This window comes from Hetaerina americana, unplaced genomic scaffold (genome assembly GCF_022747635.1).
Source record: "Hetaerina americana unplaced genomic scaffold, ioHetAmer1.1.p SCAF_12, whole genome shotgun sequence".
Taxonomy (NCBI): domain Eukaryota; kingdom Metazoa; phylum Arthropoda; class Insecta; order Odonata; family Calopterygidae; genus Hetaerina; species Hetaerina americana.
The window spans coordinates 29,428,063-29,572,241 of NW_027286292.1; the positions used below are offsets into that span (position 1 = coordinate 29,428,063).

General features: G+C 37.3%; 3 protein-coding genes and 1 long non-coding RNA gene across 7 annotated transcripts in view; 2 read left to right on the plus strand and 2 right to left on the minus strand.

Moving 5' to 3' along the window:
• LOC139685902 (protein YIPF1) overlaps positions 1–5,940 on the minus strand; it is a 34,627-nt gene extending 28,687 nt beyond the window's left edge. The window contains exons 1-3 of the mRNA XM_071583036.1: positions 5,717–5,940; positions 5,468–5,510; positions 4,333–4,451 (exon numbers count right to left, since the gene is read on the minus strand). Coding sequence (XP_071439137.1) covers positions 4,333–4,451; positions 5,468–5,510; positions 5,717–5,752 — 198 coding nt within the window. The 5' untranslated portion in view covers positions 5,753–5,940. The remainder of the gene's footprint in view (positions 1–4,332; positions 4,452–5,467; positions 5,511–5,716) is intronic.
• A 22,417-nt stretch (positions 5,941–28,357) lies between these two features.
• On the plus strand, positions 28,358–83,438 carry LOC139685752 (ras-like GTP-binding protein Rho1). Of its 3 annotated transcripts, XM_071582822.1 has the most exons (6): positions 49,083–49,180; positions 53,904–54,048; positions 76,654–76,814; positions 78,327–78,527; positions 79,021–79,203; positions 81,073–83,438. In XM_071582822.1, exons 2-6 carry the CDS (start codon positions 53,985–53,987, stop codon positions 81,109–81,111), a joined length of 648 nt encoding a protein of 215 aa, XP_071438923.1. In that variant the 5' UTR covers positions 49,083–49,180; positions 53,904–53,984; the 3' UTR covers positions 81,112–83,438. The 3 variants fall into 3 exon arrangements, with proteins under 3 accessions (XP_071438922.1, XP_071438923.1, XP_071438924.1); XM_071582821.1 differs by lacking the exons at positions 49,083–49,180; positions 53,904–54,048 and adding an exon at positions 28,358–28,755; XM_071582823.1 differs by lacking the exon at positions 53,904–54,048 and having other exon boundaries at positions 49,085–49,180.
• Positions 83,439–94,826: 11,388 nt separating this feature from the next.
• LOC139685754 (uncharacterized) lies at positions 94,827–98,843 on the minus strand. 2 transcript variants are annotated; one of them, XR_011700222.1, is made up of 3 exons: positions 98,696–98,843; positions 98,441–98,543; positions 94,827–96,366 (listed from the first exon to the last, which is right to left on the minus strand). It is a non-coding gene; the product is annotated as an uncharacterized lncRNA (long non-coding RNA). The 2 variants fall into 2 exon arrangements; XR_011700221.1 differs by having other exon boundaries at positions 94,827–98,172.
• Positions 98,844–99,904: 1,061 nt separating this feature from the next.
• Positions 99,905–118,222, plus strand: cpa (F-actin-capping protein subunit alpha). The gene is made up of 7 exons (XM_071582824.1): positions 99,905–100,030; positions 100,904–100,967; positions 103,514–103,565; positions 103,820–103,991; positions 104,465–104,643; positions 116,482–116,632; positions 116,773–118,222. The coding sequence occupies exons 1-7, from the start codon at positions 99,989–99,991 to the stop codon at positions 116,974–116,976; spliced, it is 864 nt and encodes a 287-aa protein (XP_071438925.1). The 5' UTR covers positions 99,905–99,988; the 3' UTR covers positions 116,977–118,222.
• Positions 118,223–144,179: the final 25,957 nt, after the last annotated feature.

Genomic DNA, 144,179 nt, shown 5'->3' on the forward strand with positions numbered 1-144,179 from the left:
CCATGAAGAGGACTGCAGACAGATGCTCCATGTTAGAATATGGAATGTATGTCAATGCAAATGATTAGGAAGGTAGAAAATGTAAGCAGGATAAGGAGAGAGGAGATACAGGGTAAGCCCTCCCAACTAAGTCATTGAACCAACCAATGAGTGTTTTTATTTCTTTGGCGAAAGAGCTTACCTACCATATAGGAACACTTTCCAGAGCCAAAATATAACTTAAAACATTCCTACCATCAAGAAACCTAACACAGAGTGAATGAATATAAATGATAGGCTACTTTATCTTCATGTTACCATCAAAGCTATCATGAAGCTGTGTGGAAGAGGGTGATTCCACAACAGCATTAGAACTGAATGTTATTTTCATGCTAATTGCTAATGGATAACTTTAATAATCCAAAAAAGGAAATAATTTTTACACTAGCTTACACTGAAGTATCTAAGGTTAAGATACTTCTGCATACATGCTATATGAGCTGCCAGCACAGGGGAACAATAAAAGATGAAAAAATAACTACATAATGGACAACTCAGTGTGAAAGTATATCTCCTAAATCACGCCACCATTTACAGTTATTTTGAACATGTTGGTTCTAGAGTTTATCTCACAAAACTAATTTCCATAACAAATTCATATTCTTTCCAAAAAAAATTAGGTTAATTTAATTTTTTTCTAATTTCTTTCACCTCTGGTTTCTAGTATGTCTTGGAGAGATATTCTAAAATTATGAAATAACTATGTCAGTTGTTTTAAGGTGCTCCAGGCCAAATGTTTAAAAATGCTTGTTTTGCTATCATATCTCATACGTTGCAGCAATTGACTATTACCAAACAGCAAAAGAAGGTGGACTAAAAAATTCTGATGAAAAATTATGAACTAGCATTCCCTTATAAAGCAAAAGACACATTTTCAAAGCAATTTTCTATCAAAAATAATAATGGCAAGGGACCCAGATAAATTTATCCTATGATTTTGTCTTAATTATGCCACTTTTCCCAGCCTTCTGTAGTCAACTAAACCCGCCAACTTTTTCAGGTGTCTTAGTTTCCAACACAGGTGAAAGACCCATTTATAAAAGCAACGAGTCGCAGAAATATATGGCATGATGTGATAAAACTTTTTTTTGCTCGTTGAAAAAGCTCTGGTAAGACCAGGTAACATAGACATCAATATATGTCAAACAAGTTTATGCTTAAGTTTATTTACAAAAAAAACAGAAGCAGCTTTTGGATATTCAGTGATGATACATACTTCTGAACCAAATGGATTTAATAAATCGTACTGTTACAATCCTAACACATAATTTAGCAATATATGTAAAAATTAAAGCTACAAGAATGCATATTAAGCCAGACAAAAGAAAATGAACTTATGCTATTTCACACTACATGTCATTGCTACCTGACCTAGTTTTGAATAGAAAATTGTGTCAACCATTGTAATGAAGCTGAATTATAATGCCATTAGCTCTCTTTTGTTACCCATTTGCTTTTTCTTGGAGGAAGGATTCCCAGTTAAAAAATGTTATTTTAAAATATGGAAATAGCATAATTGATACCATAATTGTATTCAAATATTTCTGCTTGGAATTTTCATGTCTACACTGAATATGATATGTCAATTAATGTCAAATTTTCTTCATTAATATAAAGGATATGATGATAATGCCTAGTCGTCTTATTACAAAATGTTGAATTATGAGCAAAAGCAAATGTATGGAGAGAGATTCCTAGTAAAAAGGAATTAGGCATGCATCATGAAAAATGAACAACTTATTTGGATTCCGTCTTGTTTTCATAAATCATGTTTGCATTCCTGGTTGCTTCATTTAAGGATATATCAAGATAGATAGATGTCTTTATTTGAGCGAAATTGAGACCTAATGGTCCTTTCTTGAATTTAACCATATAGAAGAAAAGATTGACATGATCCACTATCCTAAACAATGTATATATAATTTTCTTTGAATAAACTTTGTACATAATTTTCCAACTTTTCCAGCGTGAAACACATTATCATATTTTACATTAATTTAAACGTTAGAAATTGTTTCACTAAACATGTGTTTCATTACACTAGAAAGAATGCAGAACAAATGATGCTCATTGTTCGAGGTTCCACCGTAAAAGTATTCAAAATCCCCCAAATCAGAACAAATACAAACCGTTCTGGATGGTCAATTACTTTATAATGGCAATATGATACATCGTTTCCTATACTTGACCTATGCATGACATCCTAACTTAAAATAGGCCCCTCTTCAATTCCACATACTTTCTTACTCTGTTCTTTCTGTCTCACATGCCTATCCTGTTTCTATCCCTTCCTAATTTGCCTAATGTTCCCCCCTTTGTCAGTCTCCAGCATCCCATTGCCAATCAAAATGCTCAGCATCCATCTAATGGCCTTCTTTTAATCCCCACTACTCCCTCACCATGACTAGTATTTCTTTGCTTGTTTTACTTTCTGCCCATTTCACTTTTTCTATCCTTCACCACATCCATATTTCAAAAGCCAATAGCGCAAGTTCCCTACCTATGCTTATCAACTTACTTAAATGGCCACATTTCCATGTCCTAACAAGCCATGCTCCATATCACAGTTTCAGTGAGCCTTTTCTTCACATCCTTACCAAACATTCACGTCATATAGAACACTTTGAAGATAAAAAGAGACCTTTCAGGTGTGATATGGTGGAATATCATGATTAATTAAAAATTGGCAATTTTCCACAAAATAAAATTTATTACGACCAAGTTCCATGTAACTGCATCATTATCAGGTGATGATGATGTAGCTACATTGAAACCGGTCATAATAAATTTCATTTCGTGGAAAATTGACAATTTTTAATTACTTCCAAGATAGGTATACTGTTCCACCTGTTCTAGTTTATTAACTCCTATTTTCATATTTAACTTATCTTTGCTCTTTCTCAAAAACTGCATTACATTAGTTTAGTTTAAATTTATTCTCATACCTGTGGAAATGACATCCCAATGTACTCACCATTGCTTGCCACCCCTTGGCTGACTGACATATTAAAACTAACTGATTTTATGAATTATCCAATCACAATCTTATCTATAGTTATTTCTTTGCCTCTTTGACCATTTTTTTCACATATACGCTGAAAAGCTGGGGTCATAATGGTCGCCTGTCTCAATTCTCTTTCTAAAATTGCTTACCCTGGCTCTCCATCCACCATACGCTCCTGAGCAGTCCTTGACATGAACAGGATGTGAATAAATCTCCATTCCGTCCAATCATCTCCTATTTTCCGAAATGCATTCATTAGTTTTACCCAATTCATTCTGTTGAATACTTTCTCAAACCAAACCGATCATCCCATAACCAATCATATTACCCCTTATATCCTCTCCCTCACTATCCTTAGTACCACTTTCGTTGTGGGTGAAATCAACCTAATTAACTACAGTCCATGCATATGGCTGCGCTTCCTTATTTTGGGATAGAAACAAACAATGATCTTATGAAATCTTCCAGCCAAATTCCTTCCTCATAAAAGCTAAAAATTAGCCCATAAAAACTCTTTCTTCCAAGTTTTTCTAGATCATTACTATTAGTACTTACTACAGTACTGAATTATTATCTGACTCTACATATGTGCCGAGAAAACTGTGCTAATTATTTTCATTGTTTTTAAACGTGCCTAATTGTAATATAATCTACCTGATATCACTCTGAATACCTTAGCATTTTCGTTGTACACCTACACCTTTTGTTGCATTTAAATAACATCTTTTTCCAAATTTAAACAAAGTGTTTGATATGATTTAGTTTCCAGCAGAACTATATTGCTTCCTTCCTGCGGTCATTCCTTATTCCTAATCCATAGTCACAAACTACACTACAATCCCTCCCTTCGCCAATCATTGCATTCCAATCCCACTTCATTATCAAGTATTTCCTTCCAGGAACACCCACAATTAATTTCTCTAATTGATTTTATTGTCAATATTTTCATGAGCAACTTCCACTATAAATTAATTTGGAAGCCAAGGAGCAAAAATAGAAATCAACCCAACAACAAAATGAATTTGGTCCCATGGTGGCAACAAAAATGATGGAAGGGATCTGTGAAATCATGTTATTTAGCGCGAGTATTCCAGAGTTCGAACGTGGCATGAAAAATCTATCTTATAGGGAACACCCTCTAATGTATGTTATACTTCTTGAAATAGTAAATTATCTTTATTTTTAGTTTAATTAATTTCAAATATAGTAAATATGCCCAGCTTCACTGATGATTCCCAAATTAAAGGAGACCAGGCAAAAGTAATGCATGATATTTTTATCTAACTTACCTTAGCCTCCTTTGAATCAATATCAGATTGGTTACCCATATCAGCAGATGATATGCTGTGATCATTAGGGAATGTTTTCACGTCTAGCTCAGCCACACCAGAAGATGATGGTGTGAATTCTGCATAACCCCAGCACATACAATGATTACAAAATGTTGAATGAAAATTGTGGGGCTGGGTAAAGAACATTTGGAAAATTATCAACCATGCATTAGAGTACCACAAAGTTTGTCAAGATTACATCCAGTGAATGTAGATCTTATCTTATGCCAACACAGCACAAAATATTTTCAAACATTTACACAAGCCCTAATGAATTTTTGATTTAGTAAATGTTTCCATGATGCTAAACAAACTCTCCAGCTCATTTATTAAAGAGTGGCATAACCTTTACTTGGGAAGTATCTTTAAAATATTTACCTCATTATTAATATTTGTGCTCATAAAAATGACCATATTTGGATTATATCGAGGAGAAACCTGCTGCTTCAAAACTTAACACATACTAAACACAGCAGTACATATTCATGAAAAAGTATTAAATTAAAATACAGATATTTTTGCTTTGAAGGATAATGTGCAATCTCGGCATTATAGTTTCCACCATGTCTCATGATACAAATAATATCAATTTCGTGTTTTGTACAATTAAATACTTTAAGTTGTATTTTTTCAAACATTTAAAATCTTTTTTAACACTCCTTTTTTTAACTATTGACGATCTGTGAGAAAAGGCTATAATGGTTTCCTCCTATTGATTTACCCAGGTAAACTGTACGAGAGAGCGTTTTTCAAGTTTGACTGGATGTTTTCCTTTCTATTCCAAAAATGTATGTGATAAAACAAAAAGTATGAGGTGGCACAGCAAATAAGTTGTCAAAAATGTAGTATCTTAAATATCAGGCCCACTGAAATGGTGCTAATGAGACAACATTGGTGAAAACTTAGGTAGAAGAACAGAAATATTAGGCGTGAAATATTTGCTCTGAATTATTCCATGGTTCCAAATTAGTTTATAATACCACCAATAATGCAGAAAAAAATTAAACAATATTCCAACAGTTTCTCATTCAATATAATTTAACTTACTTAATGAACTAGTCATATACGCGGCGAGAAGAAAAACATTAATTACCTTGGAACTGCAGCTGAGCTTCTGCGTCCCTTTGCGATTCAATCTATACAAAAACAGATAGGGTAATAATGGAAGAGAAAGAAAGGTTATGATAAGATTTTCTTTTACGTAAATTTATGAATTAACTCAATAGTTCATCCGCCATTCGCGGAACTTCGAATTAGTTAGTTGCACTATCGGTACTTTTTAAAAATTAACAGCTCTGATTTTAGAATAAAAGGTATAATCATGCAAAAATCAACTGCAAACCTCAACATCAATCGCCTCCGATTTGCTGATTGACATGACAACACTTTACGTTTGCCACGTTCGCCGCTAATCAATTGTCATAAAACGGACAAAAATATTACTTAAGCATTACAACCAATTCTATAGTTGCCGTCAAATTTCCAATGAAATTTAGCTGAATCGCTAACACCACCTGAAGTGAAATTATTATTCTCTTACGTCTCACCGCCCAACTCCAAGAAACTCGGTATATCGTTGCGGATTTCCGGTCAGCAAAGGGAAATGCGGGCGCGTAATTTAAATCCACTTCGAATAAAATAATTTCGCTATAATTTACCAAATAAACGTACCATTCTCATAATCACAATCAAGAACTGATGGATAAAGTTGTACCACCGAAAATTTTAAATTAATCCACGAATGTGAGTCATTTTTTGTGCGGTCTTTAGATAGCTGTCATTCAGAGATAGAAATGGGGAGTTAATGACACGTTACAGGAACACACATAAATAAATATAAAGAAGCATACTCACATGTAAATTTTCAGGTTTCTAATCTTCCTTGAAGACAGCTTAGGAAAATGGCTGTCCACATTCATTCAATGGTGTTGGGATAGAGTTGGTGGTAAGGCTGTTGCCCCCCTCCCTCACGCCCATGCACCACTCAGTGTACACTGGCAGTAACTTAGCCATCTGAAGGGTAAGAAGCCCAAAAATTTTCATGCAAATGTGTATATTGCTGTTTTTCTAAATTTTCCTGTTCTCAAGTCATCAATTATATATTTGTGTGCATATATTGGATTAAAAAAATACCTCCCTTTAAAAATTTCAGTGGTAGAGTTACTGTCTTCACAATAATGAAGGAAATATGTGTGGTACAGTATTTAACAAATAAAACTTTCATGCATGCACACTTGATATATGGGAAGAAACACTAATTATTTGAACTGGTTAACTAATGTCCTTCCATCATCGTCACAAGGAGTAACTTTTCCTCCAGTTTTCAAAATGCTATCAAAAATCTTCCGATGACAAAAGTGGAAGGCCACCATTGAAAAAGATCAGCTCCTAAAGGGCGATAGTGCTATAATAAAGAGAAGTATATCCCTGGGAAATATTTCAGGTGAAAAGTTGTTTTCATTTCATTTTACCTTGTATTCAAGTTTTAACAGTGCAGCTGTGTGCTTGTGCCTCACCCTCTTCTATCATCAAGACATTTTCATACACGTATACATAGTTGCAGTGGTACAACATGCGTACAAACTGGTGATCAGTCACCTTGAACAAGGACATAATATAAGCATAACAGTGTTTCATTCCTATTCTTCCTTCTGAAAATGGTGGCGGTACATCCACCAAAAATTTAAGGTACTGTGAGAGTTACATCTTTTGTATTTTTAAAGTGACTATCCATTAATGACATCATTGCATATATTTATAATAAATAGGATTAAAGGTAATTGCACACATCATATATTTGCACAATGGAGTAAAAGGCTTAAGGATGGGCAGAATCAAATGCATCTCACCCTATATCATATATCATATCATCATTTATTCACCAACCTATACCATGTGGTACTAAATATACATATATGTATGTAAAACAGTAGAAACATGAGGATATAATTCAAGCTGAATACAGGCACATTAATTGTTTACAAGACAGTTATTCATCCATGCTATAAAACATTCTTTTGAATAAAAAGTATCTTAATTTACTCTTAAAGGTTACTATACACATATTATATTTCAGAAAAGAAGGAAGTTCACTGTAAAAAATAAATCCCATGTTCTTGGGCCCTTGGCTGGTGCATCTTGTGTGCACTAAATTGATGTGTAGACTATTTATACCACAAGTACTGTGTTTGTGAACATCAGCATTAGTAGGGTAAGTCTTTAGGTTCATTCTTGTGTATACTACAGTAGTAAAAATATAAATACAAATAAAATGTAAAACGTAATGGAAGACAAGGGGCATCATATCTAAAATTAGCTATCAATGGTACAACTTTTTTTGTAATTTAAAAATGGGTATGACCTGTGGGGATGAATCCCAGAAAATAACATTTGAAATAATATGAGAATAATACACACCATAATAGAGTGGTAGAAGAAGATTATTGGAAACAGTAAAGCAGACTGTCTGGATAAGGAAACACAGTGGATTGAGTTTCTTTAAGAGCATATCAATGTAAGAATCCCAATAAAGATGACAATTTAAATGTGTGCCAAAAAATTTCACTGACTCAACCTAATGCAAATATTTGCCTTCTAATAGTATTTTCAACACTTGGGAAGGAGTGTTCCTATGAGAAAATTGTGTAAATGTGATTCATCAGTATTAATTTTGAGTAAATTTTTTATAGACCACGAATGAATTTTCTAGGTTACAAGAATGCTACTGTGAAGGAGTTGCTGAGGTGAGGCTGAGAAAATAAGAATGTTAGTGTCATCAGCATATAAATTGGGATGACTGCCAGGTATGCTGTTCAATATATAGGGTAGATCATTAATATATATTAGAAAGAGGGTTGGTCCAAGGATGGAACCCTGTGGAACACCTTGATTGATTATTTTAGGGGGAGAAGTATATTTTCCTCCATCGTTATAGATAATAACATGCTGAACTGTATCTTGTAAATATGACATCAACCAGTGTTTTGGTGAGCCTCCAACACCAATACTATGTAATTTTTCGGAGAGTACATTATGGTTGATAAGATCAAAGGCTTTGGTGAAATCAAGTAATAAAGCGCAGGTATTAAATTTATCATCCAGAGCATTTTGCAGATGATTAATTGCATCATTTATGGCAGATGTGGTGGATTTGTTCTTTCAAAAGCCATGTTGATATGGGGTTAATATGCTGGAGGATTCTAAGTAAGGATCTAACTGTCGATGGTAGGATTTTTCAAATATTTTTGAGAATTGGTTTAGAATAGCATTGGGTTGATACGAGTTGAGGTCCAGAGAACTACCTTTTTTCTTAAAAAGAGGAATGACTTTTGAGGTTTTTACCTGAGATGAAGATGCCCTCGATAAAGGAAGCATTAATGAGATGCAACAAAGGGTCCTTAATTAAATCAAAAACAAACCTGATGATACAGAACTAGGGTAGACACACTTGCAGTAGGCATGCAGAAAGGGTCCCTTCACCTTTTAAGTTCACATGACCTGATGTCTTGGTGGTAATTTCCTCTTAAATGAAAACTCACTCCATTTCAGTGAGCTTTTGGCTGTAGCCACCATGCAGCTCTACATTCCTACTAATATGCAACTTTCCTCCTTAGTCTCTGAATATGATGGCAACAGATTCTGGTTTGCCAGAAATTATGAGAGGTTATCGACAAATGTAATCATAGGCCATAGAAATAATCAGCCTCCTTGTGGCTTACCTAGATAACCTTTATTCAGCCAATGATGTATGCCTGTATATTGGGTAAAACTTCCAGGGTGCAATATGACTTGGTTACGATCATATCAAAAAGCCATCAACAACCAACCCCTCTCTAATTGTGCCCCAGTGAGTTGGTCATTGATAGGAAGAAACATCAAAAAGGGTAGCTGGCATGAATTGGGTGGAGGCTCTGAGGAGGAGTCTTCTCTCATTATAATACCAATTAATCTGACTGCAGGGTAGATGGAAAAATTAAGTGAAAAAATAAATGCCAAATTGTAGGTTGTGAATGAGGTATGGGGCATATGATTGAAGAGGCTCTTTGGTTATCAATGCAGATTGATGGGAGTTGAAGTTTGCCGGCATGAAATAAGAGACAATTGTTGCACTATGATATGTATACTAATTTATTTAATGTGCAGTTTCTGCTGGATGAATTTGAAAATGCTATGGGAGTGTTGGAGCTAGTGAATACAGAAAAGGAGTGGATGAGGGGGAATATATTTGCATCATGATCTATTACATAAATAGAACCCAGGGGCTTAGATTGAGAGAATTTTATGAGGAGGGTGATGCAAACAGAATATAGTACAAGTTGGTGGGACATTTGTAGGCATTGTTGAAGGAACCCCTATGCTTTGTAGGATGGGAAAAGATTTTTCAATATTTTTTCACTGCATGTGTTGTGGGAATGAAAGGGTTGCAGATGATTTTGGCAAGGAATGGTGTTCTGGGAGCAGATTTTGAGTAATGTTTAAATGTAGACATAGATGGTAGAAGGAAAAAAATATTAATTGGCAGGTAGATAGCCGTGTTTGAGGAAAATGTGTTCATATGTTGTAGATGAATAACAAGTAATGATTGAAAATTATAAATATAATTGGGCATGGATTGAGACTTAAAATGAATATAATGCTGATGAAGAAATTAAATTAGTTTTCATGAATTTTTGGACTAGTGTTTGAGAGAAAGAGTTTCCTATGAAAAAGCATTAGGAGCATTTGATGGCCCATGTGTGAATACAGAAACATTGTTGAGGGAGTATACAGGCAATGGATTCTTTGTCTCAAAGGCTCTCATACATATTTTGTATGAAAGTGAATGTGATAATATATGATTTAACTAATGGCAAAGAGGAGATTTGAAGAACATGGTTGATCATGCATAATGGAAGTATATAGAGGATTCATTTAATATTGCCATTAAGTATTTGATTAAACCTAATGTACTAGATGGTAAAAATCACTTCAGGGCAGTTTGTACAGTGAAACTGAGGTCATAAGAGCTGTGATATTTTGAAACAATGAAAAATCTCAGGCACATATTTTGTACCAAGAGAAATGTTAAAATGTGAGTGCACATTACTGGAGGCTTTTTGTGGATTTTTTCATTCATGCATACGTTTTCCCTCAAAGCAAACTCTTTTCCTCAAAGTACTTAGATATTGATGAGGTGGAAGTGCTTCCATGCTCCATCGAGCTGTACAGTTAGGGGTGATTATAAATGCTTCTGGTAAGGTCACTCATACCAGAAGACAAGTTGTTCATTCAACATTTTTTCCTCAGTGAAGTGACTTCAAATGTGTCTTACCTCAGTGGAGCAGAATTGACACCTTAGAAACTATATTGAGGGATAACACAGGAAACCACCTCAACAACTATTTCCACGCAAATATAGATTTAAAAAGCAGATAATTACTACTATTATTATTATTATAAGGTAATCTACCGGTTAAGGTAGGTTTTTGGATGGACACAACTACCAAATAAATATTTTAAGACTCCTAACAAAACACAAAATCCATCATCCTACTCTACATCAGGTCCCCCTTCACCTCTGAGTACTTCCTTCCTCCCTTCATCCCGTCCAACATACCTATCCTCTTCATACCCTTTCCTCATTTGCCTAACATTCTCCCCTCTATTACAGTCTTCAACATCCCCTTGCTGGTCAATACCCCCTTCATCCACTTTCCTTGCCTCCATAGGATTTCTCCCAACAAACCCCTTTCTTCGCCCACCATACCAAGTACTTCATCATTTGTTTTCTTCTCTGTCCATTTCACCTTCTCCATTCTTCTCCACACCCACATTTCAAAAGCCTCCAGTCTACGTCTATCCTCTTGCTTCAATGACCACGTTTCCGCGCCGTACATAGCTACGCTCCATATCAAAGTTTTTACGAGTCTTTTCTTAATGTCATTACTCAACGTCCCTGTCAGCAACTCCCTCCTCCTAGTGAAAGCCTCTTTGCCTAGCGCAATTCTTCTCCTTACGTCCCTACTACCTTGAGCGTGTTGGTCCAAAACATCTCCATCATATGTAAATTGTTCTACCTGCTCTAGTTTTTGCCCTCCTATTTTAATGTTTATCTTAGAATTACTACTAAGACTACAAGACTACTCACCCATCTGGGTGTCATGACTGGCAGTGATGGAGGCAGTCATCACCAAATCCTCGCACAAATAAGCTAAAAGCAGGTTCAGAAGATTACCGTAATGTGCATGGACACCAGAATGATGTTTAGAAAAAGCGCTGAAGTAAATTAGGGAATGCTTTTATTGCTATAAATGCATCTCTGATTTGAGCAGACATAATTTGAAGACAACACAGATATAGCCAGCAGTTTCCTTCAGATGTATTTAAAAGTGGGATGGAAATTTTAGAGCCAGTAAGCATAGAAAGAGAGCGAAGGGGAGGGCATGTTTTGCAGTACATGCATAGGTTAGTACGGAGACATGCATGGCTTAACCTTTGAGACAAGCATATGACCACTGCAAGGATCAACCAGGGAGCTTGCATGGTCAATGATCCCGGCAGAATGACACACCGGGACCATGCTTAGCTCGTTTTTTCTCATGATGAGATGCCCATGCATTCCTACTGGAATGCATTTAAGTAGAAGTTACATGAAGTTTCATTTTATCAGTTTTGTATAAGCAGGTTTCCAAGTGTCATCTACAGAATTATTAATAAAGTATTTTTGACTAGATTATTATACATTATTCATGATAGAATTTCGCAAGCTCAGCAGGATTCATTTAAAACTCACGTGACAACCCATATCCAATACATGGTCAGTGAAGGAATCATTTTATTCATTGTTAGTGAGTTCACTACTCTCTGCCTTATTTTATCTCAGTATCACGAAATAATCTTTTTCATTACCATATTTGTTATCTGCCTCAAAAATACATTTTATGATTGGATATTTAATTGTTAAAATGAATTGTTTTTTATATTATTCAGAGATTTGAACTGAAATGAAGCCCTCTTTCAATATTTTGGGCGGAGAAATTATTGAAATACGAATAAGGGTCACCTAGCAGGTTTTGTACATGATGAGGCGGGATAAGCAAACAAAACATTGTATTAAAGCTCCTTATTCATTATAAAAGTGCGATAGTTAGTTATTTTTCCAGTACCAAATATACTTAGAGAAATATACCCCTGAATATAGCAATTTTCAAAAGTAAAATCACAGCCTCCGCCGGTTTCGTAATTCCTGATGATAATCAACTGCGCTCTCTGCTTACTGCGGCATCTGTTCGTTGTAAATGCAACTACGAGGACACCAACGAATGCAACAGGCAATGTGTCTCGCTGTCGCCCAGAGGCCGTTAATCATTGTCCCGCGAGAAAGTTTGGTGGTCTGCAGATGAAGCTTTAACAGACAAACAAACTGTACTAATAGTTTCATGATTAAACAAGGGTATGTATCATTTCAAATTAATAAAATGGATATTTTATGGCGATGGTGCTCTTTTATAAAATTCATCTTTTTACCGCGGAATTCAAAATTGTAAGTTTAGTGTCCCGTGAAGTTGAAAAGGGTGGCGACCACTGGCGTAATCAATGAAATATTATTATAATTTACACGCGATGACTAGCTGTGTGATTTTTGCTGGCCCAAAATGTGAAGAAACAACGTGGAACGCACTTTTCATCACCTGAAGCAGGCGCGGGTAAACTGAACATGTTTCAATTTATAACCTGCTGCAGACGCAATACTTGATCCCACGAAATGAATATTGTATCACATATGCATTCCACACTAAGCTAATAACATATCCAAATTAAATTTTTGCACAATATATCATACGAGTAAATATGTTGTGATAACTCTCCATTGAATAGCCCAAGTATACAGCCCTGTATACTGCATTACATACGAGATGCACGTTCTTCAACCGGCACCTGAATCCTGTATTTCATGGATAGGAGGCAAGATAGATAGTTACACCAAAATACTCTGGTGAAGTTTCTAGGTGGGCATCACGGTAGTTAAATATCGTTGTCGCTGTACCTAATGTTTCAGCGGTCCGGGGGAAGAGTACCTGCGCGCGAAGAGTTCGCACAGTGGACTGGCTTGGGGGGAAGACGGAGGGGAGGTAGGTAGGGTGTTATGATGAGGCAGAGGATGGGGTTGTTGAGTTTAAGAGAACGGCAAAAGGAAGAAGATTAGGGGTTTTTTTTCCTCGAGGATTGGATTGCGGAAAGGTGAACCTCACACTTGTGGCTATATTTTAAACTTATTCCTGGTAAACAGCATCCGTCCTAGTCATGGTGTTTTGATTAATACATCGTTTTCCCTAAAGGTTTCACCAAAATTAGAAACGGGCAATCCTCCTATCTGACCCCCAGTTATCCGGCAGCCTAACACTTTTTCACGAAATATTTTTGCAATTCTTTTGCTTTTGCGGTGTAGTACATGTGCATTCATTAATATACTTGCTGCGTGAGCCACAGTAATAGAAAAGATGCTCATCGGCGGCCAGCAAGGGCGGGCCACGGGCCCAAGTGCCCCCGTATATGTGTACCAAGCCATATAAATTTTATTGACGCATGACATCAACGAAACGAAGCTATTAATTGACCAGATTTTTTTTCAATTCTTACCACATTGCGACGAAGCGACCAGTGCATAGTCACTAAAACATGGACGGTAAAATCACAGACGACAGACAGATTGTTCTATGTTTAACTCGATGAAGAAATCTCCTGAGATGTAAGGGAAGCTATAGTCATTGCCCCGACAATGGCCACAAAAACATGAATTCATTGTAAAAATAGCAATAAGTTTAAAGTTTTTAGCGTGAAGGTAATGGTTCCGAAAACTGATCGTGGCGTGATTTCATGCTCCAAAGAACAAATTACGCCCAAATAAAAAATAACATTCACTTTATGCGATAACGATTGTCTTGTAACAATATGCTCTTCCACCTCTATTTAGGCACCTTATACACATTTTTTTGGCAATTATTGGATCCGGTTATTTTACTTTATTTTAGAGAATACCCTATAGAGAATTGATAAAACGTTTTAGGTTTTTTTTGGCGAATTTATTTTGGTCCCGGCCAGCCTTTTCAGCAGTAATAGTACTTATTAGGGGAGGCAATCAATAGCTGAGGTCATTTGAGCCTTTTAGATTGATGGATAAGTTGATAGAGGTAGAATTCCCAGGGAACACGGGAATGATGATGAAGGGAAACCTGGTGCCGGCTTTGGCCTCTTATTGACGAAGATGCCAAGGTATCCAGCAATTTAACGACCCATCCGACCAACTGTGTCCTGCACCTGAAGTGCTCTCCACATGGCACCCCAAGTAGCGGGAGACACCTAATAAGTTCTTCGACCGCTGGGATTCGAACTTAGACCGTCAGGGTGGGAAGCCAGTACACAATCCAACGCACAAACCCGATCTCCTAACTTTATATATACGGTCCTCACTGCGCCTTGCCGCAAATATAGGGATGAATATCATCGAATTATGGCTAACGTCGCGCCTGAAGTTCTTATCTTTTCAATGCCTCAGCATTTTTCATTCAAATGCATTATCTATCTGCATCCATAAGCATTGACAGAGACGATAATTGCGTAATTACTCCCATCCCCACACAATCAACAAATCAAGCTGCCCTCCCACTCACCGGCCGGCCCCCCAGACTTCCCCCACCCCTAATCCCGAGCACCGTTCCCTAGTAGCAGTAGTAGTATTTAGGGGAGGCGACCGACTGCTGAGGTCATTTGCGCCATAGGGGATGGACAGGAAAGGATGAAGGGTGGAGAGAAACCCGGCGTCGGCATTAGCCTACTCTTTACGAAAGGCGCCAAGGGGTCCGCAGCTTAACGTCCCATCCGACGGACGGCGTACTCATGGGCTCACGGACGGGATCGAGATACCTCTGAAAACTATTCAACACCACCGCGATTTAAACCCGAGCCCTCGGGGTGGGAAGCCAGTATGATAGCCACCGCACCAATCCCGATCCCCGCACCGTTCCCTCTACACCTCTACCCTACGTGGACCCTTCCAAATAAGAACAGTGGCCTTATTCTTTCTCTGGTGTAGGGTAGCTCTTACGGCCCGGTCACGTCCGATTCTCTTTGAAATTTCGTGTATCTCTCTCTCTTCACCCATACTACGCAATGGTGTTTGTAGCCGCAATGGTGTCTGTAGCCGCAATGTCGAATTTATCGCCAACGGTGCCGACGTTCCTGACGAATGTTCCGTTCGAATCTATTTACAGCGTTGCAAAGTTTGCTCTTTGCCACCTTCCTCTCAATCATCCTCCCGCGGATTCAACCAGATCTTCCCGTTGCTTCGCTGCACACATGTGTTTACTGTTCTACTCTTGTGCTACAGGTCACCTATTTATTTCTCCTCCAGTTTTTCCTACCGCATTCACCGTCTTACACTATCATGATCCCCTTTCTTAGCATTCCAACGCCATCCCCCGCTCCACCGCTACTGCATCGTCTTGAAACAAAGTCCGGCTGAGATAAATTAATACTCATGCCGAAAATATGTACTGCTCACACTTAATTCTATCAATTTGTTTATCCACTGGAGACACTTCGAACGATCTCACTGATGGCTTCCCTATTAAGGTCACCTCTTTCCCTATTCATCAACATTGCACACCTTGCGTTAAAATTTTCTAAAATTAAATCGGCTTCTATTCACGCAGTGCTGTCATTTGCTTGTCCACCAGAATCTTCATTTTTCATGTGAATTTTATTTTGCGAGGGTATTATGAAACTACCTATTGGAAATACTGAAGTGTGCATCAGCTGTTGTTCCAAGTGAGGCATTCCGCGCCATCCTAATATTACGCAATCCTTCGAACCGATCTGCATCAGAAGTCCTATCTTTCTCTCAGCTTCTGAACTTCGAAACTCCCCGTCTCACGGCTCTAAAAACATGGGTTCTTTATAAATGTTCAACGTTTTTTATTATCCTCCAGTTTAAAACATCAAGTGAGTCCTTCGGCAGGAGAGAGTTAAAATATGTAAATAGTAGTGACATGACCTCAAACGCTCCTCTATCGAACTAGATTGAAGAAAATACAAAAGTTCTCCCTTACTTACAATCAGCCAAAAGTCTCTTCTCCCATTCCTTTGCAAAATATTTGCAGTCGACAAAACACCATTTCTATCCCAATTACTATCTCAACTTTTGCCAAAATGATGCGATCTTTACGGAGAGCACGGTGTCCATCAAACATCGCCATACGTCCTCAAAACAAATTCCATCTACCAGTATATCTCAATGGATTCACCCCAACTATTCGGTTGAAATGTTCACTAATGGTCGTTCACAGAGCATCTGACCAAAAATTACTCAATTTAGAGAATAGACAAGTGGCCCGTGTATAATAGTGTATAATCTAGTTTTACCTCATAATTTCTCCGGCGGACAAAGGCTCTTGCTTTGTAGCACCGATAAGGGCAAAGCGGAAGCCTTATCGCCAAATAAATGTCGCTTCCTGCAATGAGAAGGAGTTCCTCTTTTCACAGATACTCAAATAATTATTATTTTTGGGTCCATTTCATTGGTGATTTACATTTATTCCGGACACACTATACCGATGTCCTTCTCCAAAGCCCTCCGTAAATTCTTCTTTTATGTCTCATTTTCCTCCACCAACTCCAGCGCTAGCATTAAACATTCAAGCAACGAGATTACCCATTCAACAATTGCCAATCCCTCACCCCAGTTAACATCAACTCTACGAACCAAAAGCATTTCCCCTTTTGAATAGATACTACCTTCCGTACCTACATTCACTCCAGGTCCATAGGGGTTTTCATTATACACCAATATTACGGAGGGCTTTTGGGAAGGAAGGGGTGGGCCATAATCGCTACGTTTCGTTTAGGAGGGCAGGAGGGTGGTGGGTTCAAGAGAATTATTACTAATAATTAATTATTTCATCATTTCAGTCATTGTTTATGAAGAATGAATTTTAATTATCCTCGGTCATCAGAGAATACATTATGCAAAGTCTCGTTTATGGAATTATCGCATCAGAATTAGAGATCCACTTCATTGTATGTATTTAGATACCGCTGAAATAAAAAACAAGTTGTTCTTCGCATTTGCGTGCTTTTTCCAGTTCAAGCATGCCATTGGAGTGATGAGTAAGCAATCGTATTGAAAAACGCTTCCGTCAAACCTGAATACCTTTTTTACTTTGTTTGTAGAAAAATGTGCCTCTCTCTTTTTCTATATCGAAAAATAAATAAATAAATAAATAAATAAATAAATATATATATATATATATATATATATATATATATATATATATATATATATATATATATATATATGAGGGTCGCGGTAGTCCAGTGGGTAGAGCGTTGTACTGCTGACCGGAGGGTCCCAGACAAGGCACTCTGGGCACCTGCAGCTCCACCCAAGCTAAAGTGATTTTTCGGGTACTAGGTCTTCCTGGGAAACCATAACCGGAACAGGGAAAGGAACTGGCCCCCCTACCCTGATGTGTGAATTTTCACATTTTCACACGCCGTATAGGGCTTAGTACTGGGTGATCTCTACCATCACCTACTAAACCGACCTTCTGGTTGATTGCTGTGTTTATGGTTATATATATATATATATATATATATATATATATATATATATATATATATATATATATATTTAACCACAAACACAGTAATCAACCCGAAGGTCGGTTTGGTAGGTGATGGTAGAGTTCACCCAGTACTAAGCCCGTCGGCGCGTAAAATTCACACATCAGGGTAGGGGGACCAGTTCCTTTCCCTGTGCCGGCTATGGTTTCCCAGGAAGACCTGGTACCCGAAAAACACATAGCTTGGGTGGAGCTGCAGGTGCCCAGAGTGTAGGCCCGGGAATCGAACCCGGGACCCTCCGATCAATAGTCCAACGCTCTACCCACTGGACTACCGCGACTCATATATAGAAATTTATATACATATACATTTTATATATATATATATATATATATATATATATATATATATATATATATATATCACCGATAGCAAAAGCACATAATCTTAAATAATATAATAACAAGTTCCTCACATAGCATGACCGGAGGGTCCCGGGTTCGATTCCCGGTCAAGTCTCTGGGCACCTGCAGCTCCACCCAAGCTATGTGATTTTTCGGGTTCCAGGTCTTCCTGGGATACCATAACTGGCACAGGGAAAGGAACTGCCCCCCCAGCTCTGATGCGTGAATTTCACACGCCGTCGGGCTTAGTACTTGGTGAACTCAAGCATCACCTACCAAACCGACCTTCGGGTTGGACTATTGACCAGAGGGCCCGGGTTCGATTCCCGGGCAAACCTCTCTGGGCACCTGCAGCTCCACCCAAGCTATGTGATTTTTCGGGCTTAGTACTGGGTGAACTCTACCATCACCTGCCAAACCGACCTTAATGTTGATTACTGTGTTTATGGTTTATATATAAGATAAGTAAGAAGGCACACACGACACGAAATCACACAACGAGGGTACCCATATGTGCCCAGAGAGGCGTTCCCGGGAAACGAAACCGGGTCCTCCGGTCAACGCTCTACCCCTGGACTACCACGACCCAATTTCAATATGTATTTAATCACTCTCCCAAATACACGTACAAATATACACATACATGCTGCGATACATCATACAACAATGGTTTGTGTTAAGCTAAATCATTAAAGTTTACCATCGTCACAGGATGTACCAAATGTCATCCATTCCAAACCGCCGCATCCAACCACCTAATTCTCTGAACATGCCAAGGCCCTAATCCGCTCCCGAGACCACGCCCCTCACGCCTTAGACATCGGTAGCGCTCCCTTTTCTGGAATGTTAGAATTGGAGAAAAAATACTTTAAAATCTTTTTCAGTCCCCTTTGCTCAAACCTCGTCTCCAAACACCCCTTCCTTCTTCCCTGCATGCAACCCTCCAATCTGCACAGTACTCCATCGACCCCAAACAACCCCTTCCTCCGAAGTCCCCGCAGTCCCCCCCTGCGTCCACCACTGTAAAAAGCGCCCTCACGTTAACTCTCCCTGTGTCCACCAGAACTAACAACCCGAACAAACTCCCAATTTCATCCGTCGGAAACTGCGAGAAAAATTTTAGCAGACGTCTTGCAGTGTAACCTGTGTCCCCATGCATCTTGCATCGGCCAAACGTCAGCCCTCCTTTCCATCCGTGTTTAGAACCGTGAAGCTTCTTCACAGTTTCCCATCCCAAAAAACGTACAATTGTTCGGCACCTACCTTTGCGTTTCCATTATCCATCATTCCATCGTGGAAGTCACTATGCCCACGCTACACATCGAGTACATACTCGTAGATGAAAATCACCAAATGTGTATAGGAGTAACGCGGCTTCTGAAGGACTTTTACCCTCCAAGTGATAAATAAGTTATCAAGTGGCTTTGTCTACCCGTCTCCCAAGTCATTGTCAAAGGACGTAATTATGTATTTATCTATTACCCCACCCACTGGACAAATCAACCCCCTACAAACTCCCCAGTCCACCTGTTTATCCCTCTCCCCTTTATCGTTTCCTCCTCCCATTTCCTAAAGGACAAGGGCACCTCATTCTTACGCTGACGAAAGGGACCGCCTCCGGGTCCCTAAGAGGCCTTGGGTTCGTCTTCATTAAGCTCTCTCCATCCATATCCATTATTATGGAGCGCTTACGGCCGTAATGTCAAAGTTGCCGTCCGTGCTGTCCATCTTATATTTCGGAACCGCATTTTAATTTTCGGGGTGATCACAGACACGTACGCCTGGGAGATTAACTCAACCGTTGGGATGAGTAGGGCTGGAGAAGAGGCGGGGAGAGGATCCGGGGGAAGGGAGGCAGAGGGATGGCTTGAGGAGAGAGATGGGCGAGGGATTGCAGGGGAGGGGATTGAGTGGGGAGACCCTCCTTCCTAGGGGGTCTCTTTATTCTCCATGGAGAATAAAATGATTTCCTTGTTGGGCGCGGGTCAGCGGGAATGCCTATTTTCGATATAAGGTGCCAAGGGGTCGTCTAGTGTGTCCTCTCATGTGATACGCAATACTGAGAGGGTCACGACAATGGAACCTTTTGTCTAGAGAAGAGATGATGCACGGGTTATTGATGAGGTCGTTTATGTGGTAAAGATTCTGCCATGGGGGGATTCAGTTTGGGTTTAGAAGAATAGCGGAAGGGAAGCCTGAAGTTATTAGAATGGGGAGTTTTATTGGGATGACGAACGGACGGGTAGGAAACCATGGTTCCATGATCGGATGAGGCTTCGAAATCGAGGAGAGCGGGGCGTGTTTGGGATTTGGGACTCCCGCCGACGTTAACGCCTACGCCTTCCCCCCATATGGCTTCCCGCCTTAAATTTCGGCATAAGTGGAGGGTTTTGGTTGAGGGCGTTGACGTGCGTCATTTTGTTAGGAGCGGAAAGAACTTCGTTTAGTGGGGATTTTTCACTCGGGGTCAAGGGAGTGGACGAAAGTTATAATGCATCTTTTCCAGATGTGCTCTTGGGGTTGCCTGGGCGGACGGGATGGGTTGGTTGGGGGTGGACGATATTTGGGCTGTGAAGTGCGTTTCCGAGAAAAAATAGGCAATGGGGTGGATGGAGGAGAGGGGGGTGGTCAGAGAAAATGGACGTGAGATTGGGATTGAAAGGGTTCAGGGATTGTGAGGGTGTTGGAGGAAAAAGAAGGGTACATGGTGGGAGAGGCGGTAGAGCCTAGATTGAATAACGGAGGTGCACCGTGGGGGATAGATTTTCGGAAATACCTAGCATTGTATTTAACCTAAGATTAGCAACAGTAAACATCGTATGCATAATATAACGCGATTCGGTTTCACGATTTAATTTAACCTGATTTCTCAAGAGTATAAAATAATTAGCGGCTTCCTCGACCATGTTCCTATATTTGTTTTACCTTCTTTTATCGATTGCATAAAAACACAGGAGTGGGCAGCACCAAAGAGCACGGGTTTATCTCCCACTCTCTGCACAGAGCATGAAAAGATATAGAACGGGTTCAAAACGACAATTGTTGGAAGTTTAGGACTGTCTCCTTCCCCTCTCCTTCATTTGTGAAGCGGATTCACTGGCATCAGCGTTATTTTCCGTGAGAACAGTTTAGCCCATGCTTAGGGTCTAGACTACGAGTATTTTAAGCTAATCTGAAATTTATTTTAAATCCATTCGTCAGTTCCGACGATTCGTATTTAAACTCCTATGTATTCATGACAGCGTGATTCAGATCTCGCAAAATTAAAAGGTGAAAATCTCAAAGTTATACCAACTATTTACCGCTGTAATGAGATTTACCGGTGTTTTACATCAAAACATTTTCTATGATAAAAATCGATTTGCGCTCAAATTTCCTGGACCTTGATCGTATTGAACTGAAGCGTACATTTTTGACGAAAACGAACTCTATCATGGGTAGGGATTTTCAATAAAGTAGCACTCATATTTTTGACACTACTCGGTTTAAGCCAGGTAAACTATAATTGAAGTTCGACTTTTTCTTAAAAGTATCAGCGTCCCAATAATTGCTTCATAATTAGCCAAAAAAATGGAATTAACTTAGGTTCATCAGGTTTCACCTTAAATCATTAAAACGGGGTAATTTGATTGTTTGACAGATTCTCGTGAAAAACGCTTAGGGAAAATGATAACGTGACAGTAATGCATAATTCGAATGGCTGGTTCCCCCCGATTTTTCAGGCTTTTATCACATTCATTTTCGCATGATTTCGCATAACTGAAGATAAATCTCTATGCCTTTCGATAATTTGATTCATTCGAGCCTTAAATCGAGTGTTCAGTCAAGAGTGACTTCGTGGAGTTTCAATACTACTTGCAGTAAATTTTCAGATACTTTAAGTCTGCACATGCGGCTTCTTTCGTTCACAGTACAACTTTTTTTTGAGCAGAATGGTGATTTTTTGAGAGCCCTAATGACCTTCACAGGCCTTTGACGCATGACTAAAGGGGAAAAAATACGTAAAAACATCACACAAATGCGACGAATATGACTGGAAAAATTACTGAAATGGCTGAGGAAGATTCCGTTGCACCTCCAACGCCAATCACCAATAACCTTAACAATATGTCGTATCGTAGCCTAAGTTACATTATAATCAATCGTGCACATTTATTTAAATCTCCAGTTACCAGAGTTGGATGGGCTGTCGCTACGATGTATTGTACGACTTCATATAGCCAAGCAAGCGTCGAGGTCTTTCAGCAAACGAACTTTTTTCCCAAAGTCGAAGAAGGCATACAAATATACCTCTAAATAAAAATTAAATGCACATGTTAGTATTGCTGTACGGCGTTAAATAGGGGTATCGTATTAAAGCTCACTCCTTGGCTTCTTCTCTTCGCGCTCACAAAAAATTTCCCTCAGTGGCCCTCGATTCGTCAACAACTAGAGCAGAAGGCATTCTGGGACATGGAGATCGCTTCCAAATCGCTTCAAAGTTCCGCATTGCGTGCGTCAAGACTTCACGTACCACCCAAGCCAAAATGTTTCATATGATGAGCGGAAAAAATGTTTCGCCAGGAAAATGGGAATAATACTGGATTTTGGTTTTCTGGGCATGGTGGACACTTGATGCTTTAATATTATAGCCTAACATAGTGCAAGAGAAGAGGGGCACCGAATGTACAGAGAGAGTGTTCGTGTTCGGGAACCCGAATTTATTTCCGTTTATGTGAGTGCGTGTGAACGTTAGCGTATCCACAAAATAGCAATTGGAGAGAGAATCACACTCGTCGATTCTTATTTGATTTGGTAGGTGGGAATATGATTCAACTAATGCCCGACACTAATTCTTTGCATATTTATTAAAAGAAAGCCCTGCGAAATATCTCGTCGGATCTAAGCACGATTTTAGGGGTATTTCATTTAATTCAACTCGTGGTTGTGACTTGCAAGCATATGTCATTTTCTAAATTTAACATTTTCGTATTTTTAATTTGATATTACTTCTGTTTTAAGTACATTTAATCGGGGCAATCGATTTGCAATGCATAAATTATTAGTATTAATCGCAATTCAAACTCTGCGTGAAATTCACACATTAGCTGGTAAGAAGAGGGGCCATATATTTTCCACGTGCCGCCTGCTACCCAGGAAAATCTAGTATCCGGAACGCTACACAGCCCTGGGTAAAGCTGAATGTGCCAGGTGATGTCACCCAGCTTCTAACCCGGACCCTCTGATCAACAGAGTAGCCCAGAGCACTGCCAACCGCATACGTGGAAAGCTTCCCCACGCGGCAGGAAACAGTGATGGTATGGGCAGTGAAGAAGAATAAACAACAGAGAGCAATAATAAGAACTTAACAGTCCTGTCGGGCCCGAAGGGGTCCCTTACGACAGCGGAAGAATGAGTGCACTGTTCTTTTAGGAAGCATCCCACGGGGGGAAGAAGATAATGGTGCGGGGCGAAAGGGTGGGGGGGGGCAGGGAGCAAGCCGGAGTGGAATGGTAATGGAGAGCGATTTTTGTGGAGTGGGTGGGGGAGGGAGTGATTGCGCATTTAATATCTATCTCTCTCCCTGTCCCATCTCCCTCTCTTCACATCTCCTTCACTCTCTCCTCCTCTCTCTCATCACCTCCCCCGCTCCTTTTTTCTAAGAAACCACCGCATTTGCATTCACTAAAAGGAGCTTTTAAGGAAAGGAAATAGCCGCGCCGGCTCAATCCTCGGGAGAGAGGAATAAATAAAGATTCCGAGTGTGAGGGGCTAGGGATGTGACGCCTGTGATCATATTCCAAACTCTCTCTCTCTCTCTCCATATATATATATATATATATATATATATATATATATATATATGAATGTATTTATTTATATATATATATACATATATATATATATACAGAAACACACAAAAAAGGAAAAGAAACTCACTAGGTTTCGAATTTTCGATGGTCGGTGAGTTTCTTCCTCGAAAAAGGTGGCGTCAACCACCGAAAATTCGAAACCAAGTGAGTTTCTTTTCCTTTTTTTGTGTTTCAGTCAGTCATAACATATTTATTTAAATATAAAGTTATCATCCATCTATTTAAATGTCAGTTAATATATATCTAGACAGCGACAAAAAATGTCTGTATTTTAGTAATACATTGGGTTATGTAAGTGGATTTCTTCCTAGGGGTGCTCGCGCTTTTACAGATCAGCGGTGCAGAGTACATAGTGCTGAGTACATATAGTGCTGAGAGTTACCCTATGGAATAATAGTCAAAATGCAGCAAACCAGTATTCCCATCAGCTTCATAATTAGCTATCAGCTTGGATAATTAAAAGTCCACATGCTTCTGCTTATGATTGGCAGATAGCTCCGGACAGAATAGCCAAAGACACACCATCGATTTTGCATCCACTAGAAAGGCGCTGATTTGGTAAACCGTGTACAGTCTGGGATTATATATGTATCTCACAGCTTCTTGTAAATCTAATGGGAATATGACCAAACACTGATTATGTTCTTCCTTCACCATACATATCTCTCTGTTACCTCGGCCCTCAACCTTCCGCCACTAGGGCAGGCCCTTTTAGCCATCTCAAACTCCCCGTTGTGGCCCCTCTCCTCACTCACATCCTCTCCACCCCTCCCCCGCTCTTTGCTTTCCTCCAGTCTCACCCTCCCCTTTCTTATATTCCCCTAACCCTTGGCCATCTCCAGTCGGAAATCCTCTCCACCTCCTCAGTATATTCCTCTCCTTACTACATTCCCTTCCTTATCACTGTCACGGTCACTGTCTCCGCAGTCCTATTTCAGGTCGCCCAAAGTATCACTCTGTTGATTAAGTCGCGACCTGGGTTGTGAAAGGGAATATTTTGTAGGCTATAGTAAAGTCATGATTAAAATTATTTTCCCTTTATTATATTTTTCGCAGTATTTCTTACATTTCCTCCTGCAAGTAAGTAAAGAGTGAGGCAAATACTCACAAATACTTCTAATACATACTTCTAAAGCATCTGCATGCCCGCGCTGCATCTGCAAGACAATACACGTCATTAAAAGCGTTATAAAATACACATTATGAAATCAAATGGAATAGGGAAAGCGCCGAGAGTCATCAGGCCGCTGTAGGACAGCAGTTCTTAGAGATATAGTATGGCCGCCACATTCGTTTTTTCCACGGTGTTTTGACTAGCTCTTGGCGCCCATATCCTGTGGATTCCCCCGCATTCTCCCGAGTGGGGACCGTAACACCCGAAAAGAGGTCAAAAAGCCAATTTTCATTTCATTTCACTGTGTACTTCGTTATTTGAATAATTTTCTTGACGTTATAAATGTGCATGAATATTTTTTGTGCTAATGGCGTTGCTCTGAACGCCTTTGTTTGTTGTAGTTGCCGGTAGTAAACGGGAAGCTGTGCAAAGCTAATTATGGCGAGGCAGTGGTTGGATAGCACAGATTAGGAGCAAAATAAAATGAACTAGGGGAAATGACTTCTGTAGCGATGGATCTGGAATGAAAAACTCAGAAAACGACAATGAGTTGAGTAAACAAACAGTGGGGAAGAAGACTTGAAGTCACGTCGGCAATATATCGAGGCGATTTCAATCTCCAAACCAGACAGAACAGGACGTAGAGGAATAATTAACTACATACATGAGAAAATGAGAGAAGCCCTCAGCGTCGTAAAAGATGGGGAGAGACGAATTATAATGGAACACGATGATGGGAGGAAGCAAAGAGAGTCGGAGCACGTGGCAGTTCGGGCAAGAGAAACAGAATGCTGGTAGGAGAAGACCAGAGGGGTCCGGTCAGGAGTCGATAAGGATATTACAGAGGCGAACACATTCTCACTGCTAAAAGATAAGTTTTGGCGATGTCCAGATATCAAATCCGGGAGGAATACAAGGAACATATGAAGGGGCATGAGAGCTATCCCGACGTAGATGTGAGCAATTAGCGCAGTATACCTACTGATCATGGACATACGTCTGGGCGGCTGGAGTGGGGCGAATTGTGGCGGGATAGGTGGGAGGTCTTGGGAAGGCACCGCGATTCGCGTCAGTTGTCTGTGGGCCATTACAGTGTGCTGATTACTACAAAACCGAGTTTTAGAGTTGAAAAATCGAGCAACAGAGTTTTAATTTTTCCTTTAAATTATTATTTCAGGTAACCTACCAGTTAAGGTAGGTTTTGGATGGACACAACTACCAAATAAATATATTTTCTCACCTAATTTCATTTTAAGTACTTCACAAAAAAAATTCTTGAATAAACCGCATTTATAGCATGTAGCACATTTAGTTACATCTCACATGTGGTGCTGCTGTAAAACTTAATACACGTTGGGCTGATAGGGATGTCTTCCCTCTGCTAATACATACCCACATCTGTAGACTCCCAAGTTAATCTCCCGCAATATATATATATATATATATATGTATATATATACATATATATATATGTATATATACATATATATATATATATATGTATATATATATATATATATATATGTATATATATACATATATATATATGTATATATACATATATATATATATATATATATATATATATATATATATGTGTGTATATACATATATATATATATATATATATATGTATATATATATCTTTGAAAACGAACGCTATTCAGCGACGACACAAGTGTATAAAAACTTTGATCAAAACCCTTACACACAGAAACACAGAGAAAAGACACTCGCATATCTAGTTGACGTTTCGACGGCACGGCCGTCATCTTAAGAAGATGCATATGTGTCCCTGTATGCATACATATCTCGTGCATATATCATCCGCCCCCTTCCCCTATTCAAAACTCCAAACAGTCTCACTTTCAATTTCATCACACGGAACCTACATTTATAAAAATGTTGTATACGTAATACTATATATATTTTTTTCAATGTTAGCATATAACGAGTTCTCCTGATTTGTGTATAGAAAATTTCTTAAGGTTGTTTTTTAGAGAGGCTGTAGGAACTAGCAGTTCGAGAATTTCAACAAAAACCTTCGCCCAGAATCCGAAAAAAATGCAGTGATTTATTCCCTATGCAGAGAAAATTGCATCGCTTTAACCTCTATTCTTTAAGATTCTTTGCGACCATGCGTGTGGAAATATCTCTTTCCTCTTACGGCCTTTTTAACACCGTTGCCGGCCGCGGTAGCGGCGGGGTAACGTCTTTGCCTACCAACCCAGAGGTCGCGGGTTCGATTCCCACCTAGGTGGATTTCCCTCCATCTAGGGCTTGGTTGTATGTAATTCACTCCAACGTAATGTCTGTATAATGTCTGTAATGTAAGGGTGAAGAGGAAGAAGGAACTATTAATCTCAACATCACCCAATTAAGTCGATAAATAATTAAATACCACCAATTTTGCCTTCTCCAAAATACGAGCGTGAAGGGAAAAACTAGGTTTCAACCGGAGACCAGATACAGATATTGCGAGGATTCGCGGGTTTGGTCTTCTACTACGTCGCAAACCTTTCCGCCTTATCCGCGGTCAAATGATTTTCCAGGCGCTTTGAATCGGTCTATCTCTAACGTGGGGAGAGGGAGGGATGGGAAGGCGAATGAAAGGCATTCACTGGAGTTCGAACCCTTGCCAGTCGGCCTTGGGTGCCCGATGCGTCTTCCCACCCCCGTAACATCTCGCGTGAGGAAAGGGAGCTATGATTTTCGAGGGAATGGGGTGGCTGGCGAAAGAGAGGGAAGGAGCGAACGCTTTTCCACGACGTCGCGCCAGACGATTTCGTTCGCTATTTTTTTTTTCTTCCGAGAGTTTCCAGTCCACGCACGGGACGCTGAACCTAGGGGAGGGGTGGGACATGTCGTCGCTTCCCGGCTGCGGGGCCTTAATCCGTTTTGCGACCACCCCCGCCCGATCCCCCTCTTCCTCCGCCCGTGATCCCTTTAGCCCCGTGACGTCGCCCTCACACACGCTGGCTTCGTTAGCAAGCACCCTCCTGTTCGATCGTCCTGTCCTCCGGCAGTCCGTCTCCGCCTCGCCCTCCGCCGTGTCTCACGCCCGTAGAAGGTGTCGCAAGGAAAGCAGAAGTGGCCATTTAACCTGGGTGTGTGCCCCGCTCCCTGCTCTCATCCGCTCCCCCCTTGCTTGCGTTCCCTCCCCTCGCCCCGCCAAGGGAAGACCGTTCGTGAAAGTGACTCCCTCGACCACATCATCGCTCTCACCCCGTGGACCTTCAGGCTGCTTACCCCCCTCCACCTCCAACTACGTTTCCTCTCAGGATATCCTCCTCGTCTGACGCTGACCCTGCGAGGGCGCAGGAAGGTGCCAAGATGGCGGTGAGGGAAATTCACATTCGGATCCCCATTCCCACGGTGCCGTCGATGTGCTGTTTACGTGGTGAGAGATCAGGTACACTCGGTGATTCCTATTTATCTCTCTAAGTCATTGCTAGTCTTATATGGAATGTTTGACTTCCTTGTGGGGTCCTTGGGCTCGAAGATGTATACCATAAGAGTGATAAAGTACTGTAATGATATTTATTGCATGAATTTCAAGGCATATAATGCGCAAAACTATCGAGGGCTAAGAAAGTTCGATAATAATCACCGAACTTCCGGGATAAAGCAGTACTAAGGTTATCTTCTGTAATAGTGACCTTTTTTGTGACATGCGGAAAGGTCTATTGCGCTAGTAGCTTCCACTGTGCGAAAAAACCCTGCCGAAAAAATATGCGAAATAAATGTTTTTCTCGGTGATCTATTAAAAACTACTTCCTGAGCTTTCGTCTATGTCTGAAGACGTCACTGTTCAAGCCAAGCGGAAAATGGTAGTGAATACATTATCGCGTCTTGCTCTAAATGTTATATTTGAATTATCAGAAATATAATTTCATACATACGTGCGAGCCATACCGTTCGTTCCCTTTCTAAATAGGTAAAAGAAATAATCTTATTTTTAGGCTTTAATTGAAAATTCACTCTTTTAATCATTCCTGCCACACTACTCTACCTTTACATAACTTTTCACCGCTGGCACATTCATGAATTGTTACACACATGAGCTTATACTCATATTCCTTGTCTCAAAAGTCTCTTTAAACGTTTACCCTTTTCTTTCTTGGTCCAGCCTTTCCTCTCAAACCATTTGTGTATATGTACATATATATATATATATATATATATATATATATATATATATATATATATATATATATATATATATGTACATATATATATATATATATAATATATTATTATTATTATTATTTATAGAACGACCTCACACAGCATATATAAACCTTTCAAATTTGCATATTTTAGGTGCATACAATGCACATTCTTTCATAATTTCATTACAAATGTTTTCTACGTTCTTGGGAAAGCCACGTTCTTCACCAAAGTACCGTTATCTGCGCAATAAAGAATACTGTGGAACTGTTACAGGAAGTAGGGCGCAGAGGTGCATGAATTAGTTATACCTTAATGATAAATTAAACAGGCATTATGCCATCTGAATAAAAATGTCTTCGTCAAAAAATAAAAAGTACTACTCACAGTTACTAAAGCAAAATATTTGTAGTGCGATAGCAAAATTATACTCGGAGAACTTGACGGCTCGCGACAAATGACACGCGAATAAATAAAAAGGTTTTATTCATACCAATTCTGTGGTATAATTAGTATTGTTTTATTGTCCTAACCTGTAATTTATAATATTATGAGATGATGGAGCACAAGTAGCTCAGTTATTAACATCGATTATTGAAAAAAAAAGATAAACATAATATAGAACCACATTTTATGATGAATAATCCTGAAGTTTAAAATACTCATGTGTCAATATTATGTGCGGACGTTGTCGCGGATTTGGTATAATCGTAAACAAGGAAATATACCATGGCCAATTATGTATTCCAATGATGTACTATTTTGAAAAGTAGGAATCACGCCCTATCAAACTTCAAGGAACCATATATCCTCTTCAATCTGATCAATCTCACCTTCAATAATTAAAATTAAAAGAATGTTATTCTTCTTTTGCATCTGAGGGCGAATTCCTGCTGACGCGTTGAAAAAATATCCGAGGCACGCTTCATCCGTTGAGTGGTTTATTCAGTCCGACTGGTGTGGTTATGAGACTTGGGTCGGCAGATGCGTAGAAGTTGATAATTAAGAAATGTGGCCGTCTCTTATCCCGGAGCCGGATCCCATATGCACCTTCTCCTTAGTACATGAAGTGATGGGGATGGGACCGCGGGACGAGAATAGGAAAGTATAAAGAAAATGATAACTTAAAGGAGAGGAAGGATATGGAAACTAATCCAATGACAACTGGTAGGAATATTATTGCCGGGCAATTGAGCCCATTTCACTTTTTGAACGGAAGATTAGCCGAGGTTTTAGCTCCCCTCTCCTCCCACATTCCCTTTAGTTTTTTACCCGTCCACTAACTATAGTCAGAGATTGACGTGAATGTGCGACCAGAATAGCAGAAAAAGGACTTTCGCAGTTCAACAATGCACATGAAGGATACTTATTAAGAGACGATTGTTTATTTTTTACATTTGCATAATATTTTAGAAGAATGAGGTAATATAGGGGAGAATGTTGGGAAAGCTGGGAAAGAAAGAAGGAGGGAAACGATGGGAATTTCGGATAGAATAAGGCAAGTATAAAGCATCCAGAGTTAACTAATGACTTATTGTAACCAGTAATTTGGTGTTTTAGGATTTTTTGCCATGTTAGGTACGGTATACGAGTAAAAGTAGTGAGATGTTTGAGTCAAAAAATTACCATAAGCCTATATGTTACTGATGATTATTATAAAATATTTTAGAAAAAGACTGTCTTGGTGATTTACGTCAATGAAAAGAATGAGAGTTAATGAATAAAAAACCGGAACAACGAAAGCAAATATATAAGAGGTCTTCATGAACGAGAGATTAGCGAAATTGAAATATCCTTTATCCAAGTGCAGATGAGTTAGCCTTATGGCGCTCAACGTTGTTCAAGTTTGCATTAGGCGACGAGTTTGATAAGCAAACATTCCGCCACCACCAATCTCAGGATATCACTTCCTGTGATTAATTCCACTGATTTTTATTTTGAATACGTCTCCAACGTTGGCATCGACTGCTTTTCATTCTTTATCAATTATCAAAGTAATCCTTGCAATTCTTGAATAAAATAAATCTTACTCGTTGATAATCACGATCCTTTCTCACTCCACCCTCCTATGCCTTAGTCAGGGAAATCATTTCCATCCGGAACGCATTCTTGGTGGGCGTAAATAGATTAGGTTGATAAATTCATCGCTAGTCATTTGAACTTTGCGAGGCTCTGATAATCAAATTGCGGGCATGATCTACACCTCATCCTCTCCTGGCACCCACCACGAGTGCTTATGTGAAAAAATGCTCACCACAGCGGTCAGACATTTGAAACACGAAAAGGGATGAATGGAGACGAATATTAATAGGGCATAGTGGGTTCCCGAGGTGCGTCATTGCTTGCGAGAATGAGAAACTATATAAATTTGGCCTAAATACTGGAATGGCAAGAGGGATTACTTTTTATCATTTTTAAATCAAAGATGAATGATATCGCAAAGCGGAAGTTAGAAGTTTCATAAATCTGCATCTTACCCTGCAGGCCGCCACGATTGCGTTTGGCAGGGGGTGATTGGTCACCAGTCCTCAGAGTAACTATTGATTGATGCGTCTTTCCTACTGCTGGGGTCTCTTATATTCTGGGACAGGAAAATAATTCCTTAAAGTGGTCGGTTTTGCCTTCAGTTTCCCTTAACTTCTTGCTGCGGCCCCACCCACCGATGCAATTCGACGATAGAATTATTCCTTCCGTGTCAGCGCTGAACTCAATTTATTTGCACTCTACATATTTAAAGTTTAAGTCGAGCATTTAATCTCCGAGTTTCCAGTGTCTCCCAAATATATTACTGCGGAGCCCATCCAATGGAAATAAAATAAATTTTTATTACAATTTAACGACTGGAGTCGTTATACAGGTATGTGGCCCTTTCTCTTCGTTCGCAAGGAGTTAGAAGAATTTCTGTCAGATTTGAAAATCGAACAATTTGAGTTTGATTCAGCATCAGTTAGCGTGAAGATAAGTTAATTTATTGGTCAAAATATTTCGAAAACCCCATAATCTTACCTATATGGAGACTCGTATCACAGAAGCAGTGATTCTCCTGAGAGACATATGGGCAAGAGAACGTACGCACTCGGAAGGCACAGAGCGCGGTGCTTAGAGATGAGAAGGGTTTTAGTGAATTAAAATGAGTGCTTGAATGTATTCCTCGAACTAGGATGTATACTCCCTAATTACGGCCATAATATATCAATACATAGATATTTTTTCTACGATATTTCTATCAACCATCGTATTTTTAGCCCATCCGACGCATCGTTTGTACCGATATTAGTATATCCAATGCCACCCGCAGGAAAATATTATTGTTATTGGTGCCTTAGGGTAGTTTTTAAATTGGCACAGTCTATGTGTAAAACGTTATGCGATACTTGCCTCTCCCAAAAAAAATATAGATATCCGACGCTACAATAAGCTTCACTTACGCATATTTCCTTCCTCCCTTCGTTCCATCCAACAAACCAGTTCTATTCTTACCCCTTCCTCGTTTGCCCAACGTTCTCCCCTCTACCACAGTCTTCAACATATCATCGCTAGTAGAAAATGCAAACATCTTTCCTGCCTCCTTTAGGAAAATATATTAAATAAATGCATTTAATGTGAAAAATATTTTCACAGCCGAGTATGAAAATTGTAATCAGTAAATTGAAAATTAAGAGCATATAAATCTAGCTACTTCACTAGTAAACTCCACAGACATCACTACACTAATTTTAACGAGACTTTTTATTTCTGCTGGTAAGTTATAATATTTAACTGATGATGCCAACAATTCTATTAGTTTCTTATACTACGTGAACCGGCATACATGTAGCTGTAAATCGTTCATGAGCCCCTCCCTGGAGCTGGCATCATAAATAATGATTGAGGATCGTGAAAAGTATTTGTTTATATTTAGGCATCACCTAATAGCGACACAAATATTTGATTTTTCTAAAATTTTCCATCCTAGGGATGTTAGTGATTTCCGCAATTGCGAGTAGTTCAACTATTTCTGTTCACTATCCCCATTTAAAAGCCTGTCGATTGAAGTAGGTAAAGCGGTGATAGACGAAGTCGGTCAAAAGTATCCCAGCGACGGGAGAGACGGGCGGGGGCGCGCCCGAGTGCGAGGGTGCGAGGGAAAGATGATGACGAATGGGGGAGGTAAGCGGGAGGGATCGGGAAGATTGTGGATGAGGAAGGAATGGGTGGGGATATGGTTGCCAAAAGAGAGTGGTCGACCCTGTGCTTTCGTCTTGAATAAAGTGAAGATAGGAAGCCGAGGCATAACCTTCTTTAAAAAAACAGATTCGCCCAGGTGGGGAACGTTTCATGGGAAATACGAAAGTAAATTAGCTACCGCTTTCCACCATCTGCTTCTTAAATAACTGTGAAAATGTGTGCGTAATAACAAGTTGTTTATTGAAACTAAGGATACACCCCGTTAAACGTGAGTTCACCCTAAATTCAGCAGAAATTATTATAGAGAAAATCTTCATAATGGAGTTTAATACAATTAGGTAATGAAAATTTCTTTTTTCCAAGATATCGTATTTACATAAACGGTGAAATTCGATCGTTTTAATTGACTTGTAAGAACCTGCTTTACTTTCATCAATATCTATTGAATGAGTAATAATCGACGAGAAACGTTGAATTAATTAACTCTCCACAAGTGGGAACATCATGACTGCTGCGTAGGTTTTTTTATGACAAAGATATTGCATTACTGGTGATGCTTGTGAGCAGCAGTGATAACTTTGGATCATTGATGTCCACGTTTCGAAGGATGAAACGTTTCGAAATAATCGCTGGCGTCAAAGAACCGTCGGATACAAGAGAATTCAGCATAGACGCTGAAGTCGAAGGGATATCATGAATATCTTCTGCATGAATATAACTCCACGAGAAAGGATAAAATGGACTAACTCACCTGTACTCAGACACAAAATCCTTTCACATTTCGACGAGATTAGTTAACTTGGAAATCCCCTTTTAAAATACATTCTCATATGTACAAACGGACGCTTTTTCACATATGATGTGAGTATAATTGGTATAAAACGTACGTTTGTACACATATTTTGGTACCGCACATACGTTGCATGTACATACAACGTATGTGCGATACCAACATATTACATGTTGCATTCGTATGTAGATCTGAGTATAGTATGCAACACCTTATTGTACACATACGATACAACGTACGTGTACAATAAGTTGTGTACATACACGCACATTTGTACATACAACGTATGTATTCAAAAATACAATGTATACTCGCAAGCAGTATTTTGTGTGGTTGAGTGTCCTTGGACGGTATCGGGATGGTGCGATGGATAACGTACTGTCTTTCCATCCTGAGGGCATGGGTTCGAATCCAGAGGACAAAAGATATTTTTCAGTAGTATCACGATCCTTACTTGAAGTGCTTTGTGGAGGGCACTTTGAGTGAGTACGCCGTCCGTCGGATGGGACGTTAACCTGCGGACCCCTGGGCGCCTTTCTTTAAGAATAGACTAATGACGACGTCTGGTTTCTCTCGACCCTTTAACATTTCCTATCCATCCCTAATGGCGCAAATGACATCACCTGTCGGTTGTCTCCCCTAAAAACTACTGCTACTTGAGTTGCCTCCTGTCCTCCACATTCTTAATTTTATGCTGCGGGGTCATTTTAATTCAACCGCTAATATGGCTAATATTAATACAATCTTTTCCATATATTTTGTTGGACGGGAGGAAGTAAGTACTCAGAGATGAAGAGGGACCTGATGTAGAGTAGGATGCTGGATTTTGTGTTTTGTTAGGAGTGATGAAATATTTATTTGGTAGTTGTATCATCCAGAAACCTACCTTAACCGGTAGATTACCTAAAAAAATATATTTGTATAATGCATTGAGCTATCTATTGCTTCTAATATTTCCATATTATAGGTCTCATAAGAAATTTAAAATGAAAACAAAAGAAATATAAGATAAAAAATAAATAAAACAAAGTGTTTATTATTTTTACACGAGACGAAAACAAAAATAGAATGCCGTTAAAAATTCTGTTATGTTTGTCTTCAACTGTAATACTTGAAAAATGTATTAATTTATTTATTCAAAACCTAAGGAAGTCATCATTTAGATTTTAAAAGTATATTGTAAGACATGAATCCGTAAGACTTAGCGCAAAATTCTAAATGTGCAATTTAATTCTACGACTAACTCCAACGCGTAGTTATCCTGAGATATATTCATTTCTTAAGCGATAAATACACTCAAATTATTTCCATGAAAATATTCCCGATGTGTCGATCAATGTAAAAATGCAAAATACCTTTCGGACAGAGCGATAGTTTTGAAATACAACGATAGACAATATATTAGTATTCTTTTCAAAACCGGCCATCCAAAGTATCCCACCGAAAGGCTTGCTTCATATGAGAAAGCTTGAGAATAGGGAGGCAGATGAACCTGTGGAAAACTCGCCGACCTACCTTTGGTCATTTCAGAAAGAATTTACAGAGAGCGAAACATAGATGGACACAGCTCCTAAATACATACATTGTGACTCCTAGCAAAACACAACATCCTAATCTACATCAGGTCCCTCTTCATCTCTGAGTACCTTCTTCTTCCCTTCATCCCGTCCAGCATCCCTATCCTGTTCCTTCCCTTTCCTCGTTTGCCCAACATTCTCCCCTCTATCACAGTCTTCAACATCCCACTGCCGGTCCATACCCCCTTCATCCACTTTTCCTGCCTCCATAGGATTTCTCCCAACAAACCCCTTTCTTCGCCCACCATACCAAGTACTTCATCATTTGTTTTCTTCTCTGTCCATTTCACCTTCTCCATTCTTCTCCACACCCACATTTCAAAAGCCTCCAGTCTACGTCTATCCTCTTGCTTCAATGACCACGTTTCCGCGCCGTACATAGCTACGCTCCATATCCCTATTTTAATGTTAAGCTTAGCCTTTTTTCTTTCTAGAAAATCGCATAATCTTTGTTTTATTAATATTGATTCTCATCCCATACCTGTCGCACTGAATTTTCAATTCACTAAGCAATGCTTGCAACCCCTTGGCTGACAGACACACTAAAGCTTGGTCATCAGCAAGCCTAACTGATTTTACGAATTCCCCGCCCACTTTCATTCCTACCTCGAGTTCTTCCCATGCCTCTTTGATCATTTCCTCTGCATACAGGTTGAGCAGCAACGGTGATAATGGGCAACCCTGCCTTACACCTCTTCCTAACACTGCCCAACCAGACTCCCCGTTCCCCACTCGCACCTGAGCAGTCTGAGACATGTACAGGTTGCGGATTAGCCTCCTTTCCCTCCAATCTATTCCTATTTTCTTCAATACTAAACTAATGAGTATATGGTGGATTTTGTGTTTTGTTAGGAGTAATAAAATGTGTGTTTGGTAGTTGTGTCCATCAAAAACCTACCTTAACCGGTAGATGACCTTAAAAAAAAAAAAATATATATATATATATATATATATATATATATATATATATATATAAACACAGATGTAGATTTTTAGAATATAGAGACACAAAGAAAGGACACTCACAATTTGTTTTTTGGCCTTTCGACAGCTCGGTCGTCGTCTTTTTTATATATTTGTGCGTCGCCGAAGAGCGTTCCATTTCGGAGAGATATATATATATATATATATATATATATATATATATATATATATATATATATATATATATAAACCGTCAAGATTATCGATTTTTTTAGTCTGAATGAAATATTTCAGATTTCTGTTTATTGTCCATTTTCATAATCTTTAAGAAACGCGATTTAAATGGCCAAAACAAGAATAGAAATAGATATTGAAAAAATAAAACGGAAGGAATACCGAGGAGTGCTAAATTACGTACGGAATTAAGGCTATAGGAGCTGTGGAGAAAGGTGTGAAAGCCTTAAAAATGGTACAGCAAGATCTAGTTATTTATTTAACTTATTTTGTTTATGTGCCCCGCAAGGGTGTGTGGCATGAGGTGAATACACACCAGAATAATATTTTGCCCGAACATGACCCTATTGTGGTCGGACAATGTTATTATGATCCCATATCGTTCATGGAAAAAAATGGAATCTTAAATCTATCTCTTCTACACTTAAAATCTCTAATTTTACTAGCATGATCTCTCCTTCCGAATTGCGATGAGGGTAATAATGCATGTTCAACATCACTGCTAAAGAGACGCCCTTCCAATCAATGCGAGAGCTTCAAATCTGTAATTTGACCTTCGCTCCGTGAGTGATTCCCAGCCTAGCTGCTCTAATATTTTGGATACGCTACTAAGTTTGGAGCAACATGGATTGTCCGGGAACAGTAGGAATGGTAAACAGGAAAAGAATTAGGAAGTGATGAAAGATAATTTGAGAGACAGGGAAAATAAGATGGAATATCGTGAATTTAAACTAAAAAGTTAAGAAAGAGATATCACCGACAGAGAATAGCTGCAAACTCGATCGAGAAACCAGTATGCAAAGGAAACGTGTTGGAAAGAATAGCGCGCTGATATGGAAAATTTTCAAAGGTATTGACAAATGGAGCCATATAAATGATAGCGAAATAATTGACAGAAAATAAAAAAGGAAAAACTATTGCCGACTAGGATGAACCTTATGACAACGAGGGAACACCATTCCTAGGAGCAACAGAACATGGGACATGGATAAAGTTCTCCTGACTCATGGAGCACTGGATGGCGTGATGCAAAAGAACTCTACAAGATATGAATGGGAACAAGGCAGTAAGAGTTGATACAATTCTCCCATATTTACTCGTCTATTTATAAAAACTTGAAAGGAAAGAAAGACCAATAAAAGGAGAAAGAGGAAAAATCCACAGAATATTACATTGCTGGGTAAAATATAGAAGAGAATATCAGTTTAGGTTAGGAACGGAAAGGGAAACACGTGACGTCATTGCAGTAATGAGAACGTTGATAAAAAGGGAAAAAAAGATTTTTTTTCCTCTCTATCAACGGAGCGTTTTATGTGCTTCTTGGATTTGGATAAGGTATTCGACAGGTTAGGGGAAACAGAGCTAGCGAAATTATTACTGAATATCGGAGCAGACTGGAGGGATGGTTACCTTATTCGAAATATTGATGTTAACCAGCTAGAATTAAAATTAAGATGGAATAGGGATTTATGAATACTATTACGATATTAATACGATAAATTAATGATAAGGGTATTGGAGGGAGTAGACAGATGAGTACAAGCATATCTGGCTGTAAGACAGGGTTGTTCGTTATGATCAGTACGTTGCATAATCTGAGGAAATTTGAAATGTGGAATGGAAAGGGATTTGAGGTATGCGACGAGCTCATTAAATCAGGCGTACAGATAGATGATCAAGTGTTAATTGGTCAGTCATCACAGTTATTGCTGTTACTGAATGAGTGCAATACAATAACATGCAATAAGGAATGTAAACTATCGTAAAACCAAATACCTTCTTCCTACATCTACTTTGGCTTCCTACTTCTAGAAAATATTTGCTTATGGCTCTCCATAAGCAAATATTCTCCAGAAGCAGGGAGGTTAGGTGAAACATTAAATTTAGAATCAATGAATTAAAATAGGCAGAACACATTTCACATTTACCATACACAGCGTTTTGGGGGGAATGGGTACCGTTGTTGGGTTAATTAAAAATCAGGTAGTACCTGATGATGATGTAGTTGTTGAAAATGAAAAAATAGTAACTTTGTGATACCACTGAAAATTTATTACGATACGACCCGGGTTTCGGCGTTCAACGTCATCTTCAGGTCAAAGATGACGTTGAACGTCGAACCCCGCGTCGTATCGTAATAAATTTTCAGTGGAATCACATAGTTACTATTTTTCCATTTCCAAAATGAATAGATTCCATAGAGTTACGCCTGAAACCATCAATGATGTAGTTACACTGAAACTGGCCGCAATAAATTTTATGTTGTGGAAAATTACCAATTTTTAATTGATCTTGATATCCTACCATATCACCACTGAAACGTCTCTTTTTAATCGTTGTTGGGATACAAATTTCATTAGGGGAAGACGTATATCTGAATAGGAAGGAAATTACGACAAGGGAATTAAGTAAAGAAACAAAGAAAAGATAAGTGAAAACTCTCAATCTTGTCGGGCGTTTCTATATGGACCCTATCGCAGGGAGCGATCACGAATCTTCACAATGCGGTAGTTATATTTTTTCGCGCCTTTTTACTCAATGGGTGACGAATATTCTCCTTGCATTATTCAAGTTCCGCTCCACGAAACCTGACATCGCGAGTTCCCTTGAGCCTCCGTGAATCATGGGAGCTGGTTTACCAGATCCATAATCGCAATCTCAGGGAAAAATTGCGTTCGTGGGTAGCGATAACGGTGACGCTTAAAAAAATGGATACAGACCGTGACTAAGGAAAACGCTGATCGTTGGATGGAGATCATGACTAAGGAAAACGCGCGAAAAAAAATTATTGGGTGGGAGTGAGTTGCGGGAAAGAATCCAAAGAAAGAGCAAACGTAAGTTGCGTATGGAGAAGAACCTGAGAGATATCTGAATTGTGAACGCTTTGATGGAAGAGATAAAGTTAAATAAGTGGAGGAGATAGGAGTAAATGGAATAAGTTTTTCTTACAGAATGAAGGAAATTTGAAAAAAGCAACGTTTACAACAAGGAAATTAGGCCAAGAGGATGGTGAAGCAGTCGTAAGACCACGTTCCTGCAGAATGATTGTGCAGAGACTGTATACAATTTAAATGTATCGATAGAATGATAATGGAGACAAGGAATGATAATCAATGTTGAATGCCGTATGTCCCTATGCCGTGTTATCACGATATGTTTCACGAAAAAAACCCCGAGCTTCAGGTACGGACGTGCACACTAGTTTCAACCATTGCCGGGATAAGCAATAACAATTACGGAGCAATATAATATATGTTAATACAAAAAGCAATTGACCAACACAAAGCTTTCGTAAACTTAAGGGATGATTTTTAAAATAAGTATTAGCATGTTTAAAAGAGGCACTTCGTTCAATACTCGACCATATTGCAATTTGTGACACCAATTTATCGGGAGTCTTCCGTTGCATCGAAAACAGAAAAGCGTTTGAGAGCGGTGACACTAAGCACGAAAGTCGAGAAGACCAAAACGTATGTATGCATGCATAGCATCCGCAAAAAGAAAACCCACGCGAGCTTGTTCATAGTATCGTTTGCAGTTTCGGGAGTCTCGTCGACTTCGTCGAAGAGCAGATGGGTTGACATGGAAAGGGGTCGAGAGGGGGAAGAGAGACGGGGGATGGGAGAGGCCCAAGCGAGAGGAGCCGGGAATGAGGATTCAGCGGTTTAAGGGGAGGGGTGCGAGGGCAGGTTGAGGGGAGACGAGAGCGCGGGGCTATCAATGAACGATGCTGGGTGGTCTGAATACTTCTTATCGCCGGATATGAGCCATGTCTCGAGTTTGCACATATTTTTTAAAGATTTCGACCAGCTCACATAATGCATCGCAAATCTCCTCTCACTGTCCTATATTTCCAATCTCTTCATATCCTCATTCCGCTTGGCGCTGTCACCTCCCATTATCTGCCCCTCAAAGCTAATCCTTAGCCCCCCTCAATAATTCTTCCCCTTATTATATAAATACTATTCAAATGATACACCCAATTAATTCTCACGTAGTTTCGCAGATTTCACGCAATCTAAATAGCACTAAACTTACCTCTGTCTATTTGTCTAAACTTACCTCTATTCATATCTTATCAGGCAGTTAGAATTTTTTATATATACATTAATACAGCATTTGAATTATATATGAAGGACACGTAATTGCATTCACACTTGTTGGCTTGATTACATGGTATTAATTCACATTATTACACTAACTAATGCTTGGTTTTAATAGTAATCGGTCATGCACAAGGTCATACCTAGGACAATCATAAAAATCAAACACATCTTCATCGATCCGGCAGAAATACTGCGGAAGTATTTGAAATTTTCTCTAGGGTGTGGGAACGCAGTGGTGTGGGAACATCATGACTAAAATTGATGGAATTTTACGGAAATCGAAACCCACCAATAGGCCGGTTGAATTGACGCCCAGAGAAAAGTCATTAATTACACGTATCATGCGCTACCTTGCTGCTGGAGGTATGGCCGGCAATGGCAGGAACAGGAGGCTCAAACATTGCCGTCTCTCTGTATTGAATTTAATCGGCAGAAAAAAAATAATATTGGGTATTGACGAGGTGATGGACATTTGCAATTAATGGGCAAGAACACAATTTTGTGACATTTTATGGGACGACCATAATGAAAGTTAGCAAAAATTTTACATTTCAGGAAATGCTCATGTTTTTTTCGACTTGAGCATGGCTCATACAGGGTCGCACCCAAAAGTGGTAGGACTGATTTTTTTACAAGAATTTTATTGACGATATACTTACATCGACTTAATAATCTTCAAAGTATGCTCCTTGAGCTGCTACACACTTAGAATAACGTTGCTCCCATTCCCCGTATGCCCGCTGGAAATTTTCTTTGGGGATGCCGTTGATGACCCTCGTCGAAGCCTCTTGAACGGCCTTTATTGAGTCAAAACGTCGTCCCTTGAGCTGTCTTTTCATCAGGGGGAAGAAGAAGAAGTCCGGTGGTGCCAGATCGGGAGAATAGGGCGGGTGCGGCAACGTGGCAACGCCGTATTTGGCCAGGAGCTGTCTGACGACGAGCGCGCCATGGCACGGGGCGTTGTCATGATGAAGCACCCAGCAGGCGCACACCTTGCGCATGGCCAAATCCTGTGAAATAATGCGTTGTACGTTGGATGCAGACAGACCCAACTGGTCTGCAATTTCTTCACTGGTTAAGCGTCGGTCTGTGTTCAGCAGTGTCCTCACTCTGTCCACATTCGTGTCGGTTCTTGCCGTCGACGGCCGTCCGGAGCGATGGTCGTCTTCAACGAGCTCCCTACCCTCTTTAAACAACTTGTGCCACTCAAATACTGTGGAACGGATTAAGGCAGTGTCCCTATAAGCCTGCTTGATCATATCGAGGGTCTCAGTTGCCGTCTTACCGAGTTTCGCACAAAACTTCACGGAATAACCTTGCTCTAAATTCAGATTCATTTTGTTTTTCGACGCGGACAAAAAACTTGCTTCACTAAAAACGGTGTCCTCACTCAACGACAGCCCGCAGGCGACTGAGGTTGGTGTCGGTCTGTTGCTAAGAGCCCCCTCCACCTTACCCTGCCAAACAGACCCGCCTCCACCGCTCCGTTCGCGCCAGAGAAAATCAGTCCTACCACTTTTGGGTGCGTCCCTGTATATTTCGGTATTTGGCTAACTTACTTCCTGTTACCAAATCGTGAGTGTAAGAGACGAAAGAATTAATTAAGGGAATAATTTCTTTTTCTTTCAAAATCGGAATGGACCCACTTGATGAAATATCTTTCGAGTTATCCAGCATGTAAAACACTCCGTCACTGCTAAGTTTTGCTCAATCCCATTGCAACTTCCTATTGCACTTACTGGAAATGGTTAGTCACATTTAAAGTATGTATATTTTAACTACACGAAAAAACTGGAATGAAATCTATATGCCGTTTAGTTACGTAAAAAACAGTTTATCTATAACATAAAATATGCCCCTAACTAGTACAGGAGCAGTTTATAGATGAGCCGCCCGATACGGGCCGATACGCACGCCCGATGAGCCGCCCGATACGGTGCGGCCGATGCGCACTACGCACGCACTCTTATTTCTTTCCAAATTACAAGGGCTAGTGGGGTGGTGTTCCCGTCTAGTAAATATCATGCGAAAAACAGTAGAGTTTCAGTTATCGAGCACAGATTTACTGAGGTTCTGATTATATCCAAGGCAAAGATTTACCTAATCACTTAGGTATACACTATTGTGCCTAAAAAGAGAGTAAATTACTCCGTTGTAGCTGTATTAAGATAGTTCGACTCAGGCAAGCGAACGTCGGAATTTGAAAACGAACATTAGAAGTAAGAACAGTAATTGACAAATCTCAATATATTGCTTACCAATGAAGAGAGAAACAATTAACTTACGAAGGTATTATTTTTTAAAGTGCTAATTTAAATGTAATGTCACGTTGTAAAATTGGCAAGTAATGCTCGCGATCGTACGAATTCAAGCGCATATATAGTAACACTTAAGCGTGAAAAATAATAATATGATTGATAAAAAAATATAACACTCACATTGGACATATTTCGGTGGTGTATGTGTCTTTTATATTTCCAGATGTTTTTTAAGCTAAGTGATGCATTTTTTAATTTAAATAGTAAAAATATATGGCTAGTAGGCATCCTCGTTACCAAAACTTACTTTCACAGGTGTTTCTCCCTTGCCGAGTGATTTTATTTGGCCGTAAGAGAGACAAATTGTACTACATCAGGCCTTTTTCTCCGTTTCCCCAACGTAATTTTCCAGGCCCTCTGCATTCTTCAATTCTTCCTATTTCTAATAATTTGGATTGGCGTGCCAGTTTCAGCACGATCTTCGACGTCCTGGCAGTAAAGCTTCCTTCGTGTCCTCACAGATTGACGTAATGACGCCTTTTACACCGGAAAGTCAATAAATAAAGCGCAAATATGGGCGGCAAGATGAAAAACCAAGGAAATATTTCTGCCTAATTTAAACGCTCTCTTCGACCACGTTCGTTGGGATTCTTGAAATCCAAGCGATAATCTATTTTCTCACCCCTTTGCGTGCGTCTCAATTCTCAACATCAAGCGTGGATAAGTTCCGGTGATAAAAGTCATGAGTGTTCTCTCACTCGTACATTAATTCGGGGTTCGGTGGAGGAGCCTAAATTTCCTTCCAGTAAAAACGTTGTCATTTATCAACAGCCTTAAACTGGCCGAGCAAGCGATGACCCATCCTAGTCTAATAAAGACTTCATTCATTGCGGTGCATTAGCGCGAATGGTCTTTATGTCTCGCTCCCCGTCCAAAGGATATGTTATGGAGTCTCGACGCAAAAGGGAAGTAAAATCAACTCAGGAGTAACACGAACGAGGGGGTTAGGAGAAAAAGAAAGGTTTTAGCCGCTGCCCATTCATTCAAAATTAAGTACAACCACCCACATCAGTGTCTGGCGTGGGGCTCCCCCTCCCTTCGTGCGTCCTTTCTTGACAGTTCAGGCTTCCCCTTTCTTGAAAGGTCACGGTAAGATATGACCTCAGCCATCAGGGCTCATTTTAAACCAAATTGCTATTTTGAGCCAAAATAATGCATCGAAGGCTCGGGTTGGTGTGGTGGCTAGTATACTGGCTTCCCACCATGAAAGCTCAGGCTCGTGTCCCGGAGGTGGCAGCACTTTTCCAACAGTCTTTCCGGTTTCCTTGCTGCCTTTTGTGAAGAGTAGCTGCCGGGTTTTCTCCAACCCTCTTCTCGCATTCGTTATATGTGAATCCTACCTTTATCAAATTACCCACATATCCCTAATGGCGAAAAATAAATCAGCTGTTGGTTGCCTTCCCTAAGAACCACTATTGTACGTACTGCTCCCAAGCACTCGGTTGAAAACGTCCTATACATGATTTCTCGTTCGAAAATCGCACTCGCTTAAAAATTAAAGTTGAGTAATAGGAAAAAATCATAATGAAATATGTGAGACATTAGCACCAATATATATTACGCTCAGATCTCACAAACAAAAACGTTCTTTCCAAACTTTGGGGTAAACCATCACATCTTAAAGATTTAAATAAACAAGATATAAAACCAGAAATTAAATAATTTATCAGACAACCCCTATTCATTGGTACATGGGTGGTGTGAAAAATTACGTCATAACATGTGATATCTGTTAAAAAGATTTTTTTATCGTAAAATTCAGATGTTACTGTTTTTCTGCCGCCTTAACTTTTTTTCTGGGTACTAGACCATTTCGTTGGCGACGTCGCATCGGTTGGACGAGAACTGCGTTCCATGAGAGTTTTTTAAAACTTGGTTCTGGGAGATCGGCAACTTTTTCCGATGGCATGAATGCTTCCAAAAGTTAGAATTAAATATTATTTTGCGGTGTTAAGTGGTCAAATAAAAATTAAGGTTTTTTGTGGAATACCTGCCATCGATAAGCCCACTTGGTTCCGAGGCGTCGCGCAAGGTGTGTAGAGCGCGTGGAAAATCCCGTCCCTAAGCGTAGGAAGAAATAATACCCTTCTGCTTAAAAGCTGCAATATCACCCAATCAATGCCGAAAATGTGGTTCGTTTCTTAAGTAGGTTGATTTGAAAACGCGTTGAATTAAGCTAACTTTAAATTCAATGGAAATTCCAAAATACAGATCAGTTTGATCCTGGTGCACGCTCCCGCCACTCAAAGTTGATCAGTTTTGATAGGAAAATTAACTATTTTTATTTTTGGATATGAAAATGTATATTTTCATGATGTGCCACGTGATGCCTGTATGTGACATGTTGCTTCGCTTCCAAATCTCGATATTTTGGAAGGCATTAATCAATGATTTTTATCTGCATCTAATAGAGATGGGGTAGTTAAGTGAGTAGAGCGGTGGGCCTCCGGACACCATCAGCTTCATCCAAGCTAGGTGAATTTTAGGGTGCCATAACCTATTGGAGAACCACAATCGGCACAGGAGAAGAAACTGGCCCCTCTACTCTCATGTGTGAATTTCACCCGCCGTTGGCGCTTGGTATTGGGTGAGCTCCACCCTCTCGTATGAAACCCAACTTTAGGCTGATAACAGTGGTTTGGTATCTATTTTTATTTACGCCTGTATTATTGATAGTCTATAAACCCTTTGTTTTATGTCAATTAAAAATATGGATAATTAATTAATTCATATGGAGCATTGACATTTTATTCTTCATTTTTGTGGAAACAAAACGGTCGTTTTCAGAAGTAGCAAGGAGTTTAGGTGCCGACCTATGGGAGAGGCCCCGACGGTTTTAGGATGGAAATGCAGGAAAAAATGGTATCTCATTATCAGTCCTCTATAATCATACAATAACTGTTTAACACGCAAATTGCGATTTTGTTCCAGATCTAACAGTTGTGTGGGATATGCATTTTTAATGTCAGATTACTGTAATACGGCACACAAGTAAAATAAATACATTTAGTACAACTCTTAAGCTCGTAACAATAATGATGTCTTTAATAATGTATTATGCCGGGGATTTCAGCACTCCTCCCCCTTATCTTCTGTCCTTCCAACTTATCTCTAGCATACACATGCATGCGAACTTGGCTTATGGCGAGGCGAAGCCAATGAGGAATTTCATAGGGTTTATGCAAAGTTCATTCATATGCTCCTTGCGGGACACATATTATTGACATGGGCAGGTACAAGGGCGTTCAAGAGTCTGTTCTACCTACGAAAGAGAACAAGAAGCGACATCCGACATTACGATAACATTATTTTGTCTTTGGTTACCTACTTCCACTATGAAGATTCCAGAATTTTTTTCTACTCCTTTAATTGTCACAACATTCCAAGAATTCATTCTCGCGTAAGTGAATTGCGTGTTATGATACAATGAAATCCAACAACTACCAAGGCGATTTGGAGTAAAGAACCATAATTTTCATCCAACTTTGCTGAGGTTTTACCTTATACACTCATTTCAGTTTTATTCTAATCTTAAAAATGTATTCTGAGAATAGCGTAACGCTAACAAACAAATTTTGGCGTGAAGAACTCGAGGTTAGGGCTACACATTAACCATTCAGGAGCGTTTCATAACCTCTCCATTAAAGAAAGGGAAATTTTACCCAAATGGAGCAAATCTCACTAAGATGCATAAATTCAAAAATACGACTTAACCATTAAGATTTACTACAGCGGCAGCCCACAATGCATATTAACTAAAATACGCTTTTCAATTGTCATATTTCCTGACGTTTACACCAAGAACGACCAGCTGAAGTGAATTTCCTTTTGTCAGTGTTGCACGATAGTAACTTCCCGCTCGTCAACGGGTAGCGCTAGCTGCACTAAGTAGTTTTTGTATCTCCAGTAGATGGGAGGAACGTAGGTACTGATGAAAATGTGGAGAAACTGATCTCAATAGAGATGAAATCTCACTTCTAAGATCAATTACAGCAAATATGAAGATGAATTCCATTTAATCTGGTCACAATAAATCAAAGTCGAACTTTTCGAAGAGAGGACACAAGACATACTTGGGGCACAATCTCTTGCTTAAAATGAAAGTATTTTGTCAGTTCGCGGTTGAGGAGCAGCCGCCTATTTAAAATATGACTCTTCTAATTGTTCAATCTTGTACAGAGAGAAAGGATTTTTGTACATCCCCCAATATAAAATGTAAGAGCAGGTTTTGGAAAGACAGTTTGTGAATGGGGTGCCCTCATGATGTAATGAATTAAGAGCAGATCGATGGAAGAGGCTTTTCCATATGGTAGAGGCAAGGTCGCTGGATGGACGACGGATCATGCCTAGCACTCTCGCTTGTTTTCCTTTTCGTCAATTTAACCTTCTGTATCCTTCTCTACGGCCGCATTTCAATAAGCTCCAACCCGTGCCTATCATTTTGCTTAAACGAGCATTTTTTTATCGGCGTACAAAAACATGCAACACATGAAAGATTTTGCTAACCTATTTTTAATACTCTGACTCATCATTCTTATCATCAATTACCTACTTATTTTCCTAACGGAACTCCTCTATGTTCCCATCACTTAACCATCTTAGTCCAAAGTATTGCCACGAAAGGTGAACTGCTCCACCTCTTTTAGTTTTTAACCTCCTATGTTTAAGGTTATAATTGCCTTACTCTTATCTTGAAAGCATCATAACTTTTGCTTCGCTTGTCTCATTCCATAGCTTTCGTACTTATTTTCTTATGCGCTCTGCAAAGCATGCAACTCCTTGCTAATGGGCCACCTAAAGCTAGAACATCCGCGGATCTAGCTTATTTATGTGAATTTATGATATTATTCTAGTCTAGTTTGGAATGAATTTAACTATTTGAATACCAATACAAATAAATCATTATATGACTAATTTATTGAATCACAGTCGCTTAAATTTCAATAGCACTACTATGTGATAGTAACATTTTGGATTATAAACCTATTAAATTTTCTTTGGAATAGGAACGGCTTTCTTAAGTAAATAAATCACAGGGACACGAAAAATAAAATCTTTGACATTAGATACTACTGCCAATGAATTTGCAATAATTTAATTCCAATATTAAGATGTGTGTGGCCCTTTTCTAGGATAAATAGCATTGTCGGCGTATATGCCTGAGGCCGGTACTTAAAAATCTATCTAGGTAGGTTTTTAAGTACCGGCCTCAGGAAATATTATTAAAATTGCATATTTTCAGCCCATATTACCAACAATAGTCCATATATTTATACTAATTTCTCCGTGATTTGAGCAACAGTTGTAAAATTATTTCAAAACCTGCGCCATTTAATCGCTGATACAGCCTAGGACGGGAGAGTATTTCTTATCCAAGGATAGATGGCGATAAAGATGACCAAAATGTTGGCCCCGAGTCCTGCAGGCACACGGTTTACGTCATTCGCATTCCGGGCAATTGCTTGGATCCCCCTCTGGAGAAGAATTGAGGTGTGGTTCAGTGTAAGCTGGCGTAAACGGGGATAGAATCACCTGAACGTTTGAAAGCAAGGTAAAATTTGTTACCAATGTGCCCATGTTTAAACTGTTGGCTTTAATATTCTGCTGGTATTCTGGATATCTAGAAAAATACCGTGGTAGAATTCCCTAAAATCGGAATAATAGCCCCAGCCGGGTGTTTCTGGGATGCATCGACTTCCGGTTCCTGGATCTGTTGTATATAAATAGGTTTATCTCTACTTTATGAATTCTAATAATAAAAAATGTGAGTAATTAGTTCAATATTTTATAATCTCTAACAATCTGAAAGCTTGATGTGTCACGTCAGTTACGTTTTTATGAATTCACTTAGCGAAGTCTGCCATGTCAGGGTGAATGAAGATACGCGTTTTGTATTTAGAGGAGTTTCAGTGGAATTATTGAGTATCTACTAATTTTTTCGTTGTTTGGTTAGAAATCTCACGCGGTAAACAAAGTGTAATAGGTTATCTTTTCAGCCTTGCTATCATTGGTTTTAGCACTGTTCAACGGCCATTGTTTATGTGTTCGTATTGTGGTGTCATACATTTATATTTTCTTTCTTTCGGATCTGCTAGTGCCAATATTTCCAGTGGCATGTTGTTTGCTCGTACTTAATTCCGAAACACTTTTCTAGCTTAATAGAGAATAATCAGTTTGACATCTTAGAATATGAATAGGTGTCGGATTTAAATAATAATTGGAATTATGCTGCATTTTGTAATAGACCAGTTTAATATTGATTGCCATTCTAATTGCAGTGAACGTTTCATTGGCATTGTCTGTAGTTACCCTTTTAAAATAGTATTATAATATTTAGAGCTCGTGAGAAGTTTGTTTTTTAGTCATTTTAATTAATTTTAAATAACTTAATTAGTATCACATGATTTCTGTGGAAATGCGGAATACTTATTGAAATAGGTCCTTAACGGACTGGAATTGGCAACGATGGCGGAATCCGATTACTTAAAATTTGTGCGCTTATTCGATAGGTGCTCTTGCGGTTAAGGTGCATTTGTAGGTAAATATTTGAAACCCCTTAAAGAATGTATTGTTTGTTGCTCCGATGCACTCGTGTATCTGAAAATTTGACTAGGCTACTATTGGATTCATTTGTTGCCACCCATTCTGGATTCTCCCCGAAATGTATGCTGGTTGAGAATCGTGCCCATGATAAATCATTAGAATTCTGAAAACATGTTAAAACCACCTACGAAATATTATACTTCAATATTTGTTGATGGCTACTCCTTTTTTATTAGGTTAATCTGAAGTTCTGAACAATTCTATTTCATTTATTGCCCAATAAGCCAGGAAAGCAAAACACCAGAAGGCACGTTAGAGATCTGAAACGTATCATTTTGTATCGTCTAAATAATTAAGCTCATACGACATGCTGACCATCTTGACATTTGAAAATTTGAGGGAAAAATTTTCAGTTAGGACAGTCTACTTTAGAATATTGTGTCCGGAAGGCCTTCAAAGAGCTCAAGGATCTTTGCAAGCATACGCACATGCAATACTCGGCATTGTGTTGAATATTTAAAGTTCTTGCTGAATACAGTTGTTAATCTGGTCCTGTAAGCACCTCTTTACGCCCGCTAATTCGTCCACAAGGAGTAGCAGCATGAATAACTGTTTCACTCGCTAATGTGAAATTATATGGGCTCTGAACTTCTGTGGCATTGAATTTGTGGTAGATTCTAGTTATGTGTAGCCAATGTTGCATTTTATTTCGAAGTTCACCAATATAAACATAGTATAGCATATGCCATTCGTTGGTCATTTTAGGTGACCTTTGTGGAACCCCAGCATCGGTTATGTCTCATAATATGACTAGTCACATTTGTTATCCGCATAAAATTGCCATTAAATCCAGTGTATCATAGCCAACATACGGAGAAATTCCTAAACGTGCCAAGTCCGCAGCTCACTTGTGGTACCAGGAGCCAGTGTTTTGTTCGACGCTTCAGTTTGTGGTTTAATTTTAAATATTTCAGTTTGCACAATTTATACAAAACGTGATATCTGATAGTGCTTTTACTTTGTGTTCCGCTGTGTGATTCATGCGAGTGATTTGATCAGTGTCAGTTTTATTGCGTATGAATTTCTTTTACCGTTTGCCGTAGTTCGTTTACAGAATTCAAGGTAAGTGAATGATTGGTGATTTTAAGTATAGGAACAAAAATTCTAATTAAAATCAGTGATGGGTATGGCACTCCGCTTTGTCAACTAACTGAAGTAACCACATCACAAATGTATGTCTGTACTGTTGTCTGGTATTCGGCTGCAATTTGATTCTTTTCCAGTTATTACCGAAAATAATCAATGCTTCGAGTAATGTGAGTCATGACTATCCAATTGCATTGGTGTGATTGGAGACGATGACTTGAATGTGTTAAATAATCTTCCGCATCAGAGTTCATGCATTGTGTGTTTGTGTCGCTTAGGGTTTCCGTTGTTTTTCATTATCCATGTACGGGTGATGGTGGCTTTTCGTCAATTTTTAATATTTGTCATTGACAGGAGTGGCATCGTTTTGGATGGGAAATATTATATTTATCTCCAGGATAATCACTTGTAATTCTCCGTTCAATGGAATATATTGCATTCAAGCCCCCAGCTCCCATGTACTATCTGCATTGTTTCTAGTGTCATCTTGTTTTTATCGTTTGAAAGGGGTTACATTTGTTATTTCAGAGATGTTTTTCCGTATTTCCTTCCTTATGGGGCTGATTGTTCCATTTTCTTTTTGGAGTAGGAATAGGTTTGTGATCATTCATTTAATATTTTAAACGAGTCAGGTTTTTTTGCGTTAAATTTTCAAGAAATAAAGTAGAAATTTTGTTTTCAGGGCGTAACCCCTTTAAGTCCTTCCTAGCGTTCATTCCAAATCCTTGTATCAACAATTATGCTTGAACAAAGATTTTCGATAACGATTTTGGGGTATATTTATTTTTTGACTGCTTGAATGAAAAATCCACATGTGATTAGTGGGCATCAGTAGTAACAAGGCATATCATTGCTAAAACTTTAGTTTGTGGTTACTCTTGTGATTCTTTTGAGAGAATTGGTTGAGATCATCTTTATTCATTCTCAGACTATGGAATTGGGATGTTGCATCATTATATAGTGAATTTGGGATGTATTGATTGACACATTAGCATAGGAAGAAAAGGCTTTTGTTAGGGAATGTTTGAAAGTAATCATGCATATGATTGACTAAAAAAGTGCGTTGTTGTATTAATAGTTCTCTATGACCATATATCTTTCTGAGTTGTGTCATCCTCTCATTCATCATAATTTCTCATGCAATGTGTTTTTGTTGTCCAGATTGCTTCTTTGCCTGAAAGCATTGCCTTATTTTCTCTGCTTTTATTAATTTTTATATTAAATTTTGGCATTTCAATTTTTCAAGGTATAAAATGTGTGTACATTAACACATGGAAATGTTAGAAATTAGCTATAGTTGGTGGTAGTGGAGTTTTTTACACTGCATAATGTCGTCTGCTGTTCTCATTTTGTAGGCAGTAGTAGACTTTTAGTTGCTTCTGAAAAATAGCCTGCTTTACTACCTTTCTCATGAACGCTAGTGAAAGGGTATCTGCTATATATTACTGAAATGATCCACCTTGTATATGGTTTTCCCACTGTGTGAAATCACTTAGACATGATTGATTGATTAATTAGTGATCGTTGATTTGTGATTTCAATATTTATAAGCTCTTAGGAATTTAAAAGGCACGGATTTGTTATTTTCCACCTGCAATGGGCACTCAGAATTAAGAGCATTCTCATTCATGCTGCAGACTCTTCGTGTCTGGTGGGCCTATTATCCAGCAGGACATATCCATGTTATCTCCTCTTTAATTGAGCATTTGTCTTCTTCCTACACTTCCTTGTGGCCCTGTGCACTTGCTCTTAGGCAATCATTATGTGCTTTTAAAGGTTTTTGAGGTATTTGTCAGAGTTGTTTACTCGCAGTCAATTTTAAATCTGCTTACCATTGAAAGTAGTTTTATTTGTAATTACAATTTTAATGCTGCTCTGAATCATTTAAAAATGTTAGTATAGAAAATTATGGCCTTTTTTACTCCCTTTTGATGGAATGATTGCTTTTGAATGCCCAGCACAGAACAAATTTGATATTTGTTCTGCATGGATGTTTTCTGTCTCACGAGTTGTTTTCAGTCAGAAAACCCTAATTTTATGTTTTTAAGATTTTGGAGATGTGGGCAGCATTGCAGGATGTTTTCTTTCTTATTAGCTAGGATGATTTTATTTAGTTATAGATATATCTTGTCATTGTGTGGTTTCCAATTTCCCTAAGTTTATTTTTATGTGGAATTACTTTTAACTGGTGTCATTTTATCAGTGGGCTTATTTAACTTCAATATGATAAACTTTTTCAATTTTAAGGGGAAACCAAGTCTTTTGGTATTCATTCATATTGTGTAGGATATTTTACTGTCATGCATGTGAGATAACTGTTCGATTGATGCTCTTGCTCATTTTGGTTGAGGCTGTAACTGCAGTGATAGTTAAAAATAGATGGGGCTCTTCTTTTTATTTTAATTTTTCAGAATAATGGGCTGCAGTCTTGTCAAAATTTCCTATTTAGGTGACATGGCTTTTCCATAAATTGTGGTGGGTGTATTAACAGTTTTCCTTAGCAATTGCCTGTTGTTTATAACGCTACATAGCTTGTCATAGTTTCATTAACCTGTGGTGCAGCTTTTATGGGACATGTATTCCAGGAGCTGTACAAATGTTTTCAATAGACTGAAAAGAGGGAAACAAGGTCTTCATTGACATAAGAGGTACACTGACAATTCTCTATGGACCGGCTTACCCGGCTTGTAATTGGCTGTTGCCATTCTCCCAGCAATACAACTTCCAGAGGTAAGATACTGTTACTTAAGGCTTTGCTATTAACTCTTTACACTGTTGAGGCACGCTCATGGAACTATTACCCTAATGTCAAACGCACATCACTCTATCAAAGGACATATCTTACCAGGTAGTTAGAATTTTTGGTATATACATTAATACAGCATTTGAATTATATAGGAAGGACACGTAATTGCATTCACACTTGGTGGCTTGATTGCATGGTATTAATTCACATTATTACACTAATTAATGCTTGGTTTTAATAGTAATCGGTGATACACAAGGTCATACCTACCTGGTTGTGTAAGATGTACGTACAGAATGGAATTGGGAAATGATTAGGTTACACAGATTTACCAGGTATTTTGGAAGTCCAATGGTTGATTAACAAGTCACTTGTAGATTTACACTGAGAAATATGTATTTAAACATGAACTTATGAATTGAATTTCCTTCATATTGATGGTTGCACCTGCAAAATTTTTTACTTCATGAGGTCATTAAAAGTTGGATTCAGTTCCAACCAGCCCATGCTGTTGTTCTCATTCAATAATATCCGTTAGTGCTAGTTGGAGATGCAGGTTGGGTGGCAAGGCATGGCTCTGCATGTGCAACTTTGTTATTAGGTGGATAGTGGTTGCATGTTAATTTACGTGGGCATTTTTTTAAAATTTCATATGATGAAGTGATTGTAAATAGAACTGACATTGACCTCTTGATGAAGTGCGGTTTTAGGATAATAATTTGAAGGATATCTTCAATAGGAGTTTTTATGAGGTTAATTAGACATTCATGCTACCATTATTGACGACTCTGGTGTCATGTTTCATGGGTGGGGATTCCACCAAGGTCTTTGCATTGGGAGAGTAGGGTAATACATTCCCTGCCAATCCTTACATTGACTGATTGTTTATGTTAACAAGTTACTGTTTTGTGAACCAGATTTATCTGTTGGTTTAGGAAATGCAGTGCTGAAAAATGGCTGCTGTCTCGGCATTCTTCTTTATCCATTGCTCTGCTCAGCACCTTGTGCCATTTGCCCTTAATCTTACCCTTCTCCTGACATGGGGTACAAAACTGCTCGGTAATCATTTTATAGAATTAAGGTGTGGAATGGTATAAAAAAATAGCTTTTTATTTTTTTAGGATTATTTATCAGGATTTAAATTTTTAAGCTATAAACTATATAGATTTTCAATCAAATCTAATGGAATAATTTGGGGGAAAACTTTTATGGCTACTAAGGTATAAGGGTACAAAATTAAAACTCACTAATTATAACTGCCTTGATTTTGTGATAAATTTTTATTTATCTCTTTGGATTAATCTTCATGGCATACTTTTAAATTAAATCAAATTGTTGATCTTTTTTACATTTCATTATTTCATTTGACCATGGTGCAACTAATATGTTCAATCAGTATCCTCCTAAGTTGAAATTGCCCTCAGGGCAGAGTTATACTCCTCATTCTAAGACTAGGGCTTTAGTGAGGGGTTGGAGTCAAATTCCTATTTTGTGCAGGATTAACTCTCTTAATCTGGACTATAGCTCTTGGACCAGATTAAAGTATGGTGTGGGTGTGAATAGAATGGAGCACCACTGTAAACAAACAGCAGCAAGTTTCAGAGACTCGAAATTTTAGTTAAAATTGTTCAGAATCTCTGTTATCATTTGGATCAAGATAAGGATAAGACAATAGTTGGTTTTCAATAAATCCATATCTCATTAAAATTTTCTAGATTAATTGGGATAATATTTTTTTGCTAGATAAGCATCTCCCATTTTCCTCTTGAAAAGCACCATTCAAGTAGGTATTTTTTTATGAGCCACTTTCATTTTACAAATTTAGTAAAAATCTCATTGGAATGTGTTATGCATGGATATGATTTTCTTTTACAGTACTTGTAAATGACACTGCTTGATCTACTTATTTGTCTTGGTTAAAGGTTTGGCATGCTACTTTTTTGGTAATTTAAGCGTATCTCTTGGATCTTTGGCACATTTGTACCAAAAGCATAATTTTTTCATTCTTTATTATTCGTCTCTCACTCATGATTTTTATTCACATATCATCATTTCGGAGCTTGTAAGAAAGTAACAGGTGTGGAATGGAAACAACAGGATTATTTTTAAATTTATGGAGACTTGTTGGACAAGAGGACTTTTTGGGTAGAATTGTTTTTACAGTGCATGTCATGTCTTTTAAAATTTTTGTTGAGCGTGATGTGGCTTCCCCTATTTTTAAACACCATAACGTTTTCCTAATCTTAGCAATTGGAGATGTTTTCATGTGACAAGGATATTGTGGAAGAGTTGTAAGTCACTATGTACAAGGAGGCAGTATTGTCTTTCTGATAGTTGCCAATCTCTAGAGGAGAGTTTGTTCTGTTTTCTAACTTGTGTAGTGTATTTCAGCAGACCATTGAAGTAGGACGTTATTACTTTCATCTTGTCATTCTATTGTGACAAAGTTGTTTTCCTGTTATAGAGCTGTGGTAACCCATTAGAGGCACTGTCATGGTCAGCTTCAGCATATGCTGGAGACATTTTATGTAATTTTTTGTTGATTGATTAGAATAAGTGCATTAATTGTTCATTGAGTAAGAAAAAAGAATGGCATACGATTTTGCTAACTTTTTATTTGTGAATAGTAGTTGGATATAGGTTAATCGCCAATTTTACTCATATATACCCCACCTTTTGTGGAATAAAATTCTATCACGTGCCATTTTTCCGTGGAATAATGGTATCGTATACCAAGGAAGGGATTAGCTGCTGTGGTTTGAGAAGGGATTTCAGGGGTATATAATTGTATTTTCGTGTAATGCATTCTTGTTTCTTAAACTGAATAAATTAAAGCATAGTTCAGGTTTTGTGTGCACATCATGAATTTCTGTGTAATGATCTTATTTAAAGATTTTTCGCGTTGCAGACTGTGGCCTCTTCTTGCAATGCATCTGCGTGGGGAGGCTCCTATTAATCCCACTTCCTCGTGAAAATTACGATACTTCCCTGTTCCATTGGCTTGGATAGCCCTTAGCTTTGTGGAGATTTCGGTTTAATATTATTAATGCGATCTTATTACGCGGATTAAAGAGAGGGTACTGTGGATAGATAGGGCACTACCCTCTCTCCGTGTCTCAATTGTGATCTTAAAAACGGCGCATTGATGCCCGAAAAGGTTTCATAACGCTACCACATACCTTGCGGAAGTGTGGCGGCTGTAGTTTTTGGCCCAAGGATTCCTGATGACCCAGGTAAAAATGCCAGTTTCGTATCCTTAAATGTCTATTTACCTTCTTCTGTATAATTTAATGACTTGTTTCCTTCCTATCAGACCATATTCATGATGCGTAATGTTTTTTATAACCTAGAATTTTTCAACTATTTGACCTGAGTAAGTGATACGGATGTTCTTATCTTTGGCTATGCGTCAACTGTGAACGTCAGCGTCGCGCGTAATGGGAATAAAATGACTCGGCTATGTCTCATCAATTGCTCTAAGGCTTTGCATTTTTTAGAAAAATGCTCTAAGCATTACTCTGATTAAATTCGTAGGCGTTTTGATTTTGTTCGTAATGCCAATAATCGATTATTTTCCACGCTATATTTTCCATAGTTTTATGTTTTCGATTTTTCCACAAAATTGATGGTAACTATTTGAATGTGATCGTGATAGGTGAATTTAACATGTGGAAACCCGAAATTATTCCGTCATTTTCTGGCAATTTTTCCCGTGTACAAATATGTAGTGTCGTGTGTTTGTGCGCGATGACGACAGAGTAATTATCTGGTGCCGCAATTCGTACATATAATTCATGAATCCATTTTTTATAGGTTTAGATTGAAGTGCTGGATATCTACATAATTTATTCTGTGAATCAATATATTCTATGTATAATCATAGAATAAGGAGAATATTTCTTGGCACTATGCATGTATTACTATATTCGAGACGAAGGTTAGTTACCATGCTTTCACGGCCGACTCTAAAAATCTCTGAGTAGTTGAGGAGCAATACGATTTATTTTGCGCTTAGCAATTAATTGCTTTGTTTTACGTCAAAGTTATTTAAATTTCATGTCATAAGAATCAATAGGAAATGCGAGACCCCCAGAGGATCTGAAGTTGGCCACGATTAACTTCCGTTGAGTCCCCGTTGACACCTGGCTCCTTATTCAGGGGCCACGCCCACTTCGCGCACTGGCTCTAGTAGAATCACTGCTTCAAACCGTCCAGTGGTATACATACACAATGGCAGAGTTTGCCCTTATGGTAGACGAGCAGTTTGCATCTTCTACAGGACCATTGTTTATTGACTGTTTTTTCCTTCAGGTGAAAAGAGCCTTTAAAAGCCCGTCGGGCTTTTTATTATAACGTGGTAGTATTATTTGGTATAGATGCGAGCATGAGCATCCCTCTATCGCTGGACCAATTACATTGCTAGGCCGCCTTCCCTAAAGGCGTATTTCAAATGCAGGTTAAAGAGGAATAGAGTGTTTCAGACTTTATTTTGTGGAAGTTATCCACCACGGTGTTCAAGAAAAACTCTGTGAATCCATTTAATTAATTATTAATACGATCCCGGTTTCGTCAGCTACAGAATCTTATTCGTAAAATCTTATACCCGAGGATGTGCCGACGTAACGAAATCTGGGTCGTGTTTATGTATTACTAAGTGGATTCATCGAAGTTTTTTTCATTGTCTTCGTGTGAGAGTGTGGGAACGATATTTGTGATTTGTAGTCTGGACCGAAACCTGAAGCTAGTCCCTTACTTTATTATTTAATCTCTTGAAATGTCATTCATCTTGAAGGAGATGAAGTTGGTCAGCTTGCAGTATGTTGCCGACCGGCAATTAAGAGCTACAGGTTTAAAAACAGGCTTGTCGGTGAAAAATTGATTTTTCAGTTAGGCTATTCTTGGAATTACATTTTTATTGCAAGAGCGACGGAAAATAAGACTTTAGTTACCTTTTTTAAGATGAATAACGTAACCTTAGTAGTCGAGTAGTAGGTGAAAGAATTTGCTTTCTGAAGAATCTTCACAATTAATGAATTTAAGTTTAATCACGAGCGGTTACTTTTGATACGAACAGATTTTGCACAAATTTCAGTAGCCACACTTATTCGTAAAGTAATCCAATTTTGTCATCGATCTTCGCTTCCGTGGTATCTTAACCAAGCATTCGTTGAATGTTCCTACTTACATAGTCCCTTTTGTTCGATTTTATCAGGTAGCAATGAGAACTATTAATGCGTAGATATAGGTTAATAAGATAAGTATCCACTTTCTTTGAGAACCTGCGAATCACGAGCTCAATGCCAAGTGCTACTAATTAATTACGGCGTTTTTTAAGGGAATTCCACAAATTGGTCGACCGTTACGGGAACAACGAAGAGCATTTTGTCCTAAATTGAATGTTCACTTTGCATTAAGGTGGTTAGCGTGAAGCAACCAACTTAGATGAACTTAAGACTTTTCTAGTTCTATACTTCTTGAATATTGAAATCGGCTCCAAGTTATTGATAATGCAACCAGTTCTTTAGCATGTTTACTATTAATTTTGTACGCCACGGTAAAAGTCATGCTTTAAAGCATTCATCAATAGTTTCAAGGGGGCATGCTTTGTTTTTTTCTTAGTCTTTCAGATAATCATAAATTTAAACAAGTGAAACATTAACTGGGTCTTTTAGGTCTAACTGTATATAATTTTCCGACAAATGCTTAGTGAAATACTTAGTTATTGTGTTGAGCACTCGAGGGGGCGTGGCAGTCTAGTGGGGAGAGCGTTCGGCTACTTACCGGGAGGCCGGGCTCACATGTGGTTGAATTTCGACTCACCGGGCCTTGCCCGAGCTGTTTGATTTTTCGGGTACCAGATCTTCTTGGGAAACTGGAGGCAGCGCAGGAAGAGGTTCTACTGATCGACTGCCCCCCACCCCATCCCTACCCATAGTACGCGAATTTCAGGCGCTTACGGATTTATATCCCGTCAGAACATCACTCAGGTCGATAAAATTGTTCTTTTGCCATTTGTTGGGAGTGATGATCCATACAAGTGGCATATTTTCCTTTCAATTCAATAATCATACTTGTATAGTCTTAAATGTATTGAAAGTTTTCCTTGTGCGTATTATTTATCATTGAAGCAATTGATAAGACTGTTGTGAAAAACTGCTTATGATAACCATAATCCTGGGGGCTTTCAGTCAATTTGAACTGCCGTGTTTGCGAAGGAATTTATTAAGATAATGGGCTCTTTTTACATCTCAACTCATAAAAGGTCGCGAAGGGTAAGTTCATAAAAATACTCTACTGAATATCAGCGTAGATGCCCGCAGTGCACTGTAGTTAGAATTTCTTGTGATATTTTGTGCCAGATACGTGCGGAAAATCCTAATGACGCGGTTTATATCGCGATAATAAAATGTATCATTTCAAAAGCTGGGAACTTTCAGTAGCCCAGGGAAGCATTCCCTTCAGCTGATGAAGACTTGTTCGATCATTGTCTTTGGTCCGATTAACGTGTCATAAGGAATACTCTCGTGCAGCCACTAAAGAGTAATAATTTTTATTTTAAATGGAGATCCTTTGCTGGATATTCATTTAAGGGCTACCAAGAATCTCTAGTTAATTTTTTTGCCAGCACTAGAATTTTTCTATGCCGTTATAATTTTTTTTTAGCATTACCAAATGAATCCATGTCCACTTTCCCACAACATCATTTGATTAAGGTCCAAACTTTTAATGTTCACATTCTTTGACAAGCTCTCGAGATTTCACGCTTCACACTTTTTCTGTCGGGGCTCAACTGTTATAAGGGGTTGTGTACATCTGTTAAAAATAAAGTCGAAAATATATGCTTAATCCCAATGCTGCTGAACCGTATCGTCTCGTAATACTTAGTTGGGAGAACGTTTCTGTGTTTTGTGCATAAGTAGCGTTTACCGAGGGTCTAAAAAAAATATTCTACTGGACAAAATTTTTTTGGTTGAATTGGTAAATGCGGGCAATTCTGCAGTCCACCATACTATTCAGAAGTTCTTCTTGAAACTTCTAGTATTTCATTATGTGCCAAGATATTGAATCCTGTCATTTTTACGTAGTTGGTTTTATTCATTTTTTTGATCCTGCAAAATTAGCAACAAAAACGAGCCGTTAAGATGTGTAAATGCTACATAAATAATAGATACTGCGTCAAACTTTTTTCATGATGAATATGCACGCACTCTTAGGAGTGTATAGTTATCATAAATAACCAGCCTTTCTTGTGATCGACGATCTGAAAGGCGATCGATAAGGAAGACCGAAGTAGAACCCATCCATTTTACGTCGGTTACACGTTGCAACTGGGAACGCGTGTTGGGTAACTCCCGTTTTATTGCTATTGCAATCGACTAGTACGATAATAGAAACAATATATTGGGATGTTTTATCCGCTCCCAGAGAAGGAAATGGCCGAAGACTAAGTGCTTTTTTCAAATTGCTCGTATGTTCAGGATTTTATGCTTTTGATTGGATTCATTTCTCATTTGAAGGCGCTTCTTGTCCCGTCATAATTTAGCCCATTTTAAACAAGCCTCCTAAGTCGCAGCCTGATACATGTCTCTCATAGCCCATCTCTGATGCGATGCCCCCGTCCGAACGGGGAGCACTTCGAGGCACCTTCGCTTTTTGTCCGACTCCACTGGAATCTTATTGCGGTCTTAGCATGAGAGGGAGGAGCTGGGGAGGGGAGTGACCGGCCGAATTGTTTACATTGAGTGGGAGGAGAGTGAGAAACGAAGGGGTGGAGTGTTGTCTTCCCATGACATCATCCGCTCATTCCCCGCTCTTGTCGTAGCACCAGCTTGAACAGCACGCTCACTTCGTGGGGAAGACGGCAGGGCTGCCACTATAGTCGGAAAAATATGAAATCTGTTAGACGATCGGTGAATAATGGAAATTGTGTCCTCGCCTCTGTTATTTCCCGGAGAGCGAAGTGTCATTGGAAGCGAAGAAGGTGATGCACACGAATCAGAATGAAATTCAATTAACGCATCGTTCAATAATTCTCAGTCGCCAGGAAAATTATTTCTCTGCTCCCTTCAATGAGCCTCCTGACGCATTCGTCAGAATTCACTCATTTAGGTTGGCCTGATTACAGAGTGCCTAGCTTCTGGAGAAGGCGAGAGTGTTAAGTTAATACTGCGTCAGAGCGGATTTTTTGCCTAGTAATAAATTAATAATAATATTTGTTTCAAATTTATGAAATAACTTTACTCGTTTCATTGTAATTAGTGCCCCATCCAGTCAGCCATCTACTAATGGCTCATAATAACTGATTTACTGAAGCACTGGTATTCTTGATTATATTCATGGGTTAGTGGGGCGTATAGCCTGTTCAGAACATTCTGAAATCGGCCATTGCGGGGAGTATGAGGATGTTGGAGAAAGCGCGAAGTAAAGCATTACGTATCGCGGGATAAGAAAAGTTCCGAGGTTGCATCTTGTCAGGATTGAAGAAAGAGTATAGTTGTAAAGCCGTAAAATTTTTGAGTTTGAATCGATGAGGTATGGTCTATAAAAAATGAAACTAATTCGATTAATCGCGAAAAGGGCGAAATGTTCGTCGGGAAAAATTGGGAATGGCGATCAGAAAAATAAGTGGACTCAGTGGATTAGTGTTGGCTGGTGTAGCGTAAGTCAATATTAGCATACCGAATCTGCAACCAATTTGACCATGTCTCAGTTTCGGGTGTCAAATATTAAAGAATTTACCATAGTCATGGGATTTTTTGCCACTCCGACCAAGTTGGAATCATCTCGCGGCAGAAGAATTCCATACTCTGCTGTTACTTCGGCAAGAACGATATTAACTTTACACCCATTGAATACGTAACGCGTTTCTTTCCGGATTTTGCATGCACACCTACCTGGACCGCTACAACTCGGCGGACGTGCCGCCGAAACGTCAAACTACTTGTGTGTCATTACTTTGTGTTTCTATGTTTAAATGTAAATAAGTCAATGTTTTTATGTATCCTTCTATATCCGGCCGACATCGAGAATCATTCACCTTGGCCGGGTCCGAATCCCGGTCAAGGTGAATGATTTTTACACTCTGAGATTGTTGCATTGTAATGCATATTAGCGGAGGACTCCGTCAAAAGATACTGTCGCGGCATCTCCCACAGTTCTTGGAATTTAAAACTTCATATGTTAGAGTGGGTACACCCCCATGGGATCGCGAAGACAGTGAAGTTTCCGATCAAAGTTGCACTGTAATTTGACCACGCTGTGGTCCATCGATTGTTTTATCTAATGTTGGGGTGCCCAAGAAATACGCTTTTATTTCGACCTCGAAACCCATCACGGAGTGGTATACCACTGATTATAAAAATCGCTGTTTCAAAGGTGTTGATTAAGCCCGTTTCGAGTTGGCATCGTATTTTGCTGACCGGAGATAACCTATCTGTGTCAGTATAGACGTCGCTGGCGTCGAAGTTTAAAAGAGTAATAGCGTGTGTAGCACTGATGCCCAAATGTCTATCAACGCATAGCAGATATTTTTCGAGCTTACGGGTCTCATTGGGAAAATTGTATAAAGAATAGAAATTACTGGCATTTCAATTATTCGATTGCATAAGTAGATACATTAAGGAACAAAATTTCTCTGATATTCGCTGCAAGGGTAATATTTTTGTTTATATTTTTAAAAAATCTTAATAAACTTTGGACTTTCAAATGTCATTTAATTTGGAAAGTTGTACAACGGTAGCGAGCCTAATTGGGCTTCTAGGTCTCTTTTAGTTTAATTCAGAACTTTTTGTTTTTTTTGCGATGCTGCGTTCCTTTCCAGTATTGTAATGAAAAAAATGTATCATGACGATTCTGTGACCATCCCTCTACTTTAAACCATTTCATTATGAAGAGGAAATTTAAAATATAATAGACTTATAAATTAAATCTTCACTTGACCACTTCTTTTGCTAATGTATATTCCTGGCCTTCAGCTCGGTGCGGCAAACTCATGGGAGACTTAGGCTACCTTCATGTCCGTGCGTTCATTTGGAGCAGGTGTAATTGTGGCGTGACGCCACGGGGACGAAAAAATATGATCGAATTGCTATTACAGTTAAATTCGCAAAAAATATTGTAATTGATTTCCTGCGAAACTTATTGAAACAAACCATTTTTCATGTTAATTAAAGGGATAGGCAATTTGCCACGAAATGAAAATAAATACCTAAAGATTTACTATTTTCGGCATTTAAATTAATCAATTGTGAGTGTGACGCATGTCGCCTGCCTCCCTCTATGTCGTAAAAATATTGCTACTTGCAAGTATTGCAATATTTACGATGTAGATGGGAGCACGAAACGGAATTCATTTCGTAAGCGACACCACATTCAGTCGCTGAATAAACAGAAACCTTTATAAACTATGTATTTTTGTTGAAACTTTATTATGGTAACGTAGCACCGTATGTAGTGGAGAATTATTCCTTGTTTCGCTAATCTCAGAGTAGTTTACGAATATTCATTTCTCCCGCGTTGCAGCAGGTGTCTGCTAGAGCGAAGTGGTTTCCCGCTACGCCACGGGTGCCTATTTGGCGCCGTCAGTCAAAAGACTTGTTCAATCAAAGACGGTTATTTGTTTCGTTACGGATTTATTCTAATACCTCGCACCCAAAAATTATACATGTGTATTAACATTCATTACTGTGTATGTATTTGTAAGCGTTAATTCTAATAGCTGTCCGTACACCTGACTGATATTTTGTCTCAATCAAAAGGAAAACCTGCCATGTTCTAGAAATATTATTTGCAAATTATGTAATGTGGAAACTGATTATGTTTTTGTTTATTAGGATTATGAGGTTCTCATAAATCCTTAATCATAGCATGCTCCATATGTTGGGCGCTATTTCTACTTTGACGATAGTTGAACTCAAACCAGCAATATTTCTTTGTCCACTGAAAGCTGTAAAGTCTAGCTATAATTTTGTTAATTGTTTAATAATATTATTGTATAATTTTAGGAAGTTGTTCTTTTTTTTGATACCCGAAATAGTGCATTTACTCGTTCTTTTCCCCCTAATTTTAAAACTTCAAAAAACTTTCTCATGATCTAATTTTATGCAATTCTTGGTGGATTTATTGTATGTCTTGGTAAACTAATTTTAAAAAGTTTGCCTTCCTTTTCAATCAGTGTGTCGAATATCCCAGTCTCTCAATCCGATGACCGGGTTAGAGAGTCCGTCTCCGCAAGAGATACTCCCCGTCCTCTCATCTCTCTTTCCTCCCTCTTTCAACGCTCAGGCAAATTAATCCGTCGGGGAAGTTTCTCTTGCCGCCCGAAAATAATTTACTGACGGAACTTAAAAGCATAAGCCGCGGGAAAGTCAGGACCTAATTTGGCTGTCAAAATTATTAGTTAAACATTTGAATGTTTATTACGTAAACACATATAGTGCGTGAAGACGTAGATACAATTCTGGCGCCCCGAGTGTTCAAGAGTAGGGGGTGCGGTGTCTTGATTTGTTGGATTCGTGGGAGGGGTGAGAATAGTGAGGGTCGTGGTTCATGGGGGTTAGAGGCCTCTGAAAATCTTTTCTCATAGCATCCGTGCCCGTCGGAGCCTGAGGGTCTTGGTTCTCCGCTCTCCGTTGGTTGTTAAAATGGAATTTTCCAAAAAGAAGCTTGGCCCGAATGATCGTATCAGCCGAAGTAGTGAGTACTTTTCCTTAGGCGAAGTGAAAATTAGTGGGAAGTTTTTCCAATCTGTGTTTCGGTTAATTTGATCGTTGAACTTAGTACCTGAGGATCAGTATCTTAGAACGTTCGCCGACGGGCTTAGGTAAAAGTGAGGGAAACGAAATGAAGACGAATTTAACGAGTGAAGGAGCTATTACGTTGCTCTTTGGAAAAGAACGAGTGTTTACGTTCGTGTGAACGTTTCCAGTTGAATCTTTTCGAATTGTGTGCCTTAGAAGTTGAGAGTGATCGAAAAATTGCGATTTTGCTAGCAGATTTTCGTAAGGGTGAATGGAGTGGGTTACCGTTTCCACAAAATCGTTGTTGAAGACGAACAGATCGCTTTAGTGTACGCGGGAAAATTCTGCGTGGTGTAATACGTAAATTATAGACGACAGCCACGATCCTTTCACAAATGACCGCGGAGAATCTGCCCTCTGGTCCAAGTACGTAGATTTTTACTTGACGGAAGGGACTGCTGTTAGGGGTGCATTGTTTGTAATTTGGTGAATGTGTGGAAAGTTGTCGTGCCTTCACATTTTCTGTTGTTACCTAACATTCCGGGACTCAGTTTTTAAACCTCATACGGTTTCATAGCGTCGCCGCGGAACATTTTTTCACGCAAATATAATTTTTCCGAATAGGGTTTGAAACCCTGTGTTGTTTTTTAAGTGCATCGTAACTGGGAAAAGGAAACAAGTTTGTGTATTCATTTCAGAATTATTTAGCGTTTCTCAAGAAATTCATTGAAAGGTATCTCTGGTTGTGCCTTAGAATATTCCGGTGCTTTTCAGGGCCGTTTCAATGGGTTTTGGTTGTCCACTCGATTATACATGCGTTATGCACCAAGTTCAGCACATGTATGGGAAATTATTTATTTTTCTTTTAGAGTTTAAGTAAAAGCCTTTCAAACCATTTATTTGGGCAAGCAGCGTTTCATCTGCTTTTTTCATTTAGTTGTATGCAGGTAGATACTATTTACCTTTTTACAGAAATACCTAAATAAAGTTCTGTGTTCCATGAAACAGATAATAGTTTTGTTCAAAAGTGAACATGTGTTTTGTGTTTTGAAACATGAGTGAAAGTGTTTTGTGTGTGCTACATTACGTAATTTCTTTTGTCTGGTACATTTTCCGAATGCTTGATGAAAATTTTGGCAAGTGTGCTTATAACACATATGAGTTTTCTAGAAAAAGTGACTTTATGTTTAGTTTTGTCAGGGAATTTTTAATTCTTTCTCGCAGGAGACTAAAAATTTTATGATTGGACGTTAACGTTTGCTCTCGTATTTGGTCATTTCTAATGGAATGACAAGTTTTTTCTCATCAGTTGGCGCTCAAAGTGTTGCCGCTGTGCTCTGACTGCGTATGAAAGTATTTACTCTTCCACCGCTGCCTGAGTTTTCAAAGCTTTGACTTTCAAATCTATACCCAAAAATTTGTAGCTAATGGTTGTTTTTTTTGATAATATGCTAGTTTCCTTTTACAGTATTTAATATGTTTCATCTGCACTGCATCAATGGGGATTTTGGTAGAGGCTGCAGAAAAGTTAAGCTTTTGTTGTTTTGTTTGGAAAGAATTTTTTTGTACAGAGTGATAGATTTTGCATTTATATTTCAATCTCGATAAATTCTAATTACTATTCCCAGGGTGTGAAGATGCATGTCCTCAGGGATTTCTTCCATTTATGTCCATATTCAGTTACACCAGTGTTCAGTAAGCATGTTGCCAGCAAGGGAAATGTTGGTTTACCTGCTGGCGCAATGTTAATACTTCTAGGAGAGAGTAACTTATGTATTTCAATCCAATTTTTGAATGATTTTGACTTGCTACTAAATGCAGTGGTTACGATGAAGTAATTGAAATTCTCAGAAAATAAATGATTGTTTGCATGAATGAGAGGCAGTGTAAATAATTAATGTATTTATTGGGCAGTAATTGGCTTAGAAGATGTTACTGAAATAGGACTGGAAGTAGACTTGGATTGTATTGAATGAGTTTTTTAGAATATGATTTTGAAGGCTAAGATTTATTTTCTGGAATCCTAGGATATCTTGTTGATAAAGGAGTGTATCGAAAAATTTATAGTGTAAACAGTGGCCGTAATAAATTGTTGAATACAATCTTTGTGAAGTGTAGTTAATTAAGTGGTGCTTTGAAGATGCATGTCGTGGAACAGTGATCAAGTGTTGCATTCAGTTTTGTATATTTAGTGGCAGGACATTTGTGAATGATATTGTTTGGTTTGCCAGGAGCTTTAATGCTGCAGCACTAAAAGAATGATTTCAAGTTTATTTTTTGTGCAGTTATATGTCGGACAAGAAACTTTAATTGACTAGTTCTCGTGGGCCGTTTTGACTTTCATAGTGGCAATGTGAGAAATTGGGTCCAAAGATAGGTATTGTTTGATATGTTTGGTTCATTGATAAAGTTAATATACCAAACAAAAATAAAATACAATTTGGCGCTTGTCAGTTAGGCTAGAATGTTGGAAATTTTGAGTTGAAATGACCACTTGACCAGTGAACGTCTGTTTGAGTAGTTGTCTAGTAAAGGTTGGGAATTCAACCAATTTAATCCTTCAATGTCAAAGGATGATGAAATTGGAATTTTTTGTTTCAATGATAAAACCCAAGTGTTTTTGACAGATTTCTTGTTTTATGGAAAAAATTAAGGATACTCTTAATTTTACGGTTAACAATTAAATCAGCTCTTTGCATGTTGTGAGAAAACCCATGCGGGGAATCTCTCTGAGAGTGGTAATTTCTATGCAACCCTTCAGCTTGCACATGTTGGAAAACCACACATCGAAGGTCGCCAAGAACTATCCAGACAGAATTAATTTGTATGAATGTAACAAATACCTTGAATGCAATAATAATTAAACATTCTAAATATGTGACATACTGGTAACATGCATTGAAGAAATATATATTCAGAAGTATAATATTTTACTTCCAACATCACAATTATGCATTCAAAACAGAGCATCACTGTATTGCCAAGAATCTGTTTGCATGACCAGGCTCAGGAATCACTATAGGGTTTGTCAAAGATCGAACTCCAGGATGGCATTTTTAAAGGAAAACATATCATGCTGGCATTGGTTGCTCTTGTGTATTTTTTGGCCTATGGTAACTCGTTCAGGATGGCCAACAACTGGAAATATAGAACAATTCAGTGAAGTTGCTGTGATTGGGAATAATTGGGAAAAAGCCAGGAAATTATCCATGGGTTGTCTTAAAATTAATTTCAAATAAGTTTTTTCTCATAGAAATCAACGGAAGTTGAGAACTTTAAGGGAAAATCATCATTTGTGGTTGTGCATATTAAAGTATGATGTTACTGAAATATATGTAGTATTTTTTCATAATTAGAACACTTTTAATGGGTTGTATTGTGGAGAATCGAATGTCATAATATGTAAATGCTTAAGTATGTTGAGTGATAATCCTATTTGAAAACCCACCGTTAATGTATTTTCATTGAATGCCTTAGACAAAGGAATGTGATAAATGACATACTAGGGTTTCTTTCTAAGTATTATTTAATCACTGGGTACATCAAGATTATCTTTTGAGGCAGTTTAAAATTTTGGAAATATTATTGTTACAGGCTAGTTTATTTTTGAGTCAATCTTCTGGAAAACCTTTGAGCAAAGCATATTAATGTTAAGAAATAACTGCAAACACCTGTTAACCATTCATACTATAATAGAAGTGAAATCCAGTTTTGTTACTGTTATGAGTGATTCATGAATTAATAATTACATTACGTTATGAATGGATAATACAAAGTGAATCTTGTAAGAAGCTGTATTTTTTGTGCATTTCATGTCAACTTGCTCACCAGTCTGATGATTTGCAATGGAGAATGTGAAAATTACTCACTATAGAAAACAAAGTGTTCATTTGCTTGAGATTACAATATTTTCTTGCCAGCTGATTTCTCCCTGGTCCTTGGGATTATATATGCTTTTTGTGTCGACAGGATGTTTAGGAATAAAAATATAAGGGGAATGAGAAGGAAAGGTGCATTCCATTTTTTCACTGTTTTGGTGAAAAAGGTGTGCTAGGTACAGAAAGGGCGTGCAGAGTGCTATGGTTAATTAGTCTAAACTACCTGAACTTGGAGGGGCAATTTTTGTAAATCACAGGATGAGTCAAGGTGGAAATAAAATGGGAAGTATGGCTGCATACATAGTTCAGCCCTGGATTTTCCCAACTATATATTGAAATTATTGCATAAAGGCGTAATAATTTTTAAGCATTGTATTTGTTTGATGTAATCATGATGGTAGTGCATGGTCTTTTCTGAAAGATTAAACTGTGTGGCTAAAAGCATAAAAATTGGTCAAGTTTCAAACCATATGTTAAGCTAAGCCTTCGTTTGATTGGTCTGAAAAGAATCATTTATTAATATATCAGACCTAAGATTGATTGACTCAATGATAACCTCGTTTTTCCTCACCTAATGCTATTTACTTGATATTGCCTTTAGCTTTTCCTTCTCATGGTATGCTTTCTTTGAACTATGTATTAATCTCCCTCAGTGAAATTTCCATTATTTGTTTCCTTCTCCTATGTCCCTAACTAATCCATTTTTGATGCTCCTTAATGCATTTTAATCTGCTACAGTTCTCTCTACTGCCTTGTTTTGCTCTTTTTTCAAATAATTTTTAGTATCCACCTCCAACACCATGTTTCAATCGTTTCTGTTTCTACGATAGTCTTCGTTGCAAGATCAGGTGATCTATGTTTGTTATTCTTTTTTTGCTCTTTGCCATTACCCAATAATTTCATTGTAAGATGCATATACTTGAGTAAAATATTTTTGGGCCAACACGATTAGGAGATGGACATAGTAAACCAGTAGCACAGGTAGATAGCTGGTCTGTTAACCAGGGGTATCCAAGTTTGATTCTTGGGTATGCCTATACTCAGGCCTACCTCAGTTCATGCAAGCTTAGTAATTTTTTGGGTGTCACATCTTCCTGGGTAAATAATGGACAGCACAGAGAAAGGAACTAGCACCACTATCCTAATGTGTTAATGTCATAGGCTGTTGGGCTTAGTACTTGGTGACCTCTATCCTCACCCAACTAACCTCCGGGTAGGTAACTGTGGTTGTTGGTAGAGGAGCTCCAAGTCCCTTGAAGAAATTTCTCCATGTCCCACATTTTTCATCGCTGGAGTGTTGAATTAACATGGAATGAACTTGTTCTTGATCTTGGAATTATAAACGGAGGTGGGAACTTTGTCTTGAAATTCTTGTTCACACTAATATTAACTTTTTAGTAGGTAGTTACGATACCATATCTGAAAAAACAATATCGTTAAGAGTTGATGTTTAATTTTCCTCTAGGTAAAAATATCATGTTTTAAGGGAAATATTTTTCTTCAAGTTAAAAATGTGTTCCAAATATTTTGCTCCGAAATATTGAGTAAGTTTTATCTCTGGATCCCCTAACCACTTCATTAAATTGATTTTTTAGTTCCCTCTAAGGCAAGTATAAATCAGTTTTATCACTTGTTCTTTAAAATATTCAGCCATACAGCTGAGAATATTAATTAAAATGTTTTTTATATGGGCATTAAGAAATTGGTTATTGTTTTGAGTTGTCCATATTTCTTATCGTACTCATATGCATTTTTTATTCTGAGCTTTTTCCTTGGTAATGCCTCTTTACTTTTATATGCCATGAAAGTATCAAAATTGGGGGAGAAATATCAATTTCCAAGTTTTTGAGCACAGGTATATCATCCGCTTGAAGGGTTCAAAATTTTGCTAACCTAAATCAATGTGTAAATTATTGAAAATATGACTTCAGTATCATTCAAAGGTCATAAATAGCAGCCGCACTAATGGGAATTGTAAGTTTTGATATTCTGGTTTGGAGAGTTTCAAATTTGTTTATTGTCTCGAATTGCATTGGAATCGATTCTGTTCATCATATGTCGCTATCATCTCTATAGTCGTTATCTTGATAACTTAATTTGGTATTTATTTGTCACTATGAGAGTGATGAATTTGGTTTTACATTTTAATTGCATTATTCAGAATAAGAATTTTAAGGACAGTGATTTAGAATTCTGTACTGCATTTTGTGAGTGCAGGCACACAATTTTTTCCTGTGTGAATTTAGAGTACTGACACTTTTGCTTGTAAAAACATTACTCATGGCTTTGTAGACAAATCAGTATCTTAACTGCCAGCATTTTTGAAAGGTGGGTTGTGTCCTGTAATTCAATAATGCCTACTATTACTGGCCTAGGGTATTACAAAGAGATCTTCTTTGGTGTTTTTATTTATTGCCTTATTCTACTTTCCATGCATTTTTTGTGTGGAATGAGTTTCAGTAACAAAAGAAATTATTAAAATGACTGTAAAGTGTACCATTTTTTAAATCTCACGTTGATTAGGTGTATTGACGGATGTGTTAATACTTTTTGAATAGTAAGCCCCTAGTCCAGTTAGATAATTTTTAAGTATCTTGAGAAAAAAATTACTTTTGGGCTTATGTCATCCAGGTAAATGTTTAGCTCTCCTTCAGTCAGTTCTTGATCTTGAATTTGTAGCATTTCATTAAAGAAAGCACCCACTTTTTACATACTTTTAGAGTAGTTAGCCACTTTGGTATATAGTGAATGTTTCAGGCATGCCATTTTTAACTTGAAGATGATGTCCCTGTGGTAGGGATGATAAACTGTTTCAAAAATTGTTGTCCTCTAGAATTGCTGGTGCCCTAACATAATTCTGCAAACATAACCTGTAGTGCCATTGATAATTAAAGCAAAAATATTTTTCAGTTCTGTAATCTTATTTTACTCATTCAGATTTATAAGCTGCAAATTTTCCATTGTCAATTGAATAGTTGATGAATTTATTTTAACGTTTTTTAAGTCATCCCTCATCCTAAATTGAAAATATATTTTAAGTGTTAAGTTAAATCATCAATTGATGGTAATGCTTGTCATTGTCTCTGTATTTCAATCACTTCATCAGCAGGGGAAGTGAATTTCATGCTTGGGTGGTGATTCTCATAATTTTCTCAAAATTACCTCTTAATAACAAAGCATGTGGTAATTGGGTTCGATTTCCCTAATAATAGCATGCAAAAATTCTGCATAAATCTGTCATCTGCAAAAATCAACTTTTTATTCTAGAATTCCCTTTCTGCGAGAGTTTTTAAATGAGAATCTTACCTGCTTGAATAGGTGTTTGCAAATTATAATTATAGACAAACACTTACATAAAGTTTTTCTGTGTATTAAATTAGAATGAACCATTGTTTTTGATCTGGGCATGAAAAATAAAGTTGGAAATTTTGTATTTTGAGTTTTGGTCACACCTTAGTAAAATAAGCTGTGATAGTGTAGATGTTTTCCATTATGCTAAGCTTTTCATCTTAGCAACAGTTATGTGTTTCAATGGAGTTATTTAACTTTGAGGGAATACAAGGGAATTATTCAACGTCAATATTTTGCTCAGAAGTATTTAATACATTTGACAGAGAAGAACTGATTTTAATATGCTCTGGCAAGGAGAGGGGATGGTTTATTAATATTGAAAGGCAAATTATATACCAGTACACATTTTGAAAGTGTGAAGGAGGCACTTAAGTGTAGTCACTTTGTGGTATGATCAGTTTTCTTAGTCGGCAAGAAGACTCAGTGAAATATGAATCTCATAAGTGACTAAAATGTAATGGAAAATCAGATTTCATGTTTTTATGATCCCCTTGGTGTGTTAAATTGTTGCTACTTATATAATTCACTGTGGCAAAGGGATTGTTCCCATGGTATTATTAAACATGATGGTTGGCATTCTTCTTCCATCATCCGTAGCTCCCTCAGGTGGATCAGTTTTTCAGTTGCATTTAGGCTGAAGCTCTCTTTGATTGAACTATGATTATATTACGATGGGAAAGAAGTCCTTGATTGATGTTTTTGACGGGTAGCTATTAGATTATTCATAAATTTTTTGCATGTTAAAGGAACACCATTTTTCAAATCTTGATCAATGCAATATTTCCGGATCATGCATAAAAACACCATGCTTTGCCATCATCATTGATTTGGCTATTCCAGTGTATTGGTCTTTGAATTTTTGCTATCGTATGAATAAATTATTAAGTGGTGATGGTTTGTCTGCTTCAGTAAAGCTTTTCACTGTTGCTGTTGGATATACCGTTGAAATGAGTAAGGAAAGGGAGTCATTTTTTTCATTGTGTTCTGATAAATAATTTGTCTTGTTGCAATCCAGGTTTTGCTCTTCACTGGTATTAGTCCTACATAGTAGAATGACTTATGGATTTAAGTGACAATTTGTCAGTCGCTGAGAAAAATTTTGTATTCCTGTTAATAACAATTCTCAATGCAAAGTTATTATTTGTATTTCAATTGTCTTTTATTTTGATGATCTGGCTGTGCTTTCATCTTAATCCAATGGAATTTATATTTCTCAATATTCACGTTCATATTCCTAGAGTATCATCGTGGTTTAGGGGTATTGCTGAAGGATTCCTTCCTGATGTTACCCTACTTGGTTACAGATGAACAAAAGCATACCATTGAATTGTACTTTTAAATATTACATTCCATTTAAAAGATTTTCATTTGCTGAACTGTTGACAATTTTTTCATTAATATTACTGGGTCTTATTTCGTATCAATGGTAAAATTTTATTCTGACCCCTTGCAGTCTTAATTAGATAATGCTATGTATTGCAATTATTCTTCTGCACAGTGTGAATTAAATTTATTAGGAATTTGTATTGTTTTCACAATATTCTTTATCATTTATCCAAAAATTACAAAATTGTAGTACTTAAGTTGACAAATACTTTTAAGCATATTATGTAGCTCTACCTCTGGATAAGTTATTTGTACATAGTTGGACTAGAGAGACATTCTCACTTAACCAGGTTATAATATTGGTTGCTATTTATAGTTTCCATTGCTTAAGTCTTTTGCATTGTTAATATTACAAAAAAGTATCAGAATGGAGAAAGAAAATTTAACATGCATCCTAATGCTCAAACCTATGCTAATACATACTATCAGGAAAAATGAAATGTATCATTTTTTAGGTATGTTGTTAATTGAGAACTCCTGCTTTATATAGTCGTTGTCATACGCTTGTGTAATTAGTAGGAATATATGCAGCAGCTCTAATAGTCTAGGCAAATTCTATGAATAATCCTGAAAATTAAGTGATTGGGATATAGTGATCTACTAAAGTAGAAGCATTTAATTCCACTAATTCACCACTACAGTCTGGTAGACAAAGGAAATTATCAGGAAATTGAGATGTGTGTTACAAACAACAGTTTTGAATGCAATTATCCACTTGTTTGTTGCTGTGTTAGTTGCATAATTAGTATGGTGTAATCTTTATGGTTGAAAATAGCTGGTTTTACTGCATTGAACTACATTTTCTAATTCCAGAACTGCTTGTCAATAGTTATTAGGTTCATTTTAAGCATTAGGTTCTGAATAAGATGTAATTGTGCCTAGGTAGTTGTGTGATGTAGTGGGTAAATAATGTGCAAGTTTTCTCATAGCAGATATGGCAGTTATTCCAAAAATTAGCTCTCGATTCTGTGAAACCTTTTTTGGAGTTTCTAGTTTCTGCCATCTTTTATCACGAATGTATCATAGAGCCCTAACCAGAGATGAATTTTTGTTCATTTTAGAGTTAGTAGTGTACTTAGGGAAACAAGCACCATGTCTTGGTCAATTTTTTTGGAGAATGTATCTCTAAAATATTCAATGCTTTCAAGGTGAATAAATTGTCTGAATACTCATGCCAAAGTCATTTTGAACAGGGAATGGCTTGGGGGCCCAAACCCCAATATCATCTGTGATGAGTACGATCAGGTGATTTCTCTTATAGGTCTCAATAATTTTGCAGTCAAGAAAAGTCATATGCATAATCATATTAGCTATGGGCGTTATTTGTTGATGACCTAATTTGGTTGCCTCATGCAAGTGATGTTCAGCTCAAATATGGCTCTGTTGATGGTAGTTATTGAAGAAATTGTATTTTGATCATAGAAGTGACTTGTGGTTAAAGTATGTCTTATTTAAGTTAAGCACTGAAATAGTGACTAGAGGAACTCTCATTTCTGATTATCTTCTCAAGCCATAGATTACTATATTTTAGAGGAAACAGGTGGAGTTAATGCCTATGCACAACCTGCTCATAGATTATGTGAGCTGCTCAGTCCCCCTCCTCCAATTTGGAAAAGCCACTCACACACCACCATTCTAGTTCATGGTATATCAGCATTCATATCCAAGATCGTTTCTGTCAATCACCTGTACCCTTGAGAAGTACAAGAAGCATAAACAGTCCTTTATTCCCTACCATGTTTGTTGATTTTTCAAAATCCATGGAATGGAGTAACATAAGTCATCAGTTCTTGTCATGCATGTGTCCATAGCTGAAGCCACTCATGCACGTAAGCTGGCTCATTGTGAAGGTATAGTGGTGCATGCCAGATAGTAAGATACTGATTAATTTATCAGGGTGCAGTTCATTGTGAGTAAACATGCTACATCAAAGCATCCTATTGTTGTCCCTTCATTGCAGTTACAAGCAGTACCTTGTGGCTAGTTGCAAATCCTGAGGCATTGTATGCCATTTAGCGTTATAAGTGGCAAATGTTTACTGATATTTCAAGGAGTTCATCTCAAATTAAATTGCATGAAATAGAAGTCACTGTAGATTTGTACTTCTGCATTTTATTGGTTGAGGTATATGGTATCAAAAGTAGAACTTACCTGAAGAATGCAATTTCTTTAATGTGAAAATTTTAATCCAACAAGGAATAAGAGTTATTGAACGACTTTGCTCTCTGTTTTTCAGAGTTCATGGCTGCTATTAGGAAGAAACTGGTCATAGTGGGTGATGGTGCCTGTGGTAAAACCTGTCTCCTCATTGTCTTTAGTAAAGATCAGTTTCCTGAAGTTTATGTGCCAACTGTGTTTGAAAACTATGTTGCAGACATAGAAGTTGATGGAAAACAGGTAAGAAACTAATCCTTTCAACACTTAAGAATATTCTCATCTCATTCTTTCAGAATGTTGTGTTTAAATTTCCAAACTCAGTTCCAAGTATTTTCTTGGTGAAAAGGGCTCTCTCTGTCTCTAATCCCAGCTACTTGGATTTGTGAAATTCATTGTTCATATAAGTCCAGCATTATTTTCAGCGCTAAATGCCTCTAGTTATCATTTGAATTATCACTTGAAAATGTAATATTTGAAGATATGATCAATACATTTCAATTGAGATCCAAATGCTAAGTATACTATATATGTTGACTATATGATAGGTAGAGTGGATCAAGGAAGAAAATATTTAATGAAATGAGATTTTGGTTTATTAGTGGCATATCTAAGCAAATTCTATTGTTCCTTCTGGCTAAATAATTATAATTGCATAACTGTCCAAGAAGGAATGTTATGATTTCAGGGTTCTTTATTCCATTGTAGCAGACAAACATTTGAACTGATACATCAATAGAATCCTTACCTTATCCCGAAGAGCATAGGCTTTATATGTGTGTTTGAATGTGTGTGTGTGTATATATACATATAGGCATATATGTATGCTTTTATGTACTCACAGATACACTTTCCAGCTTCCCATATAGACATCTATGTGGTGCATATAGATATCTATGTGGAAAACTGTAAAAGATGTGAAATATTTGTTTCTGGGATGCCAGGAAAAGTTGAGGAATTTGGGACAAATCACAGGAAAAAATTATTCGTCCTTTGTTGCCTTAATACTTTTTTAATCGATCATGGAAAACTCATCCAGTTTTTTACAAGCAAAGGTGTAATTTATTGCTGAGTTTTTGAGATCATCTTGTTAAATTCTATCAAAGAAATAAATTTGCTTGTGCTAATTAGTGAAGATCCTTGTTGTTATTATATAGTGGTCAATAAAATTTTTATTTGCATTTTAGAGGTCAGTGTGTGTTGTGATTGCCTTTAAATCCATAATTTTTTTTGCTTTTCCTTTGCTAAAAGAATAGCTTGGGTATCTTCATCTGAACTTTTTGGCTGAATGTGGACTTGTGAATTTGTTGCTAATATATTAAGAACAGAAAAGCGCATTTCATAAATCTTAAGAACCTGAAAACATGCGCAAAATTATTAATTATGTCTACAGGATATGTGCTTCCAGACAAAGGTTTAATATTCACCTCTAGAATGGGGTTTATTATTGTCTAAGGACTGCTGTGAATATAATAATTGAGAGTATAAAATTATCATTGTTGTCACGGCTTTTTGTCATGCTAGGGTTACTCTGAATAACAATCCTATGTTTGAAGGAAGTTATGAAATTTTCTTCTCCACCCTACTGGTCATACTGCCACATCATACTGCCATACTACAACCACAACCGCCATAGTTTACCCTTTTTTTTAAAACATAATAGTTATCTGGGATATGGGCTGTTTTATTTTATAATCTTATTATACTCTGGTGCATTGTTTACAACATGCTTTCAATATTCGGAATCCATTATAGGTGGAGCTTGCCTTATGGGATACAGCTGGGCAAGAGGATTATGATAGACTTCGTCCTCTCTCCTACCCTGACACAGATGTCATTTTAATGTGCTTCTCAATTGACTCTCCTGACTCCTTGGAAAATATTCCTGAAAAGTGGACTCCTGAAGTGAAACATTTCTGCCCAAATGTTCCCATTATATTGGTTGGAAATAAGAAGGTAAGTTACTTGTAAAATGTTGACATGTTTGTGTTTCTAGCAGTTTTACTTTCTGATTTATCTTTCATGAGTATTGGGAATGATACCGTCAAATACCATTGATAATAAAATTTCAGAATTGTATATATCATATTATGATGCTTAAAATGTAGTTTTGATGATAAGAGTCGGCATTTCCATGGGCCATGCGTTGGAAGTACTAATGAATTGAATTTTCAGCAGAAATAGTTGCCAGTATGATTTGATCGTGCTGTTGAAGTTTAGATAAATTTTTAGTGGTGATTTTAAATTGGCTCTGGGTATTTTTTTATACCTACTCCATTATGAATGCTTTTAGTAAAATTTAAAGTCACTAGCATAAGGAATCATTTTTGTGAGTGGTCACACTAAATCAAAGAATTTCTTTGCTTTAAGTTAAGGTATGAAATTATTAAATATTACTATTATGTATTCTTACAGAATAGAATCTCACATGTAATCTTTCTCTTTGCAGGATCTTAGAAATGACCCCAACACATTAACAGAACTTCGTAAAATGAAGCAAGAGCCTGTTAAGTCTGAAGAAGGCAGAACTATGGCAGAGAAAATTAATGCGTTTTCCTATCTAGAATGTTCAGCTAAAAGTAAGGAGGGAGTCCGGGAAGTGTTTGAAACTGCAACAAGGGCAGCACTGCAGGTAAGGCTTCTCAACAAATTTTTTTTATAGTCTGGGCACATCCTTATATTGGCCCTGCATTATATAAATAAATTAGTGAAATCCTGCATTTTCAAAATGCTAAGTGTACTAAAAAGGTACAGTAAAATCCCTTATGTACACTTTTCTTAGGACCTAGGGAAAGTGTTTACATTACGGAAAAGTATAAATTGTGGGAAAGAAAAAAAATAAGTTACTCCGTAAAGCTCAGTCACTAGCTTGGTTAGGATAAAAATGAGAGCCAGACCTGACAGAGGAAAAGGAACTGAAGCTGTTGAAGGACACTGTAAATACTTGGGATCAGTGATGCAGAAACAGAACAATGGTGATGTTCTAACACTCCCAAGACACCTGTAGAGGATGACCACTTAATTTTTAGCTTTTTGTGCCCAACTAGTTCTCAACAAACACCATATTTTTCATGATTTTTTATGAATTTTTTAATCGTTAATTTTAGAGTGAATAGTCCTTCATCTTCATCCAGGGTGAAATATATACAGGGAATGTGCAGACAAGCCAGTAAAGAATTGGGATGTATTAGAATAGTATTAAGGAAATTTGATGAAAAGTTCAAAGAAAAATGTTTATTTTTCACTGGTTAGGCCTCGTTTAGAATAAGCTGCTAGTATATAGGATCCTCATGAAGTTGGATTAATTGCCAAATTAGATCGGTTGCAGCGTTGAGGAGCTAGATTTGTAACATTTTGTTCTTAATTAATTGAGTTTAATATCAAAATTATGAAAGGAGCTAAGCTTAGAATCACTCATGGAGAAAAGGTTAAATTAAGAATGAAAACTCTTGCATAAATTGGAAGGATGTCTCTTTAGTAATAATGTTGAAAATGTGTTATTAGCCCCATTTTACCTTGGTAGGAGGATTCATATAAAAAAAATTAGAGGGATTAAGTGTAGCAGAGATAGGTTTAAGATGCCATTTTTCCAAAAACAATAAGGGATCAGAATAGCACTGTCAGATCATGCTACAAGAAAAGTATTTGTGTCAAGAGAAGTCAGGTGTGTGGTCACCCTCATACACACCCTTGCAGTTGCTTTTAGGATACTATGTAATAATAATCTTTCGATGAGATGTATTTTCCTCATCCAGCATAAGTTAGTCTACAAGGGAATTGTTACATTCTTCTATTCCTGGGATCTTTATAATAAGCATATCCAAACTGCTGAATGGATTGGTCTTCATTACATAAAAGTTATTGTAAATCTATGTTTTTCAGTTCATATTTAAATTAATCGAAAACAGATAAATGGGTTTTTGTTTTCTGTTTCATGGATTTTGTGGTTATGATGCTGTTATGATGGTTTTGTTGTTCAATCAACGTGTTTATATTGCAGTGAATAAAATGTGAAAGTTTTATGTGCTTGTTCCTTTTAAATGGAAACTCAAAACTCAGTACTGTAAGGAAACAAAAAATTTTAGGAGCCAATCATATGATAAGGCAGCAATGGGCTGTAGCATTAAAATCAATCAGTAATGTGGACACTTCGATTTATTTCAATTATTCTAATTAATTAGGGTATCCTATCATTTTTTCCCCTAGAATCAATGCTGTTTGCTGGTAGATCAGGAAAGCCATATATTGTGATGCTACTTAAGATTTGTGTTTGTTATGTCTTTTTCTGAAATAAATCATCCAATCAATTACTGAGAAAAGGTTAAATTCATGCTAGTGTGTCATAATCATAGTCATTCACTTAAATTTCTTTTGTTTCCTTCATAGTTGTATTCCAAAACATGCATAAGACAATCTGTTGGCAAAATATCAATTAGGAAGTTATGTTGTTCTCATGGTTTTAAACATTTTATTTAACAATTTTCAATACATTCCATTCCAGGTTAAGAAGAAAAAGAAGGGGAGGTGTAAACTGTTGTAATTAATTTGGAGCAGGTGTTACTTCAATGTTACAGGGTGTTACTTGATGTAACAAGAGAACATGAGAATAGAAATATGGAAGATGAGAAATGAATGCTTTTTTTTTAACTAGGACCTGATGCCCGTGATCTGCCCTGCTCTGAATCAGGAAAAGTGCATTTGTCATTTGGCACCACGGAAGTGCTTGTCAATGAAGTTTGGGATAACATTTTTCACTTGAACGTTTGGAGCTATTGAGCTGTCTAAACTTGCCTTTACATCCCACAGATGTGACTAGTGTGCACTATTTCTCTTATGAAATAGATAATTGTGACACCCATTGGTTTCATTTTTGAACATATTTGTAGTGCATGGTTGAATTTACGGTGTTGGCTTTAGTGGGCTTCCTGTTTCTGAGCAGTAGATTGAATAGGGCTTTAATCATTTCCCTTATTTTGTATTGTATGTAGTATTGAATTAGAACCATCAAGTTTTTAGGGTAGTGTGTAATGATGTTGGAGGCACCAAACCGTTTTATAACTATTATATTAATTTTCTTGTTTATGTGGTAGAGCATTCATGAAATTAAAGGCTACAAATTTATGTTATTAGTGGCAAGCTGGAGCAAAGAGTCCTGATTAATATACAGGATCATACTGTGTTGGAGTAATACATATTATATGGTTATAGATCATGCCTGTTGCCTTATCTGAATTATATTAATCATATGAACTTAAAATGAATTTTCATGAGGTCATATTGTTCTGCTTGTATTTTGAATTATTGGCCTTAGGAGTAGGAAGAGAGATAGATGGAGTGATGTACATTGAAAGGTTGTTGTATTCTCTGCCTTAGCTTTGAGCATGTTGCCGCATAATGCAACAAGCTAGCAAGTTTTTCAAAAGAAGCAAGTCATTCCTTATGCATTATGTTAGACCATACCATTAACTATATTACCAACTGAGCTATATGTTAAGGAAATTAAAATCTTGAAGGTTTGACTTAATATATAATATTATTTGTGCCTCGAACCATTTTTTCTGATCGCATTGTTTAATATTAGCATTTCATGTTTGAGCAATAATAATTTTTGTTCTCCGTTATTATAAATATGTTATATCAGCAAATATATATTTCCCTTGCTCTGTGCATTTAAAATAACTTGGTATGCGCAATATTAAATCTTAAAAGAGTCGCTATTGATAAATGTTGGAGAATTTTCTGAATATTGAGCATACATTTGCGAACATGTTTCATCAAATTCATTCAGATATTCAGTTGTCTGAACTGCTTTTGGTGAAGTAATAATTAAATTTTTAATGCTGTAATTTTTGTTAAAAGGTAAATATCTAAATTCACTTGTGATTATTATATTTATGAATGATTATGACAGTTGTTTGTGTATGATGTTTATAATAAAGTATATTTAATTCCATTTCATTCTTAAATTGAAACCTTGTAAAGGGATACTGTAAGGAGTGCTACAAAGTTGGTTAATGGCAGTGTTTAAAATTTTTAGATAAGGGAGAAATAAGTTAAATGGTATGAGTTTGGTTTGGATTAATTGAAAAAGGTATTTGGATTCAAAAATCCTGAAGTGCACAATGCATGAAAATTATGATAGGTCTCTTTAAAACAGGTACAAAGCATTCTGGTAATTGTTGTATATTATACAGTATAATACTTACTGATAATTTACAAATGAATTTATATTAAAAAAAAGGCTGTTTTTTCTAAATTGTATCAGTTTCTGTGAGTATAATTTGGGTATATTACTTAATAGTAATTTAAGTGTCACCATTTCAAGCTATTAATCACTGTGCTCTGTAAGCACTGCATGATTGTTACAATCATTGAGAATGCGGGTAAATATTATGTTCTTTTTGCCAGTGTCACCCTCGATATTTTGTATTTGCCATACACCCAAATAATGCCTCTCACTTAAAACTGTTGTTACCCCCAAGAGAGGGATTATTATAGCCTTGAGCAGCTTGTATCCTGAGTCGGAGGTAGACTCCTGCATGGATACCTACCAAAATTGCATCCACACCCTCTCTCACCAACACCACCCAGCTTCTTAGAGCAGTATCTTCTTCCCTTGACCCAATGAGGCAACTACTTTTTTGGGCAAGGCATGCATGGATATGCAGTTACTGCAAAAGCAGTTAATGAATTTGAATTGTATTACGTATGCCAAATGCCATGGAGAGTAATAATTTCATCAAGTATGAATATATTTTCAATTTTTTACAGGCTGAAAAATGATTTTTTTGCTCTCCTAATGTTCATTCTGGAGTAAGGGATGACTAGAAAAATAAAGTTTTTAATCATGGTGGAGATTCTTTTGAAATAATTATTTATGGATTTCTCTCTCTCTCTTTTCTCTCTAAATATAATGATTCAACAAAAATATATAGTTGGTGCAAATAAACGTCGCAATTAAGTATGCACCATTGCATAGAATAGTACATAGTGTGGTAGTAGTTTCAGCAAGATGAACAGTGCACTGGATTGAAGAATTAATTAGTGAGTGCATTTCTTTAATTACATGCTTCATGAAGTGTGAATCCCTCATACTTGTTCTGATGTGCAGAACTAAATTTCAGTTAAGTATATTACTTGGCACCAATTTATTTGTGCTTTTGGAAATTGAACAAAATGTGTGTTTCAATAAATTTATTTATATATATATATATAAAACTGTCGCGGTAGTCCGGGGGGTAGAGCGTTGGATACTGACCGGAGGGTCCCAGGTTCGATTCCCGGGCAAGTCTCTGGTCGCCTGCTGCTCCACCCAAGCTATGTGATTTGTACCAGACCTTCCTGGGAAACTATAAACGGCACAGGGAAAGGAACTGGCCCCTCTACCCTGATGTGTGAATTTCACTCGCCGTCGAGCTTAGTCTTGGGTGAACTCAACCATTGCCTACCAAACCGTCCTTCAGGTTGATTACTGTGTTTATGGTTTTTATAAATATATTAGGTCAAATTGAATGAATTACTAGCGCTTTTAAATGTCATGGCTAGTATATTCATAATATTAAATATTTATTAGGGGCCATGGCAGTCATCTGTTTTCATTTATATTTATGTGAGCTGTAACTTGAGTTATAACTGGAGTGTGTGTAAGGAATGCAGAAAGGCATGGGGTTCATACTAATCTGGAAGGATAATGGAATTGCATAGTTTCGATTCTTGGTGGGGGCGCTGCATTCATTCATATTTAACAAATTAATTCTAAAGTCTGAAATTCACTTGTGTTGACCGAAATGTGATAAACATTAGTTTTTCCTCTTAAAATCAATTGTGCAAAACTCAGTTTATTATGAAGCAGGGAAATTTGAGGAAAGCATAAAGATTTTATAGGTGTGTAACTAAGGTGTAAAAAATATAAAATTTGAGATTGTACAGAATTGAAAAATAGGGTATAAAAAAAATATTAATGTTCACTAAAAGCATACACGGGAGATGGTCTAATTGGGTTATTCAGCAGCCTGCACAACCCTCTCGTAAATCCATCTCAGTGCCCAATCTGTTAATTGGATGCGTGATAGCTTATTATTTATTTTGAATCCGCATGAGCTTTCCTATAGATCTGAAAGACAGACTTGAGGATACATATCACCATTTTTATGGTGAAGTTCTTCAAAACCTTTCTTTCTGGATTATTTGAAGCATAGGGGAGCAAAAGTTATCTCCGTCCACAAAAATTAACCCGAAGGTTGGTTTTAACAGGTGAGGCAGGTGGAGCTTACTACAAACTAAGTCTTTGGGCATGAGAAATTCAGGGTAGGAGTCCAAATTCATCTCCCTTTGTCATTATTAGGTTTTTGCTCACAATTCTAGTTACCAGAAAACCATAGCACATGGATTTGAATTGGATTCAATGGCATCACCTGGGAATTTAACCCAGGGTACTTCAATCAATAGCCAAGCACTTGCATACCAAGCGAAATTACACTTATAAATACCACTTAGAGTAAAAGAAAATTAGTTCCTGATAGGGGAATAGAAGTTCAGCAGGTTCTTGTTTGTTTGCTAAATGTGGTAGTAGATGTTTTGATGGGTTGACATGACTAAACTAATAGTACTTCAGTATTTGGTGTTGTAAAAACAGAGTCAATCAGCTGAGTAGGCAACTTTAGGTAGGAGTTATAATTTTGGAATAGTTGTGTACTGTAGTGTTTCTCAAGGATGAGGTTTTAACATAATGGGGACTCTAAATCTAAAAGTAACTGGCTGTTTGATTTTAATGGAGTGGAAAACCTCTTGTGACTAGACAAATTAGAAACACATTTGATGAGCAAAGCAAAAATCTGTTGTAAATAGTACCCTTGTTTAGTTAAATGAGAGTCTGCCAAATAGTACTGAAGCCCTAGGCAAAGAGACATCTATCCCGGTTCAAAAGTCTTGTCTGCCCAGAAATGCTGAATTGGAGGTACATCTCACTTTATTTTTATTGTGGCAGATGTGTTCAATTCATCTGCATAATTTTTATTTGGTAAGAAGGCCTGTGGATAGGCCATAACTTATTTTAAATCTATGAGGCCCATTATCTGTGCTCTACCTTATGAGTGAACGATTAGAACTGCCGAAAAATCTTGCCATCTGGAGGTTTTTGGCATAGTAACAAACAATCTCAATAATAAAGTGAGCATTTAAATATTGGCTGTTCACCTTTAAAGCCTGTAGATATAAGATTAGTGAAATGGTGTAGAACCACTTAATTGTGAGAATTATGTCTGATGCATCTGAAGAATTACAGAAATATATGATTAAGCAGCATTTAAGGAAAAGGGCATTTGTCACATGGTGCATGCATGCGGAGCAATGTGACTCCAGCAAAAAAAGAAAATCTTGGATTAATACACCAAAGGTAACTCCAATAAAATGAAAGTTGGTGAGAGTTAATGAAAAGTATACCTGATTAAAAGACAAATGAGAACATGTATCAAAAGATAAATAAATATATACGCGATGCTTTGCCTCCAGGAAAAATACCATGCTGATACATTTGGGATGATTCAAACCACAGTACAATAGAAGATGGAACCGCAGAGAGAAATTAATAGAAATGTTGTCATACCATTTGCTTCTATGAATCCTTTTTCCCATGAAAAAAAAGTCATTTCCGCAGTATGAAACTGGATGTAACTGTCTCGATCATTTACTATCCTACTTGATATTGCCTGTTTAAGTCATGCATTTCCCCATTGTGCTCCCAAATGCCACGTCCGGTTGGCTTGTGGGATAGTATGCAGAAAATATGAATCCAAGCCTAATGTGAATGGTCATTTCAATAACGACAGTACTACTAAATAATTCAACCTATACAAAATGCTGAATAAAATCCCACCAGTATGACTGAATTCTGTATACTAAATTCATTCCAGATATTTAATTTAGTTCCTTGTCTTGTTCTTCAGGGTATTGAATTTGGGTGATTCTAAAGTGTAGAGTTGGTCTCATCACTATAATTAGGCAAAATAGTGTTGAATATTATAAGAATTTTTGCTTAAGATATAGAATTAATTATCCAAGTGAACTTATTTCATTAATTTTTCCCCTGTACAATTTTCCTTCCTCATATTCTATGTATGTATCCCATGCCAACTGTTTTTTCCCCAAGCAAAGGAGAAAATGATGTACATATTCTTTATGTCACCCAGAGTCAACTAAATATATGTATTTTAGTAACCTGGATAAAATGAGAAATTATTGTATTTCACAGACAACTAAATAGCAAAGACTTCCCCAATTCTCTCATTGACAAAGAGCACTTCTTCATACATACTTCCTCACCAAAAGTGTTACTTCGAGTATGCCGCAGTTTTTCCAAAGATGGTAGCAGAGATCTGTGAAAATGCATTTTAAATATTTTTTATATAAAACTTAGTTTCTAGCAACACATTTTAGAAGTGATCAAAGTTCCTTTTAAATTGCTTAGAGAATAGCTTCCACACCAAAAATAAAAGCCACAGTCATGAACTTTTGTCACATTTTAGAAATCCAAAGTTTCAGGTTAATCTGCTGTTATTTTCAGGATTAGCAATCAAATTGTTGTGCAATTTTGAGAAAGCCAACTTATACTATAATGGCGCCTGAATTTCCTTTAAAGTCTTGATGATGCTCATTTGGTGAGTTCATGTGATAGTGTATCATTTGCTGAGTGTATGTAACCCACATTTATTACCTGAATTCTAAAAAATAAATGTTTATTCATTACTTAGTTATCCCTCTCTGCCTTAGAATTGTAGCCTACTAATTTTCCATATGTCTCTACTATTAACAGATTTCTGTATTCTCATCTCAAAATTCCCTTAGAAAACTACCAATGTTCATAATACTGCTTATCAAAACCATAAGACAAGCAATCAACCACCAACAAATGACACCGCAGGCTGTAATTTTCCTTTATTTTCCCCTCCCCTCTACTTCCAATACTCTTACCCTTCTTTCACCCCCCTCACGCCCTCTGCCTCCCCCCTCCCTTGCCATGAAGGTACATATAATAGGTTGTCTTCTGTAGAAACTACCTGATAGTGAAATCCAACGTTGAAACCTAGGTCGTATTTTATTAGTTTGTTTGGAATTACAAATTTACTTCTTTCATTTGAATATGTTATTTATTCCATAAAGTTACACCTGAGGCAACAAATAGGATTTCCTACTTCTCAATAATCTCATTACTTTTGTTTCATCATGGTTAGTCTTCATTCGATACCTCGTGCATTATTTCTTCAAAGCAACTAATGCAATCCCTTGGCTGCCTGACTTAGTATTGCTAGGCTATCTGCAAATCTGACTCGATCACCTTGCCACCCACTTTATTTCCAGCTAAAGCCATTCCTGCTACCCTAAACATGACCTTATGTGAGCATATCTGTTGAAAAGTACTGGTGATAACAGACAATCTTGTCTCACTACCCTATCAATAACAGCCCATCCTGATTCTTTATCTACTACCATTACCTGTGCCATCTGATTTATTTACAATTTTTTAAGTTGCTTTTCCATGTTAAGTGACATGCAGTAGGTGAAGGTAAGAAGAATTTAGAAGTATTACAAAATATAAGGAAAATCCTTTATTTTAAAATTCATCAAAAGGCACTTGGTAATAATTGTTCTTTATTGTTCGGCATTCTGAAGTATCAGTTGAATCTTGAAAGATATTCATTGTTGGTTTATTTGTGAAAGTTTCTACTTTATGACTCTCATCTGTTTCCAACTCTCTACAAAAGCTAAGTTTAAAGTAAACGCTAAAAATGAGTTAGGTTTAAATTTCATATTGTCTTATTTATTGAATATAGGCAAGATAAAATCTCACAGTCACATCAATAAAGCTCTTGAACCTTAATATATAGAACGATAAATAATTAATTTCTTAGTAGGCTCTAAATGATGGAAAAATTAATGAGTGTGATGGAAGTGGGCTCAAAATAAGGGTAAAAGTCTGTCCAAGTAGCCAGTTTCCCAATCACTTCAACCCGAGCCAAGAGGGTGGAAATGATTCCACATCCCTTTTGGGTAATGTTTTTGGCTTTGGTAAACCTTAAAATATTTTCTATGCCATTTCATGATAACTCGTCCCCAATCTCAACTGTCTTCCCCAAATAGCGTACATGATCTAAGTGGCAGTTGTGATTAATGACTGAATATTCTTTAGGCGGATGTAGGTTGGATAGTAACAAGCAAAGAATTATATAACTTCCCAAAAGCTAAGAGTTCACGCAGAGAGTGATATGCCACCAGCAACCTAACACTTAATATCTGCTCCTGTGTCTATCCTCCAAGTCCTCCCTCTTGACCTCATGAAAACAGAACTCAAGAATGCCCATACATATTATGCGCATTACCAATTTACAGTCTTCCTTAGCAAGTCATCCTGATAATTGTGTACCTAATTGCTCTCATTTCCTCCCACATTCATACACCTGATCCAAATTGGGAGATATTACTGTTCTTCCCTCTAGTCCATCCAATACTGCAATAAAATTTTCCAGCCCATCCATACTGCAGCCTTCCAGGTGAGCTGAGCCCTTGCTAATCTCTTAAGTGATTAAAATTGGAGAATGTCATCTTAAACTTTTAAGATGAATTTTATTATGATTGACAAGAGTGTAGCATGAAAGGGTGTACCTACATAAAGTGTACATGTCTATTGAATTGTGTTGATACATACATTTCATTTATCTAATGATGAAGTAGTTACAGGCATGTTACCCTTAATTTAAGACATCAAAATACAAACAAATCAACAATAAAAATAATTATCATAATTTACAAAAATTATGACATATGTGTCAAATATAATTGTTATCTCATATTAGTAAAGTATTATATATCAGATGTTTAAAAATTCATAGAGTAAATAATTCATAACGTAAAACATATTAAGTTTTAAACACTTAAATACATTGTCTCTCCTGAAAATAGGTAGATAAATTCATGGAAAAATGTATTGCAGATCTTAGTATAAATTACTAAAATTCTTCAAAATAGCACCCTTGTGCATTGACACACCATTACCAGTACCTCTGCCAGTCGTGGTACACTGGCCTGGAAGGCATCAACCTGGTTCAAGATCCTCATCACTTCCTCTTTAGCGTTCCAAAATGGTTGCCTTCCAAGCTCGTTTTTATTCTTGGGTACAAAATGAAGTCTGGCAGTGTTACATTGATGCTGTAGGGCAGCGTTACCACCTTGTGCTTTACCAGGTACTTGGTGAAAAGGAAGGTGGTAAGGGATGCTGCATTGTTGTGGTACAGCTTCCAGTGAACAAAGATCTCCTTCCTGACATGTTGCACTGTTTTCTGCAGCCTTTCGAGGACTGCCAAGTGAAACTTACTGTTCACTGTCCATCCCTGAGGCATAAACTCTTTGTTTATAATGCCTTAGTTTTGAGACAGGCCCTGTACATTAATAATTTTGAGCCTCAAGCTCAGCAGAACGCCATTGAATTTTGGATCCTTATTTGTATTCTTTGCACATACATAAAGAATGTGCAGACTATCACTCTGCCATGTTGAGTAATGATGGAAATCAGAGTTTATTTCATAATTAGAAAGATTTCTTTTTGTGAGCAAAAGGACATGAAAATACACACACAATAATTCCAGCTTTTTAAATAAAGGAGTGGCAAAATCTGGCAAAAGTTATGAGCCAAACAGCTTTTTTGGAAGTGGACCTAATACATGCTTATCTCAATTTAAAAGATTTCACTAAGCATAAAAGGACAGTGTGTTTTAAAATTAGCTAAGACAAATGTCATTATATGCAAATAAATCAGAATTACCAAATTATATTATGTGATTAAAACACAAAGAAAACATATACAGAGTAACTAAGCATCAAGTTATTGAAAAGAAATGAAAATTTCACTGAGAAAATTGTTACTTTTAAACCTATCTCTGCCTTTTTTCTATTTCTTTCTGATCTCATAGTCATACTATTTATTATCAATTTGTCTTACCCATACTTGGGCAATAATGTATTAACAATTAATGCTAAATCAAAACAAAAGTTTCAGTAACTTGAAACTCATTCATTCAATTCGTCTAAATTCAAACAAGATGTATTCTTTTATGAAAATAATCACTATACTTAAATTGAAGCCAAACGAAGGGTGATTCTCATAAGAATATTTTATGCTGATACCAATGCAAGGGAAAATCAACAAGAATACTTCAACAACAAGGTACTTCTTCCATACTTGGAAAAATATAACTGGTTATCAGCTTGTGAAACGATTAATTTTTTCAATGAGAAAATTAAAACTGATTTAGAGTTTCCACTTACTTTCACTTCAAGCTCCAACATCAGCCCTTAGCATGCCACTCTTACAATTTCCTCAGTATTTATACTGAAAAATATATGTGACTATGGACATACCCGAGTTGCCTCCCAGCCCAACACTACCATAACCATCATGACCCACCATCCTCTGCACGTTTTACCTCTCCCGTCTATCTGAGACCATCACTGTCATGGGATAAATAACTTACATGGTTTCAAATTGCCTTCCTCACTGGTGTTTTTTTTACAGTAATAATATCTCTTAAATGGCCACCTCACTGTGGTAAGATGCCTTTGCTATGGTAAGCTGCCTCTCCAAGGAACAGATTCTATGTTGTACTCTCCTTTAGTCTGGTTCCTACCGTTCAATCTCTCTGGCATGGGTGACTATGCTGGGTGCAGTTATCGTCTCTCTTCTCAGCACACCTCTATGAGTCATCAGAACACACAAGCCCTTCTTCCAGAGTTGAGGTTTTAGTCAATTTGGAGGGAACTTTTAACTAAACTCACGTAAAAGTATATTACATTTTACTGAGTGTCTTCCATAAATCTGATTTTCCTACAAGTTGTATTCCATTTCAACCACTGATTAATTGCAGATGAAGGATGCTATCAGAAATTGGAGATATTTGAGCCAACTCTCTGCCTTGTTCCCACAAAATTATTTACCCTTTAGTGATGGGAGAACTTTCATCACACGGTGCTCCATCCAACCAGCCCCTGTACAATTTAACCATACGCTACAGAGGCTGGATGGCATTTAGGAGAAAAAGTAGATTTTTAAAGAACAAAATTCAACACAACGGTGCATAAGTGGTATGGATTAGTCAAGAAGGAAATAAATATAACTTATGGACCATATTGGTGAAGGGCTAAGTCTCATAAGCCATCCATTTCTCTTCCATATGTTGAGTATCAGTAAGCAGCTTATTTCTACTGTTATGCATTAATTTTTTCTCGATGGTTTCAGGCTTCACTTTGTGGAAATCCATTCTAATAAATCAAAAGAGAGATGGTACTTTTTTCCACACTTTATTTTACAAGTCGACCGGTTTCGTCGCATAGGCGACATCATCAGGTACATAGAATCAGTGAGTTCCAGAATATATAGTTATTTGAGGGGGGGGAGAGGAGGGTGAGGGGGGAGGGGTGGTATAAGGGGGGGGCGGTGTGAGAGGGAGCGTGGTACTGGGCGTGGGTGACTCAAAGGGAGGGGTGGGGTGGATGTAGGCTAAGTGGAAGCTTGGTTAGGTATGCCTTTCACAGCGGGGGTTGGGGCGTCATGTATTGTGGTCAGAGAAATATCCAAAAGGGGGGAATTGCTCACAAATATATTCTCGTTGGCAATTTTTCCTTCCTTTTGATGCTTCCTAATCTCCAGCTCCTCCAGACAATCCATTCTTCTTCCCTTTTTCTCGAGGTGAAGTATCTCTGGGACAAAATCGCTCCTGTGGTCACTTTCCCATAGGTGTTTGGCGAAATGGGATCTGTTTAACTCACCGTTTCGTAGATGTCTTCTGTGTTCCTCTGCTCTTACTCTGAACGACCGTCCAGTCTGGCCAACATAACAAATTTCACAGTCACCACATTGGAGTTTGTAAATACCACTTCTGTCATTAATGTCAATATTGTCCTTGGTTTTGTTTAACACAGCCCTTAAGTTACATTTGTTGTAATATGCAATTTTAAATTCTTCCTTCGGGAAAAGGTTGGCAATGGACTGCGTAATCTTACCGTAGTAACTAAGTTTGCACCATCGTTTCTTATCTTCACTAATTACCGATGATTTATAAAACAGTCTCTGTGCTCGGAGGGAGCGTTTTTTATCTATCATTTTACTGATGACACTTTCTTCGTAACCATTCTTCACTGCAATGTCTTTGATTACCGTGATTTCCTTGGCGAAGTTCTCGGCGGACAGGGGGATATTGAGAGATCTGTTTAGCATGGAGTGGAAGGCGGCCATCTTGTGGGAGGGGTGGTGGCGGGAGTCGGAGGGGATGACATGGTCTGTGGTAGTTTCTTTCCTGTGGATTGCGAAGTCGTAGCCTTTATCCGTGGTTGTAATTGTTAAGTCCAAAAAGTTAATACTATGGTTGGTTTCTTTTTCACAAGAGAAATTTATATTTTTGGATTGGGAATTCAACTTATTCAAAAATATGTCCAGTTGTCTATTTGTACCAGTCCACACTGCAAACACGTCGTCAACGTACCTGTACCAACAATGTATAAAACTGGTGTTCACTGAGTGATCACTGAATAACCTTTCCTCAAAGTCGTTCATATGTGAGCAATTCCCCCCTTTTGGATATTTCTCTGACCACAATACATGACGCCCCAACCCCCGCTGTGAAAGGCATACCTAACCAAGCTTCCACTTAGCCTACATCCACCCCACCCCTCCCTTTGAGTCACCCACGCCCAGTACCACGCTCCCTCTCACACCGCCCCCCCCCTTATACCACCCCTCCCCCCTCACCCTCCTCTCCCCCCCCTCAAATAACTATATATTCTGGAACTCACTGATTCTATGTACCTGATGATGTCGCCTATGCGACGAAACCGGTCGACTTGTAAAATAAAGTGTGGAAAAAAGTACCATCTCTCTTTTGATTTATTAATTTTTTCCTTTATTAGCGGCTAAAATTCCCCAATACACAAGTGTAGCTGATCTATCCATTTGAAAATTTTGGGTGATTCACATTATACTTCATTTTCTGTTTCTTGTAACATTGAAATAATTAGTAGAATAGCCCACACCAAGATGCATTCCGCCACAGAAAATGTGTTCTTTGACCCTAATATTTAAACTTCTTCCTGTAGGACCTATATAAAACACACCACAGATAAACATTTCAAATGATGTACTCTTTTATTTCCATTTTCAACATTGTTTTTTTATTATTACTAAATAGTATGGTTATGTAATTTTACCTAGGAATGTTAATGTACTTAATTTGGATTGATTTGTCAAAGAGGAATGGAGCTGCGCCATAACTTCAGTAATGGCTTTCTTTGTAGCTTTCTAAATTAACACCCTTTCTACAAGATGGGCACTATGCACAAAAATTGGAGTTCCATGCATCGCTCTACCTTATAGCAAGGCATCTGATGGAGTCTTCCCATTCAACAAGGTTTGTTCCTTAAATTCTTGATTTAGAATCTAAAAGCTGAAGACTTGATCAACTGGTACAATTGGAAATCATGTCGCAGAATAAGGAAGGGAAAATCTAGAAAGATCTGGCAGTTGTTAATTATTTTCCCCTCTTAACACCCACACAGTTACCAAGACCATCAATATCTGTGACGCCTTCAATCCAGTTCCTCCATTTAGTTACCCCACTCATATTTACCTTCCCTAATATTGTACTATTTGCATACCACCCCGGACTTATGCTGTGTACCAATAGATGATGCACTATTAGTAATCAATGAGGATAATTACATTGTTATTGCATATTTGACAATATATTTCATTTCTATAAATTAGAGTCTGCTGCCACTACTTAAAGGGGGTTTCAAAGCTGTGGAGATTTAAAAGTCTTCTTACTTCATGAGCCCTTTTCAAAATATATTCCATGTTAATCAAACATCACCCATAAAACCCCAAAGTGTAACCATGTGGAAAACATTATTATTAATGCCAATAAAACTCCAGTACTCTTCAATTGTTCTCGGCTCAACTTTGTGGAAATTCATGTTAATCAAATGAAGAATACAATGTAGCTTTCCACTGTACGTGAATAAAGGACAGTGGAAAGATACATTGTATTCTTCATTTAACTCCCATACTCTTTTTTATATCTACACATGCTTGAACTCACTAATATATGAATGATGGAAATCCACTCTGCTTGATGTTTGAATATCATTGGCACAAGCTCTATCTGATGCTGAACATTGAAGGATAGGAATTCTTTGAAATAAGGCACTCAAAACATCATTTGCTAATTAAGGTATTTTTTTTATTTTAAAACAAAATTACAAGTATAACCTCGGTTATTAAATTTGAGGGAGACAGAAACAGGAAGCATCATTTCATACATTATATGTTACAAGCAATGGCCACTGAAATAAACATAATAAAACAAGTATAAAAACAAAAGTTACTCAACTGACCTAATTGGAAAATGAATTAGCTTTATTTTTGCCTAACAATTCCACCATGAAATGTTTCACTGGCACTTGTGGGTTCATGGCTGAACTTACCATGTTCCTTCAATGGTAATGTTACCTCTAAACTGAGTGGATCACTAAAGCAAAGTCCAATTAAGTCTTCCCCCTGTACTCTTCTCCTTTCACCCTTAGTAAGATTTTCAACATTATCTTTTACACAATCCATTTCTTATTTTTTTAATTTAACATTACACTTTTACCATTAACATTGGTACTAGATTATGATATCAACCTCCTCCCAGGAAATTATGTGCTGACCATCTACTCCTAATTTCATTCCATATTATGATAGTTTTCTGCATCTTCCAGGATTTCCTATGAATACCTACACTCACTGTGTTTAAGCCAGGCCATCAATATAATTAAACTCTTTTTCCTTTCAAATTAGATAGCTTTTTGCCTCTTGATTCCACACATGGTGTGCTACCATGATTTTCCTCAACAGTATTCCCAAAGTGAAATCATAAACGGCATGGCATTCACCAAGGGGTTAGTTGCCTTTGCAGGTGCCTCCTCCAGTGCATCCTAGCCCAGAGATAGTAAACCTCTGGATGATTGAGTGCCAAAGTTTATGAAAAAGAAGTATTATCTTGACTCACATGCCAACCCTTTGAGTGAGGTATCTATTATTTTCATGCCTACGAGAGGAATTGGGTGTTTTATAATAAAAAAAATTTGAAATGGGAGGCGTTTTATTAAAGCTTATAGCAACGGCGATTATATGAATTAAATATCATAGAAAATCTTGATCAGCCCTTTATTAGAACTTCTTCTTGGGATATTAAATTGCCTTTTGTTAAAGGAATTAAGTAACATTTGCAATAAACACTGCCGATTTTCCTTGAGTTCAGAGAAAAAAGGTATCAATTACTCCCAAAGGAAACTAACATGTCTACTAACATGACTACAACTAAGTCAATAAAACAAACTCAAATCAGAGAATCAGACACTCCAGTAATGGTATCAAAGCAATGGACATATTTCAATGTAGACAATTTACTGGTTTTGTTCTCATAATATAATGCTTACCATGCTTTGATGAGAATGGAGACATAGTATATGGTTCAGAATATGTTTGACGACTCAACGTCAAAGGGATTGTTCTGATGACAGAGGCCACTAATGTACATGGCACTCTTCTTTGTCTCCCATCTGGCTTATTCAGATCAGTACAATTGTTTTTTTGACTTTGCAATAAAAACTCGCCATTGAATTGCCCATAGCACCTTCCAAGCTATGCGTGCCATAGGTTCAACTAATCCCATATTTTTGAAGTAGCTACAGGGAAGGTGATCAACAGCTAATGCTATTTGCACCATTAGGGATGGATGGGAATGGAGGAAGAAAAATCTGGTGTCAGCATTAGCCTACTCTGCACAAAAGGTGCCAGTGGATCTACAGTTTAATGTCCCACCCGACGGACAGCGCACTCACTATAAGTAACCTCCACAGAGCACCTCAAATAGGGATTGGGAGGCAACTGAAAAATTTCTGCCACCTTCCGGATTCAAACCCAGTCCCTCTAGGTGGGAAGCCAGTACAGTAGCCACCGCACCATCCCAATCTACCTATATTTTTGTTCGTCCAAGTCTAATCCCATGTTGTCAAAAATAACTTATAATAATTAATCCTTTATCTTTTATAGTTGGAAATGACGTGTTCATATCGCCTTCCTCGATATTGATGTCTGGTATTTTATCATAACATATTGTTCCTTTTAAGCCCCAGAAATTTGGGAGTGTAAGAGGATACATCAGTAGCATAACAGGCTAATGCATTTGGCCAGACAACATAGGACCTGGGGTTGAGTCCTGGTCAAGGTGACCCATTTTTACACCTTGACATTGTTCCTCAATAGTGTTTCATCATGACTGAAATAGCTGGACCCCAGCGCTTAGTTGCATTGCAAGCCTTCCTCAGGAGGTACAAACATATGCATTAAATGGAATACCTTTTGCCTCTCTCCTACCTAACAAGCAATGGTGAGCCTACCAAAAACAAGGGACTAGTACCATATTTGCAAGGTTTCATTATAATATTTGGTTCGATCATATTTTTTCTGTGATAAGGAATGAGGCATTTTCCTGTTTACTCTCTCCGTAATGCTGAGTCATCATAACTGAAATGGTTGCCCACCTTGGGTCAGCAGCCTTTGCAGCTGCCTGCCCGAATTAAATCTATCAATTGGACTACCTTAAGTCTAGCTCCTACCCATTAACCTACCAGCCATTTTTGTTCCCACGGCGATGAATGATAATCGCCCCCGATTCCACGGCTGTGTGGGTTATTGGAGACGGAAGATCTTTCTACTACATCAAGGTTCGAGGCATCATGCAGTTCATGTCGGGCTATCAATTTTTTGGACAAAAACGAGCTATTTTTGATGGTGTGCCGGTGCCTACTGATGCAGCAGTTGGTAGGCTGTTTCATAAAGTAATACTAGCCGGATAAACGGCATGAAAACCCCTTCAAAGTCCACAGATATGGCATACAATTCTTTTATAAAAAATTCGACCAAGTACATCTTAATTCAATACACACATTTTAACACAATCTCCTCGCAAAAATTAATCTCGTAACACCGCCCTCATATAAGGTTTTCAATAAACTATACATTGCTTACTCCATTAAGTAATTTAAGATCAACATAGGGTCCTCGTGAATAAGAAAATGTAATTGAGTATAACTGATGTCTTATCAACGATTCGTAAATAGATTTTGAATCACAGCGTCTTTAAACAATTACGACTTGGTATCAGGGGTATAGATGGTATACTCGCAGGTAAAAACTTGGATAGGGAATGCAAGAAAAACTGATAGAATGACTCCTATAATTCTGGGCAAAGTTCCATCTACATTATCTGCCCTGCAATTCAGAGCCACTTGCCTTTGCCATGAGTATTGGATGAAGGGATTTTTGCATGAGTGTGTGCGCTGCTGTGGGTGTAATTTTCCGTGTTGTTTTTTTGCATGTGGTATTTTTCCTCTTTACGGTTGGTGACCTAACACCCCCCGCCACACGCCCTTGCGGCGGCTTGCGGGGTATGATGTAGATGTTTCGTTGGAGCCCAATCCTTTCCTCCGACTGCAAAAATCCATTAAAACCTCTTCCCTGGACCATTTGGAAACAGAATATGATCTATTAAATTCTGAAATCTTTGCGCTTTGCAACTCACGGGTTGGGGTGTTCCGTCTCTAGATATTATCTTTTGCTTGAATACTATACATTCGGCTCTAAAAAACCGCAACAATACAAAAACACAAGGGTATCGTTTATCATTGCAATACTGAGTTCCAGTAGCAGATGGCCATGAACCCAGATAGTATTTACTACACAAACAAACCGACCAGAGAAGTTCTACTAATGACGAAATACGTACCTGCGGAATGTAATCCCATGCTTTTCTGAAAGACTTATTATTCCCACTTCTATTTGCACAACCATATAAATGGCTATAATTTATTCGTGCTGACTTACAACACCTATGAGAAAAAGAAAAATCTCAATAAAATATAGAGGTTAGCTGCTAATCTCAACACATTAAGAGGGAACTGTTGTCTGACTGCAATTATACTATATAACCAATGATCATGATAGAGTAAGCAAATTTGGAATCATGGGAGTAAATACTTGCCAACGCAATGGCGGATCATGAATCAGGTGATATGTCGACTCCATTTTTTTTAACTTGGAGTATAAGCGGCACAAAACTTTGGTAGCACTTGGCGCTGAAGATCCTTGTCATTGGACTGGTTCATTTCCTAATTCTTGCCCGATGCGGGGGAGAAGTCAGTCGCCGTGTGAGCCTGCCAGGGTAATTGCGATCGCGAGTTGCTAACTTTGAAGATGACTTCTATTTTTCTCCATAACTGCAATGCCTCGTATCTCTAAGTGATTAAGTAAAGTATTATAAATATTAGATGCAACTGAACATTAAAAAAACTGAGGATAATTACTTCACAGCAGTTGAATATAGACAAGAATAAATAACGACATGACAAACTACGAAATGGCGAATCTCTTTTTCTTAAATTATTGTACAGAATCAGACTACACTGAGCTACATTGCGACAGATATAGTTATTTCAAGTTCATAATTACAATTTTTTTAATGGTTTTTTATTTCGATTGACAAAAAGCGAATGGTATCAAACTCTTTATAGCATGCTTTATGATAATTATACGTAAAAAAGAAAAATGAATAACATTTAGTATAGAATAATATGATAATCACACTCAGTAACTGAATTCTCATTCTTCAATATTAATTATCTCCGTATTTTGGAATCAATTTAGAAATCTGATCAAATTAAAGTATATCTGATTAGTACCTTTAACAAGTTCCTTATAAAGGGTTGCTAATCAGCTCTCCTTAAAAAATTTAGGTGCTGACTACGTAATGAGAAGCACAGGAAGAGGTTTGCTAATAAATAGATTAGGGAAAATAAAGGCAAGACAAAAAGTGAAAGAGGTGAAATTGATATATATTGGGACACTCATGGTAAGTTTTGAAACTCGTAATTGATAATACCGACCTATTAATATACTGCAGATGTATACAATTTGTTAATCTAGCGCAATGAATTTTGAATGTGGGTACCAAACACAAACTATATGGCAACGGAACAAAAGAAACTGAGACCATCAAAAGTACAACGGCATTTACATGCATGTGAATGCATAGTATATTTCCATTCGTAAAGATTGCTACGAGCCCGAAATCCTATCATTGGCTACAAGCCTTCTTCAGGGATATAACAAGTAATTTGGCAGCACTGCCGTCCCTACACCTATCCTCCCCTCCGCTGTCTCAGGGATCTCCTCCCATGCATACTTACCCCTCCCTGACGTCACACTTCGCGCAGGCGCGTGCCACGAGTGCCACCTAGTTTTGCGATGCCTATACAGAGCTTGAAAGACAGTTAAGATGGCGGCGGACGGCGACGACACGATCTCGGATCAAGAGAAGGTATTGTTTATTTAATATGAGATATAAGGAAATAATCCTATCATTGTGTTAGTTCGTCTTAAAACCTATGATATCCTCTTGCATATTGTTTATTTTAAGCATTCTAAGATTTGTTTGTGCACGAAGTGGTTCTGTGGTGATCTAATGTTGAATCATCGGTAGAGAAAAGAACATTTTCGTGTTCTGTTACCGAATCGACAATAACGTTCAAAAACGAATAATGATATAAACCAAAACGATGACATAGCATTGATGTTTCATAAGTTTTGTCATCGTTTTTCATGCGGTCATACTTATAGGCGGAAGGGTTTTTGTTGTCAACTGTGGTGCTAAGGTGGCAAATGTTTATTATTATTTTATTAAGTTTGCATTCACCGTGTTGTTATGTTTAAGTGAAATGATTTAGAGCTAGTATTTTGTGTGCAGTCGTGTACTAGGGATTACCTTCGTCATTTTGTGTTCCCAGTAATCAGATAAGTCGGTATATCGCAGTCTATATGAGTCATGGTCTATGAGTTTGTTATTGGGTTGACGTTTCATGTAGGATCTGTCATGGAAACAACTAAAGTGACATCTTATATTAATCATAATGCCCTATTATTGGTAATGTTTCGATGTGTTTTTGAAGCCTGATATATTTATAGTGTTGTTAGTTACATCAACAGTACTTTTTGCACCGCTATAAAAGGCAAGGAGCTAATAGTTCGACATAGTTAAGTGTGCTACATTTAAAATTTCTATCTCTAAAACGTGATTTTATGTACTTAAAATTCGCATTGTTTTTCTTTTTCGTTTAACATGAACGTTGGGAATATTCTTAATACTTGACGGGACAATATGATTGCACATATTAATGCTTTTCTTCTCTTGCAGGTCCGCATCGTATCAGATTTTATATTGCACTCCCCACCTGGCGAATTTAATGAAGTTTTTAACGGTATGACCACTTCTGTGCTTAATAAATTTGATAGTTTAAATTTATTGGGTAGAGCAATAGTTGATGAATAAGCAGTATATGTAGTGGTGGTTAATACCATATATTTACTGTAAAGCCTCAGTGCATGATTTAATGGATTCTTATCGCTCCCCTCAGAGATTTTGAGATCCATCTAAAAGTACAAACGACTGGCAAGTTTTATGGCAGGTGTTTTGTAGCAATATAATAGTAGGTAATCTACTTTCGTATGTGGTATTAACTTATGATAATAACTTAACTCGTCCTAATTCAGGATAACAAAATTGGCGAAGTGGTTAGTGAGGTGAAACTTGCATGTAACAGCTTTGCTCTTAAGCGTGTTTTTTTTACTGAATGTTAGGTTAATTTTAACTTCATACTGGGTTTCTGTGACTTGATCTATATTATTTACATAGTTTAACATTAAGGTGAACTCAATCTTTATTGTCTTTCAGATAGGCCCTGTCATTCATTATATTAAGAATTCATAATATTTTGAAGTGACTCTACATATCTGACGGTTCATACAAAGAAACATTTTTGTTATATTTTTAAGGAGGTGTCCCCTTTAATTATGGTGCAATTTTGTTGTTAAGGTTATTTTGAACCATTCTGATGACATTCCAGGATGACCATTTTTACTTATTAGTGGGTTACCTTATTGCTCAAAATTTCTTGTTTACGTTTTGATGGATAAACTATTCCAAGTATAATGTATTTCATGATGAGGATGAACCACATTATGTATTGAGGATTGATAATGAAATCACACAATCATTAAATATGATTATTGATCCTTATTTTGTGATTATTTTTAAATGTTATTGTTTAGGTGTGTACAGTGCTGTGTACATTTAACGAATTAATACAACACTCGTCATGGTTTCTCTTTTTTTGACATTTTCTTCAATTCCAAGTTAAAAAATCATTTTTGATTTAATTTATGTAGTCCACCCAATTACAATGCATTATAATTCCCATGAGGTTATAAAGTAAATGAAGCTTAATATGTTGGAAGTGACAAACTTTTTCAACTGATGGGGTTCACCAAGTTGTTTGGTTTGCATCATTCAAGAATTTTTTTAATTTGTTAACATGACTCCATTTAATTCAGAAAATAAATAGTTGACTCAGTATTAGAAAGTTTGGGTGAAGCAATAATAGTTTGGCATGATGGTGGCTTTGAGTACAACGTTTGCATTGGATATGGGCTCATTATATTTGCTCTAAATATTTTGCAGTTCACGTTGTTCAGTTAAGTACTTTGTTTGTGACCATTTTAAGCTTCTGAAATACTTGAAAAATGTTATATAGTTATTGCTGTAAACATGATTTACTTGGGTAGTTTTGGGCGTCATCATCACTTACTTCCCAAGTAGAGCCAAATTTCATGGTGGATATTAGGAATTCTATGTATTTAGAAATAGTGTTAGTTACTGTTGTGAAAGGAAGTGTTTTAGGTGACCTCATGTGTAGCAATTGTAAATAGATTTATATTGAAAATTTTCTGAGGTCAGCGATTGTCTGTGTCTGACAGAAATTGTATAGGAATGATAATGTGTTAGCTTTGGTTGATGTATCATTAATCCACTGCAATAATTGACAATTTTTTCAACCATGAACTGTTCATTTGAATACTATTCATGTTTTGAAATATGGCCATGGAAGAAGAACTTGCGACAAGAGGATAGATTTGGGTTTGTATGGTGTAATCTTGCATGAATTTCTGGTTCCCTGGGGATAATTTGGTGATAAGTGACCAATAAACTTTCTTGCCTTGGTAAATGAAATACATGAATTGATAAAACTACTTTTCATGCTATAATCAGGTGATCATCATAAGATTTTTAATTTGCTCTGTTCCAAGAGAAGTGGAGAAATCATTTACTCTGTTTTGAAAATGTTAATTTTGGATATATTTTCTCAGTGGTTGGTGGCTTACGGTTGAGATAGTTGAGATTATAGATTAAGGCATTGGTTTAAAATATTATAATTTTAATCAGATGCAGTTATTATAAAATTGTTTCCTATAGTTTTTTATTCAATAGAAACTATTGAATATGCTATAATTAGGAGTGCAGTAAGGTTTAGTGCCAAGACAATTAAAAAAACCTATTCTAAACCATTGGAGTACTGCTTATTTTAAGCGTATAATATCATTTTTCAGTGTTTCGAATGGGTTTCCCAGTAAATAGTGAGTTCCACACCCTTTGTGTATGATGTCAATGTTAATCTCATAGGTAACGAAATTCAGTTTCTCTCTAGAGTTTTGGAGAGTGGTCAAACGCCTTTGTGTTTTGAATTTTTGGTGTGGTATTGTCTTGATATTAAGCAAGTTTTTGTTCAATTTGGGTAGCATTGTTTTTGCATTCATCTTATATATATATTGTCTATTGACACATACTGAATGTTTTTTCTAAGTCAAAGCTTTCAGAAGAGCTGGAATTTATTTTGGATTATGTGACTTAGGCTAATTTCGAGTCTATATGTATAGCACTTTCTCAAATGCATAATAATTTATATTTCAGATGTGCGTGTGCTTTTGAACAATGATACACTATTGAAAGAGGGTGCATCTGGGTATGTGATGTTTGGCTTCCTATTCATTTTCTCTTTTATTTGACCATTTTTATTATTCATTATCTTTATTCAATGCATGTGTTTAGGTAAAAATAATTTGCCTTCTAATATGTCTTGATTTATGTATTTTATATCTATCATAAATTTGTAAAATGACTATTGTGACATTTCTGATGACATAGCAAGTAAATACTATTTTGAACTTAACTTTTAAGTTTGAAATTACTAATTTGTGAAAATGTCTCTCGTTACAGTGCATTTTCCCAGTACAATAAGGACCAACTGACTCCTGTTAAATTAGAAGGAGTGGAGCAACAGGTGTTAATTACTGAACACAATGACATAGGTAGTAGCAGATTTTTCGACTCCCGGTCGAAACAAAGCTTTAAGTATGACCATTTGAGGAAAGAAGCTACGGATCTTCAAGTAAGTTCTGGTGTATCAAAATGTCTAGCTCACTTTTTGTGTTTAATCATTCAGTTTTACACGATTAGTATTCAAATTTGTCACAAAAAAGACAGTTTTATGAATGGTGAAGATAATAGGCGGAACATGATTTGATTTTGTTTCTCCTGACAATGTTTTTGTTTTTAGTTATTTATGATTTTAAATGGTTAAAATGTTTTTCAGCTGGCATTTTGAAAGTTTCAATTTTACTAGCATTGTTTTTCTTAAACATTTGGTTGCAGAATTCTATTAGTTATAATTGCTAATTCACAGATGTAAGATATGTACCAGTGTGAGCACTCGGCATTAATAGCATTATTTGACTTGGTAACCATGTTTCTGCATGGCATGTAATTTAGTCAGTTTCGTTGCTTAATTGGGACAAAGGGAATCACAACTTTTGAGTTTTTTATTCATATATGCTTAAATATTAAATGTGTGTATAATTTCAGCATTGGGAGGTAGATCAGGTAGCAGAACCATGGAGGGCTGCACTAGAAACTGAATTTTCTAGCTACACTAGTAGTCACTACAAGCATGGTGTTTGCAGTGTCTTCGGCAGAAGTCAAGGAAACACCATAACACTGATAGCTTGTATAGAAGATCATCAATTTGAGCCCAAAAATTACTGGTAAGAATTGCTTGTATTCTTATGTACGGTAATTTTCGTTGGCACATAAATGAGATTATTCATTAGATTACTTACAATACTCGAAACTTAGTAAATTTGGCAATAACACTATTGGAGATAGTGCATTATTTGGCTTCTGAATTGGGGAAATTGCAGTTTCAGGTTTTAATAATCCCTGCCTCGTTTAATTTTCTAGCAAATAATTATTAGCATTTTGTTTTTGGTATATTTCTCTTGTTATTTTACCTGTGATGGATTTCCTTTTAAACCTTTAAAATAGTTTGTTTGAAACACACCAGTAATGTGGCTGCTTGCATATGGTCCATAGTAAATCATAGCCTGGGATGCAGTTTATATACAATTTCATCCAATTTCATAATATGCATGACTTATGACACTTGACTGATCAGTACTGTTTTTTGTGAAGGAAATGAATGATACATGTCTTTGAAAAATGTATCATAAAAGTTTAAAATAGAAATTAAAATTAGGTATCACTTAACTTCTTACCCCGTTCTCTCTTTCCCCTGAACTTCCCTGAGTAGCTATTTGAATTAGATTTTTATTACATTTTTGTCCTTGCTCTTCCAATGGAATGAATTGCATTTCAGAAAAAGTAATATACATATATTGATATGTGTAGATATATCAGCTAAAAGGTTACTTGCCCTGCCTCATGACCTCCTATTCAACTCCCTTGAGGTGACAAACCATGATCTGAAGCATAAATTGAGCTGGAAAGTGATACTTATGGTTGGAAATAAACTGGTTTGAGTTATCTTTTACGTTTAAGTATTGATATATTGTTTTAATGAAAAACTGCATCAAAAAACATACAGAACCTACTTGTCTGTCTCAGACAAAATTAGTTAACTAGATGTTTGGGTCAGATGGTAGATGCTATCCTTAAAAATGGGTTTCTTTTTGATCGTGGTAATCAAGATTGCCAACTTTCATGGCAATTGTGGAACATACGATCTTTAAGTGCCCAATATATATTTATGCAAGTAGTGCCCTCTCATGTTTTCTCTGTAAGATTTTGCTTTTTAAGGTTTGAACTTCCTTTTAGCATGATGGATATTATAAGTGGTATTTAAGTCATTGTGTTAAGCTACACATTAGTACTAAATTTGACATAACCAACCACAATTATCAACCTGATGGTTGGTTTGATTGGTGAGGATAGAGCTAGCTCACTGAGTACCCAACGGCATGTGAAATCACACATCAGGGTAGGTGGACCAGTTCTTTTCCCAACAAACTCAGGTACCTGAAAAATAACACAGCTTGAGTGAAGCTGAAGGTGTCCAGAGGCATCACCCGGTATGGAACCTGTGTCCTGAAGGTAGTTCAGTACTCCACCAAATAAAATACTCCCAAATTTTAAAACTGTTAACAAATAATTCAGTTCAGAAAGATTGGAATCCCTTTTTACTCTGAATTAATGTAACTTATTCATTATTTTAACTTAGTGGCTTTCATTTTGGTTCCACTCAAGGTTAAATAATCTTCAAACGGTCATGGTGAATATGGAAAATACCTTTTTGCATCAATTTAGTCCCCTGTCAGGATACTGTATTATGTGGTATCATTAAGGCCAGCTTGTGTTTCATGTTCAAACTTTGCTGAGTGAGTGGCAGCCCCAATAAGCAACAGATTTCCCTTTACTTTTTTCTGCAGGGTTAGCATCTTGGCTTAATAGTTGTATACTGCAGAAGGGGCATCTGGGATACAATTGGTGGCTGAGGCAATGGTTGGCATGAGGGTGGTGTTAATACTTGTGTGTATGCTGTAGGATTTAAAATTCCAGAAGGATTAAGTGAATTCTAGCATTGGTATTAGCTTACTTGAAATGTTCCTTTAAGGTCTATGCCTTAATATAAAATTTGATGGTCTATTTACTGCACTTAAAAAGATTGGAATGTCACTGAAAATTGTATTACTGTCAGATTTAGCCTTATTGTGCAACCAATATACTATCAATTGGAATTAGGTTCTTCCTAAGGGAAAATTGCTCATTGAAGCCTATGCCTTTGAAGACCAAATGGATTTTGGTTGAAATTTAATAGGATTTGAGCTTGTTGAGGTGTTGTTTGTGGAATCCCCCTATACATATACCCCTCACTGTAAGGTGGTGGTGACTCATCAGTCACATATGCCTGGGCACTCTTTACTCCAACATTTGAAGCTAAGCGTACACCAGGAATTCCTTGGCTATATTTTATTCATATTTTTTCCTATTTTACTTTCTTGAACTCTGCTCCTAATATGACCACTGCTGTCAACTTCAAGGGTGGTTATGACCTGTTCAGCAAATAATATTATTAACTAACTGGTAGAATTGCTGAGTATTTAGTTTACCGCGGGCATCTCCATACACCAAAGGTGAATTGTGCACATATGTCTTTCTGTTCATCATGAGAAGTCTTATTAAGACTATTTGCAAATTTAAGGCAATTTTGCAAAGGGTCAAATCAAATGGTATTTCAGCTACATTATAAGGATTTTTAATTTCAAATAAGCTGTAGCAAATGAAGGAATACCTTGTCCTCATCAAACAGTATTTGGCTGTTTCAACTTGCTTAGTTAATTTGTGCTAAAATTAGGGAAGAGTAGCATACAATATTGTCTAGTTTTTGGATTTGGGATACTGAAATGAGAACTCACTAAATTATCAATACCTCTCTTTTTGTGGTATATTCCTAAATGAAATGCATAAAATCAGATAGGATTCCATTGATGAAAATGAACCTTGTTTTATATCCATAAAATTTAACAAGATTTTAAGTAAAGTAGAATCAGATTTTCTACAGAAATTTAATGGCTGCGGTCACTTCACCCTTCCTATAAGTGTAAAGAAAACTTTTTGTAACACAGTAAAATATACTGAAAGTATGGTTAAGGTTCATTACAAGGTAGTAGAAAAGTTCGTACCTTGTTGGTGGCAGTTAATTTTTCATTTTCATATATTTCTTATTTTGGAACACTGATTTTCACTTCAACTTGATCTCATTTTCTCCTCCAGCATGCATTTGTATGAGATATATTAATACCCTCTTTCCATATGCCTTATTGAGGTTCCACCATTATGGTAAATAAATGGCATTTTAATAAAAATTTCCAAAAATGTATTTTGAAGTGAATTTAGAAAAAAATAAGTCAACAATACTCAAAGAAAATATATCACTTTTGTGGATGTATCAGAGTTCACTTTTGATGAAGTTATATTTTGGAGCTTGTAAGAATTACTAATTTCAACATGGTATATTTATATTCATAAAGAAGGAGTATTGTTCATTGAAGCAAGATGATAAGCATAAATAGGAGGTTTTGAGATAGGGTGTGTAGTAGGAGGGAAAGGTTAAAGAACAATGATGAAATGTAAAGAAAGCAAAAAAGCCTAGAGGTACTGGGCATAATGAGGATTAAAGAGGATTTTTTGGGTAAACATAAAGGAGACAGGAAAGGTAGATGAAGAGTTTTTTATAGCCTGTGGAATGGTAAGGATTTAGGGGGTGAGGGTTTGGCAAGAAAGGAAGGAGTAGGAAATAGATAGGCATGTTGGATAAAAAGAGGGAGGTCGAATGTATATTGAATTAAAGTAGAGCTTATTGTAATATTGGGTGTAGGGTTGTGTCTTGTTAGTCGAGGCATAGGAATGTCGCAGTATTTTCTGTGTCCATCCAAAATCTACCATTGTCAATAGACTACCAAAAATTGTAAATTATCTATATTGTAATAAATTTTAAGATGTAGAACTTCAACATGGTAATTTCTTTGATGTGTCAAAAATGAAAAATTATTTAAACCGCAATTAAAATTTTAGAACCAAGAGGGAGGATATTAAAATCACTAATAAGCAATTTTTCTTTTGTGCTCTAGATCATATAGGTTCATTTTTTTAGTGGAATTCCAGGGGTATGCATGCTCTAAAAACCATTTTGACTGATTTTGTATACAATATACAAAGAGTTGCCGACATATTTTCATTTTTTTCCATTCTTTTGATTTCTCAAACATCTTTTCAAGTTGAGTGGTGTATATGATGATTCAGAATTTACGTTAGCGTTGCTTACAAAAATCAAATAGTGTAACAAATAATGGTGACTCAAGGTTAAAATTTCTTGGATTGCGATATCAAAGAACCAGAGGAAAATTTATGACAGATACTTAAATGTAGTCGTCCGATAGATTATTCACCTGGGATTCAAACCTGGATCCATCAAATCTTGGTGGGTGCATTGACAAATTAAGTTGCTTAGAGGATTTCTCACAGAACTACCAATTTAAGTGCTCATCTGGTAATCAAGTCATCCAGGTATTAGTCCCGGGCATGGTGAATGATGTTTGCATGGTAAAATTTGCTGTTTTAAAAATTGTTTGATTAAGTTAAATGCCAAATAGAATTAATAAAATTCATCCAAAGTATTTCCTTGCATAAGTTATTGGAATATGCAGTCATTTGACGGAAATAGATAAAAGAACTAGAACTGTGTCCTGTTTGATCCGATTTTATTTAATATTTTTGTCTGACACCACCATCTTTTTCATATGCTCTAACTAACCTTAGGGTTGATAACTATGTTGGCAGTGTCAAAATTCCTCTTCCCCACCACCTTTCCTGCAATATCATTTTTCTGCCAAATTAGTGCCCTTTTCCAGTAAAGGCTTTTCCCCCAAGGCCAGTTTAATTGTCTTCACTCAAAATGTTTGTATCCCAGGATGCAGCATGAGTATGTGCATACTCATCTCATTCTAAATATTCCTTTCTGAGTTTGAAATAAGGTGTGTCATGGCTGAAACTGTACCTGCTTTTTAAATGATGTATCACATTTGGCACATTCAAGAAATTAGCATTTTTAAATAAGACAACCATTCAAATGATTAGTAAAGTGGTCATATTTAAGTATTCGTTAGGTCTTTTTAAAAGGGATTATATTTTGGCCGACAAGTGCCGTGTCCATAATACCTAATGTTTTCCTATTTTTTTCAACCAATAGTTTCCTTATAGTGAGAAAAATTTAGCTGGTAATGTTTAAAAGAGGAAACAGTGGTTCTTATCTATCCTCATATTAATATGAGGAGTGGTCGTAGGCTATTAAAAAATGTAAGAGACTTAAAAATACCTGTTAGTTGAAAGTAGAATATCTGGTGATATGATGAAAGCAGAGTCTATTAGTTAATCAGATGAAGACTGTGTTATGGAAAAAAGAATAAACCCATACCCTTCCATTTATATCAAAGATAAGTTATCTCTCCCCTTTTTTTTAAATTTGTCAGTTCTGGTTACCCCCTTTCTAAATTTACGAGGTTTCAGGACCACAACTGGAAAATTTACCCAACACCAATTAAGTTTTGCAGCAGCATGTGAATTGAAACTAAATGAGTTACAGTGTATACATTTATGATTTATTTGGGAATTAGTCTAGGAAGTACTTTCGATGAAATATTAAAACTTTGTTTCTTACTGCTGACTCAAAACAGTGATATTATCAACATTTTTAATAAAGGTAACCATTTTCTTTCCCTCACTTGGGAAAAATACTTAATAGTAAATAATTTTGGTAAATAGGCCTCCACTTGAAATTTGCAATTATACCCATATACGTGGCCCATGAGACACAGGCTGAGTTAAGCGCATATTTTTGAGTAAAAATAGTTTTCTCACATGGGCCAGGATAAACGTGAAATATTTTTACTTCACTTAATTTTTTTTACAACTTAACGTGTGCAGAAGAGCAGAAATTCAATTTAGGTTGACTATGAATTAGGATGTTAATAATTATATTGCCATGAATAGTATTGATTTCAGGGTAATCCACCTCAATCTTGTTATGTTTACTAGAGGCACAGCATATGTTGTTTTTCTATAAAGGGTTTATTTTTGGGAAAGATAGAATCATAATATGACAGCATTGTTTAGTCATTTAGTGATATTTGAAACAAAATTTTATTGGTGAAAAAAGTCTTTTATTGTGTCAAAATTTTCTTATTTTATTTTGAGTATTTATAAAGTAACTATGGGTTCCATGTTAGTTCTGCTCGATGAAAATTTTGTCTCACTCATAATTTGTACATAAAATTTCTTATAAAAACAATCCCTGACTTACCTATTGATGTAAACAATTGTTCAGGTTTGTGTTCCACAGTTCTTGATCATATGCTCTCATAGCATCATCTGTTGAAGCAGACTGAATTACAAGGCATAAATAGCTGTGAATTTTTGAGTCGAGGGGATTTTAATGCCCACAGTCATGGAGGTTGATTTTATCATACCATCACTCTTACTTTGGTCTTTAATCTGTGTAAGAAACAAGATCTTTATAACAATTTACGGGTGGTGTAGAAAATGGCTATTTGGTCTAGTTCATGACTTTGTGAACCATTGTGTAGCACTTGAATGAGGCTAGGCATGTTTTACAAGAGCCAGATAAATGAGTCGAGGAAGTACATCCTCTCTTTTCCCACGTTACCAAATGAAATTCTCTTTGTAATTTCCACAAGGTAGAATTTAATGACCAGCTAGTGTCATCAGTGGTGGAATCTTCATTTACAACAGTGAAATTTATCAACCAATTCTGTGGGCATATATACATTTCAACATTCATAATCTCTCACCAGGAGACCTAGGTGATTCTAGGTAATGGGTTTGTTTGACTGTAGTTGTAATGAGCTAACATTTGTTTTTTTTTTCAAAGACAATTTCAATCAATTACTCAACACTTTGTTATTCATTTATCCCATTTTCAAATATAAATGCTGAAAATAATACCAAATAACTTTTTTCTAAATTCATAAATAAGAAATGTTAGTAAGGAAAACTACTGCCCTGAAGCAAATATAATGTATTTAATAATGGAGGCTTCTGTAGCTTATCTTATGTTTCATTACTCATTTCTTTGGCAATGGACATCCATCAAAATTTAAAATATTTATGTAGTTGTTAGCTATTTGAAATTGAGTCCGGTGGTTTACTCTGCTCACAAGTTAACTGTCTGTTTGCAATTTTATCTTTCCTTATTTTTATCATTACAAGCACAAAGGATTGAGATGAATCTGACAAATAACTTAAAGTGCTGTAAGGTGATGACACTATTATTAATAGCAAAATTGGACAGTTGCAGAAAGATGACAGGTTTAAAATGAAATAATTTGGAGGGAAACGTCTCCCCTTTCTGCTGAGCTCTATGTTCATAATGGTTAAAGGTGATTCAGATATTTCATAAATTAGAATTGGAAATGAAAATATATTTAATTTATATGGATGATTATGATTTCGATATGTTACATGTACAATGAATTTTTTATGTGATAACCTTAAGTTAGGTAGGGTTTTAAAATGTCTTGTTGAACTGAAGGTTGACTTTCAGTTTCGCTTAAGGCTTAAAATCATTTTTATGACTACTTATTAAGTTCAAAACTGATCGTTAAACTGCTCTATAACTTACAGATGATTTTACTCTGTTACATTATTCACATTTATTACTGATCTGTCTTTATTGGTGGGCTAGTTTTTTAAAGCCTTTTTTAATGGAATATTTCTTGAAAGTTCACTGTAATTATTAGATTAAAAAAATGTATTTCCTGATAATATTTCTTGTGCTGTTTTCCCTGTAGTTTATTATTTATGTTGAAAGTTTACTCTAATAATCATCTAAATGCAACCCAGTTAATGTCATCAAATCATGTTTTTTTTTCCTATTAACCAATGTTCATTCAATATTGAGTAAACAGTTCACTTCATTGGCAGAAGGAGCTATATTATTTCTTGACCTTTTGCATGCCGTGGATTTCAAAGGTCACCTTGTAATTTTCATTTAAAGGCCTAGGAAATCTTTTGGACAGGGGCAATACACTGGCCACAAGCTCCTATTCTTTTTTATAAATTTTTATTAGGAATAACACTATTGCAAAAATAAACTCATCACAAGGTTGCTTAAAACCTATAGTAATGCATTTCTAATTTTCATCTTGGGGACAACTAAATATATTGTGTACAACACTAGAGTTGAAATTTTGAAAAAATAGAGCTGTGAGGCTTGAACTTGTGACCTAAGGGTGCACTAATACTACTCATGGCGTTTCTTTGTTGTAGTTTAGCAAAGTTAGAATTAATATTCCATTTGATGTTGTTTATTATTTTCTTGAACAAGGGTGCTTTGATTTGAAGCTCAATTCATTTTTCTATTTGAATTTTTAATATTGTGTGTAAAGTTTCCGTATGATTGTTGAAATTTTTTATGCCAAGTCTCCCCATGACAATTTTAGTGTGGCTGCTGAGGTAGAAACATTGGAATGCTTAGCTATATAATACTGATCACTGCATAAACCATTTCCATCTTTATGCGAATGTATGTGGTCATTCATTCATACAAGTTTTTTATATTACCACATTTTGTTTGAAAGTATGGAAATAAGCATTTCTTTTTCTTCAATTGCAAAGCATGTCCCATATTTTCATGACTGGTTTTGTGATTTACAATGAAAATATATTTCTGTTAAAATGAGGGAGAACTTACATGTAAAACTTGGAAATTTCAGGGATCTCAAAATCCAGATTCTGTAGTGACCCTTAACACCATGTAATACAAATTTTTGATGTCCTTAAGGCTATAGGTAGTTGTCCTTTATCCCCTTTTTCTCATTTTTGGGGCTTGGTTATATTAAGGAATATCAATATCATTTGTCATGTAGAACTTATTTCCTAGGCTTGGTGTTGTATACAAAAGAAGGAAATATTCCAAATGTTCTTGAAAAATGTTGCCATATTATGACCCATATCAAACTAATGCGACAATGTATAGAAACAACATGAATGGAAAGCCTTTTAAAATGTGAAGTGTTAACTTGGAGCCATGTCTCAATGTGGCCTTTTCGTTGATCTCGAACATGTTTTTTAGCAGCCTTGCGTGAAGGAAAAATTGTCAATGGCTGGTATCATTGAAGTTAAGTATCCCAAGAAATTGGAGATAATAACTTTAAAACAGCTGAGTTAAATAATTGTATTTCTTTGGATAAAAACCCTAAAGAAAAAACATTTAGTTATTGTTCTTAAATATGAGTGAGGTTACATATATCTTGACCCTCATTTTGTAAAAAAGTTGGTGGATACCTTGATTGCGGAATAGAAGGGACAATGACTTATGGAAAAACCATATATTACAAACTATTTTTATATGAATGCTATGCAGATCCAAGATTTTGCTGGTCAATTGAAATCAGATGATCAAAAATTTCGCATAATATGGCATTCTTTGCATTAAATAAAGATGATTGAATAATTGCTAAATTTTATTCCAATGCTAGGCATAGAAATTTTGTTAAATATTTTGATACTTCATACTGTTACAAAATATATATAGTTCTGCATATCTGTTAGCTCACTGCCTTCGACAGTATCATATTCCACCTTAGGATTACACTTATCAATTTGTAGGAATGTCATCATTTTGGTGGCACTTCAATATTTTTCTGCTGAAGTGAACATTAATTTATAATAATAATAATGCCTTCTTGGTTACTTCTTGGCCTTGTACATTCTTAGATGGCCAATTGCAGTTTGAATTGAGCAATGGTAATTATTTTCTGGCAAGCAATTTTACACTGTGAATGCTTATATTGCCTAGAAGGTTTGAAACAGGGTACATTGTACTCTTCGAACAATCCACCTCCATGGTCGCATGTTGCTTAATGTTAGCATTGAACACGTAAATTGATCTTCAATGAAATTCTTAGCTTTACCCTTTGACCTGCCATTATATTCTTCAAAATCGTTCAACATATTGCGAGGAAAATGTTTTGTGCTTTGCCCACTCTGCTTGATATCGCTGTTGGCTACACCATTCATCATGGCAAGGATCACTGACAAGATAGGAATGGAAAACTCTAGATTTCCTATGTTTTCATTCCCATGAATCCATATTCTCATGTTTGTTCTGTGGCCCTATAACCAAAAATGCTGCAGCCTTGATAGAAAACCAAGGGTGCAATTTTCTAGCAAAGAGGAAAGGGGGAGGATATCCCAACCCTGGACCTTCCCTTATCTGTCAATCCTTTGTATTACGGCTCATTTCGACGAGAATATATCACTTCATTGCTAGCATCACTAATTGATCATGTGTACTCAGTCAGCAGTGTAGTCTATTCTGGAATAAATGAATCCAGGTTTTCTGTTTTATAAAATAAAAAAAAATATTTTTTGTTCGTGCCCCAATTTACAACTGTCCCTTGGACATTGGGCTGACCTAATATAGTGCTGCATCAAGTTACCTCCTTGAATTTAGCCAAAATGCCTTCAGTTGTAGGAGAAACCCCTGGCGAATTTCCCTTGTTTTATTTGGGAATGACTTTAATGATAGAATGTCAGTAACCAGGAACTTCAAAGCCACTGCTAAATTCATTATTTACTTAAAAAGCCTTCTTTGTCCAGGAAAGAGGATAATTTTGTGTGCATAAATGATCGTATTTGTAAGGTTAATGTGGATTGCTGTTGTCAGACTTGGGATTTTTGTTTTAAGTAATGCTATAGGTTCAACCTATAAAAATATGTTTTCAGTTTTGTTTTGGTCATTCAAAATATCATGTAATTGAAATAGCTTTGATAAATTAAAATATAAAAACTTCTTGGCTTGTGGAATGATGAAATACACTGATTATTAATTTGGACAAGAAACAGTTCATGGAAATTCTGCGGTCACTTCTGATATCCCTGAATAGAATCCACTTAATTATAATTTGTATTGTCTTTGAAATATTCTTTGATATGTATGTTGTTTAATAAGTTTTTGAGGGAGATTTTTTTGGATTTTTGAACGTTTTCCCTTTTGCTTGATGTCCATTTCCCAGTGTTTTTCTAACTCTTTTATTCCTTCCAAAATTTTGGATGAGAAGCGCCTCGAAAGAGACATCTATATGACCTGACATGCATGCATGACCTCGGTCAATGTGAATCATTTTCCACCAAGCTATTTTTTTCAAGTCTGGAAATAAAAGAAGGCTCTGCGAGCCAAACCTGGTGAACACTGGATTTTTTTAACTCCCTTAATTTTTACCATAAAAACTGCACAGGTGTGCACACATGCATTGTCTTGCTTGAAGAGAGTTTTTTCCCTCGATATGTAGTCTTCGTTCAACCGGTGAAATAACGATACATGATACTGTCTATGTATAGTTAGTCCTTTATGCAAATAGTCTATGTAGATGTTTCTCAGTGCATCCCAAAAAGGCTATCAGCCAATTGCACAGTCTTCACCTTCTTTGGAGCCGCATCACTATAAAAACCCACTGTTTCGACTGTTGACAATTGAAAATCCTACCTTGTAATATGCCTGAGGCCTCAACTATTTTACAAACTTAAATGTGTCGGTCACTTTAAACTCTATTGTGGATATTCAATTGTTTCTGAGGAAGTAACTTCCACTGAACGTGTTGATGTTAATATATATTTATAGTGATATTCTGAAAAACATGCTTCTGTGTAATTATTAAAAAACTCTCCACACACACGGTCCTTATTTTGAATTAAAAATACCTGTATATTCTGGCATTGAAATTATTTTAATTGACTAAAGAAGCTTAATAATGCATCTGCGAGGTATAATTTATTTTCAAATCCATGTTCTTCATTGAGGCCGAAGTTTTAATTTCTCATTTTGAAAATGTTAGTTGTGAATTTAATGTTGTATTTAAAACTGTCCATTGCTTATTTTGATGACTTCACATTAAAAAGTAAAATTTTAATAACCATATGCTGTTTCTTACAGTTCATTACATGTTATTTCTTGTTTCATATTGTACAAAGTTCTTCCGTATCCTAAAGGAATGTGTATTTTCTTACAGGAATGGCCGTTGGCGCTCCCAGTGGTCAGTTGCATTTACTTCTGGGTCGGCCGAGTTGAGAGGCATTCTCAAGGTTCAAGTTCACTATTATGAAGATGGGAATGTCCAACTCGTCAGTTCAAAAGATGTCAAAGGTTCACTAATTATATCTGTAAGTAATTTTAGTTCTTTTCAATCAAGTATCTTTTATTTATATGAAATGCTAAGGCAATAGTGCTTTCATTGCTGAGGAAAGAGCCAGTTTTTGAGCTGAATGTAATTCCACTGCATCCTTTTTTCTGCAATTTCCAGAGTGAACAACAAACAGCCAAGGAATTTGTAAAGAGGGTGGAGGAGGCTGAAAATGAGTACCAGACAGCAATCTCTGATAACTATCAAACAATGTCTGACACAACATTCAAGGCACTGCGTAGGCAACTGCCTCTAACACGAACGAAGATCGACTGGAATAAAATTGTGTCTTATAGTATTGGGAAGGAACTGAAGAGTCAATGATGCACTGTTTAATATAAAAATAATGAGAGGTGAAGGAAACATAATTCCATGACTTTGCTGTTGTAACTGGTTCGAAAAGTTTTATAAATAATAAGTTGTATGAAGGTTGAGTATGGTTTTTTGTTAACTTGACGATTGAAGTTATGGAATTTATGGAAACATGTTTGCATATGTAGTATTAATTATGGCGGGAGTTGTTAGAGTGGAGGGGGCGGGGGCTCAACATTTATGTGCAGTGCTCTTGAAAGTGAACTCCTTAGAGAGTAACTGCATAACTTTGCAGGTGTTATCCTTCCCATTTAAGAAGTTTATTACACTATCCTTAATTGTGAGTAGAATCACATTCTCAATATGTTTTCTTTATTTTATGTTATAATAGTGTGGTAACAACATTCACTGTGATGGTGGAATTTTCTGACGTGCCTGTTTTATGTTGTTTTCATTACATGATAGAGATTCCCTTAGACAGATGTGCTTGTGGCATTATGATTTCCATAGTTTACTTCTAGTAAAGAAGTTCTTTTCAAGGTTAGCCCAAGAGGCTGTATCTTCAGAATTCCATAATATATAGAAGTTTGTTGTGATCTTGAATTTCTTCAACGTAAAAAATTGAATCCTGTGTTAAGAATTTTTTAGTGTTTATAAATGTAAGTTATTCATTATCTTGGGTTTTTTAATCCCGTGTGTGCTGTATGTTTTCTAAGAGAGCAGTGCCACATATCTGACAAAATAGAGGAAGTGCCTTGTGTATGAAGAAATTCTATTACATCTAATTTGCTGTTGCTAATTACAGTTTCAAATTATAATTTGAGCTTTGCTTAACTTTCATTAACAGGATTTCATTAACGAATTTAATGCTATGTTGCATATTTTTGAAGGATACATATAATTCATATTTAATAATTTGATTTGAATATGATTTGAAATAAAAATTTAGCTTAGCCAAATGAGAAATCAAAGAGGTGAAGTATAGCAAGATGTGGGGATGGGTGTTAATTGGATTTCTTTTCCATTGAAATCAGTGCTGCAGAACTATGTATATATGCCATTATCCTACAAGGAATTGTGGTAGTGTCAAGCACAAGGTATGAGGCTATGGAATTATTTCTTCCGTGATTCTATTGCCAAAGGTAAAGCCCATTGAAAATACCATTGAAAGACAAAAGCTTTGGCTCCTACTTGTTGTACTCTTGTTGTTACTTAACAATAAATGCTGTGGTCCATCTTGGTCCTCATTTACACTAATTTACATGTTATTTGATTAGTATTTGTTTCATATTCATTTGTTGTTCTATATAGTTGTCTTCTAGAAAGTGCCATTTTTCATTTCAGCTTTTGCTTTCCAATCACTACTGTGGTAGTGATACTTATCAGTTTAATTGCTGTTGGTTATATAATGAAGAAGGCTATTTCAATTCCCATTCAGTAACTACTGGCAATAATGTTAACTAATCAGTCATCTCAAGGACAGAAAGTTACTATGAATGTTTATAATAATGCATTTATTGGCTGGAGCTGCCACTCGTCACTCATTTTGTCGGTTGTTTTGAAGAACGTGTGGAGCTTGTAAAGGTGATTTGTTTAAAATATATTCTTTGAAATCTTTAAAAAAATTATTATTGGTGATTAAAGGTTAATGAATGAAACATATTTGGTTATCTAGAATGGGGGGTGTAGTCATACCAAGAGTTTTGGTTTTCTGTTCCTCAAATATGCCAAGCCTTTGGCATGTATTGTTAATGCTGCTTCATTCATTATTTTCAGGAATAAAAATGAAACATTTGAGAGAGTTGGTGGAAACACCCAATAATACTATAAATTACTGCTTGGGAGGTCAAAGTTAGGCTTTTATGCAAGGCGTTTTAAATATATAAGTTCAAATAGCAAGAGATTATTTTCATTTAAACTTAAATGTGGTGCCCAGTGTCATCTATGTTGATCTACTGAAAAGATAGTATAGTAAGCAAAGAAATAAATGATACTTATTTTTGTAAAATGAAGTTTGGGTTTCCATCAGCTCCATTGAACATGCAATTCTGTGCAGTCTCAAATTTTGGGGAAAAGTTTTCATTTGAGGTGGAATTAATGACCACATAGCTATTGTATGCAAAATAGTCATTGCCTCTTGAGTGGCTATCATTAGAGCAACAGAGATTTTTATTTCCATGAACAATGCCTTGTTACAAAGTCAATTAATAGATCTTACATATTTTGGTCACATGCAAGCATCAAAAATGCAGGTAATAAAAGCATTATATCACATGGCATATAAGGTGCATGAGCAAAAAAGATGCATTCAACTCATGATTTAGTAGTATATTCTGGGAAAAATTAAAGCAGCACCATTCCTTGTATTTAATTAATTATTTACTAATCATACTGCTTGAAATTGTGACACAACCGCCACCAGTTTTTATTAAATTTTGTTGCTTGTTATTTGTTGAAATACTGGTTAGGATGTAGTAGTCTATGGTTTTGGGTGGTCATAGACTGAACATGCCTACATCTCTTAGCATCTTTTAACAACACGCAATCTCGCACCTCACGCCACAGTAAACTTCTTCAATACATTCTATTTCCCTTCCTTCTGTGTAACACATCTATTCTTTTGCTTACCGTACAGGGTCGCACCCAAAAGTGGTAGGACTGATTTTTTTACAAGAATTTTATTGACAAAATACTTACATCGACTTAATAATCTTCAAAGTATGCTCCTTGAGCTGCTACACACTTAGTATAACGTTGCTCCCATTCCCCGTATGCCCGCTGGAAATTTTCTTTGGGGATGCCGTTGATGACCCTCGTCGAAGCCTCTTGAACGGCCTTTATTGAGTCAAAACGTCGTCCCTTGAGCTGTCTTTTCATCAGGGGGAAGAAGAAGAAGTCCGGTGGTGCCAGATCGGGAGAATAGGGCGGGTGCGGCAACGTGGCAACGCCGTATTTGGCCAGGAGCTGTCTGACGACGAGCGCGCCATGGCACGGGACGTTGTCATGATGAAGCACCCAGCAGGCGCACACCTTGCGCATGGCCAAATCCTGTGAAATAATGCGTTGTACGTTGGATGCAGACAGACCCAACTGGTCTGCAATTTCTTCACTGGTTAAGCGTCGGTCTGTGTTCAGCAGTGTCCTCACTCTGTCCACATTCGTGTCGGTTCTTGCCGTCGACGGCCGTCCGGAGCGATGGTCGTCTTCAACGAGCTCCCTACCCTCTTTAAACAACTTGTGCCACTCAAATACTGTGGAACGGATTAAGGCAGTGTCCCCATAAGCCTGCTTGATCATATCGAGGGTCTCAGTTGCCGTCTTACCGAGTTTCGCACAAAACTTCACGGAATAACCTTGCTCTAAATTCAGATTCATTTTGTTTTTCGACGCGGACAAAAAACTTGCTTCACTAAAAACGGTGTCCTCACTCAACGACAGCCCGCAGGCGACTGAGGTTTGTGTCGGTCTGTTGCTAAGAGCCCCCTCCACCTTACCCTGCCAAACAGACCCGCCTCCACCGCTCCGTTCGCGCCAGAGAAAATCAGTCTTACCACTTTTGGGTGCGACTCTGTACATCACTTCTCCAAGATCACCCCCTCTATCTCAGTTCATAGCTTTCTATCCCCAATCAAAATGCCCTGCACCCATCTTCCCCGTCTTCTTTGGATTTCTCCCTGTAAACCCCCCCCCCTCTCCCCCATCACATGTAGCACTTCCTAGTTTGTTTTCCTTATCACTTGACACACCCACGAGTTAGAATTTCTATTCTATGCCTATCATCTTGTTTCAACAACTTAAGTTTCTGACCCTTACAAAACTGCATTTCATACCAAAATTTTCACTATTCTTTTTTGACATCCTTAATCAACAACCCTGAAATCAATTCCTGCTTCTTGTGAGAGCTTTGCCATGTACAATTATATTTATGTCCATGATACCTGGGTGTGAAGAAGAATGGAAAAGGCGACATGGACCAAAAGGAAAACAAATGAGGAAGTACTAGGCATGGTGGGCGAGGAGAGAAGTTTGTTGGGGGAAATCCTAAGAAGGCAAGAAAAATAGATGAAGGGCGTATTGATCGGCAGTGGGATGCTGAAAACTAATAGAGGGGAGAATGTTAGGCAAACAAGGAAAGGGCAGGACAGGGATGTTGGATGTGATGAAGGGAAGAAGTACACAGAAATGAAGGACTTCATGTGGAGTAGGCTGCTGCATTGTGTTTTGTTAGGAGTCATAAAATATTTATTTGGTAGTTATATCTATTCAAAACCTACCTTAACCGGTACATTACCTTGTAAAGAAAAGATACTTGGGTGTCTCTTTCTTGAATACCTTGTAACCTTTAAAATACAGACATTTCAAATTGTGAAAATCATTCACCTTGACTGGGATCATGGTCAAGGCGAACGATTTTTACATGGTAGTCACTGCATCTCGTTCTTTGACCTCATAGCATTTTTTGTTATTAAAATGATACTCATCCCTACTTTTTACTCTAATTTTTTAATGCACTTGTCAATGATTTTAATCCTATAGCTGACTGGCTACGACTTTATCAGCTGAAAACCTGATTTTATAAACCCCTACCAACTTGAATTCCCATTATTAGTTATTCTCATGCCACTACTGCCATTTCCTCCATGTATATGTTGGAGTGATAATGGACACCCCTGTCTTACTCCTCTTCCCACGCTGCCAATACCAGCTAATCATTTGTCACTTGAACCTGAGCAGTCACAGACATTAAATACATTTTACGGATTAGTCACCTCCAATCTAGCCCAACCATCTGGAATGCATTCATTAATTCCACCCAAAATACCATGTCAAACCCATTCTAAAAATTTTTTAATCAAAAATGTGTATGCTGATTGTATTCTATGTTCACCCTGTTTGTGACCTCAATACTACTCTGGCATTATATCTACCTCTCCCCTTGCTCAACCCAAACTGATCATCTGGCATGTAATCTTTTCTATCCTTTCGTTGAATCTTAACTACTTCTTTTGAATTGTAAGAAATCAATTTTAGCATTATGTAGTCCTCACATGCATAGTCTTTGGGCATGGCTGCATTTCCTCTTTGGTGAATAGAAATAACTGTGATTTAATGAAGTCTTCTAGCCAAAATTTTTCTTCATAAAAGCTATGACTAAGCCTATAAAAACTTTTCCTCCTTCTTTTCCTAAACTTTTAATTAGTTTCATTCTAATGCTATCTATCCCTATGGCCTTATTTGATTTTAAATCCCTTTATGCTGTTACTATTTCACCTTCGAGTAAGCCAGGACGTAAGTCATCCTCGCATAGATTATATTCTCTTATGATGAACAAGCTTTCTATCCTATTGTCATATATAATTCCTCTACATATTCATTCCATTGCTCTGTAATCATACATTTTTCAAATAACATTTTTCCTGACTTATCTTTGATTGCTTGCAACAATTTTCCCTTTGTATTTCTTGACTGTGCTTTCAACTTCCTATGCAGCAAACCTATTTTATCCTTCCTTTCCTTTCTATTTACTTGCACTGTCTTCCACCACACTTTTTTCGCCTTATTAGTTTCCCACCTCAGTTTGTTATTCAACTCTATAGACTTCCTCCTTCCTAACTTAGTGTTTACATTCTGCCATTTACTTCTTTAGTCAATTTCTAAATCATCTCATCTGTGATCCATGGTTTTCTCATCCTTTTCCTATTCAGTATTCCTTCAGCGTGGTTTGTGGCTTTTGACATGGCCCCAGTTTTTTTCTTTTATATCAATCTCCCTTTTCTCACTCGTTATTTTCTCTAGAGCTTGCTGATATTCCTTTATCATTGTTCCTGTTTATGCTTCTGCATTCCATTTCCTGAATAGTCCTCTGCTTTATCCTCTTGAATCTGATGCTGCTCTTAATTAATACTAAATTATGATCCACTCCCAGGAAATCATCACTATTTCTAAATCTGTGCCAAACCATAGTATAGTCTTACTGATTTCCTTCTGGATGCCAAGGCATTTTCGATCTATTACTATGCATATTTTTTAGATTCAAACTAATGTCCCTTGCCCTCCTGCAGGACACTATTGTTTTCCTCCCGTGGTCATTCCTTGTTTATTAAACTTATCCTCCTGCATCACTCCCTCTTCTCCCTTTTTATATTTTCTTATTTCCCTCTCCTTGACATAATCCTGTCATTTTATATCCCTATTCTTTTTCAGCCATCGTGTGTCTTCTTCTCTGCTCCTGTGTATTGGTTACATTATGCAGAGCTTACGTGAGGTGGTGTCTACAGAAGCCTTGTGCTTCCCACTACCTGTCATGATAGATATAGTCCAGTGGGTCAGGTCCCGTGGGTTATGAGTACTCAAATTCATACATTTGTACTAATTGTGTCTGTCATAAGTTGGTGGGTGAAATAATTGAGGTGGTTTCTCACTGACATCCTGAATAGTATTCCTAATGTAACCCTATCACTCAAATAGCTGCCTCACTGAATAACAAGACAATTCATTGACCGCCTAGTTACTGATGCCAACCATTCAAATAACTGGTATGGGTGATGCTACCAGAGGCCATCACCATTGCTTGATCCAGCACAAGCCCTTCCACCATGCGAGGTCCTTTTCCATGGGGAGGAATATTAGCAAATGTTATATGACTGAAAAAGTTTCCTGATGATGTATGAGAATCCTTTTAATACAGACATACGATAATAATATAAGGTAAGTAATTGTCATGTTTTTTTGGAGAAGCTTAAATGCTGTGAAAATCAATACATGCTATATTTATTCATCTTCAAGTCCTAAAAAGAATTCAATGGAAAAATCTTGTTCATCACAAGGTTACTTTTGGTACTAATATTGAATTTATTGAATTTCAACAATGCAAATTTTTCAGTGATTTTGGTAGGATATATTAAATTGAGTTTTGCAGGATATTTTCTTCTATCGTTTGTTTAATGAAGATGATGCTATTTATTATTCCAGTAAAAAGTCACAGCAGAAAATGAAAATCATTGATAGCAATGAAAATTACACCCCAAATTTTAACAGTGTAAATGGTAATGTGTTGAGAGCAAGTGATCTATTCGTATGTCATATTTTAAAACAATATTAGATAAGGATAAGTCCAATTCCACGGAGAAGTGTAATTCTGCAATCTAGTATTCAACTTCATGAGCATTGAATTATCTCGCAGTTTTACACAAATTCAAAAGCAAAAATTCTATAGAAACCAACTATTTTCAATAAGAATCTGCGATCTTGTTTGCACATAGCATCTTACTGCTGTAAGGAAAGGCATGAAGTTTTCAGACATAGGGTCTAGTATTTGGTTCTTAATCAGAGAATAAATAAATTTGGTATTTTTACACACAAAAACATATAATTATACTGGTTTTGATGCATTGATGAGAGTGCCTATGCATTAAAACTGGTGGCATTGTAATAAAGTTTTTAATGTGAAAAAATACCAAGTTCATTTATTCAGTGATCATCAAAAATTTTCCCGAAGTAGAGCTTTTAAGCATCGAATTCATTTGGTTAATTATTCAACGGCTCCTAATAGTTGCAGGAGGTTGGATATGATTTGCGTCATTCATTCATTTGTAATGCTAACGTATGGCTGATGAATCTTATTCTGTGGGAAAAGACCTAATTATTCTTTAAAAGAAAGTGGCAACAAATGGACTCAGGGTGTAATGTTCTTTGAAACTTGGCCTACTAAATTTTAAGCCAAGGCATACTCATGCTTCTAAAAAAGAAGATTTAATTTCATCATTTACCTGTAGATCTATAAGAGAAAAATAATGAACCTAAAGAACATAATGTCAGACTTGATAAATGCATTATTCACAGGGATTAAAAAGTTAATATTTGTACTCTTAATTCTGAGTAATAGAGAGAACAAATGGTAGTAATCCATTATTTTTCAGCATGAATGTAGCATTTGCAAATATTAAAAATATCTGTGGACCAGACTTCAGGTATACTTGGAGATTATGCTCAGGCTTGAGTGACAATCAGTCGATCATAGTCAAGAAAATCGTGGTCCATGTATCAATTTACTGCATATTCATTTTGAGATAGAGACAAAACTCTTCGGGCTGTTGTTTGTGGAATTTCTTGATGATACTGACAATAACACTGCCATTATACAAAGTAATATATATTTTCAACAAGCATGATTTCACTAATGTGGTTTCACTGGCACTATTAATGTATGCATTGGGTGGATTGGTGGTGCGGGTATTCGGATGTTTTCTGTTTGGACAGGGACCCTGTGATTTTAACATTATTAAATTAAGTGGGTAAAATTATGAAATTATATAGTGAGAAAGAAGTAACCTTAGATTTTCTGGATTTGTCAATCAAAATCATCAATTGGAAATTTGGCTAGTCTATTTTTAGGAAATAATATCACACAGATCAAGAGAGAGAGACACTCTTTCAAAGGCACTATATCTCATCAAAACTCACAGTATTATCCTACATGATTCAAAGACTATATATTATACCCATGTCAAGCGTAACAATCACCGCTTGTCCAACCAAGACAATATGGACGTAATGGATCAAGGAGGACTTCATTATCTCTGCTGAAACTAATTTCATGCCAATCACATTGGTCAAGCAGCCAGAACTTTCAAAATCAAAGACAAATAATACCTAGCCTACTTCGCAGTCAACAAATAAATACACATTGATTTGCAAAACACTTATCAATACAAGAAAAAGCATGACCGTGACTTCCTGCCCATAATCCTGTATGTAAGGAGAAAAGTTCTATGTAGTTACTATTATCTCTTATGGTTATCTGGAAAGCAAATTGATTAAGGAAATTTTCGGTGTACCAGCAGGTATGTCAAGATGACTTGTTACTAGCTCACAAACCAAACCTGGCCCCGTACAAATAAGGTGCAGGAACATTAGCCATGGCCTTATATGCCAGAAAATATTCTTAACTGCAGTTTCATCAAAGTGGAAATGGCCAGGAAAGGAGGAGTCGTTGTTTTTATGAGAAATACTTTCAGTGGTACAAAGTTATGTTTTGTTTACATTAATCAATATTGTTTAGAATTTGGTTCATTAAATAATATGCATACTAAAAAGAAGAATATCCTCGTATAATATTTTCTGGCATGTGTTTATAGTAATGAGACTATTGTCCTTCTTTAAGAATGATTCTGATATAAAAGACATGGAGTGAGCATACCAGTGATGTCTCTACAATCCAAATTTTTAATTAACTGTAGGTGTTGACGGGCATTGAAGGATGTCGGGTCCCATAAAATTATTATTTGGAATGTGTTCTGGTAATTATTTTGATTTTCAAAAGAATTGGCTGTTTATAGGGTTTTGTATACCCTGAAGATACCAAATACACATTGATTGATTATTCGTACAATTTCCTAAATTCTCATTATTGTTAGGACTTCCTTTCAATTTGTATCAACTTGTGTTAAATCATTGTCACCATCTGATGTATCTAACTCACTTCCACATTGGAGAACTATTGTTATTATTTGCTATTATAACTCCCATACGCTTGTATAGTGTTGACCATAAAGGACCATTAAATCATTCAGGCAGAGAATAATTTTACCCCAGATAAAAGGCATAAAATTATTGTCAATGAATGAGCCATGAATTATTGCTCCTTTGAGACTCATTGAAACATTGACAAAATTTCTATAATTATTACTGGTATCCTACCGGTTTATGTAGGTTTTCCATGGAAGCAGCCTGTACAACAATACAACCACAACATCATCTCTGACACTAGAATAAACCCATCTTCAAATCCACATACTACCTTCCTCCTTTCATTTTGTCCTAAGTACCCATTCTTTCGCCACCATGCGTAGCACTTTACGGTTTGTTTTCCTTTCTATTTCCACTTTTCCGTTCTTTTTCACGCCTACATTTCAAGAGCCTCCAGCCTACCCCTATGGCCTTGCTTCACTGAAAAAAATGAATGCTCCCACCCTTCGACTGTGTGACCCTACAAGGAGCAAATATCATTGCTCCCACTAACTCAGCTGTAGAGTTCTTGAGAACACTCAAGCTCTTCCATCACATCAAGGTTGTAGGCCATGGGGAGGGAATTTATGTCATAGCACTGTTTGTTATTTGCAAAGTAACATTATATTCAAAGAATTACAAAAATATATAGAAAGATATGAGGGTAAGTATTGCATTAAATGTTCAAGTACAGGAAGTTTACTTCATTAAGCCAATACTGGCAAAGGTTGGGATGGTGGATACTGGAGGGGAACAGGTAACCTCATGGAATATAGACGATTGGTCGAGTCACGAGAGACCATGAATGACATTCTTGTGCAAATATTTTGTGCAAACATTTTTGCACCATCATAGCAAGTGCAGCTTAAAACTTATAAAAAGTGCATTTTATCTATTTAGTCCCTGCGAGCAACCACTGGGGTGTTTGGTAGAGGATAGGATACGACGGACTAATTTTGGCAAGAAAATTTTTCCCAATATCCGGGTCGGGAAATTGTTACTTTATGCTGATCTCGTATCGCTCGCGGGAAAAAAGACATCTCTTCTGCTCTTATCTCTCGAATTTGATACGCATGATCTCTCTTATCTAGATACGATGGGGCTAATGAAACATTTTCAACATCATTGCTAAAAAGACATCCAATTTATACGAGAGTTTTCATTTGAAATTTAACCTTCCCTCCGTGAGTGATTCCCAAAGTAGATCCTCTAAAACTTTCGACACGTTACTCGGTGTGTCATTACAACGGTTCACAAATCTTTTAAGCTTTTCATCACATTTACCCAGTACTCTTCTAATGAATTCTAATTTTTTGTTAGCATGTCCAGATATTCCTTGTATATGTTTCACTCAGAAGAGGTCGTGAGTGAGAGTAACGCCTTAGCATTTAATCGAGTCTACAGATTCCATTTCGGTGCTCCTGATACGGTAGGCGTTCGGGAAGGAATTGCTTTTTTCCAAAAATTCATCAATATGTACTTTTATAATTTTAATTCTAATTGCCAAGTTTCGCTCCAGCGTTGTTCAGCATTTATGCCAAGCTGCTTTATATTCTGGATTACGGATAACTCGGTATACCACTACATCTTTGGCACAACTTCGTAGTTAGTAGTAAGACACTTAATACAAGTGTCTTACAACTAACTACGAAGTTCATGCCGTCAATGTAAATAAGGAATAAGTAAGGTCCAATAACTTCCTCTGACGGGAGCAGTGGTATTTGGTTTTGGTAGAGCAGACAGTTGGAAGGGCAGGAGCCCGACGAAAGGTACTCAGGGTAGCCTGCTTTCAGTGCGGCGGCTGCAAATGTCAACAAATTCTGAACACGCGGAGTAAATCTAAATCCACAGGAATGTAAAATAGTACTGTATATAAATAACGTTAGAAGCGTATTAAAATTTATAAACCAAGTGAAGAACTGTCACATAATTTATTACAATACTTGCTGGCTTAGGAATGAATTTAAACAATGTCAAAAACCGGAATCAATCCCACAATTAAATAAACTGCAACTCGAAATCGCGCCAAAATACTCCGCTGTGGCTGGGTATTAGGCCAGTTGATGTCACTTTACTGGCACGTGACCGCGGCAAACTTTCGTATAGCTGCAGGGGGTTGTATCAACTACGTCTATTACAAGATCACTTGAATTTCAGTTCGGTAAGTAACCACGTAAATAGTAAACTTGTTTTGATGATAATTCGAATAATTATAATGCATTGATATTGAGTCAGTGACTTTATATTGGAGTTTTGAAATGTCCAGAAGCTTGGTTGTTCCACATAGTGATTGCCATGTACCGATGTTGTTTAGTGCCCGATTCAAAAGTACAATAATTAAGATGCGAAAAAAATATTCAATACCTTACCAACCAACACCAGATGATGTTTTGTGATTATGTGCCTCAAGAAATATTCCGGAAGTATTGTAAAGAAAGCAGTGACATTTTCTAGGCAAGCCATGTTTGCCTATTTGTTAAACAGACGTAGTGATGCTTATGTATTTTACAAATGTTGTTACGCAATTAATTTGATATTTACTAAATTTAATTTCGAGTTTTTGCTATAACCTTTTTCAATGCTTGTCATATACACTCGTAGTTTCAAAGTATTATTCATGTTGGTGCTAAACACTTTCGGATTCGTGTGTATGAAATCATAGCTGGTTCGGACAGTGGATAATTTATTTTGTGTTCATGTGTGTCGACCGGGGCGAGACCAGTGATCAAGTGCACACCATAAACACAGCAATCAACCCGAAGGTCGGTTTGTTAGGTGATGGTATAGTGTTCACCCAGTACTAAGCCCGACGGCGTGTGAAATTCACACATCAGGGCAGGGGGGTCAGTTCCTTTTCCTGTGCCGGTTATGGTTTCCAAGGAAGATCTGGTACAAGAGAAATCACATAACTTGGGTGAAACTGTGGGTGCCCAGACAGGAATCGAACCCGGCTCCTCCAGCCATTAGTCTAAGGCTCTACCCCTGGGCTACCGCGACCCACCATCTGTATTATATTATTAATTAATCGACCGGTTAAGGTAGGTATTGGATAGATACAACCACCAAATAAATATTTTGTAACTCCTTACAAAACAAAGTCCAGCAACCTACTCTGCATCAAGTCCCTCTTCATCTCTGTGGTCTTTCTTCCTCCCTTCATCCCATCCAACACCCCAATCCTATTCCCGCCCTTTCCTCGTTTGCCTAACATTCTCCCCTCTATTAGAGTCTTCAACATCCCACTGCCGATCAATACGCCCTTCATCTATTGTTCCTGCCTTCTTAGGATTTCTCCCAACGAACCCCTCCCCTCGCCCACCCTGCGACACCTAGTACTTCCTCATTTGCTTTCCTTTCGGCTCATTTAACCTTTTCCAATCTTCTCCACATCCAAATTTCAAAAGCCTTCAATCTACCTCTATCATCCTGCTTCAGTGACCATGTTTCCTCATCGTCCTTAGCTACGCTCCATATTTAAGTTTTTACGAGCCGTTTCTTGAAATCTTACTCAACGTCCCTGTCATCAACTCCCTCCTCCTAGTGAAAGCCTCTTTTCCTAGAGCAATTCTTCTCCTTACGTCCCTACTACTTTGACCGTGTTGGTCCAAAACACTTCCAAGATACGTTAACTGTTCTACCTGCTCAAGTTGTTGCCCTCTTATTTTAATTTTAACCTTGGCCTTTCTCTTTCTAGAAAATCGTAATTATTAATATTGATTCTCATCCCATACCTGTCGCACTGAATTTCCAATTCACTAAGCAATGCTTGCAGTCCTTTGGCTGACTGACAAACTAAAGCTTGGTCATCAGCAAATCTAACTGATTTTACGAATTCTCCGCTCACTTTCATTCCTACCTCCAGTTCTTCCCATGCCTCTTTAATCATTTCCTCTGCATAAAGGTTGAACAGCACCGGTAATAATGGGCAACCCTGTCTTACACCTCTTCCTAACACTGCCCATCCGGACTCACCGTCCCCCACTCGCACCTTAGCAGTCTGAGACTTGTACAGTTTGCGGATCATCCTCCTAGCCCTCCAATTCATTCCCATTTTCTGCAATATACTCATTGGTTTTTCCCCATTCACTCAATGATACGCCTTTTCGAAATCTACGGAACAGGCAAATACGTCCTGATTTTAATCTATGTTCCTCTCCATTAGTGATTTCATTGCTGCAATGGCATCGCGCGCGCCTCTCCCCTTCCTACACCCAAACTGATCATTCCCTAAGTAATAATTCGTCCTGCTCTCCATCCTTTTGCTGCTGATCCTGAGAACATTTTTAGCTGCATGGGAAATCAAACTTGTTGTTCTGTAGTCCTCGCATGATGTAGCCTTTACTTTTTTAGGAATAGGAAATTACACTGATCTCACAAAGTCTTCCGGTAAGATTCCATCCTCATAGATGTTACGAATCATCCCATACATTTTCTTAAACCTTTTAGCAGTTCCACAGGAATATTGCCCACCCCCACGGCCTTATTTGCTTTCATCTCCCATAATGCCCTTTCTATCTCATTGTCGATTATGCCTGGGCCTAAGCTATCTTCCTCTGCGTCACGTTCCTTTTCTATACCTAACCTTGCTGGCCTAAATTCTATATATTCCTTCCATCTCTCTTGGATCTTTTCTGGGTCAACCATTATCTTACCCGACTTATCTTTAACTGTAAACACAGATCCTCCCTTCTTGCTTCCCGACAATGTTTCAACCTTCTTCTATAGCGCACCAATTTCACCCTTTCAATCTTCCATTCTTTTCACATCCTGGCACTGCGTCTTCCACCATGCTGTCACCGTCTCAATTTATTGTATAACTATTTGTACCTCTTTCTGCCTAACTCTTGTTTTTATATTCTTCCATTCCCTTCTCCCATATATCTTTCTAATTATCTCATGCGTGACCCATAGTTTCCTGGTATTTTTCCAATTAACAGTCCCTATCGTTCTTTGCGGCTTTCGATATCCCCTTTTTCATATATTTCCATTTGTTATCGATATGATTCAGCTTTTTCCCCTCATTCGTGATTTTCTCTACAGCATGCTGATATTCCTTCCTTGCCAATGCAATCAAAGCTTCTAAATTCTATTTCCTAACCCACCGACCCTGCCCAATCTTTTTGAACTTACGCTACGACTCATAGCAACTAAATTGTGATCCGAGTCCCATCCGCTCCCGGGAATCTGTGCGAATTGATAAGACTGTTCCTAAACCTGTGCGTAACCAGAATATAATATTGCTGATTCCTTTCTGAGTCACCTGGCATTTTCCTTGTATACCTACGCCTTTATGGTGTCTAATCGAAGTGTTGGTGATGGCTAACCCCTGTCTCCTGCAGAATTCAATTGCTTTTTCCCCGCGGTCATTCCTCGTGCCTAAACCCTGCTGCTGCGATTCTATCCTGCTACTATGTCCTCAGGATCACGGATAACACGCTAAACCACTGCAACGTCGGCAAATAAACGTATCTTACTGGCGACTACGGAGTCAATGTCGTTAATAAAAGGAATAAAAGGGGTCCGATAACACTTCCCAATTGAACATCTGATGTGAATTCAACTGCATTTAAGCTAACTCCGTCTATGACTACTCTTTGTACGCGACCATCCCAAAAGTGAAAATTTCAGGGTGTAAAAATCCTTGCTTTGCCCGCCATTAAGCCGATGACTGTTAAAAGTTACTGTCGCGGCTTCTGCCGCAGTTTCTTGAAATCATTCTTAAAGTCTTTTACCTAACCTTAGATATTTTTATCTATACCATATGCTTCTGGCTTTGTGAGTAATTTACTCTGAGGTAGCACGCATTTTAGGCCATTATGGTCTTCTTCTTTAATCAAGTAAGTTTTTCTTTTGGGCTCCTTATTTCTGACCCCATATAGGGAAAACTTGGTTACTTCTCAGCAGAACACATGGATCCGGGTGATTTTGTGAAAACTCTTGCACCGGTAGGAAAGCACGGCTTAGCACAAGTGCAACAAACGGCAGTGATTGAAAAGCTCCCTGGGGTCCGGTCTTTTGATGAGGGGCAGGCGCCAATTCGTAAACCAGAAGATATTCTCGCGCAGTAGTGGTGGGAGGCTAACCTTGTGGGAGATGCGAAGGTAAAACTCGTCCCCGTCCGCGACAGATATCTGCAGCTAACAGAAGATAAATTTTTTTATGGAAAGCCCTTACCTTCGCTCCTGAGAGAGCATCACCCAGAAGGAACAGCGAAAGTGGGAATAGGGCATTTTTTCCGTACCTTGCAAGCCATCGCTAGGGTGTGTGGTAGGGGGTGGATGTACACCATAAAAATTTTTACCCGAATTTTCTTCCCCAAATCGCGGTCAAACCATTGTTAATTTATGCTGTTCCCTTATCGTTCCCGGAAAAATTGACACCTTAAATGTATCTCTTCTGCCCTTAATCGCTCGAACTTTTTTGACATGCTCTTTCTTATCATCATACAGGTATGATGGGGCTAGTGAAACATTTTCAACATTATTACTAAAAAGGCATCCTTCCAATTTATGCCAGGCTTTTCATTTGTAATTTAACGTTCGCTCCGTGAGTGATTCCCAAAGTTGATCCTCTAATAGTTTTGATTCGTTGCTCAGTGAGTCATAACGTTTCACAAATCTAGCTCCTTTGCGCTGCACGCTATTCAAATCGGCTATCAATCCGATTTCATGAGGATCCTATATGCTAACAGCATAATCTAAAGGAGGGCTAACGAGGGAAAGATAACATTTCTCTTAAACCTTTTCATCACATTTACCCAGTACTCTCCTTATAAGCCCTAATTTTTTGCCAGCTTGCCCACATATTTTTCGCATATTTTTCACCTAGGAGATGTGGTAAGTGAGTGTATTGCCTTGGGATTTAATCGAGTCTACAGATTCCATTTCAGTTTTCTCGATTCAGTAGGCGTTCTGGAGGGAATTGCTTTTTTCCAAAAAAATTACTATGTACTTTTTTTAAGTTGAACTCTAATTGCCAAGTGTCGCACCAGCGTTGTACACGTATAGCATTAAGGTCAGCTGATAAACCTGCTGCGTCCTCAGGATCACGGATATCACGCTAAACCACTGCATCGTCGGAAAATAAACGTATCTTACTAGTGACTACTGAGTCAATGTCGTTAACGTAAAGTAGAAATAAAAGAGGTCCGATAGCATCTCCGTATGGAACACCTGATGCGAATTCAACTGTATCTTAGCAAACTTCGTCGTTGACTTCTCTTTGTACCCGACCATTAAAAAATATTCAATCAGCTCAAAATTTTTATCTATACCATATGCTTCTAGCTGTGTGATTAGTTCTATACTATGATGTACTTCATTGAAAGCTGTCTTAAAATCTGGAATAACCGCTTCCCCTGAAAGATAGCTTTCTCCCGGAATAAAGATACCATGAATCAAATGCGCTAGTAGTGTCTCGCAGGATCCACCCTTTCGGAAACCGTGCTGATTTTTAATCAATAACTCCTGACTATCGAAGTGTCTCACGATCGAAATAGGTACTATATGTTCCATGACCTTGTACGAAATGTATGTGAGGGAAATTATTCTGTAATTGCTCAATTCCTCCTTGTATTCGATTTTAAATAATGTTGTTGTGTTAACAGTTTTCCAATCCTAGGGAACCTTGTAATATTATTATTATTATTAGGTAATCTACCGGTTAAGGTAGGTTTTTGGATGGACACAGCTCCTAATAAATATTTTATGACTCCTAGCAAAACACAACATCCTACTCTACATCAGGCCCCTCTTAATCCCCGAGTACCTTCTTCCTCCCTTCATCCCGTCCAACATCCCTATCCTATTCCTTCCCTTTCCTCGTTTGCCCAACATTCTCCCCTCTTTCACAGTCTTCAACATCCCACTGCCGGTCAATACCCCCCCCCCATCAATTTCTCCTGCCTCCATTGGATCCAAAAGAATTTATTTATGCACATTTGACAGGTCGCTTGATGACAAAGAGAATTCAATGCTAGAACTACTCTTAAACCAGTACATAAAAAGTTTGTCATCCAAAACGATCGCGGTGGAGAGTTCAATGTCCCATGTATTTATTGGTACACATACTCGTACGTGTACCAATATACGCGAAAAGGCCTTAAATGTAGAAGTTATTGACGGAGTCAGTGAAGGGCTGTAAACGCTAAATTTTCCTTAAGCGTAGAAAAAGTAAACAAACCTAAGAGAAAGGTTTATTTATTCAATAAAGCTGCCTATGATGGCTTAAAATGTGAGTTAAACTGTTCCTTTCTTATATTTAACGAATTAAGCAAAACCAGGGGTGTCGAGGATACTTGGAATAATTTTCTTGCCATAACACGTTCAGCAATACAGAGATTCATACCTAGTAAATATATAAGAGAGAATAAGGAACCCCAATGGTACAACTCTGAAGCACGCAAATCTCTAAGACGGCAAAGGGTGTGGAATGCCAGAATGAAAACATGGTTAAAGGTCCATGGTCCTCCCCTAATAAAATCAACGAAACCATACAGAATTACAAAGCATCTAGGTCCACTGCAAAAAAGGCCTTCCGGAAGGCGCTAGCGGAATTCAAAAGGAAAAAAATAGGTGAACATTTAAACGATAACTCAAAGATGTTTTGGTCCTACGTCAGGGAAGTGCAGGGAGAAAAGTCCACCGTAAACTCATTGAACAACGAAAAGGGGATAAATTAACGAGTAGTTTAGATAAAGCCAACATATTAAACTCATTCTTCCACAGCGTTTTCAACAAATGCTCCCAGAATATACCAGAGAACCTTCCGAAAACATTTCAGCAGCCAATGCAAGCAATCAACTTTTCCACCCGCGGAATAAGGTTACTCCTTAAAAACATCGACCGCAACACATCGCCGGGACCTGATGAGATACCGGCGCGCGTGTATAAAGAACTGTCGTCTAAAATTGCCCATTATCTTGAATAATATTTAAGATATCATTTGCAGAAGAAAGCGTGCCAAATGGTAGGAAGATAGCTTCTGTAACGTTCATATTTAGAAACGGAGACCGGGAGGCCCCACTAATTAAAGGCCAATATCGCTTCTTATTATCTTATATCTTCTGTAAGGTTCTTGAACAAATCATTGTTAGTTCCATGATGAGGTACCTCGATAGCCAAGATTTATTGATTAATAACCAACACGGGTTCCGTAAAGGTTAATCCTGCGAAACTCAGCTCGCACTCTTTATTCATGATATAATGAACTCCGGAGAAACTAATATTCCAGTTGATGGGATATTCCTACATTAAAAAAAACTTTCGATAAAGTCCCTCATTGCAAGTTACTCGCGAAGTTAGAAACTTAAGGAATACACGAGAGTACGTTATGCTGGATTAGACAATTCCTAAGTGATCGTGTTCAAACAGTCGGCCTGGACGTGTATCATCCGATACTGGCAAGGTCACGTCGGGTGTACCAGGAGGAAGTGTCATAGGCCACCTCTTGTACTTTATTTACATAAATGACCTCAGTGCCGTGGTTAATAGCAGGCTCCGTCTTTTTGCTGACGATGCGGTGATTTATGGGGGCATTCGAAGTCGCGAAGACAGACTCGCGTCAGCTAACGACCTAGATGCAATTCAGATTTGGTGCGATACATGGCAATTGGAATTAAATTAGAAAAAATGTGTAGTAATACATTTTTGGGAAAAGAGTAATTCCCTCCCATTTAGTTACAAAGTGGCATAAACCGAAATCACGAGGGTAGATTCCTTTAAATGCTGGGGTGTAACAATTGCTCACGATCTGTTCTGGGGCAAGCACATACGAAAAATACGAGTATGCAGCCGTGCCAATAAAAAATTGGGATTTGTAAAAAGAGTGCTAGGTAAATGCGACGAAAAAGTGTAGGAACGATGTTTTCTTGCCCTAGTCAGCCCTCACCTAGATTATGCTGCCAGTATATGGGTTCCTCAAAAGATAAATTTGATTGCGGAGTTAGATCGAGTTCAGCGGAGGGGGGCTAGATTTGTCAAACATTGTTATGACCAACGCAGTAGCGTGACTACTTCGCTAGAAAATTCGGGCTAGGATCCCCTTACACAGCGGCGTTCACAATAAAGATTAAACTCATTAAAAAAATTTAAAGATGAGTCCTTTTATGATGACATCAAGAACATAATACGAACCCCAACGTATTACGGTCGGAGGGATCACGAATATAAGATTAGAGAGATAGACTGCAAGACTGACAGATTTAAAATGCCATTTTTTTCAAGAACAATAGGAGACCAGATTGCTTTTAGTCGAAATCCCCCAAGAGTCAGTTCGACACAATAAGTATTAATCTACAAGGTAGGGGCTGCCCATGGTTATATATCTATATATTTTTTTAGCTTCCCCCAACCTTTCCCCACCCATTTGAAAAACCTCAACCCCCTCATCTCTTACCCTCTCCTCCTGGTGTTGCACCCCCTGCCGCACACCTTTTTAGTGGCTCACAGGGTATTGATGTATGTGTAGATGTATTCGTTGTTTTGAAATAGGGGGTGAAGATAAAGATACCTGCGAGTCGCTTTAACATTCCTTTACGTCGGACATCATGCATCAACTTGTGATGCATGGTGTTCAACGAATAGCGTAACTTCACCGAATAGGGGCTATAATATTCTTGATTTGTTAGCAAAGAACATACCCAGAAAAGGCTTAACTATCAAAGGTATTAGTGGCCACAGGACATTAATTGCTAAATTGTCTCTAATGAGGTCCGAAATAAGAAGCCCAAACGAAAAATTTACTTTTTTAAAGAAGGGGCAAATGATTTTGAGAGCTTCTTAATGAGTTCATTTGCAAATTTTAAGAAAGATAGTAAGAATTGAAATGCTGAGGATGCGTGGAATCACTCCTTGACATCACGGGCTCAGTAGTCAACAGGTTCAAAAGGTTCCCGAAAGTTTTTATAGCGTGCCTCAAGTTCGTTATTTTTAAATCCGCTTAGAAGCTTTTGTCTGCGGAATCTTCCCTTATAACCGCCTTCAACCACTTTGTTTATATCTTGTTTCGTTGATTAGTTACGGCCGTTTATGTGAGGGGGGTATTTGTTGAGTGCGGCGAAAAATCGAATTTGCGGAAATGAGCTTTTGAAGGAGCTGCGTTGTTCTGTGTAGTTCTGCGTGAATCCCTGCAAATCCCTCACGGAAACTTATGAGTTGATTACCCAGTGAGGATGCCATGAAACGTACCGCCTGCCCTGGTTCCGCCTGAGAGAGGGAGCTGGGACGAAGGGGAAGCACATAATCCTCACTCGATTTGGTTCCCATGGGCATAAAACTAGGATTAAGGTTCATTACCATGGCCATCAATTTTTTCTCTTCTTTTGGAAATCTCGAGGTTTTTCGAGTGTTGGTATTTTCATTGAGGAAATTAATACGAACAACATTAGCCGTCCACTCTACCCTATCCTAATTTCTTTTCTGTGTTAAAGCTCCACGTTCTTTGTTATTTCTTATCATATAGTTTTCCTATCTGTGTATTTGGACTTCAATTACACCTCTTGCTAATTTTTTGTTTTATTATTATGACCAGGTCATATGTTTCTTTGTTGTATCGTGCTGTTTATATGGTACTGCATCATGCTCAACTGTGTGGAATTTCTCGATGTTCCCAGGAATGGTAAAAAGAAACTAAAATTCCACGCTTCACAATATGCGTATTGTCGCTCAACACCATGGTTTCGCTTCCGTGCAGTATCATCACGTGAATGGCGGCAGCATCACCTCTTTATCACCTATTAGTTCTGCACGGCAGCGAAAGCATGGCTATGGGTGATAATAATTTGTGAAGGCTGGAATTTCAGAGTTTCATCATTTCTTGGAATATTCGTACTTTGTTCCGAACTGCTTCCTCTTCCATCCTCCTGCGAATATGAGCTGCACCCGAATCACGTTACAAAGAAAATAGGGGAGGGGGTCCGTCGTTGAATGAAATGCGGGGTGGGGCGTGGAAAAAAGAATTAACATATCATGGAAAGTGTTCTAATTTCGCAAAATGAACGCTACAGTCACCCAAAAATAAAATAAGTTACTTTCGCGCTCCGCCGCGCGGAAGCACCGATTGCCACCTGCACAGTTGATAATATTGATTCTTCGAGGCTGAGGTCAGAAAACCTCGGGGCATGGACGCGGAGGGTTGGAGGGGCAGATGTGACGCAATATTAGGATGAGGGTTAAAACTGTCGTGGCTAAGTGTGTGACATGTGGTCGATGGAATTCACAAAAGACCAAAATATACGGGCAGTCCCATATTCCATTGTGCCTCACTTTCTCACGTCACATGATTTCCAGACAATCGTCTCCAGCGCCGTGCGCGCTCTGGGAGTACATCAAAGGGGGATTGCAAAACTGCTAGGGATTGTTTCGTGCGAAATTCAGTCTTCAATTCCCCAGCCTAGCATAACTGAACGTTCTCTTGCAATCATACTTTAGAATTAAATTAATATCCTGATGAAAAGTAACCTCAATTAGAAGTCCACCACAATTCATTTAATGCCACACGGCCGGTTTTACCGTTTAGGGCATGATCCGTTACAGCACACAGGTACTCTACCTGATCAAGGGTGAAATCTGTCATCTTACGTCAATTGAAATTATTTCTGGAACTTTCCAAAATTTAATTAATTTCACCAATGCCAAGGGATTCTACTAAGGAACGCCCGATAACGATTATTTCACCTGCAAGTAAATTATTCAGCTCGGAGTGAACGAGTATGCTATCAGAACAGGGGCTTCCTGTTCCTCATAATTTTGGAGTCCATCAGCACCTCTCTCCAGGTTACCACCCCAGATTTTTCGAATTTTTGTTCCTCTTTGCCCTGTTCACATTGCTGATCCATCAACAGGATTGCCTTCTCAGATCTGATGTTTTATTCTTTTGCGGACTCATTTTCTATTGGCACTAAATATGGTCCTGCGTCTTAATGTAAATGATTTTTTTTCATTCAAGGCATCCCGGAGATTTGTATGAATACTATGCAGTGCCCTCCGCCACTCTGTGAATAAGTTTCCCTGTCGTTAAAATGGGCGGATTAAAGAAAATGTTTCTCGAGGGAGACGTCCTTTACTGCATGGTTAAGCAGAACGACTTTGAGCCGAGACACTACTGAATTCCATGGACTTCTAAGTCAATCCAAGGAGCTATTCCCCTTTTACGAGAATCACCCCTTAGTTTTTTACCTGGTTCTTTTGAGACTGGTTCCGCTGGGGGAGGGGGGAGGGGGGAGGAAGGGTAAATCCAATGCTCTCTTTAACCGTCGGAGGAGAAAAAATTTCAGTGAGTAATGAAGGAGGCCCGCCGTGGTCGACAAGTTTTTCCACTTGCCCTCGCTCCCAGCGATTGGAACGAAAGCAGTGGCGCGTAGACCGCCAGCCTAGTTCCTCGTGTGCTGCTCGGCGCAGCCACCGTATTTCACGACTTTGGGGAAATTTGTCGTATCTAACATGATGTGAGGTTTTTAGTTTTTTCCTGATCAATTTAGTGAATCGAGACGACAGTAGCTTTACAGCAGATTTGGCAACATCCATTGGTTGATTACTCAACAGCGACCACACAGGAGAAATATTAGGTGATTTTAATCCTCTTTTCTGATTCGGAATAGGTTTGAGCCTTGTGTCGAGGGCTTCACATTTGAGTGTAAGGGAAATGAGTGTCGAGTAGGAGATAAAGTGTTAGTACCACACAGGATGTCATAAGCTACACTTTAACAAGAGTATGTGCTTAATTGAACTTCACCGATCTTCAGAGATGTAGCCTCATATTCGCGGTGGGTTTGGATGAAGTGAACAATGCTGAACATGCGTAATATTTGGGTGTCACCCTAATATAGGGAAACTTATTTCTAATACTTCGTGCATACTTTAAAATGAAGTAAATAATATATGTCGAGAACATACTTGGATAATATATTTATCTTCGGTGGAAGAATCAATGTTGGGTTAAAGTTAATGCTAAGTTGCCATCATGTTAGTCTCTTTGCGAGAGTAAGCGACTGATTCCAGCGCATTAACATTCGGTAATTTAATCACTTTCACAATCCGTTTCATCTGGTTAGCTGCTATCTTGGAGAGTGCGACTACATTTATGATAGTGATGCAGAGTGGAATTGATGGAATTGCCACAAACTTCTCAACACCTTGAGGAGATCCTATGTTGGGCTCCTCAATTGGTCGACTGGTCAGAAACTAGAGTGAGAGAGAGATCAGCCAACAAACGGAAATAATCATTTTTGCCTCACCTAGGTCAGTATGTAAGCATACAGCAGCAAATATAGAGAACAACAACATTATTCGTTTTCTTGTTTCAATTCCTGTAGTCTCACGAAATCTCTCTCTCATGCATTCAACCTTATTCTTTCTTCTTAAAGGCGGCTTCAGAAAATGCTCTTTGAATGTTGGATTGAGGATTATTACTCGCGTTGAGAAACACATTGTTGACGACAAGCCGACGACAGAAATTGTCTAGAGAGTGGAGAGAGAGGGAGGAGCGGTAGATTGCGATCACAGACTCCCTATTTACTCCCATTAAATCCACTTCCGAGTTGGATACAGGGTTGCCACCTTTCCGGAGTTAACCTTCTTGACTATGTATTTCGCTTCAGTTCGATGTGTCACATATGCTACGGCCATACGTGACATATCCAACTGACACGAAATGAAATTCTGGAAATTCAATCAATTTGCACCCTCCTCTGACCCGCGGCCAGGCCACTGTAAACATCGCTGATTTTGTTTACTCAATTGCGTAGTAACTAGTTTGAGTGTATGACTCCACGACCACTGATTTATATTATAGCTTTACATTATGCTCGTAACTGCGGCTCAATTCATGCGATAATCTTGCTTGGATAGCAGATCAATCTTGCATAGCAGCCACAGAAAAAATTAGAGGAATACATAAAAAAAACCTTCTGGAGAGATTAGGGGAAAGCTGAAATAGATGAAATATATTATTATAGATGAAATATCATAATTATTTTTAACGATCAACCTACCGGGAAAGTCTAATTGGTAGTGCATCTGCCTGCTAACCTAATGGTCGTGGGTTTGAGACTCCACAAAGGTTATTGTGTGAACTATAGTAATTCGGAACTTAGGAAACGTGAGGATAATCCTGGAGTGGCTTATGGGAATACGAACAGAAACGCGGTCCATCACAGTAACCCGAAGAAATTTTAATTATGTATTAGAACGTTTATGAGTATTGGTGAAAGTAAAAGAAAACGGAAGATTCAGAAACACCGCGGGGAAAACAAACCAATTGTGTGAGAAAATTCTTGTGAAGTGTATTGACAGATAGTAAGCAAACAGTTGAGAATTTTTGCATGAACCGTTGTGTCGGGTATGTGTTTTGGAAATGGAGTTAGCTCTGATTGTGTCCATACATGATGGTGGGGGCTATTTGAGTGACACTGAGTGGAAACCTGAGAAGGCGTTGCAGAAGTGATGAAAGACTTTAAAGGAAAAGACAATCTGATAACGTTTTGCAATGAGAAGAACAAGTTAGCGGAGATTGATTATGTAGCGAAGAATGTTCGATGAGAAGCAAGATAAATTAAATTATAAAGAAACACTAAAAAGCAGAGAGGTATCATTTATTCAAACACCTATGGACAAGTGACAAAAAAACACATTTTGAGATGAAATTTAAAAATCTTCATTTTAATCAATATAGTTTTGCAAGGAAGCAAACGGAAATGTTTGATGAAGAAACCTTCGAATGAGATATTAACTCGTACATAGAGCAAATAATTGCATAAATCAAATTGAAAATCGGTACCCATTAAGGCTGATAGGAGGATTGAGTAAAGACTCATGTCAAATCAATACGAGGATCGATGACCTTTGATGATGACCTGTTCGAAATATATTTAGTCCACGGTCTTCTTCCCACGGTCTTTTAGTCTTCCCTAGACTACTTTCTTTAAATTACCCTTTTATCTCTACATTACGTCTACCAGGCCTATTCCTCTTTTATGGAGTTTTCCAAAAGATCATTATATCAATGCAATTTACAGACCTCCTGCGATTAGAATGGGAGCTCAATAGTTTTGCAATCACTGGTTGAAATGAATAGAGAAGGATATATAATATTGAAAGGAATGTAATTTTCACATTCTGAAGGTAAATTTACAAATTAGCTCTTCAACCACACATTGGAATTTCATTTAAGAAGTTATAAAAAAAGCTAGATTTTTTATTTATGAATTTATCTTTACGTCACGTTACTTCTGGCGATTAAATTTACGCGTCTGCCCACATATTTTTACATATATGTGGGCAGTACATATTAAATGCTCTTATCCTTTGAGTCTGATGGTTTATTCTATAATAGCCTATATTCTCTTCTTAATTCCACGTTTATAGTCCTTTGTCTGCAAATTTTACCAAGAGAATATTTGATTTTGGGCGCATAGTTGCTAAATAACATTTAAAACTCTGGAAATATCAATTCTTTTAAGAGCATTCAAAAGAAACCATAAAGCGCTTACCCATATCTTTCGTGCAATAATTTAGCGTGAAAATTACGGGAAGAGGGGTGTAAATAGGTGTGAGAATGGAAAAATTTTGTGATACCATATCAAAGATGGTAAAAGTTGAGTCTCAGAGGTAAAAGGGGAGTCAGTGTAATTTTTGAAGTTATTTGGAGGGTGAGATGATTTAATATAGTGTCCATGAGTAACGTGACGCAAGGATAAACCCACATTTTTTTCAATTGTAAGCTTTCTTATTACACATCAATTAAAATTGAAAAGTGTGCAAAAAGAAATGCTTTTTAAAATTACTTCCAGCATGCGGAAAATTACATTCTTTTCAAAATTATATACCCTGCTCCATTCATTTCTACAAGTGATTTCAATGTTATTGTGCTCCCATTCTAATCGCAGAGGTTCTGCGAATGGTATACACGTACGTTGATTGGATGATCCTTTGGAAATCGCTGAAAAAAATGAGTCAATATGTCGTACATACAGGTATTAATGAGGTAAAAGGGTAATTTGAAGCAAATGGCGTAAGGAAGACCGTGGGAAGAAGACCTACTTTGCGGCGCTTCAAAAGAGTTTTTTCAGTCATGCACCTGCTAATTAAGATTCATATTTTCCCATTATTTCTTGATTAATAATTCTTCTTCAATACTTGTGGGCTAGTTTCTATGTTCCAATATTACTGATGCTTCATAGTGTCAATGGGAAGTGGTTATTAATTTTTAAATATTTACCAGCAAAATGCTGGTTAATTGGTAAATAGATATGGGCGGATTCACGAGGAATATTTAAAATGAACATTTTGCTTTCCATTGACTCGTATATTTATACACGTTCGTTGCGTACCCTTTTTCGTTGAGGATAATCCTGAGGCTATTTAACTAAGTTGCATATTCTTGTTAAACAACGTCATAACACGTCGCTACTTGTCAGAATACCCAGTTACATAATTGGACACAGAGAAAAAGAAAATATTATCTCTCGAGGTTATTCAATACAAATATGCACCATTATTATGTTATCCTTATTGAAATAAGGCCAATTCCGTTTGCGATGAATTCACATGTGCAATAGTTAAAGAGGAATGCGTCGTACACTGAAATCCTCAGCAGAAACCTTAATGAACATACATGTATAAATGGAGTGACAGTGGGAAACCTTGAGGGATATCCTTGACCGGCAATTATATCTAAATTGGTGCTAAGCATGACGTCACCTATTTAGAAGG

Bases quoted from the DNA above. Each gene is read 5' to 3' on its own strand.
- LOC139685752 (XM_071582821.1), top strand. From the start codon at position 28,677: ATGGCGGTGAGGGAAATTCACATTCGGATCCCCATTCCCACGGTGCCG. The intron at 28,756-76,653 runs GTACACTCGGTG...TCTGTTTTTCAG, and splicing joins TTTACGTGGTGAGAGATCAG to AGTTCATGGCTGCTATTAGG. The intron at 76,815-78,326 runs GTAAGAAACTAA...AATCCATTATAG, and splicing joins TAGAAGTTGATGGAAAACAG to GTGGAGCTTGCCTTATGGGA.
- cpa (XM_071582824.1), top strand. From the start codon at position 99,989: ATGGCGGCGGACGGCGACGACACGATCTCGGATCAAGAGAAG. The intron at 100,968-103,513 runs GTATGACCACTT...TTTATATTTCAG, and splicing joins ATTTAATGAAGTTTTTAACG to ATGTGCGTGTGCTTTTGAAC. The intron at 116,633-116,772 runs GTAAGTAATTTT...TGCAATTTCCAG, and splicing joins AAGGTTCACTAATTATATCT to AGTGAACAACAAACAGCCAA.